Below are 138,511 nucleotides of genomic sequence, written 5' to 3'. Positions count from 1 at the left end.
ATCACTAAACTGATATTATTAATTCAATGTCACACTAAAATCAAGCTTATTATTATTGCACTAACAAATCTTGAAGTAAACATGTAGCCTTTAGCTGGTAAAAACATATGGCAAGGTTTTCTCAAAAGGGTGGTCAAATAGGCGGATGTGTCCTGCAACTTCTTACAGAGTAGATAGACGGAACAACTAAATCGAATAACATCCACCCAGAATTGGCGAATTAAACCAGCTGGTGAGACAATCCTCAGCTGGAAAGGGCAGAGGAAACCTGGAGAACAGTAGGATCAGGGATCTGGGCTGGAGAAAAGCACGGCCAATGGGATGAGGGGATCAAAAGGAACCTGTGCTGCACCAAGTCCACGTCCCTTGGGGATACAGGTAACACTCGACTGTGAAAGGGGGTCCACAGTGCTGCTGGCAGCCAGGTATTCTAGATCTAAGTCCATAGTCATGAGAGGCTATGCTCAGAAAGGCAGCCTGAAGAACTGCCCAAGCCGCATGGTACCAAGGGGAGAGAAACTTGCAGTGATGCGATTGTTTTGCCTTTATATTTTCCTGGCTTTTATTTGCTAAACCCAGTTGATAGGACCTTTATATTACAAACACTCACCAAGGCTGTGATGCAGGCGGAGGTGCAGTTTTGTGGAGGCTGAGGAGAGGCTATGGAGAGGAACGGGACAGGGAGAGATGACCAGTAATCCGAAACTGGGATATTCCAGACCCTAATCAGCCATTTTTCTCCTGAAGAGCCAGCACCTGAAGGGTAACTAGTGCAGCCACACCCAGCCTCGAGCTTTTCAGAGGAAACAAAGATTCTGAATAGCCCCAGGGAGCCCTCAGGGACTAGACCAGTGGTCGGCAAACTGCAGCTCTCGAGCCACATGTGGCTCTTTGGCCCCTTGAATGTGGCTCTTCCACAAAATACCACGTGTGGGCGCACACATACAGTGCGATTGAAACTTTGTAGCCCATGCGCAGAAATCGGTATTTTGTGAAAGCCACACACAAGGGGCCAAAGAGTCGCATGTGGCTCATGAGCCGTAGTTTGCCAAGCTGCAGTTTGCCGACCACTGGACTAGACCAATAGAGCAACACCCCCACCTGAAGCCCGTGTCAGAAATAGACACTTGAGTAAATAAGAATTAAAAGCAGGCAGATAAACAAAGAGGGCAGGTTGGTCTGGCCTGCCTGCAACCAAGACTGTGGCGACAGACACAGAGGAGCTGTGGATCACTCTGAGAACTTCAACATGGTTCTGATTACCTAACAGGAAACTGAGAAGTGGCAGACAGAACAGTAGAGAGGGGTCTTAAACCAGCCCCCATGGGACATAAAAACTTGGCTGAAACAAATGAAACCTCACTTTTTCCTTTTCCTTTTTTATGTTTTACTTTAAAAAATTGTTTTTCTTTATATATATTTATAATCTTTTATTTTTTGTGTGATGTTTCTTCATTCTATTTTTATTTTTTATCATTTTATTTTTTATTTTTTTCCACCTTTTCTTCCTAATGTCTCCCTTTTGCATCCTGTTTTTCTTCCCCTATACCTTCTCTCTTCTTTCTGTTTACCCCTTATTAAAACTGATCTTGTTTACTGCTTTATTGACATGTTATTATTATTGTCGTCTCTGTTGGCTTACTCATGTATCTAATTTCCTCTCCCCTGTTCCATGTCCATGCATTAGCCAATTTTTTATGCTTTTGTTTTTCCTCTCCTCTATTGCTCTCTTCTTCTCCTAATTGCTTAACTAGTTTCACTCAATAAGTTCAAGCCTATATGATCTCTCCTCTATTCTCCTTTTCCAAAAATAGATATATAGATAAATTTTTTAATTGTTTTTTTTAAATTTCTTTTATTGATTATTTTGTTAATTTTCTTCTTATCCACTCATTCTCTTTCAACCTCCTCTATACTGAACTGTGAAAATTCCCCTATTCATTTAATTCCTTAAACTTACTTTCTGGATATAAGTTCTGCCTCTACAGATTCTGTCCCTCCTTTTTACTGGATTTTTGTTGTTTGCATTTTTTTGGTTTATTTGTTTGTTTTGCGGTGTTTTCACCCCATATATGTATATTTTTCCCCGTCTTTTGTCTTCTCTTTCTCTCTTTCTTTCATTTTACTGATATAATTTTTGCTCTCTTTTCTCTCTCCTAATTCTCTTTTCTCTGGTGGTCACTTTTATTTGGGTTATCAATGTCATGAGTACATTCGTGTTTTGTTCCTTTTGTGTCATGTCTTGCTGAGTTGTATTTTGTGTTGTTTGGTCAATGTGCCAGAGAGTGAGCCACATAACCAGAATACCTGAGAGGAGACTCCATCCACGAATAGACAATAACACTCAAGACCCAACTACACCACAAGAACCCAAATATCCCAAGTAGGGGGCATACCTAAAATACCTAGCCCAGAAGACCTGAGAGATTGCACCACCATGTCCCAAAATACATCTACTATAAGACAAACTCAACATAATCTAGGTGAGATAGAAGTCTGATCTAATACACAGAAACAAACACAAAGGAAAAACAAAAATGGGGAGACAGAGAAAGAAAAGGAGGAATCGCCAAAAAAAGGAAATAAATGAAATGGAGGCAAGCAATTTTTCAGAGAAAGAATTCAGAGCAATGGTTACAAACATGCTGAAAAGGATGGAATACAAATTCAACAACATGTATAAGAATCCAGAGGAAATGAAGAAGAACCAAGAAGAAATGAAGAATGACATAGCTACAATAAAGAACACAATGAAAAGTATCAACAGTAGACTAGAAGATGGGGACCACATCAGGGAGCTAAAAGAAAAGGTAGAAAAAACACCTAGGCAGAGCAGCAACTGGGAAGAAAATTAAAAAGCAGAAAAAGAGCATAAAGGAGCTTTGGGACAACATGAAAAGAAACAACAACAGCATATTAGGGGTGCCAGAAAGAGAGGAAACTGCACAAGGAATAAAATACCTGTTTGAAGAAATAATAACAGAAAGCTTCACTGATAATGGGAAGAAAAAACTCAAACAAGTTCAAGAAGCACACAGAGTCCCAAACAAGATGAACCCAAAAAAAGACTGACAGCAAGACACATCATAATTAAATTGGCAAACACCAAAGACAAAGTAAGAATCTTAAAGGCTGCCAGAGAGAGACAAAAAGTTACCTACAAGGAATCTCCCATTAGACTATCAACTTATTTCCCAACAGAAACACACAGAGCAAAAGGGAGTGGGATGGAATATACAAAGTGATACAAAGCAAGGACCTGAATACAAGAATATTATATCCAGCAAGGTTATAATTAAAAATTGAAGGTGAAATCAGGAGTTTTACAGACAAAATAAAGGGTAAGGGATTTTATTACCACCAAGTCAGAAATGCAAGAAATGCTAAAGGGGGTGCTGTAAAAGGAAGATATAGGAAGGGAAGAAGGAACACAGGCATAAAGAATACAAATAGTGACAAACAAGAATATAAATATAATAACCTAAATATTAATGTATTAAATGCTCCAAAGACATAGAGTCACTCAATGGATAAGAAAACATGACCTATATACATGACCTATATATCTGCTGTCGACAAGATAACCACCTCAAAATAAAGGACTCACACAGACTGATAGTGAAGGGATGGAAAAAAATTTTCAGGCAATTGGAAATGACAAAAAAAAAAAAAAAGAGCTGGTGTAGCAATACTTATATCTGACAAAATAGACCTCAAAGTTAAGGACATAACAAGAGATAAGGAGGGCCACTTGATAATACTAAAGGGAGTAATTTAACAAGAGGATATAACTTTTGTAAACATATATGCGCCAAATACAGGATCACCAAAATACATTAAAAAAAACTTCTGGAAGATATCAAGGGTGACACTGACAGCAATACAATCATAGTAGGGGACTTTAATAGCCCACTGACATCACTGGATAAATCCTCTAAACAAAAAATCAACAAAGAAACATCAATCCTAAATGACTCACTAGGTCAAATGGAATTAATTGACATTTTCAGAACATATCACCCCAAAGCTATAGAACATACAGTCTTCTCAAGTGCACATGGGAGATTTTCAAAGATAGACTACATATTGGGACACAGGCAAAGTCTCTTCAAATTCAAGAAGAGTGAAATCATTTCAAACATCTTCTCAGATCACAATGGCATAAAACTAGAAATCAACTACAATAAAAACAATGAAAAAAAATCAAACACTTGGAAGCTAAATAGCATGCTATTAAACAATGATTGGGTTACAAAAGAGATCAAAGAAGAAACAGAAAGCATCCTGGTAACAAATGACAATGAAAATTCAACAATCCAAAATCTATGGAACACAGTGAAAGTAGTCCTGAGAGGGAAATTCATAGCTCCACAGGCCTACCTCAAAAAATAAGAAAAAAGCACCAACCAGTTTGGCTCAGTGGATAGAGTGTTGGCCTGAGTACTGAAGGGTCCCAAGTTCGATTGCGGTCAAAGGCATATACCTTGGTTTTGGGTACATTCCCAGTACGGGTTGTAAAGTTGGCAGCTGACTGATATTTCTCATCAATGTTTCTAACTCTCTATCCCTCTCCCTTCCTCTCTGTAAAAACTCAATAAAATATATTTTAAAAAAATAAAAAAACGGTAATAAATTATCTAAACCTACAACTAAAAGAATTAGAAAGAGAGCAACAAGAAAAACTCAGAGCATGCAAAAGGAAGGAAATAATAATGATCACAGTGGAAATAAATGACACAGAGACAAAAAAAAGGGGGGGGGGGACAATTACAAAGATCTATAAAACCAAGAGCTGGTTCTTTTGGTTCTTTGAAAGGTTAAACAAGATTGATAAACCTCTAACCAGGTTCACCAAAAAACAAACAGAGAGGACCCAAATAAACAAGATAAAAAATTAAAGAGATGAAGTAATAACCGACACCACAGAAATACAAAGGATTGTAAAAGAAATACTACGAACAACTCTACTCCAAAAAATTGGAAAACCTAGACAAAATCTGCATATTCTTAGAAAAATACAACCTTCCAAAATCCAATCAGGAAGAATAAAAAAAACCTGAATAGGCCGATAACAACCCATGAAATTGAAGCAGTAATAAAAAAAATCTTCCACCAAACAAAAGCCCTGGTCCAGATGGCTTTACAGGGGAGTTTTACCAAACATTCAAAGAACTAAAACCTATCCTCCTCAGACTTTTCCAAAAAATTCCAGAGGAAGGAATACTTCCAAGTTGTTTCTATGAAACTAGCATTACCCTAACTCCAAAACCAGATAAAGACACTACAAAGAAAGATAATTATAGGCTAATGGCGCTAATGAACCTAAACGCTAAAATCCTCAAAAAATTCTAGCAAATCAGACCCAGAATTACATCAGAAAGATCATACAGCATGACCAAGTGGGATTTATTCCAGGGATGCAAGGCTAGTACAGTATCCTCAAATCAATAAATGTGACACATCACATTAAAAATTGAGAGACAAAAATCACATAATCCTATCAATTGATGCAAAAAAAAAACAAAACAAAAAACCAAGGCATTTGACAAAATCCAACACCCTTTCCTGATAAAAACTGTCAGCAAAGTGGGAATAGAGGGATGATACTGCAATATAATAAAATCCTTAAATGAAAAACCAACAGCCAACATCATACTCAATGGGCAAAAACTAAAACCATTTCCCCTAAGAACAGAAACAAGATAGGGATGCCCACTTTCACCATTCCGGTTCGACATAGTACCGGAAGCGCTAGCCATAGCAATCTGCAAGAAGAAGAAATAAAAGGCATCCAAATGGGAAAAGAAGAAGTAAAATTGTCATTATTTGCAGATGACATGATATTGTACATAGAAAAATCTAAAGAATCCATAAAAAAACTACTAGACTTAAATGAATTCAGCAATATAGCTGAATACAAAATTAACATGCAGAAATCTATGGCATTTTTATACACCAATAATGAACTCATAGAGAAACTAAAAAAAAATCCCATTTACCATTGCACACACACAAAAAATTAAGATACCTAGGAATAAATTTAACAAAAGAGGTAAAAAAAAAACTGTACTCAGAAAACTACAGGACATTGAAAAAAAGAGATAGAGGAAGACATAAACAAATGGAAGAATATACCATATTCATGGATTGGTAGAATCAACATCATTAAAATGTCCATACCACCCAAAGCAATTTATAGATTCAATGCAATCTCCATTAAAATACCAATGGCATATTTCACAGACCTAAAACAACCTGTCCAAAAATTCATCAGGAATAAAAGAAATACCCCGAATAGCCACAGCAATCCCGAGAAAGAAGAGCAAAGTTAGAGGGATCAAAATACAAGATATTAAGCTATATTACAAAACCACTGTTCTCAAAACTACCTGGTACTGGCACAAGAACAGACATATAGACCAGTGGAACAGAACAGAGAACCCAGAAATTGACCCAAGCCATTATGCTTAATTAATATTTGACAAAGGAGGCAAGAGCATACAATGGAGCCAAGACAGCCTGTTTAATAAATGGTGTTGGAAAAATTGGACAGACACATGCAAAAAAAAAAAAGAAGAAAGAAAGAAAGAACTAGACCACCAACTTACACCATACACAAAAATAAGCTCAAAATAGATAAAGGACTTAAACATAAGAAGGAAAACCATAAAAATATTAGAAGAATCTATAGGCAGCAAAATATCAGACATATGCCATAGCAATATCTTTACCGATACAGGTCCTAAGGCAATGGAAACTAAGGAGGAAACAAAAAAAATGGACTACATCAAAATAAAAAGCTTCAGCACAGCAAGAGAAACCATCAGTAAAACAAGAAAGCTTACTGCAGGGGAGAACTCATTTGCTAATGTTATCTCCAATAAGGGTTTAATCTGCAATTTTACAGGGAACTCATACAACTTAACAGAAGAGTGAAATTCCCAGTTGGCCTGGAGGTCAAATCACCCCCAGTATTGCCGACAACAATCAAGGCTTAACTACAACAAGACTGCACACAAAGACCACAAGGGGGTGCACCAAGAAAGCATAAAAAATGGGGAGACAAAGAAACATGACAGAAATGGAGGATATAGAGCTAAAAACCGCAATTTTAAGGTCTTTCAATAATTTTCTAGAAACTGCTGATAAATGTAGTGAGATCCTCAAAAAACCTAATGAGACCCTCAATGTTGTGATAAAGAACCAACTAGAAATTAAGCATACACGGACTGAAATAAAGAATATTATACAGACACCCAACAGCAGACCAGAGGAGCGCAAGAATCAAGGCAAAGATTCAAAATGCGAAGAAGCAAAAAACACCCAACTGGAAAAGCAAAATGAAAAAAGAAACCGAAAATACGAAAATAGTGTAAGGAGCCTCTGGGACAGCTTCAAGCGTACCAACATCAGAATTATAGGGGTGCCAGAAGATGAGAGAGAACAAGATATTGAAAACCTATTTGAAGAAATAATGACAGAAAACTTCCCCCACCTGGTGAAAGAAATAGACTTACAGGTCCAGGAAGCGTGGAGAACCCCAAGCAAAAGGAGTCCAAAGAGGACCACACCAAGACACATCATAATTAAAATGCCAAGAGCAAAAGATAAAGAGAGAATCTTAAAAACAGCAAGAGAAAGAAACTCAGTTACCTACAAGGGAATACCCATACGACTGTCAGCTGATTTCTCAACAGAAACTTTGCAGGCCAGAAGGGAGTGGCAAGAAATATTCAAAGTGATGAATACCAAGAACCTACAACCAAGATTACTTTATCCAGCAAAGCTATCATTCAGAATTGAAGGTCAGATAAAGAGCTTCACAGATAAGGAAAAGCTAAAGGAGTTCATCACCACCAAACCAGTATTATATGAAATGCTGAAAGATATCCTTTAAGAAGAGGAAGAAGAAGAAAAAGGTAAAGATACAAATTATGAACAACAAACATGCATCTATCAACAAGTGAATCTAAGAATCAAGTAAGCAAATAATCTGGTGATCATAATAGAATTAGGGACATAGAAAGGGAATGGACTGACTATTCTTGGGGGGGGAAAGGGGTGTGGGAGATGTGGGAAGAGACTGGACAAAAATCGTGCACCTATGGATGAGGACAGTGGGTGGGGAGTGAGGGCGGAGGGTGGGGCGGGAACTGGGAGGAGGGGAGTTATGGGGGGAAAAAAGAGGAACAAATGTAATAATCTGAACAATAAAGATTTAATTAAAAAGAGAAAAAAAAAGAGTGAAATTCCAATCAAAAAGTGGGCAAAGGGAAACCCAAGATGGTGGCATAAGTAAACACCTGTACTTGCTGCCTCCCACATCCACATCAAAATTACAACTAAAATACAGAATTATCATAGAGAACCGCGGGAAAGCTGACTGAGTGTCAGTACTACTAGAGGGGAAAGAAGAAAGTGCATTGAGACTGGTAGGATGTACGGAGGTGCAGAACAGGCTGTGCCACTTTTTTAATCCGAAGAGAGATTGCCTCTTTGGAGGCCGCCTGAAGGAGCAAGGAGTCCCAGCTCCACACCAGACCCCCTAGCCCAGGGTCCCAGAGCTGGGGAAAGAAGTACCTACAGGCAATAAGAACTACAGACTGTAAAAAACAAGTGTGGATTGGGGCTGAGTGACACACAGGCTACTCTAGACCCAGCTGCCCCTCTTAAAATGCAGGCACCACAAACTGAATTTACAAGCTCCCGCTTGCTCTGAGCTCCAGTGCCAGGCGAGGTTCTGGGTGACCGATACACATACAAGGAGAAACTGGATTGTCTGACATCGGGACAGGAATGTGGGGGTGGCTTTCTTCCAGACAGTGGTGCTCACAGCAGTCATTGTTCCCGTGCTGGGACCTCCCAGGTGCAGGGCTGACTGGCACCTATTTCTGTTTGCTCCACCCTGGAGTTTCCCTGAGACCCTGCACCACCCAATTTACAACCCCACCTGAGCTGTACGCAGTGGCTTTTGCATATGAATGGCCTGTCCTTTCTCAGCCTACAACCTGTCAAACAAGCTACAGCTGGGTCAGAGAGTCCCAAAGCTATCAATAAAAGGCCCAAGGCTGCCACCAGCACCAGCCTGCCTTGCTTCACAGCTGGGCCTCATTCAAATCCATACAAAGAGGAGGATCTGCAGATCTCTCTGTAGCTCCTGCTGGGTGGCCCCAGGCAATAGCTGACTTTGCAACTCCTTGGAGATCCAAGAGCCAGTGTACCCAGTGGTCAGTGTGAGACCATAGCAGATTACAACTCTTCACATCCATAAGTGACACACTCAAGGGGCAGACTCAGTGAGCACCAAAGCCCTACTGAAGCAAGTCCTGCCCCATAAGGGTGTCTCCTGCACAGCAGCTCTCTAACTGTAGTCACTGCTGGTCCCCTTAGCCAATTGGCCTGGAGGTAAATTCCTCCCAGGGATACCAACAGCTATCAAGGCTCAACTATAACAAGACTGTAAACACAGCCCCCAAAGGGGTGCACCAAGAGTGTCCACCTCAGGTTATTGAGGAGGCTGAGCCACTGGGCCCTATAGGACACATACTATTCAAGGCCGTTCTAGCAACTCAAGGAGACTTAGCAGCTACCCAATACATAGAAACAAACACAGGAAAGCAGCCAAAATGAGGAGACAAAGAAACATGTCACAAATGAAAGAAATGGAAGAAAGCAAACTACTGGATATAGAGTTCAAAACCAGTTATAAGGTTACTCAAGAATCTTCTAGAATACTCCGAGGAACTCAGTGAGACTTTCAAGGATCTTAGTGAGACTGCCAAAAAAAAAGAAAGAAAAAAAAAGATAAAGAGCAGTCAGAAATTAAGCATACACTGTCTGAAATAAAGAGTAATATACAGGGATTCAACAGTAGACCAGTGGATTCCAAGAATCAAGTCAATGATTTGAAATACGAGGAAGCAAAAAACACCCAACCAGAAGAGCAAAAAGAAAAAAAATTCAAAAATATGAAGATAGTGTATGTAAGGAGCCTCTGGGACAACTTCAAGCATACCAACATGCGAATCATGGGGGTGCCAGAAGAGAGAAAGCAAGATATTAAAAACGCATTGGAAGAAATAATGACAGAAAACTTCCCCTACCTGGTGAAAGAAATAGACTTACAAGTCCAGGAAGTGCAGAGAACCCCAATCAAGAGGAATCCAAAGAGGACCACACCAAGACACATCATAATTAAAATGCCAAGGGCTAAAGACAAAGAGAGAATCTTAAAAGCAGCAGGAAAAAAAAAAACAGTTGGTTACCTACAAGGGAGTACCCATATGACTGTCAGCTGATTTCTCAACAGAAACTATGCAGGCCAAAAGGAAGTGGCAAGAAATATTCAAAGTCATGAATAGCCAGAACCTACAACCAAGATTACTCTACCCAGCAACGCTATCATTTAGAATTGAAGGTCAGATAAAGGAGCTTCACAGACAAGAAAAAGCTAAAGGAGTTCATCACCACCAAACCAGTATTATATGAAATGCTGAAGGGTATTCTTTAAGAAGAGGAAGAAGAAAAAGGTAAAGATAAAAAATTATGAACAACAAAGTGACAACAAGGGATATCTATCAACAAGTGAATCTAAAAATCAAATGAGACACGAGAACCAAGATGGCGGCATAGGTTAACGCCGGAGTTTGCTGCCTTGAACAACTACTTCAAAAGTGAAACCAAAAAACGGAACGGACATCACCCAGAACCACTGGAACGCTGGCTGAGTGGAAGTCCTACAACTAGGAGGAAAGAGAAACGCATACGGACACTCAGAGGAGGCGCAGTGCTGAAGTCAAATTCTGAGGTGCGGAGTGCACGGAGCAGGCTGGCGGCGGAGGGTACGGTTGGCGTTTTCAATCGGGAGGGAGTCGCAGACTCTGAGCTCCAGATACAGGCGAGTCTTTAGGGACCCAGACTCAAACGGGAGAAGCGGGACTGTCTGGCTTCGGTCAGAGCGAGTGCAGCTTTCTCTCTAAGCTTTGCAGCGGGTGCTGGGACTCAGAGAGGCAGAGCCCCTGGGGACAGGACTGAGAGCCACCATAACTGCTCTCTCCGGCCCACCCTATTGATCCTGTGCGACCCACCCCGCCCAAGCCCTGCACAGAGCCATTTGCCGGATAGCCTCAGGCAAAGGCTAGATTAGCACCTCCCTAGAGGACAGAAGTTCTCTCACTGCAGACACAGCTGATTCTCATAGCCACTTGGCCTGGAGGTCAAACCCTCCCTGGTATTAGCTACAACAATCAAGGTTTAACTATAAGACTGCGAACAAAGACCACTAGGGGGTGCACCAAGGAAGCATAACAAAATGCGGAGACAAAGAAACAGGACAAAATTGTCAATGGAAGATATAGAGTTCAGAACCACACTTTTAAGGTCTCTCAAGAACTGTTTAGAAGCCGCTGATAAACTTAATGAGATCTACAAGAAAACTAATGAGACCCTCGATGTTATATTGGGGAACCAACTAGAAATTAAGCATACACTGACTGAAATAAAGAATATTATACAGACTCCCGACAGCAGACCAGAGGAGCGCAAGCATCAAGTCAATGATTTGAAATGCGAGGAAGCAAAAAACACCCAACTGGAAAAGCAAAATGCAAAAAGAATCCAAAAATGCGAGGATAGTGTAAGGAGCCTCTGGGACAGCTTCAAGCATACCAACATCAGAATTATAGGGGTGCCAGAAGATGAGAGAGAACAAGATATTGAAAACCTATTTGAAGAAATAATGACAGAAAACTTCCCCCACCTGGTGAAAGAAATGGACTTACAGGTCCAAGAAGCGTGGAGAACCCCAAACAAAAGGAGACACATCATAATTAAAATGCCAAGAGCAAAAGATAAAGAGAGAATCTTAAAAACAGCAAGAGAAAGAAACTCAGTTACCTACAAGGGAATACCCATACGACTGTCAGCTGATTTCTCAACAGAAACTTTGCAGGCCAGAAGGGAGTGGCAAGAAATATTCAAAGTGATGAATACCAAGAACCTACAACCAAGATTACTTTATCCAGCAAAGCTATCATTCAGAATTGAAGGTCAGATAAAGAGCTTCACAGATAAGGAAAAGCTAAAGGAGTTCATCACCACCAAGCCAGGATTATATGAAATGCTGAAAGGTATCCTTTAAGAAGAGGAAGAGGAAGAAAAAGGTAAAGATACAAATTATGAACAACAAATATGCATCTATCAACAAGTGAATCTAAGAATCAAGTGAATAAATAATCTGATGAACAGAATGAACTGGTGATTATAATAGAATCAGGGGCATAGAAAGGGAATGGACTGATTATTCTTGGGGGGGAAAAGGGTGTGGGAGATGCGGGAAGAGACTGGACAAAAATCGTGCACCTATGGATGAGGACAGTGGGTGGGGAGTGAGGGCGGAGGGTGGGGCGGGAACTGGGAGGAGGGGAGTTATGGGGGGGAAAAAAGAGGAACAAATGTAATAATCTTAACAATAAAGATTTAATAAAAAAAAAAAAGAATAAAAAGTTTAGTGCTAACTGGTTTGGCTCAGTGGATAGAGTGCCAGTCTGCAGACTGAAGGGTCCCAGGTTCAATTCCAGTCAAGGGCATGTACCTTGGTTGTGGACACATTCGCAATTAGGGATGTGCAGGAGGCAGCTGATTGATGTTTCTAACTCTCTATCCTTCTCCCTTCCTCTCTGTAAAAAATCAATAAAAATATATTTTCTTAAAAAAAAAAAAAAGAGAGAGAGAGCACACACAATGCAAACAAGGGACACCCCTGGAGCACCTGGCTCAGGTGAACAACGAGACCTTGTCACTGGGCCCCACAGGACCCTTACTACATAAGGCCACTCTGCCAAGACCAGGAAATGTCGTAGTTCTACCTAATAATAGAAACAAATACAGGGAGGCAGCGGAAATGAGGAGACAAAGAAACAAGTCACCAATGAAAAAATAGGACAAAATTCCAGAAAAAGAACTAAACAAAATGGAGGCAAGTAAACCACCAGCTGCAGAGTTCAAAACACTGATTATAAAGATGATTAAGGAACTTACTGAGAACTTCAACAAAAAGATAGTAAGCATAAAAAAGAACATAAAAACCATAAAAAACAGAAATAAAGAATACAATAACTAAAATGAAGGCCACACTACGAAGAAATCAACAGCAGGTTAAATGCAGCAGAGGATCAAAGAATTATTTGAAAAACAATGTAGCAGAAAACACCCAATTGGATCAGCAAAAAGAAAAAAAGAATAAAAAATTTTTTAAAAGTGAGGCTAGTTAAGGGACCTCTGGGAAAACATCAAGCATAACAACATTTGCATCATAGGGGTACCAAAAGAGGAGAAGGAGCAAGGGTTTGAGAACCTAGGTGAAGAAATAATGACTGAAAACTTCCCTGTACTAGCAAAGGACACGGACACACTATAGGGCGCGGCTATAGGGTTAAGCCTTGGACTGACCTGTTGGCAAAGTCACAAATAAGTCCCAGTTAGAGGACACAATCCTCTTAGCATAATTAGGCTTGACCTTATGACATTCCTTAGATCTTATCTGGGAAACTAATGGGCTGAGGGAGGTGCAGCAAGTGCTGCCAAAACAAGTGAAACTCACAAGAACAGTGTAACTATGGTAATCACTACCTTGTTTACCTCTGACTATAAAATAAAGGCTCAGCTTACCTCTGGATCTATCTCTGTGTCCTCAGCCAGGCACAGGAAGATCCACCTAGAATAAAGAGATAACCTGGCTATGCTGACCATCTAAAAAATAATAATAATAATAATAATAATAATAATAATAATAATAATAATAAAATAAATCAAATGAATAAAAATCTGATGAACAGAATAAACTGGTGAATGGCATACAATCAGGAACATGGAACTGGAACAGACTGCTGATTCTCAGAGGGAAGGGGGTGTAGGGGCATGGGAAGAGATTAGACAAAGATCTTATATTCATGTATGCAGTACCTATGGACACAGACAATAGGGTGGCAAGGGCCTGGGGTGGAGGGGGGGGACCGGGTGGAAGGGAGCTATGGGGGGCAAAAAGAGGGACATCTGTAATAACATAAACAATAAAGACCAACAGAAATAAAAAATAAAAGTGGGCAAAGGACCTAAATAGACACTTTTTGAAAGAGAATATACAGAATGCCAAGAGACATATAAAAACATACTCAGTCACTAATCATCCAAGAAATGCAAATCAGAATGACAATGAGGTACCATCTCACACCCGTCAGAATGACTATCATCAACAAATCAACAAATGGCAAATGCTGGAGAGAATGTGGAGAAAAAGGAACCCTTGTGCACTGCTGGTGGGAATGCAGACTGGTGCAGCCACTGTGGAAGACAGTATGGAATTTATTCAAAAAAATTAAAAATGGAACTCCCATTTGACCCAGTAATCCCACTGCTAGGACTATATCCCCAGAAATCAGAAACACTAATCAGAAAGGATATATGCACCCCTAAGTTCATAGCAGCATAATTTACAATAGCTAAGATTTGGAAACAGCCTAAATGTCAATCAAGAGATGAGTGGATTAAAAAACTGTGGTACATCTACACAATGGAATACTAAGCAGCTATAAAAAAGAAGGAACTCTTACCATTTGCAACAGCATGGATAGACCTGGAAAGCATTATTCTAAACTAAATTAGCCAGTCGGAGAAAGATAAATATCACATGATCTCACTCCGTCAAACCTCAGAGGGAAAGCAGGGGAGGTGGGGTAAGAGATCAACCAAAGGACTTGCATGCATGCACATTAGAATAACCAATGGACATCGACACTGGGGTGGTGGGGGCTTGTCCTCGGGGATGGGAGTGGTTGGGGAGGGGTTGGTGGGGAAAAAGGAGACATATGCAGTATTTTATAAAAAATATCGCAATACATTTTAAAGTATGTTATGACTGCCCTGGCCGGTTTGGCTCAGTGCATAGAGCGTCAGCCTGTGGACCGAAGAGTCCCAGGTTCGATTCCAGTCAAGGGCATGTACCTTGGCTGCAGGTGCATCCCCAGTAGGGGGTGTGCAGTAGGCAGCTGATCGATGTTTCTCTCATCGATGTTTCTATCTCTATCCCTCTCCCTTCTTCTCTGTAACTACCAATTTGTACTATTGGCTCACTGAGAAGATGCACGCCTGAGACTTCAATGTCTCTGCCACGCATGGAGATATGGACCAAAAGGAATGAAATGTAACCATGAGAGTTCCATTCTGTCTTTAGCAGAGGATTACCACTGACCCGCTAGCCAGAGGCAGTGATGTGCAGCAGGTTTCTTTAGTCATCAACTGACCTTCTACCAACAAGGAAAACTATATCCACAGAATCGGTAGGGGTGGATGTTTTGGCCATAAGGGTGTGGCTTATAATATGGGGACAGAAGACAAGAGGACTCTTCGAGACATCGAGACCTTCTACACCACCTCCATTGAGGAGATACCCCTCAATGTTGCTGACCTCATCTGAGTGGGGCTGGTCTGCTATCTCATCCCAGCCAGGGTTCTCAGTCCTTGGCAGGCAGAGGAGGAGGAGGGTGGAGGGAAGGGAGCGAAGGGATGGACATCTTGTCATTTTTTTTTCTTTTTCTCTTTTTTCCCTTTGAATAAATGTCACTTTTTGAGGCAAAGAAGGAACCATGAACAATTTACCCTTTTCTTTGGGGTAGGCTCATGCCCCAGGCACTATCTCTTCTCCCAAAAAGACTATTCTACTTCCCTAACCTAGTCAACCTCCAAACCCCAGAGACTCCCTGCTTCAGCCAAATTCCTCTGAAAATGACTCAAACGGGCTATAATGTCACTCAACCTCATTTACTGGGCCAAGTCTGTAGGGAGAACCGCTGAGTTAGGTGGCCCAGGGGATTGTCCCCATGTAGGGGGAGCAGGGGAGAAAAAAATAGTAGCCATTTTTATATTGTTTTGTATGGTATTTATTGATTCAGGAAACAAAATTTTGAATAAAATTACTTGGAAACAAACAAATAAAAAAAGGTTCCAAAGGACAAGACCAATGACACAATATACACTTGTTTAAAAAGTAACTTCTACAGTAATATACCTTTCCTTCAGAACAACTTGAAGAACTATATTCTTCAAGTCTCAAACACTGAATAAAAACATGCTTATTACTTACTAGTCAATCTAATACCAAATCTGAATCACTGAAATGAAGGTTGGATTTTGCAGTCTCAATATTTTCAACCCCCATGTTAGTTGTATTTCAAAATTAATTCTTATATTTTCTGCAAAAATATAATTCTTACCCTAACCGGTTTGGCTCAGAGGGTAGAGCGTCAGCCTACAGATTCAAGGGTCCCGGGTTCAATTCCGGTCAAGGGCATGTACCTTGGTTGGTGTGCAGGAGGCAACTGATCAATGTTTCTTCTCACTGATGTTTCTCTCTATCCCTTTCCCTCCCTCTCTGAAAAAAAATCAATAAAAATATATTTAAAAAATATATATGTAATTCTTGGTTGAGGAAAATATGACTAAAGGTAATGACTTACCAAATAGTTACGTACCTGTGGCCAAAAATACTCAACTGGAGGATAGAAAATAATCTCTGCTTTATTTATTAATTTTTTATTTTTGTTAATCCTCACTTGAGGATATTTTTCCATTGATTTTTAGAGAGTGGAAGGGAGGGGGAGAGACACAGAAATATCAATGTGAGAGAGACACATCAATTGGTTAATGCCTGCATGCACTCAAACGGGGCCAGGGGTAGAGCTTGCAACAGAGATATGTGACCTTAACCAGAACAGAACCTAAGACCCTTCAGTTGGCAGGCAGATGCTCTATCCACTGAGCCCAAAGATTAGCACTAATCTTTGTTTTTCTATGTGCAAATTTCCTTCAGCAGGTGAGAGATTAACTGGAAAATGGGAGGATCAACATTGCATATTTGGATAGAAAATTTTTAAAATAAAATCATGGACTCTGAAATTTCTAGTTGTGCCCTTTAAATATACTTCAATAGTATAGGAATAATTATTTAACTTAGAGAGTAATGATTAATGGCTCACAGAGGAATTAAAAAAGAACATGATTAAGTAAAGTTAGTTTATTTTACCTGCAGCTCCTGCAATATAAACTGAACGTAAATGCTGATAGTGAGACATATAAAGAAGAATTACTGGTAAATGTCAGAACATCATGCCTTCCAATCCATCTTCCATGAACTTCTTATAAAGTGCCATAAATTTGGCCACAAATGCTTCCAAGTGATAAATGGCTTTACTACCCAGCTGCAGACGATGTTCATAGTAAGCTGCCATCTGGGCCACTTCTCCTTTCAGTTGTCCATCACAATTATGTAAAAGTTCTGAGAGAAGGCCCTAAAGAAAGATAACTAGTAATTAAAAAATTATTTAAAAAGGATATTGGCCAAACAAGGTTTATTTCTCATTCAAAACAGAAGTAAATCTTAAGTTAAATATGTTCAGAACTACATGATGCATATTCTTCAAGTCTCAAACACTTAATGAAAACATGCTTCAAGTGAAACATGTTCTTTTCTTATGTGTGAAATCCTGAATTTTTTTATATTCATCCAAAAGCAAAAAAACAAAGTGTACTTTTCTATAATGTAAAAATGTGGCAATTATTTAGCATAATTCAATACTTAAATGTACGAGGATGCAAAAATATAAGTACAAAGATGCTTATTACAACATTAATTATAATAATCTATATGGCAACCTAAAGTTCCACCAATACAGACCACATTTAAAAAAATACAACTATAATATACAATGGAATCCCATTCATACATTAAAAACAGTAAGGTAGCCCAGCCAGCATAGCTCAGTGGTTGAGAGTTGACCTATGACCCAGGAGATCACGGTTTGATTCCTGGTCAGGGCACATGCCCGGGTTGCGGGCTCAATCCCCAGTGTAGGGCATGCAGGAAGCAGCTGGTCAATGATTCTCTCTCATTATTGATGTTTCTATCACTCCCTCTCCCTTCCTCTCAGAAATCAGTAATAAAAATATATTTTAAAAAAAGAGAGTAAGGTAAATATGGACTGTCATGAACAAACACACGTTACAATGTTGAATGAGAAACACAGTGCAGAAGACTGTCAAGGTTTGTGAAACTACACACACACACACACACACACACACACTATGGGCTTACAGACAGTCCTCGGGTTATGTCAGAATCAACATACATCGTTTCATGGTTACGTCACCACCTTCCATTTATTTATTAAAAAAGTTCCGTCATTTCGACATATGTACATACCAGTAGCCCAGTGCATGAAATTCATGCACGGGGGAGGGTGTGTTCCTCAGTCTGGCCTGCACCCTCGCCAATTTGGGACCCCTGAAAGGATGTCCTACTGCCAGTTTACAGGGATCAGGCCTAAACCAGCAGTCGGCCATCCCTCTCACAATCCGGGACAACTGGCTCCTAACCGCTCACCTGCCTGCCTGCCTGCCTGCCTGCTGCTAACCACTCTGCCTGCCGGCTTGATCGCCCCCAACTGCCCCCCCCTCCGCTGCGGGCCTGCTTGCCCCCAAAAGCCCCGCCCCCCGCCAGCCTGATCACCCCAAACTGACCCCCCTGCTCACCCCTACCTTCCCTCCCCACTGGCCTGCTCATCCCCAACTGTCCCTCTACTGGCCTGCTTGCTCCAAACTGCCCCCCCCCCCCGCTCCAAAATGCCCCCGCCCGCTGTCCTGATCACCTCCAATTGACCCCCACTGATAGCTTGCTTGCCCCCAACTGGCCACCCTGCTGGTCTGCGTACCCCCAACGGCCCCGCTCCCCACCAGCCTGATCACCCACAACTGCCCACCCCTCTTGGCCTCTAACCACCTCGACCTCAGCCCCGCCACCATGGCTTTGTCCAGAACATCTGGAAGGTCTCCTGGAAGGTCTCCCAGTCTAATTAGCATATTGCTTTTATTAATATAGATATATTTGTCTGTAAATATGATTATGATTGCAGATGAGTAGGACCAGGTAAAATTTTATAGAATGGGCCTTTTATTACAGATGGTTTGCCATGTATGCATTTTTTCTAAAGAAGTAAAAATTACTTAAAAAATTATTTCAGGAAGACTTTGAGAAATTTACAGTATCTGCTTTTCTTCCAAGAAAGTTGTCACTTTTATGCCAGAGTGAGAATTATTTGTATGCTTTGTATGTCAGCATTGGGCCACTGTGACTGGGGGGCACTTAGCTTGACTTGAGAGTAATTATCTGGCTCACTGGCTGGGAGGGAGGGTGTGTGGCAGAGGAGATAAATACTGGGTTCTGGATTATTCATAGATTGCTGACTTTCTGATTGATTGTGCAAGCCCCTGCTTTTATTGATGTCCACCTTCTATTGACAGACATCTACCCTGGGAGAGAAATGAGATGAAAACTCTCTTTCTTTACATTGTAAAAAGCATTTGAAGTCCTAAGGTGTGATAAGGCCACCCAGCCATCCACAGTCAAGGTACACATTTCATGGAGGATGTTCCCACTCTTGAATAAATTAAAACAATTTTTTTCTTTTAATTTCAACTTTCTTCTATAACTGTTTTCTTGTTACTTAAAAGCTAGTTTTTTTGAAACTACTTCCAAAGCTTTTCAAGCTGTATTATGTCCTTGGAATGAATTTATAAATAAGAATTGAGACTGGCCGGTGTGACTCAGTGGTTGAGCATCGACCTATGAACCAGGAAGTCACAATTTGATTCCAGATCAGGACACATGCCCCGGCGTGGGCTTGATCCCTAGTACGGGGCGTGTAGGAGGCAGGCGATCAATGATTCTCTCTCATCATTGATGTTTCTATCTCTCTCCCTCTCCCTTCCTCTCTCAATCAGTAAGAATATATTTTAAAGAGAGAGAGAGGAGTATGTATGTTTGTAAATAAGAAAACATGTATTTGATGCTCTTAGAAAGTCTTACTTTCATTAAAACTTGTGCAATATAGGGAACTCCATAGATTCTCTTAATTTGAAGAAAGTTAGAGGGAAAGGTACTAATTCAGAGTTCCTTGGGAATATGTGTCGCTTATATATTATTTTATGTTTATTTTTTTAAATCAAAAGCTGAAATATTTTCTATTCAGAAAACATATTTGGATCTAAATATCTTCTGTAATTTTAACCCTAAAATATCAATTTAAATATTTTAAAAATGGTTGTGATGTTTGTTTGTTTTAAATAAGTTAGGTTACTGAAGTTCTACATGTTACTGGATCACCTGGGGTAATTTTCTGATTGGAAAATTAAGAATTATAGTCAGAGGGGAGGACATGAGAATTTTTAAAGAACATATTCAATTTACTTTAGAAGCCGAACCTCTCTTATCATGTGACTTGTTTTGTATGTTTTTTTAAACTATATTATAACATAAGCATTGGTGCTATTGGGACAACACAGTGACAGTTGATTCGGGTCATTTGAATGTCACCTGTCTGTTTTAATTTGTATGTTTGTTTTGACTCTGTCATATGCTCAAACTTCAGTGGAAGTCATGAGAACCTATTATTTTTGCCTGCTCCCTCCTTTACGTTGGAAATATTCTTTTTTACTCAGAGGGACCTTAACTTTGATGTAAGGGATTGTTTTCGTTGCCAACTGTTTTCTTCCCTGCCAAGTAAGAGAGTTGTTGTGAACTCTTCAGTGATGCCTTCCCCAGGAGATTTGCAGATGTGGTTGGGAAAAGTCATTTCATCCCCAACCTTTGCATGTCAGGTGCTGGGGTGCCGGGGTGCCGCCTCGCCTGTGCCCTGGCTCTCCGATCCCGATGTGGCTCTCTCCCCCTCCGATCGCCATGGCAACCACCAGACCACTGGTCTCTCTCCCTCCGATCGCCATGGCAACCACAGGATGCAGGCCAGGCGGCACCCCTGGCCCCAGAGGTGCGGCCTGGCCTGGCCCCAGCTCTCTCTTCCTCTGATCGCCATGCAATCACAGGGCTGCCTTTGCCCTGCCACCCAGCTCTTGCTTGCAGCCTAGGTTTCTGATCACTGTTCTTCCATCCTTCCCCTTTCACCTCCCATCATTGCGCCTACGTACGCAAATAACCGCCATCTTTGTTGGCGGTTAACCACCATCTTTGTTGGCAGTTAATTTGCATATCGCCCTAATTAGCCAATGGGAAGCATAGCGGAGGTACGATTAATTACCCTTTTTGTCTTTTATTAGATTAGATGTGCTTTATGTTTTTTATTATTTATTTACCACAAGTAAAAGTCAGGAATTATCTTTCTTTTAAATTTTTTTTACTGTTTCACTTCATTACTGCTGTGTATGTGCTCTATGTGAGTGACATAGGTGCTTATGTAGGTGGGTTCGACTTACGGCGAAAATCGTGTTATGTCGCGCCGAAGGAACGGATCTCCAAGGAAACTCGAGGACCTACTGTATTTCCATGTGAACAGAATAGAGGTCTGTTAAAACTGGTTATCCTTATGGAAGTGAAAGGGCAGACCTTCATTTTTTTTTTGTATAGTTGGGTCACTGAATTTTTTCATGTTAATATTACCATTTAAATACAAATAAACAACAACAAAAAACCCTGCATTTCCTAACAAATCAATCTAGCTAGGTAGGTAGCTGACAGACCAACTCTAAAGCTGTGCCTTACAATATATCATAATTCAGATTCTGCCTACACATTTAACCTCATTTCCCATGTTCATTGAATCTAGTAGTCCGAAATACTTGTTCCCCAGTCATTTACACAATTCCCTTCTTTTAATCCTTGAAGTCTCAGCCTAAGCATAACCTTCCTCAGAGAATCTATTGCTGACCTTCCATGGCTCCACTCTCCCTTATTTCACCTTGTTACTTCTTTCTTAACACTTAAAACATTCTGAAATCCGTTTGCTTCTTTACTTGTTTCTAATCTGACCCTACTAAAATGTAACTTCTCTGAAGGCAGGACCTTTCCTGTCTTCTTCATCATCCCCCTTATGATGCCTGACATACAGTAGACACTCAAAAAATATCTGATGAATTAATGAACTGTATAAGAAGTGAGTGTTATCTTATGATTGCAAATTTCATGCTTATAAAAGATTCAAGATGTGAAATCAGGTTACCTTCATTATTATTTCAGGAGGAATACAATGAGTTAAAAGCTCATAGAGTCTTCCACGAACTTCAAGGAGCCTACATAAAACATAGTAATATTTTGTGATAAAAATAAGAGGTAATTTTTCCAAGTACCTACTGTGCTGTTTAACTTTATGAATTAAACAAACAATCCAATACAAACATTTTCTTAAATGGCTTATCATACTTACCATACACATACAGAAGCTTTTTCTAATTTCAGTTCATTTTTTTTAAAGAAAATTTACAGAACTCTTTTAAAGTTAGACAAAACTTATATTCAGTATTATATTAAGACTTCATGAACAGTGAAGGTTGAGTTTATTTCACACCATGGACTTTAGCATACTTTCATGACACATTAAGTAATATGTTTATTTTTTCCCGCCCAAATAAATGATACCTAGAACAGCTAGAAAATAATCATAAAAAGATTAAAGAATCACTGGTCAATTACACAAGTGAGCAAGGGATATAAGGATGATATCTACAATAATAAACGCATAATATGCTAATTAGACCAGACAGCTGAACAACCTTCTGGACGTCCTTTTGGACAATCTTCCTGACAAAGTTGCCGCGGACAGGGGCCGAGGCAGAGGTGATTAGGGGCAATCAGGCAGGCAGAGTGGTTCGGGCCAATCAGGCAGGCATGCAGAGTGGTTAGGGGTGATGAGGCAGGCGGGCAGAGGCAGTTAGGGGTGATCAGCCAGGCAGGCGAGTGGTTTTGCACTCTACTGCCTAGAGTGCAAAAGCAATATGGCAAGGAAACAAAGATGTCCTATCATTATAGGTAAGCATAAAAACAGGCTGCATAAGTCAACATGAGCATTTCCACTCTGAGCCTTTAATTCTAGACCCCTCTCATAAAATTTCTCTCCTTCACAAGAGTAGAGAGAAATATACAAGGCATTTTAAGACAGTAAGGAAAACAATGATCATTAAAATTCTAAACACAAGAATCTTTATTTCTTCCTCTCTCTCTCTCTCTCTCTCTCTCTCTCTATATATATATATATACACACACACACACACATACATATAAACTAGAGGCCCAGTGCACAAAATTTGTGCAGGGGAGGGGGGTGCCCCTCAGCCCAGCCTGCACCCCAATCCGGGACCCCTCAGGAGATGTTCGACTGCCAGTTTAGGCCCGAATCAGCAGTCGGACATCCCTCTCGCAATCCAGGACCACTGGCTCCTAACCGCTCATCTGCCTGCCTGTCTGATCGCCCCTAACCACCTCTGCCTCAGCCCCCGCCACCGTGGCTTTGTCCGGAAGGATGACCGGACGACTGGAAGATGTCCTGTCGACCTGGTGTAATTAGCATATTACCCTTTTATTAGTATAAATATATAATTTACCTACCCTAAAGGGAAAAAAAAATGTTCTGAATCATCACTAAAATAATATCACAGATGTTCTATTATTTCAGATTAATCAGGAAAGTGATTTATGAAAGATTTCTTAAAAGTAGAAGTTCAAACCCCATTCTGGGAATCCAGGACTATGAAGCTGTGCCATAATAAAGCTTAATAAAAGTTGTTTTTGTTTTTAAATCCAGCATGTTTTTAAGCACTTGCTATGTGAAACATACTATAACTAATAATTTAAAATCAGTCCTCACACCAGCTATGAGTGGGCATTATCTCCATCTATTTTTAGATGAAAAAACTAAGACTCAGGTAGTTTAAGTCAACAAAGTTGACCACAGCAGAACCTTGATTTAAGCACAGATCTCTCTTACTCCAAAGTCTATACCCTTCCAATGTCTGACAGGCATTTCTCTAACACAGGGTGGGGAACATCTGGCCCACGGGCCTTATTTGGTCTTGTCCTGCCAAGGCATTAGGGGTGAATTAATTAAATGCTTGACCAAATATAGGTTAATTTTTAAGTTGATAATTTCACATGGCCCACAAATCATGTTAGAAGTATCCAAATGGCTCTTGGCAGAAAAAAGGTTCTCTACTCCTGCTCTAATCCCATACTCTATATGAAGTTTACTGCAGTACACTATTAATTCCAAACACCATCACTTTGTTACTGAAAAAAACTTAATGTTCAGAGATGTTAGGCTTCCATCAAAACTCATATGGTGGAGGTAGCCTTTTAATTCAAGTCTGATTCCAAAGCCCTTGATTATTCTTGGACATGGTAGTGTATCTCAAAATTAAAACATGATTATTAAAGCATAATAATAATAATAATTTCTACTACTATCATCAGTTTTTTTTAAAATCACAACAAAAAGAAGGAAGTCATCTTCAGTTTAGAAATATTTTACAAAACTAAGACTCATTAGACATGTTTTGTTTGAATTTTATCTTTAAAGGCTGACATTTCTTCAATTACTCAGCATTGTACAAAATGGATTGTACACTTTTTCCTAAAGTCAAGGTTTCTTTTCTGAAGAGACTATTTTATGATACTTGACACTTGTTGCAAACTATTCAACTAAAATAATTGAATGGGAATCCAAAGCAAACCCTGATGAAATACTAAGTACCCATTATATATGACTATACACCTCCACTAATCTAGATGATAGCCAAAGAGTACATATTATAAAATCCTTTGAGGACTCTTTTATAAAAATTAAAATTCATATCTGATGAATAAACGAGGGAAGCTTAAATTTCAGTGGTTGCACTCAATCTATTCTGTTTCCTAAAACAATCACTTACCTTCTATAAAATCTAAAGATGGTTTCTAGTTCTGACAGACAGTAAGAGTAGGAGGCTGTGTCTTGGTGAGCCCAAGGAACATTCTCCAGGATTGCCAAAGGGAGTGGATCTTAAACCTATCACTCTTGATTTAGAGAAGAGCAGATTGCCCTTCTCAATCAAAGCTGTCATAAATCAAACAACTAGTAGTTGAAGCATTTCAGTATGGCCACTCCTGAGTAACAGACACACAGAAATAAATGGAATCAACTGTGTATCGGTGTGTCACAATACACTTTCTAAATACTAACGGCATATGCACAATACTATTCTTAACAGAACTATATCATACCTAAAAATTAGTTAAAGTCTGACTCATAGTCTCGTGTCTTTCTAGCATATGAGGTGTCAATTATGAAGCTATATATTGTTTTTTATATTAAAAAACTAGAAACATTAAGTCATCTGAAATCCTAAAAGAAAAACTAAAAATTCCAAGATGTGTTTTAATTTATGTATAAGTTCCACATTTACATGTAAACAGCTTAATAAAAGCCATTATACCACACCAACTACAGTCAAATGTTGGTTCTCTCGAACATCTTCCATTTCAAACAATTTGGTTCTTGGCCAAGGTGTTCATGAAAAAAATGTTTCAGGTATCAAACAAAACTTCAGTTCTTGACCAACAACTCTTTCATGCTGACACCTGTATGATCAGACACTTGCCTCTCAGGCGACAAAGGAGAGAATACATGAGTATGAGACAATTTACTGCTAAACTTCGCGTTAACATCTCAGGAAATTGTGCTATTAATATTTTCTTGTTTTTGTTGTTTTTGCCTTTGTTACTGTCTACTATTATTAAATACATATAGTAAGAAACCATGGGTCCTAAGGTTAGTGATAGCAGCAAAGTGGAAACTAAAGTTGTGAGAATAAAAACTAGAGCTTAAAAAGATATAATTGCCAATTATAACAGAGGTGTTCACATGTCTGATCTGGCTACTGAGTATGGTAAGGGGAAAGGACAATTAACACAATTTTAAAACATAAAGAGGCCATTAAGAGTGCTGACTTTGTTAAGTGAAAGTGCTCACAAAACAATTTTCACAGGCAACTGAGAAAGGTAAAAAAAGAAACATTTGGGGGTCTGGAATGGATTAACTCAATTTACATTATTTCTAATGGGAAAAAATAATTAGGTTTTAAAACAAATTGCTTTTCGAATAGCCTTCTGGAACGAATTAAGTTCGAGAACCGAGATTCCACTGTATTCTAAATCATTAAATTTCTAAAATTTTATCCTCCCCCCTTTTTAAAAGTTTAATCTTTAGGTTCACTACTTAATTATAAGTCTAAATTGCATGGTGCTAATAAAAATCCACTACCCTAAAACTAGAATAGCTGTACTATCTTGATGACCAAACTTTTACAGTCATCTTTTATACTGGTTACCTTTGTGGAGTCTGCTGACTGACAATAGCATTGGCAGTCTCCCTCAGATACACCTCCCAATCTGTTTCAGGGATTTCTTGATCTTCGGTAAAAGGATATCTATATGACAAAAAGAAAACACAATAAACTAAATGGAAGCATGCTTATTATCCAAAATGTTTCTGGTGCTAACTGCCTCTTTAACTCACTGTTGAACTCTGCAGGCTTCACACATGAGTAGGGCTTTTCTGAGATTTCGGCAGGACTTCTCTGCAAGTCTACGAGCCAGTTGTGAAGGGAGATTCAGACCTTCCTTCTTGCACACAGTAGATAAAACATGGCAAATCTACAATAAAATAATTTTTAAAAATGAGCAATCTGTCAAACAGTATATTGAAATAATTTCTGTTGATAACATCTTCATAGATCCCCACTTTTTTTGGTTACTATCCTACCCAAACCCACATTCTCCTTCAGCAGGAAGCCAGGGATCTTGCCTAGCTATTAGGAAAAGGGAGCAGCTGGTTCTGCAACTGGGGAAAGACCTGGTCCCAGGTCCAAGCCTTCCAATCTCCTCAGGGCAGCTGAGAGGAGACACAGGGTCCCAAGTTGGTGGCAAAAACAGGGCTGCCAAGTTGAGCCACCTGGCCTGAATTCCACACAACTAAGAAGGCCTTATTTGCATGGACTAAGACAAGAATGGTGTCCATGAGAGTGGTGAAACTGGTAATCCTGCCTGCTTTATTAACCCTTTTAACTGTATTACTCCTAAAATTTGTACAACTGAGAGATAAAATAAAGGTATTTTACAACTTTGCAACTAATACAATGTCACATATTATCCATACTTTGCATAAAATTGCCCCAAATTACTAATGGCAGGAAAACTGCTTATTGTGAGAATTAAAAATTTTACTGATAGCTATTAAGAATATCTCTCTCTCTCACACACACACACACACACACACACACGGGTGGGCAAAAATAGGTTTACAGTTGTGAGTGACATTCTGAGTTAAGAAAGCTACTATAATAATTATCACCTGTATGTTTTTTTCCATACAAACAGCTGTAAATCTACTTTGCCATTCCTATATATAATGTTCTTTCACCTAACTTTGGTCCCTTACCCAAACAGTTGGTATTCTCACATCATCTCCTGGCAAAACCTATTTCTTCCATACTCAAGTGTCCTCCAAAGCCAAGTACATCAGGTTGAGGCAAAAGACACTAAATACCTAAACTCTCCATAGTTTAGTAAAATTCATAATATAGTGAAACCTCAGTTCTCAAACTAAATTCATTCAGGAAGACTGTTCAAGAAGCAATTTGCTCAAAAATTGAATCATTTTTTCCCATTAGAAATAATGTAAATTGAATTTATTCGTTCCAGTCCTCCAAATGAGTCCCTGTTTTATATACAGTACATGTCTAATATACTGTTTACTCTATAAAGAAACACTTCTTTTGTTAAATTTATTAAACCACCCCCTACTAGCCTTAAAGAAATCACTTTACCACCCACTCCAGGGGTGTCTTTCAGGAAGTCAGCATGCAATGTCTTTGCTTTTTCACATATCACTGCCTTGGAAATGCAGTCACACATTAACTGATTTTTCTTTATCTAAATCAACAGTTTTTCTACCTCTTCAATTGCCTGTGACCACTGTTTCTTTCACACCCTTAGAAACATTAGAACTCTTGATGGCCTCTTTATGTTTTAAAGTTGTATTAATCATCCATTTTACCAGCAACAAAAACAAAAAGATAAAATATTATATAATAAAGATGTAATATGCAAACTGACCATCACGCCCTCACACAAGATGGCCAGCCCCATGTGGTCAAAAATGGCCACAAGATGGGTGGCAGGGGAGGGTAGTTGTGGGCGATAAGGCCAGCAGCGGAGGGCAGTTAGGAGCGACCAGGCCGGCAGGGGAGGGCAGTTGGGGGTAACCAGGTCAGCAGGGGAGGGCAGTTGTGGGGAACCAGTGGCCTACAGGGGAGGGCATTTGGGGTTGACCAGGCTGCTGGGGAGGGCAGTTGGGGGTGACCAGGCCTGCAGGGGAAGACAGTTGGGGGCGACTAAGCCAGCAGGGGTGGGAAGTTAGGGGCAACCAGGCCAGCGTGGGAAGGCAGTTGGGGTCAATCGGGCTGGCAGGGGAGGAGTTAGGCATTGATCAGGCTGGCAGGGGAGTGGTTAGGGGATGATCAGGCTGGCAGGCAGAAGCGGTTAGGGGCAATCAGGCAGGTAGGAGAGCAGTTGGGAGCCAGCGTCCTGGATTGTGAGAGGGGTGTCCGACTGCTGGTTTAGGCCCGATCCCACAGGGACACCTCCTACCCCGCCCCCAAGGGCACGAATTTCATGCACCAGGCCTCTAGTAAATAAATAAAACCACAAAAATATTCACAATACAATTTCCTGAAATGTTAACAATGTGAGGTTTAGGGGTAAACTGACTAGCAATCTCTCCTTTGTTTCTTGCTTTTTCTCATGCTGAGGCATCAGCATGAAAGGGTTGTTCAACAACTAAGACTATTTTTTAAGGACAACTTGGTTGAAAACCCAACTGTTAGAAATAGGAGACATTTGAGAACCGAGGTTTGACTGTACCTACTCATTTAAGGTAAACAATAATTTAAAGCAAAGAACACTTTTCCTATATTGGTATCTACTACTACTGGTATTTACTACTATATATATTGGTTTTTGCATCTACTAATGATTAGCATCCAGACCACAGATGTTCCTGAATTACTGACACACTTCACTGCAAGTGAAAACAAATAACTTGACTTACATCCTCAATGCTGGGAGCAGGCACACGAATTGCCAGACATCGACTACGAATAGGTGGTATCACTTTAGATGTAGAATTGCAACACAAGATCAATCTGCAGGTAGACATATATTTTTCCATGGTTCTACGCAAGGCATGTTGAGCATCTCTGGTGAGTTTGTCAACCTCTGTCAACAAAACCACTGAGAGAAGGAGAAACAAAACAAACTTTAACTTGCATAACTATATGCTTCTCCCTCTTCATTATTCAGCATGAAATCTTAAATAATAATCCTGATATATTACTCTTCCCTTTGACAAAGACATATTGAAGTTACAAGTACAGTAAAAATAACTTATTTTTATTTTCAAAATTCTGTAAGACTAAGAAATTCTAGACTAAATGAAGTTAAAGAGGTTAACTTACTATAGAATTCATTATAGCCTTTATAATATTTACTAGACACCTGGTGCACGAGATTCATGCACTGGGTGGGGGGGAGGGTCCCTCAGCGCAGCCTGCACTCTCTTGCAGTCCAGGACCCCTTGGGGGATGTCCGCCTACTGGCTTAGACTCAATCCCCCCAGGCATCGCTGTGGAAGCACACTGACCAACAGGGGGCAGCTCCTGCATTGAGTGTCTGTCCCCTGGTGATCAGTGTGCGTCATAGTGACCAGTCATTCTGCCGTTAGGTTGATTTGCATATTATGCTTTTATTATATAGGATATGCACTAAAAAGAGAATCACCAAAACAAGGATGTATGGTGCTACATTTTCCAAAAATATTTTACTATCTCAGTAGCACATGACTGTGGAACATCTTTTAATCAGGGGTGGGGAAAATCCAGCCCACAGGCCATATAAGGCCCATGAAATAATTTTGTCTGGCTCTGCCAAGGCATTAGGAGTGAGTTATTAACTGTCTGACAAATATAGCAAGCTAATTTTAAGGTAATAATTTTGTATGGCCCACAAATGATGTTATAAATATGCAAATGGACTTTAGCAGAAAAAAGATTCCCACTGCTGTCTTAAATCATAGCATTCTAAGGAATATACTTTGGAAAACAACTGCCACAGGGATGTAGCAAACAAGGCATAAAGACATCTGGTTACTTGTATAGTAAGTAAGTTTCTTCCTGGTCATAATTAGTCTTAAGACTAGGCCTTGGGGAGAACCAAGATGGCGGCATAGGTTAACGCCGGAGTTTGCTGCTTTGAACAACTACTTCAAAAGTGAAACCAAAAAACGGAAGGGACATCACCCAGAACCACAGGAACGCTGGCTGAGTGGAAGTCCTACAACTAGGAGGAAAGAGAAACGCATACGGACACTCAGAGGAGGCGCAGTGCTGAAGTCAAATTCTGAGGTGCGGAGTGCTCGGAGCGGGCTGGCGGCGGAGGGCGTGGTTGGCGTTTTCAATCGGGAGGGAGTCGCAGACTCTGAGCTCCAGATCCGGGCGAGTCTTTAGGGACCCAGACTCAAACGGGAGAAGCGGGACTGTCTGGCTTCGGTCAGAGCGAGTGCAGCTTTCTCTCTGAGCTTTGCAGCGGGTGCTGGGACTCTGAGAGGCAGAGCCCCTGGGGACAGGACTGAGAGCCGCCATAACTGCTCCCTCCGGCCCACCCTGTTGATCCTGTGCGACCCGCCCCGCCATTTGCCGGATAGCCTCAGGCAAAGGCTAGATTAGCACCTCCCTAGAAGACAGAAGTTCTCTCACTGCTGACACAGCTGATTCTCATAGCCACTTGGCCAGGAGGTCAAACCCTCCCTGGAATTAGCTACAACAATCAAGATTTAACTATAAGACTGCGAACAAAGACCACTAGGGGGTGCACCAAGGAAGCATAACAAAATGCGGAGACAAAGAAACAGGACAAAATTGTCAATGGAAGATATAGAGTTCAGAACCACACTTTTAAGGTCTCTCAAGAACTGTTTAGAAGCCGCCGATAAACTTAATGAGATCTACAAGAAAACTAATGAGACCCTCGATCTTATATTGGGGAACCAACTACAAATTAAGCATACATGGACTGAAATAACGAATATTATACAGACTCCCGACAGCAGACCAGAGGAGCGCAAGCATCAAGTCAATGATTTGAAATGCGAGGAAGCAAAAAACACTCAACCGGAAAAGCAAAATGAAAAAAGAAACCGAAAATACGAAAATAGTGTAAGGAGCCTCTGGGACAGCTTCAAGCGTACCAACATCAGAATTATAGGGGTGCCAGAAGATGAGAGAGAGCAAGATATTGAAAACCTATTTGAAGAAATAATGACAGAAAACTTCCCCCACCTGGTGCAAGAAATGGACTTACAGGTCCAAGAAGCGTGGAGAACCCCAAACAAAAGGAATCCAAAGAGGACCACACCAAGACACATCATAATTAAAATGCCAAGAGCAAAAGATAAAGAGAGAATCTTAAAAACAGCAAGAGAAAGAAACTCAGTTACCTACAAGGGAATACCCATACAACTGTCAGCTGATTTCTCAACAGAAATTTTGCAGGCCAGAAGGGAGTGGCAAGAAATATTCAAAGTGATGAATACCAAGAACCTACAACCAAGATTACTTTATCCAGCAAAGCTATCATTCAGAATTGAAGGTCAGATAAAGAGCTTCACAGATAAGGAAAAGCTAAAGGAGTTCATCACCACCAAACCAGGATTATATGAAATGCTGAAAGGTATCCTTTAAGAAGAGGAAGAGGAAGAAAAAGGTAAAGATACAATTTATGAACAACAAATATGCATCTATCAACAAGTGAATCTAAGAATCAAGTGAATAAATAATCTGATGAACAGAATGAACTGTCGATTATAATAGAATCAGGGACATAGAAAGGGAATGGACTGACTATTCCTGGGGGGGAAAGGGGTGTGGGAGATGCGGGAAGAGACTGGACAAAAATCGTGCACCTATGGATGAGGACAGTGGGTGGGGAGTGAGGGCGGAGGGTGGGGCGGAAACTGGGAGGAGGGGAGTTATGGGGGGGGAAAAAAGAGGAACAAATGTAATAATCTGAACAATAAAGATTTAATTAAAAAAAAAAAAGACTAGGCCTTAAATATTTTCAAGAATAACATGTAGGTAGACTGAATCCAACTGCTGTATTATTCATTATACCAATTTTTGTCTAGCAGATGGCAGTATTCCAATCTCTCCGATATAAACAGACAGGACTAAATATTCCAAGACCAAAGACCCATGGACAACATTTATACCAAAACATAGTAACAAGCTTTACCTAAAAACCCCAAATACTAGAAAGTGAAAATACTGGTAAATGACTATGTATGGGAGGAAGTGGCTAGGACAGCCGTGGGCAAACTATGGCCCTCGGGCCGGATCCGGCCCGTTTGAAATGAATAAAACTAAAAAAAACAAAGGACCGTACCCTTTTATGTAATGATGTTTACTTTGAATTTATATTAGTTCACACAAACACTCCATCCATGCTTTTGTTCCGGCCCTCCAGTCCAGTTTAAGAATCCATTGTGGCCCTCAAGTCAAAAAGTTTGCCCACGCCTGGGATAGGATCTAGTAGGTTTCTGACAGTCTTTAGGGCAGGAGAACCCTAAATCACCCACAAGAAAACTCTAGAAAGCATCAAGGGCTAAGATGAGAACAGAATCCATAGGGCTGAGCTCATGGCTGAGAACAATGGAACCTTGATGCAATAAAGTTTGGCAGAGCACTAGACTGAAAATAACAAAATGGAGTGCCCCTCTAAGACAATGTTTCACAATGAGGAGAAATTCTGGACAGAGAATCCAAACTGAACAGAATAGGAAAAAGAGAGACAAAAAGATTGATCCCGAAATGTGACTAAAATAGAACCAAACAAAGTAGCAAAATCCAACAGATACAAAAAATAAATCTGGTAGTCAGAAAATAGAAGCATATCTATAAATTTAAAACATGACCAAGTGAGTTTTACTCTAGAAATGCAATGAAGTTTCATTAGGAGATCCAGTAATATAATCCTACATAATAAAAGCCGAATACGCTAGGTGTCCAGTTGAACGGTCGGCTGTTCAACGAATCAAAGCATAATATGTTAATGCCGCTCAACTGCTCGCTATGACGTGCACTGACCACCAGGGGGCAGACGCTCCAACCAGTAGGTTAGCTTGCTGCTGGGTTATGGCCAATAGAGACTGAGAAGATGGGCCAGACACGCCCTGGAGCTCTCCTACGGTCCCTTCCCAGCTGGCCAACCTTCCATGTCCCTCCCCGGCCCCGATCATGCACCGGTGGGGTCCCTTGGCCTGGCCTGTGCCCTCTCGTAATCTGGAACCCCTCGAGGGATGTCAGAGAGCCGGTTTCAGCCCAATCCCGCAGGCCAGGCTGAGGGACCCCACTGGTGCATGAATTCCTGCACTGGGCCTCTAGTGTGTGTGTGTGTGTGTGTGTGTGTGTGTGTGTGTGTGTAGAGGTAATATGCTAATTGGTCCTAACGGTGTCCCAGTCATGACCATTCAACAGGCTGCATGCACACAGGATCTGGAGGGCGGGGATGGGGGCAGGGACTTGCGCCACTGAGACATGAGGCTGCCGCCAGGGGCAGTCCCCCCAGCAGATGCATGCACAGGCCCACTGTGCCTCCTGGCCTGGAAGGGGGTGTCAGGATGGGGGCAGGGCCTCGGCAGAGATCTCTCAGCACTCCTGTGCTAAGGTCTGAAGGCGCGGAGAGAAAGGGAGAGCAGGTGGGAAGTTAAGAGTGTTTAGGCCAGGTGGGGAGAGCAGATAGGCAGTTACGGGGATCAGGCCAGGAGGGGAGAGCAGTTAGGGGCATCAGGCAGGTGAGCGCTTAGGCGTCAGTGGTTCTGGATTGCGAGGGATCCCAGATTGGAGAGGGTGCAGGCCAGGCTGAGGGAACCCCGCCCCAGCCCGCGCGCCCCCTCCCCCCCCCCCCCCCCGCGCACAAATTTCGTTTACCCGGCTTCTAGTGTTATAAATATTGTAAATGTGCAAATGGAATTTACTAGTGACCTGGTACACAGATTCATGAACATTGAAAGGAAATCTATACTAATAAAATGATAATATGCTAATTAAGGCAGACATCTTCCAAACGACCTTCTGGACGTCCTACCGGACAAAGCCGCAGAGGCTGTGAGGGCCGAGATTCAGGGAGTCACGGATGGTTGCAAAGGGCACAGGCTCAAGCCAGTAGTGGCAGGAGCAGCAGGGTAATGGGGACAGTGCCTTCCCCTGATCCACCAGGTCACCTGATGCAAAGGGAGGCCAGACTGTGGCTTAGGCGGGGGGCCGAGGCAAAGGCAGTTAGGGGTGATCAGGCCGGCAGGGGAGCAAGTTAGGGTCAATCAGGCTGGCAGGGGGGCAAGGTAGGTGCAATCAGGCAAGCAGGCAGAGGCAGTTAGGGGCGATCAGGCTGGCAGGCAGAGGCAGTTAGGGGCGATCAGGCTGGCAGGCAGAGGCAGTTAGGGGCCATCAAGCAGGCAGGCAGAGGGGTTGGGGCAATCAGGCAGAGGGGTTAACGGCAATCAGGCAGGCAGGCAGAGGGGTTAGGGGCGATCAGGCAGGCAGGCAGGCAAGCAGTTAGGGGCCAGCAGTCCCAGATTGCAAGTGGGAAGTCTGACTGCCAGCAGTTGGATATCCCCCGAGGGGTCCCAGATTGGAGAGGGTGCAGGCTGGGCTGAGGGACCCCTCGCCATGCACTAATTTCATGCACCGGACCTGTAGTTAATTAGAAGGTGGCTGGTGGGGGAGGACTGGGCAAGATGGGCCGGACACGCCCTGGAGCCAACCTCCCATGGTCCCTCCCTGGCATGCTACAGCTGGGGTGGCTCAAGGCTAGAAGGGCATCTGTGGAGTGAGCGAGTCCCTCGGCCTGGCCTGCAGGAATTGAGCTTAAACTGACTCTCTAACATCCCCTGAGGGGTCCCGAATATGAGAGGGCACTCTGCAAAGTTGGTGTCGTATAGGGTGTGGAATGCAAACACAAGTGTGTAGTAAGCCAAATTCGAGGCTGACAGTACCCCAGCAACAACATAACCCACGGCTGAAGGTGGAATTGCACGGTCCAGCAAGGAATCAGGTTCCCTCCTGTTTTCGAGGTGCATTACCCGAAAATCGCTGCTGCCAAGTTACTGCAGCTCAGCAGCTCCTGCGTTGAGCTTCTGCCCTTGGTGGTCAGTGCGCATCATAGTTACCAGTCGGGCAGACACTTAACATATTAGATACACACACACACACACACACACACACACACACACACAGACTAGAGGCCTGGTGCATGAAATTCGTACACTCGGACCGGGGGGGGGGGGGCGGGTCCTTCAGCCCAGCCTTCACTCTCTCACAGTCTGGGAGCCCTTGGGGGATGTCCGACTGACAGACATCCTCAGCGCTTGAGCTGCCCTCTTGTGGTCAGTGCGTGTTACAGTGACCAGTTGTTCCACTGTTCGGTCAATTTGCACATTAGCCTTTTATTAGTATAGGATTATACTAATAGACCTAAGAAGAAAAGTCATAAAAACACATTCATTCATGAATGCAAAAGAAGCATTTGAAAATTTTAACACACATTCATGTTAGAAACAATAAAATAAAAAAACTATGGATATTTCCTTACCGTGATATACCTCAGGTCAAAATCTAGCAACTATCTAAATGGTGAAACCTTAGGGCTTTCCTCTTTCCAGAGTTGTGACAAAAGCATTCAATATCTCTACTCCTATTACCCACTGTATTGAGGTGATGCTAAACATGGTTAGACAAGAGAAAGTAGTTAAGGCCATACAAATTAGATAGTAAAAGGGAAAACTGTCTCTATTTACAAATGATATGAATGCATATCTGAAAAACCCAAAAGAGACATTGTAAAGACTATTACAAACAGTAAGAGAATTTAATAATGTAGTAGGATATAAAATCAAGACATAAATATCAACAGCTGTCAAATATGTAAACAAAAAAGCAAATATAAAACAATTCATTTATAGTAGCAAAAATAAATAAGTAAATATATTTATTTTGAAATACAGACTGAGGAGGAAGATAACAGCCGGGAATATACACAGGCAATTCACAAAACAGTAAAATGAGCAATGAACAAAGTAAAAAATTACCAGATTTACTAAAAACAAAAACACGCACAATTTATTTCCCTAACTAAATCTGAGAAAGATTAAAATTTTCCCAATGTTGATGAATATTGGGAAAAAACAGGACCTCCCCATTACCACTGATAGTAGTATAAACTTATACCATAATTCAGATGAAGAATTTTGCAAAAAATATCAAAAGCACTAAATATTGGCATATTTATCATCACAAAAATCTTCTATAAGAATGTGTGCATAGATAGATGTGCAAAATGGCGGTGGAATAAGTGGAAGCAACAATGACAAGCTCCCAGGATTAAACTGAAATTACAACTAAAATACAGAAAAACTATCCTGAATAGTCAACTGAAGACTAGCTGGAGAGAACCCTGATAACCAAGGACGGAAAGTGGAGACCACAAAGAGACTGGTAGGAAGTGCAGAGGTGCAAGAGGGCTAGCGGAGCTCCCACAGACATCAGCTGAAGTTCTGGAGGGATATCTGAGCTGTGGGGGGGAGAGGGGAGTTCCTACTGAGAACTCTGGAGTCTAATCCCCAAGCTGGGCCCCCAGCTAAGAGCACCAGAATTGAGAAGGGTTCCCACATATCATCTGTCTGTGAAAAGCAGCCGAATTGCAGTCTGCCAGGGAGAGACAGCTGGAAATGCAGGCACCTTCTTAAAAGGCCAACTCACAAAATTAAGTGTGCATCCACTCACCATGAACTCCAGCAGAGGGAGGGCAGAGTGCACTGGAGCTGTAGGAGCAGAAGCCAGGGTTGGGGGCTCTGGGGTTAGAGCTTGGAATGCAAACACCACAGTTTCCTGAGCCAAGTCATTCCCTCATATGGCAGAGGACATCCATCACCAGCAGACCATTACTATCCAGGCAGGTTTTGTCCCTCTGGAGAGCAGGGGGTTGGGAGGGGGAACAACTGCTTTTTTTATAAAAACTCCCAGCAAAGTGGGAATAGAGGGACCATCCATCAACATGATAAAGGCAATATATGACAAACCTACAGTCAACATCATACTCAATGGGAAAAAACTAAAAGCATTCCCCCTAAGAAAAGGTACAAGACAGTGATGTCCACTTTCACCACTCTTATTCAACACTAGTGGCCCGGTACACAAAATTCGTGCACATTAAAGGGGATTAATTAGAGGAAATATTTTAACATTGCTATTTGCCCTTTTTCTATAATAGAAGTGTCAGAGATGAAAGAAAATTAGTAACATGTACATGAAAATCTTCCTCCTGTCAGAGTCTGGGGTGCACCACGGGACCCAGATTCAAGTCCCCGCCCACCCATGTGTGCCTCGAAATTGTGTGAGACCCAGTCCCAGCAGGCCCCACCCCCATTGGGCTAGATCCAGACCCGATCAGTCCTACCCTTGTCAAGCCCTGCCGAGGGAAAGGGGGGGGGGGGGGCGTGGCCTGAGGTCCCTGCTGATTGCTCGTTAAGGCTCATTACAGAAACTCAGCCTCTGCTGTAGGTGCAGCCATCTTGTGTTACAGAAACCCCTTCTCTGCTGTGGGTGCCAACATCTTTGTAGTGAAGTGACGGTCAATTTGCATATTCCCACTTTATTATATAGGATAGTATTGGAAGTCTTAGCCACGATGATTAAACAAGAAAAAAAAAGCATCCAAATTGGAAAGGAGAACGTAAAACTCTCATTATTCGCAGATGACATATTGTACATAGAAAACCCTAGAGACGCCATCAAAAACACTACTAGATTTAATAAATGAATTCAGCAACATAGCAGGATACAAAATTAACACCCAGAAATCGATGGCATTTCAATACACTAAAAATGGATTCTCAGAAAGAGAAACTAAACAAACAATCCCACTTACTATTACCATAAAAAAAAATTAAGATACTTAAGAAGTAACTTAAACAAGGAGGTAAAAGACTTGTACTCAGAAAACTATAGGACATTGAAAAAAGATAAAGACAAGTGGAAGAATCTTATATAATAAAAAGTTAACATGCAAAAATGGTTGTCACACCCTCACGCCATAATGGCTCAGACACTCAACACTGGGGAGAGAGGAATGGGGACCAGCCAAGCACAAATGAGCTCCCAAGAGATGAATGGGGACCAGCCAGGCGCAAATGAGCTCCCAAGAGAGGAATGAGGACCAGCCAGGCACAAATGAGCTCATGAAAGAGGAATGGGGACCAGCCAAGCACAAATGAGCTCCCAAGAGAGGAATGGGGACCAGCCAGGCGCAAATGAGCTCCCAAGAGAGGAATGAGGACCAGCCAGGCACAAATGAGCTCATGAAAGAGGAATGGGGACCAGCCAGGCACAAATGAGCTCCCAAGAGAGGAATGGGGACCAGCCAGGCTGTGGCCCAGGAGAGGGACAAGCCGCCTGCTCCGCGGTCACAGGTGCCTGTGGCTGTGGCCCGGGCAAAGCCGCCTGCCCACAATCCCCTACAGCTGTGGCCTGCCCGGGCGAAGCCGGTCTGTGTCCTGGGTGCCTGTGGCCAGCCAGAGGGAGGGAAGCCCAGGTCCTGGGTGTGGGGCTAGGCAGAGGCGGTTAGGGGCAATCAGGCCAGCAGGGGAGCAGTTAGCGGTGATCAGGCAGGCAGGCAGAGGTGGTTAGGGGTGATCAGGCAGGCAGAGGGGTTAGGGGTGATCAGGCAGGCAGAGGGGTTAGGGGTGATCAGGCAGGCAGAAGAGCAGTTAGAAGCGAGCGGTCCCAGATTGCGAGAGGCAATCGGACATCCCCCAAGGGGTCCTGGATTGGAGAGGGTGCAGGCCAGGCTGAGGGCTCCTCCCCCACCCATGCACAAATTTCATGCACCAGGCCTCTAGTATACCATATTCATTGATTGGTAGAATTAACATCATTAAAATGTCCATACCACCTAAACCAATTTATAGATTCAATGCAATCCCTAATAAAATACCAACAGTATATTTCACATATCTCGAACAAATACTCCAAAAATTAATATGGAACCAAAAAAGACCCCGAATAGCTTCAGCAATCTTGAGAAAGAAGAACAAAGTTGAAGGGGTCATAATACCAGATATCAAGTTATATTACAAAGCCTCTTTGCTCAGCCTGATACTATCACAAGAATAGGCATAAAGATCAATGGAACAGAACAGAGACCACAGAAATCACACCAATTGATTATGCTGAATTAATATTTGACAAAGGAGGCAAGAGCATACAATAGAGTCAAGACAGTCTCTTCAATAAACAGTGCTGGGAAAATTAGACAGATGCAAAAAAATGAAACTAAACCAACTTACACCATACTAAAACTAAACTCAAAATGAATAAAAGATTTAAATGTAATTTGGAAACCATAAAAATACTAGTCTCAGACATCTCTCATAGCAATATGTTTACAGATACATCTCCTAGAGCAAAGGAAACTAAGAAGAAAAGAAACAAATGGGAGTACATCAAAAGAAAAGGCTTCTGCATAGTGAAATAAACCATCAACAAAATGAAAAGGGAGCCCACTGTATGGGAGAATATATTGGGCAATGATACATCTGATAAACGGTTAATATCCAAAATATATAAGGAACTCATACAATTTAACAGAGTAAGATAAACAAGTCAATTAAAAAATGGGCAAAGGAACTAAATAGACACTTCTTCAAAGCAGACATTCAGATGGATAAGAGACATGAAAAAATGCTCACAGTCACTGATCATCAGAGAGATGAAAATCAGAAGGACAATGAAGTATCACCTCCCACCTGTCAGAATGGCTACCATCAACAAATGGCAAGTGCTAGCAAGGATGTGGCAAAAAGAGATCCCTAGTACACTGCTGGTGGGAATGCAGACTGGTGCAGCCACTATGGAAAACAGTATGGAGTTTCCTCAAAAAATTAAATTATGTAACTGCCATTTGACCTAGTGACCCCACTTCTAGAAATATATCCTAAGAAACCTGAAACACCAAACAGAAAGAAAGTATGCTCCCCTATGTTCATAGTAGGGCAATTTACAATAGCTACGATCTGCAAACAGCCCAAATATCCATCAATAGATGAGTGGATAAAAAAGTTATAGCACATTTGTACCATGAAATACTATGCAGCAATAAAAAAGAAGCATTTCTTACCCTTTGAGACAGCCTGGATGGACCTGAAGAATATTATGCTAAGCGAAATAAGGCAGTCAGAGAAAGGTAAGTATCACATGATCTCACTCATATGTGTGAACAAAATAAACTGATGAAGAAAATAGGTCTAGAGATATAGAAGCTTGGAAGAGACTGTGGAATCTCAGAGGGAAGGTGGAGATAGGTGGATACAGATCAACAAAATAAGTTGTATGCATATAATCATTATCCATGGACACAGACAACAGGGTGGTGAAGGCCTAGGGTGGTGGGCGGGGGCAGCTGGCAGGTCAATTGTGGGGGAGTAAATGGGATGTATGTAATACTTTCAACAATATGGATTTTTTTAAAAAGAATGTGTACATGTATATATGCATATAAATGATAATGGAAGTTAATGACAAATGCACCACAATAAGTTTATCTCAACGGCAGGATTATTGCTTATTTAATTTTTTTTGTTTATTTAGATCAGTGGTTCTCAACCTTCCTAATGCTGTGACCCTTTAATACAGTTCCTCATGTTGTGGTGACCCCCAACCATAAAATTATTTTCGTTGCTACTTCATAACTGTAATTTTGCTACTGTTATGAATCGTAAATATCTGATATGCAGGATGTATTTTCATTGTTACAAATTGAACATAATGAAAGCATAGTGATTAATCACAAAAACAATATGTAACTATATATTCAATATGTGTTTTCTGATGGTCTTAGGCAACCCCTGTGAAAGGGTCGTTCAAGGGGTCGCGACCTACAGGTTGAGAACCGCTGATTTAGATATTTGATAATAAACATATAACTTTGGCCCTAATAACAGTTATTTTTTTAAAATATATTTTTTATTGTTGATAGTATTACAAATATGTCCCATTTAAATCATGTATCAACGAAGGAAAAATACCACATGATCTCACTCATTCATGGATAATAGAGACCATTATAAACTTTTGAACAATAATAGATACAGAGGCAGAGCTGCCTCGAACAGACTGTCAAACTACAGCAGGAAGGCCTGGGAGGGTGGGGGGGCAGGAGGCGGGGGGGGCAAGAGATCAACCGAAGGACTTGTATGCATGCATATAAGCATAACCAATGGACATAAGACACTGGGGGATAAGGGAGGCCAGGGGATTGTCAAGGGAGGGGGGAAAAAAAAGGAGACATATGTAATACTCTTTGTAATACTTTAAGCAATAAAAATAAATAAATAAATAAATCATGTAATCTTAGCAGTACAAATAACCCTCTTTCCACCAAAATTCAATTCCACAGAACTGTATGTAAACTCAACAGAGATCATGATTTTCTTACTTTTAGATTTCCTACCCCCAAAAGTAGCATAATCCTTGACAGAGTATAAATGGTTAATAAATATTTGTTAAATGGATGACATTTACAAATTCCCACTACATTTTCTCTCCTTTGCATTCCTTACAATTTGAGTGTCTGTCTAATGAAAATAATTTTTTTTATCATATACCTTTAAAGTCTCTTTGAGAGTTTGTTTCAAGTTGCTGTGATTGTGCCACTGTTTTCAACATCTCCTGAATTACGACCCGGTCACTATTTCCAGCATCACTATATAAACAGAATAATGATTAAAAATACACACACACATCACTAACAAACAAAAATAATGATTAAAAAAATACACACACACACACAACTTGAAAGTATTATGCCCTTATTGTTAATGTTATTATAAGAAAAACATTGGATATTAAGTAGTTACAATTTTAATCAAAATTCATAAAACCTAATTACATTCACAAAACCTTAAAACTGAGATATTTTAGGGTTATTAAAAATACTAACAATGTTCCATATTTAATACATTGTATGCAGGAAACGTATTTATACGTTTTACTTATACGTTTTACGTTGACTGGTAGTAGAGCGCAGGACACGTATTAATACTTTTTTATAGACTAGCGGCAGAATGTGGGTAACGTATAAATACGTAAACTAAAGTTATCATAATTTTACTGAACGTTGCCATTTGCTCAAAAAATTAGCAAAAATGGCCCACGCCACCTGTTAGCGCGCGATAAAAACTACCCCCAAACAATGTGTTAATTACAATTTAATCTCTGAAAATAATAAGTTTACCATTACTTAAAAAGAGCAATAACTAATAAGTAACAGTTCAATTACTTTAACACTTCTGTGTACACTATAGTTACTACCTCGTTACAGCTAATTTTCTTGATTATCTAGAATTACTCAAAATATAGAAATAACTATTTGAAACAAATTTAACTTCCATTCTTCTTCCCCATTATCAAAACAGCAAAGATCTGAGAGAGAACAATAGACACACCTGCTCCCAGCACTAGCATGGAGCTGACTCCCTTAGCAATGGGATGGGATAAGCAAATGGAATTTAAGATACAAAGTCAGAACTCTATAAGATGTTGACCTATTATAGGCATTATCTATCATTTATACCCACATATTGCTTTAGCATTTAAGTCATGTGCCTCACAAACCAACATAAGTCACTGGGTTAATTTAGGCTGAATGTCAATTTAAAACATCTGAAAAACAATCAGCTTAATCTCTAATTGACTATTCTTGCTACAGAGGAACTCACAATGAGAAAGAGGGCAAAGCAATCAGTTTTATTTTCCCAGCCATCAAATCTTTCTCAATTCACTATTACGTCAATATACCTACAGTATTTTTTTATGATAATTTTTTAGTCAAGAATCTAAACCATTTTCTTTTTGTCTATGGAATTAAAACTTTTTCTACATTTATGATCAAATCCTTCCCACCAACATTATTTCTCTTAATTTTCTTTGACATACCTAAAGAAAATCCTATGTGCTAAAAGGCTAATATGCAAATCCAATGAATGGCGGCACAACCAGTCACTATGACGTGCACTGACCACCAGGGGGCATATGCTCAATGCAGGAGCTGCCCCCTGGGGATCAGTGCGCTCCCACAGGGGGAGTGCCATTCAGCCAGAAGCCCTGCGCCTGGCTCACAGCTGGTGAGTGCAGCGGTGGTGGTGGGAGCCTCTCCCACCTCCACAGCAGCGCTAATGATGTCCGACTGATGGCTTAGGCCCGCTCTCCCTGGGGAGCGGGCCAAAGCCGTCAGTCGGACATCACCCGAGGGCTCCCAGACTGCAAGAGGGCACAGGCCGGGATGAGGGATCCCCCCAAGTGCACAAATTTTGTGCACCGAGCCTCTAGTAATAATAATACCTATCAGGATTGTTTTGAGGGCTAAATAATCCATGTAAAATTCTTCTCAGGGTGCCTTATACTGAATACATATTAGCTTATAATCTTATTCCTCCTGCTTCGTTCAGTCTTGCTCATTAGTTCTGAATTAGTTAATAATTTTTTAAATACTATGTACTTTACTTTGTGTAAAACACCAAGCTCTGTAAAGCAAGAAAACTTAATTATCAAAATTACTTGAATGAGGGGTTCTCAGAGAGAAGGCAAATTGAGAGGGTCTAGGCCAGGGGTGGGCAACTTTTTTGTGAGTGTGTGCCAAAACCAGCAAAATCTCTGACTCAAAATTCTTCTGCATGACAACCCTAATTTTTTGAGAACATGTTACGCCTACTTGATATCTCTTAAGGTGTACGTATGTGAAGAACCTTGAAGAAATAATAAAATTCATTCGAGCGACAAATACACAGTATATGATGATGAAAAATACATTTATTTTTTTAATGTATACATGTACACTGATAGTCAGACAGAAAACTTTAGGACTCTGTTTGATATTATCATTGGGACTTTTCCTGCTGCATCACTGATGACAGAGATTTTACCTCAGGTTTATATTTCGTGACCTTCAGAGATATGCACGAGCTACTACTTTCATCCGTCAGGCTACTCCTATTATGAGACTTAACAAAATTCATCACTGAGAACAAAGATTCACAAGCATATGTGAATGAAACCAAAACACTGGTTGGATCTAGGAAGGCAGGGAGAGTTAAGGCAGAGGCATAGAAATTGCTCTTCCCCTCTCTCATCAATCCATGTCTATGGTCTTTAAGATAACTTGTTATGTAAAATTATTTATTTATCTAAGATGCACCTACACTGAATTTATCTGAAAAATAAAAAAGTCGATATTAAGAAAAAAATTGTAAATGGAAGATTATAAGATAGGGTTTCGTGTGCCAGCAAAAGTTACTGGCGTGCCATGTCTGGCACACGTGCCAGGGGTTGCCCACCCCTAGTCTAGGCTCTCTAATTCACACTAGGCAGCTTCACTTTTATCTGTTTATACACTGTGTTTTCATACATGATTTTACTTTAAGAAAGGGTTCTACTCTTTAAAAAAAAAAATCTGAACATCATTGTTCTGCAAATGCTTATTTAGCCTTGGCTGGTGTGGTTCAGTGGTACAGTATCGGTCTCAGGTTCGATTCCAGGTCAAGGGCATGTACCTGGGTTGTAGGTTCGTTCTCCTGCGCTGGTTGGGGCATGTGCAGGAAGCAACCAATTGATATCTCTCTCTCACATCAATATTACTTTCTCTTTCTCTCTCTCTCCTGCCCTCCCTCCTTTCCACTCTCTCTAAAAATCAATGGGAAAATATCCTTGGGTGAGGATTAACAAAAAATAATAAAAATGCCTATTTTTATACAGTAGCAGCTTACCTGGGATTAACTTCAAGGTGGTAATTGCTTGCAATAGTGCTAATTTCAATTTTCTTTTTAGATGGAGTCTGTGGACAAAGAAAATAGATGTTTTTCACATTCATTTATTTGGCTAGCTCTCCTCTTTCCTGTATTTCACTGTTTCTTTTTATTATACTAGAGGCCCAGTGCATGAAATTTGTGCATTGGGGGGGGGGGGGGGAGGTGTCCTTCACCCTGCACCCTCTCACAATCTGGGACCCCTCGGGGGATGTCCGACTGCTGGTTAAGGGCCCTTCAGCCCAGCAGTCAGATATCCCTCACAATCCGGGACCCTGGCTCCTAACTGCTCACCTGCCTGCCTGATTGCCCTTAACTGCTTGCCTGCCTGCCTGACAGCCCCTAACCGCTCTGCCTGCCTGATCACCCGACCACCTGCCTGATCGCCCCTAACCACACTGCATGCCTGTCTGATCACTCCTAACCGCCTCTGCCTTGGCCCCTGCCACCGCAGCTTTGTCTGGAATGACTTCCGGAAGGTTGTTCAGCTGTCCGGTCTAATTAGCATATTATACTTTTACTATTATAAACAATTCATGCTTACTAAAATAAAATTTTAGAGAACTACCACTGTTTTAACTTAATCCCATTCTTTTATTACTGTGCAGATTAACATTGATACAAATTACATGATACACAGCCTGTTTTTATTGAGGTTACATTTTTCCTCTACCTCCAAAAATCTCCAAACCATTTTGTTATCAGATCACCTCTGCACACAACCTATATATGTCCTTTTACAGCCTTTCCCATAAACAGAAAAATAAATACACAAATCTACACACACACACTATCAGTATTTCTGGTCAAAAATAAAAGAGGCAAACATATTTCACTGTTTTGCTTTTCCTACTTAACAATACAACTAGGAAATCCCTGTCAGACAAAGTGGAATAGGGTGTTAGAGTTGCATTTGAATCTATAACATGGGTGTCCCAAAAACAAGTTATATTGATGGGCATTTTATTTAATGCTTTTTGCCCTCTCAAACAATTCCACAATTAACATCCTTGCACATGTCTCCTACACTGCTTTCATTTCTATGGCAATAGATTCCCAATAAAGAATTTGTTCGATTGACAAGGATATTTCCTATACTTCTATTATGTATGTGTGTTTATATGTGTAATCAGTTTCCCTTCCAAAAAAATATTTAGCAATTCCTTTTTCTCCTGGCAGTGAATATAATTCCCCAACTTTCCCCATCTTCATTAAAAGTATTACATCATGACTTTAATTTTTGCCAGGTGATCAGTATATTTTAAATGTGTATACACACATATATGTACCACTAGAGGCCCGGTGCACAAAAATTTGTGCACTCGAGGAGGAGGGGGGGTGTCCCACAGCCCGGCCTGTGCCCTCTCGCAGTCTGGGACGGCTCGGGAGATAACCTGCTGGCTTAGGCCTGCTCCCGGGTGGCAGAGGGCAGGCCCAATCCCTAGGTGCAGCCCCTGGTCGGGCTCAGACCAGGGCCGACTGGGGAGTTGGGGCGCTGCCCCGTCATGCACAGAGCAGGGCGATCAGGAGGTTGTGATGCCACCCTCAGTCACGCTCAGGGTAGGGCCGATTGGGGGGTTCGGGCACCGTCCCGTCACACTCAAGGCAGGGTCGATGGGGAGGTTGCGGCGCCACTCCGTCACGCACAGAGCAGGGCCAATCAGGGGTTTGGGGTGCTGCCCCCGTCACACACAGAGCAGAGCCCATCAGGGGGTTGGGGCACCGCCCTCTATCACCCACAGAGCAGGGCCCATCAGGGGGTTGGGGTGCCGCCACTCTCACACTCAGGGCAGGGCCGATGGGGAGGTTATGACTCTACCCCATCACACAAAGAGCAGGGCCCGTGGCGGGGGGGGGGGGGGGGTTGGGGAGCTCCCCCCTATCAGGCACAAAGCAGGGCTGCTCAGGGGGTTGGGGCCCCGCCCACTGTCACACACACAGCCACAGGGCAATCAGGGGGTTTGGGCGCTGCCCCCTGTCACGCTGATCCCGGTGCTGGGAGGCATATTACCCTTTTACTATATAGGGTAGAGGCCTGGTGCATGGGTGGGGCCGGCTGGTTTGCCCTGAAGGGTGTCCTGGATTAGGGTGGGGGTCCCCACTGGGGTGCCTGGCCAGTCTGGGTGAGGGGCTGAGGGCTGTTTTCAGGCTGGGAATGACTAAAGTTCCCAACCATTCCTTTTTTTCTTTTTTTTTTTTATTCTGGGCCAGCTTTAGCTTGAGGCTTGGCTCCAGCTCTTAGGCCTGCCTCGCGGCTGAAAGTAGGTTTCTGGCCTTTGCTTACAATGTTGCAAATCTGCTGGCTGAAGTCCGGCGGTATTTGTTACAATGTTTCTTAAACTGCCCGTTCAGAGGCCTGCAGCCGCAGGCGGGGAACGTTGGTTTCCTCCAAGATCCTCCTCCGTCACTGAGGCAAGCAAGCCTCATGTTAGTTTCAAGCTGCCTGGCTGCCAGCCACCATCTTGGCTGACAGTTAAGTTGCATATCTCGCTGATTAGCCAATGAAAAGGGTAGTGGTTGTACGCCAATTACCATGTTTCTCTTTTATTAGTGTAGATAGTTAATACACATTATAAGATATGAAATATAAGAGAATATATATAACAGAATATATGTAATAGATTCACACTGCTTTTCCTTGACTATCACAAAGGTCAACATCTTTACATGTTTATTAGCTGTTTATATTTCTCTTCTGTGACTGTTTTTTATTCCATTTGCTACCGGGTTTTTGTCTTTTCCATTGTTGGTTTATAAAATCTTTTACCTAAAATGATCCTTTCAAATATTTATAATCACTCGTTTTCCTATTTATTTTATGTGTTATCTTGTCATACAAATTCCAAAAATTCCTATATTTCCAAGTATGTGTGTGTATCTATATATATATATACATATATATATATATATATAGATACACACACACAGATACACACACTAGAGGCCCGGTGCACAAAAATTTGTGCACTCGGGGGGTGGGGGGAGTCCCTCAGCCCGGCCTGCGCCCTCTCGCAGTCTGGGAACCCTCGGGAGATAACGACCTGCTGGCTTAGGCCTGCTCCTGGGTGGCAGAGGGCAGACCCAATCCCTAGATGCAGCCCCTGGTCAGGCTCAGAGCAGGGCCGATTGGGGAGTTGGGGCGCCGCCCCGTCATGCACAGAGCAGGGCGGATCGGGAGGTTGCGATGCCACCCTCAGTCACGCTCAGGGTAGGGCCGATTGGGGGGTTGGGGCACCGCCCCATGTCACACTCAAGGCAGGGTTGATGGGCAGGTTGCGGCGCCACCCCATGTCACGTACAGAGCAGGGCGGATCAGGGGGTTGGGGCGCTGCCTCCTGTAACTCACAGAGCAGGGCCCATCAGGGGGTTGGGGATCTCCCCCTTGTCACTCACAGAGTAGGGCCGATAGGGGAGTTGGAGCACCGCCCCCGTCACACACAGAGCAAGGCGGATCAGGGGTTTGGGGCGCCGCACCCTGTCACACTCAGGGCAGGGCCAATGGGGAGGTTATGGCTCTACCCCGTCACACACAGAGCAGGACCCGTGGGGGGCGGTTGGGGCGTCACCCTCTATCACCCACAGAGCAGGGCCAATCAGGGGGATGGGGTGCTGCCACTGTCACACTCACAGCAGGGCCAATGGGGAGGTTATAGCTCTACCCTGTCACACACAGAGCAGGGCCCATGGGTGGGGGGGTTTTGGCACCGCTCCGTCACACAGAGGGCCGCAGGGCAATCAGGGGGTTGGGGAGCTCCCCCCATCAGGCACAGAGCAGGGCCCATCAGGGGTTGGGGCGCCTTCCCCTGTCACGAACAGAGCATGGAGGATAGGGAGGTCGTGGCCCGCCCCCTGTAACACACAGAGCCGCAGGGCGATCAGGGGGTTTGGGCACTGCCCCGTCACGCTGATCCCGGTGCAGAGAGGCCTTGCAACTCCGCTGATCCCGGTGCTGGGAGGCATATTACCCTTTTACTATATAGGCTAGAGGCCTGGTGCACGGGTGAGGGCCTGGTGCACGGGTGAGGGCCTGCTGGTTTGCCCTGAAGGGTGTCCTGGATCAGGGTGGGGGTCCCCACTGGGGTGCCTGGCCAACCTGGATGAGGGGATGATGGCTGTTTGCAGCTGGTCACACACCCTTCAGGGTGGGGGTCCCCACTGGGGTGCCTGGCCAGTCTGGGTGAGGGGCTGAGGGCTGTTTTCAGGCTGGCAGGTGACTGAAGCTCCCAACCGCTCCCTTTTTTCTTTTGTTTTTTATTCTGGGCCAGCTTTAGCTCTGAGGCTCCAGCTCTTAGGCCTCTGCTGCTGAAAGCCTTTGTTTACCTTCTGTATTTGAAACAATGTTGCAATCCTGCTGGCTGAAGCCCAGCAACTAAAGCAGGTTTCTGGGGTTTTGTTTAACTTCTATATTTGTAACATAGTTGCTTAGAGTTGCAGCTCAGAGGCTGGCAGCGGCAGGCGGGGAACGTTGGAGTCCTCCGTCACTGAAGCAAGCAAGCCTCATGTTCGCTTCCAGCTGCCTGGCTGCCGGCCGCCATCTTGGCTGGCAGTTAATTTGCATATTGCCCTAATTAGCCAATGGGAAGGGTAGCGGTCGTACACTAATTACCGTGTTTCTCTTTTATTAGATAGGAGCTATATACATTATATATATATACATATGTATATACATATACATATACATATACATACATATATATATATATATATATATATATATATATACACATATATATATTTCTATAGCGTCTATGTTTTCTGTCAAAAGGTGTTCTTGATCCATAGGCTGTTTAAAAAATTTTATTGAAAAGTTTAGCGTATCACTTTAACAATTAAATCTTTACTTCATCTGGAATTTATCTTTATATATTAGGTATCAGAAATTCAACTTTTTAGGTTAGCACGTTGTGCTTACTCACCCTTTTCCTACTGATCTGAAATAGATCCTCCATCTTATTTCTGGGCTATTAAGTTTCACTGACCTAATTCTCTGTACCCATGCCAATACAATACTATTTTGATTATAATAGCTTTAAAATATGATTTAATATTTGTTCATGTCAGTCCCACTTCCGAATTTTTTTAAGTTACTTTAGCCAGGATCAAAAATCTATTATTTCAGAGGTACTTTAAGAACTTCATACAATTAAAAAACAATTGGATTTTAATAAATCTTCATTGAAAGTTACACTGTGACTGGAGGAAAACAGATACTTTTAAATATTAAGTCACATATCTGAGACATACTGCATCTTTCCATTTGATCAGTTCTTGTTCTTTGTCCTTTTATGTTAAAGTTTCTCCTACAGATTCCACACTTTCCTTACTAAAATTTTCCCAGCATATATTATAAGAATTTCCACCAGGATATATGTCAAACTCAATGTATCTAAACACAAACTAATCGAAGAGTCAAGACAGTATCTTCAATAAACGTTGGGAAAATTAGACAGATACATGCAAAAAACGAGACTAGATACCAACTTACACAATACTCAAAAATAAACTCAAAATGAATAAAAGACTTAAATGTAAATCATAAAACCATACAGATCTTAGACATCTCTCATAGCAATATGTTTGTAGATACATATCTTAGGGCAAAGGAAACTAAGGAGAAAATAAACAAATGGGACTAAGTCAAAATAAAAAAGCTTCTGCATAGTGAAAGAAACCATCAACAAAATGAAAAGGAAGCCCAGTGTATACGAGAACATATTTGGCAATGATATATCTGATAAACAGTTAATATCCAAAATATATAAGGAACACATACAACTTAACAAAAGTAAGAAAAATGATCCAATTAAAAAGTGGGTAAAGGACCTAAATAGACACTTCTTCAAAGCGGACATTCAGATGGATAAGAGACATACGAAAAAATGCTCCAAGTCACTGATCATAAGGGAGATGAAAATTACAACAACGAGATATCACCTTACACCAGTCAGAATAGCTACCATCAACAAATCAACAAATGACAAGTGCTAGCCAGGATGTGGAGAAAAGGGAGCACTAGTTCACTGTTGGTGGGAATGCAGACTGGTGCAGCAATTCTGGAAAACAGTATGGAGTTTCCTCAAAAAATTAAATATGAAAAAGAAAACTTAAATATGGAACTTCCATTTGACCCAGTGATCCCACTTGTAGGAATATATCCTAAGAAACCCCAAAGACCAAACAGATAGTATGTACACACCCCTAAGTTCATAGCAGAGCAATTTACAATAACTAATTTCTGGAAACAACCCAAGTGCACATCAGTAGATGAGTGGATAAAAAAGCTGTGGGCACTCTCCCTTCAGGCGCCTTTCCCCTCCTCCTTTTAGCCCCCTCCCCCCCAGGCAACAACAACAACAAAAAAAAGTGTGGTACATTTACACCATGGAATACTATGCAGCAGTAAAAAAGAAGGATCTCTTACCCTTTGAGACAGCATGGGGGGACCTGAAGAGTACTATGCTAAGCAAAATAAGCCAGTCAGAGAAAGACAAGTATCACATGATCGCACTCATATATGTAAATCTAATGAACAAAATATACTGTTGAACAAAATAGATCCAGAGACACAGAAGCATGGAAGAGGCTATGGAATCTCAGAGGGAAGGCGGGGGTGAGGGGGTGGTGAGGAGTAGGGGGGAGGTAGAAAGAGATCAACCAAAGAACTTGTACGTGTAACCCATGGACACAGACAATATGGTGGTGGAGGCCTGAGGCGAGGTTAGGCAATAAGGGGTCAATGGGAGAAAAAAGGGGACATATGTAATAGTTTCAACAATAAAGATTAAAAATTAAATAAACACAAGCTAATCAACATTGGCCTAAAATCTATCATCCTAAACATTCTAATAACACTACTTACCATCCAGTCATTCACCACGCATTTTTTTTTCAATGTCCTATATGTATAAGACAGTATAGCAATGGCTATGAAGGATATGAAAATGAATATGCCATATTCCCTATATAATTTCAAAATAAATACTATTTTGTCAAAGTAAAAGATGTAAAAGCTATCCTATCTAGTAATACACAAACATGGTAATTAACCATACCTCCAACACGCTTCCCATTGGCTAATCAGGGCGATATGCAAAGTAACTGCCAAACAAGATGGCGGCCAGGCAGCTGAAGCAAACAGGAGGCTTGCTTGCTCCAGTGATGGAGGAAGCCAAGGTTCCCCGCCTGCTGCTGCCCGCCTCTGAGCTGCACTCTAAGAAACCATGTTGCAATTATAGAAACTAAACAAACCCCAGAAACCTGCTTTCAGACAGCTGGCCTCGGAGCTGGAGCTGCAACAGTGTTTCAATTATAGAAGCCAAACAAACCCAGATACCTGCTTTCAGCAGCCGAGGTCTCAGAGCTGGAGCCGAGCCTCAGAGCTAAAGCCGGCTCTCAGTTCCAGTGACAGCTATAGAAGGTAAATAAATCCCAGAATAAAAAGACAAAAGAAAAAAAGGAGAGGTTGGGAGCTTCAGTCACCTGCCAGCCTAAAAACGGCCCTCAGACCCTCACCAGACTGGCCAGGCACCCCAGTGGGGACTCCCACCATGAAGGGGGTGTGACCAGCTGCAAACAGCCATCATCCCCTCATCCAGGCTGGCCAGGCAACTAAGCGGGACCCCCACCCTGATCCGGGACACCCGTCAGGGCAAACCAGCCAGCCCCCACCCGTGCACCAGGCCTCTATCCTATATAGTAAAAGGGTAATATGCAAACTGACCCTAACAGCAGAAGGACTGGGAATGACTGGTTACTATGACACATGCTGACCACCAGTGGGCAGACGCTCAATGCAGGAGATGCCCTCTGGTGGTCAGGGCGCTCTCACATGGGAGGAGCTCTGCTCAGCCACAAGCCAGGCTGAGGGCTGCCAGTACAGTGGTGGTGGTGGGAGCCTCTCCTGCCTCCTCAGCAGTGCTAAGGATGTCCAACTGAAGTTTAGGCCTGGTCCCCGCTGGCAAGTGGACATCCCCCGAGAGCTGCCGGGCTGCCAGAGGGATGTCTGATTGCCATCTTAGGCCCAATCCCCCCGGGGAGCGGGCCTAAGCCAGCAGGTGGTCATTCCCTGAGGGTCACAGACTGCAAGAGGGCACAGGCCGGGCTGAGGGACCCTCCTCCTCCCCACCGAGTGCACAAAAATTTGTGCACTGGGCCTCTAGTAATAATATAACATAAGGCAAAACAAAGTAAGTACTGTTAAAGTACAAACTGTGTACTAGAAGGAAAATTAGTTCTAATGGAGTTGTAGGGCACTCTGACAGCAGACATTCCAGCTAGATCTTCAACATGGTCTAGAAGGAAAGAGCATGAAAATGCACTGGACAATATGAAGCTGGAAAGCTCAGCCAGGGCAAGATTACAGGAACTCTATTATGATCCCAGAGCCTCATGCCTCCTTTTCCAGACAGTCAGCTGCCAATCTTTACCAAATTGCCTTATTCCACGATTACAATTTCCCTCAAAATCAATCCTTCTTTCCATACCCACTATTGCTCTCAGAACAATGAGCTTTTGAAACCTTGAGTTCTAGTTCCAAATGAGCCACTGATTTTCTATGTAATTTAAAATGAACCCTACCACCACATTTTACCCTAATCTCCTGTTGCTCCTATTTCTCTATAACATAACTGACTTTGGGCTGGTTATAATAATTAAGTCTATAAATCAGTAGCTCTCAATCCTGAACACCAGGATTACCTGTGAAATACTTACTTAAATCATATATGGGGCAGCAATGGGGGAGGGCAATGTATTGATGAGGAGGATTGAAAATCCCTGCTATAAATATTTGGAGGGCTCAAAGTGAAATGCTTACTGTGATGGTCTGATGTTCAATTCTCAATTTTTCCACTCCAACACCATAAAGTTCACGTAGAATACACATAATTCTTGTCTTTTTACCAGCACCTGACGGACCATACACTAACAAATGAGGAAAGTCACCACACTGTACCTGGGAAAAGAAAAAAAATCAAACAATGACGTATTTTCCTAATCATACAATTGTTCTGGGTAGAATTAAACTCTTTTTAAGTATCAATATTTTGTATCTCTACCTATGAAACTTCAAATATATATATATGTATGTGTATGTGTGTGTGTGTGTGTGTGTGTGTGTGTGTATGAGTATACATATTTATTTTACATTTATGGAATGTTGATTATTCCCTGGCATTAATTTTATGTAATTCATACCCAGCATACATGCTTGATACAATACCATATGCTAGAAAGTAAGAACTCCCAAATCTGGCTGTCAGAATCTCCTAGAGAACTTTTTAAATTAAAAGACTGGTTAGTTATTAGATCCATTCCATCAAATTATGATTTAGTAACTGAAATTAAACTGGTTTTTCACACAGTCCCTTTGATAAGAGCTGAGTGCATTTGGCCTATTTGGGAAGTAAAGAAAAATTTTGTAGGGAAGCAATAGGGAAAGAAGGCAGAGTGTATTATCAATTTAAATACCATTCTGGGCACATGAGACTTGATCCTGCTGGGGATCTTGAAGCTAAAGTTAAAATACACCACAGTATTACCCCTCTCAAGGGTGCAGAAGATGGAGTCTGACATGCTCTCTCATCAATCCTTTGTTAAAGCTAGACTGGAAAAGTGGACAGGGAGTAGTGAACATTAACTCCCAGGTATTTCAAATCAATTTAGGGGTGTCAGCAAGAGAAAGCCTCAGGAAGTGCAAATACAGGGAGGTGAAAGTCAGCCTGTGTGCACTTACAAGAAAGAGCAAGGGGACAAAGTAGAGCACCGACAGTGCTGCATTACAGTGCAAGACTGTGTTTTCTATAATGTTTCCCAGGTGACACTGATGATCAGTCTGGTTTAGGAATTTATAATATGAAAGGCTATAAAGATGATGAAAACACATCTGTGCCTCGGATAAATAAAATCTTGTGGAGCAAAAGTTCTGTAAGTAACCATTATAGAAAAAATAAGTATCTTAGAGAAGTACTTATTACAGTACATTTTAACACTTTGTAAACTCATCTAACTCTGGCACTGAAAAAAAATGTCTCAAGGAAAGACACTATTCAACTAATAATACATACCCCTCAAATACTAGCAGCCTTTGTTTTTCAATCTTCAATCTAATCAAAAATAAAGGTTATGCTTTAAATGTTTCATAGTTTTATTAAACTGTAGACTCAACAATAAAAAGGTAAACATTTTTTAAAAGCAAATCTATTATTTCATAAGATGAATATATTAAATTTTTGTCCAAAACATTTATTCCAAATTCTGTAAAAAAGCCACAGATAATGTAAAATGTATCTTTTGTCTAAGAAAAATGAAGTGAAAGCTATTGTGAGAAAATGCAATTTGTCTATAAATAAAGTATACAGATGTAATAGGTTTTAGGTCCCTAAAAGGGGTGGATAAATGGCTTCCAGGGACACAAGATTTTGCTGAAGACCCTCTTCCCTGTCCACTCCCTACAAAATTTGGTTTGCTTCTCACAAACCTTGCCATCAGCATTTTATAAATGACAACATAAAAATAGGCATCAGGATTGGGGGGGGAGGGGGTTTCCACATGGAATTAAACTCAAGGACAACCTAATTAGCAACCTATTTTAGAATTATAAATGACCTTAGAAATGAATAAGCCAAATACCTTCCCATCTGTAAGGAGGACAACGACACCAGGAAATTTTAAGTAAGCTGGTTTAAAAAAAATCAGTGGGATGACGTCACCTCACTGCTCCAAACCTTCCGAAGGCTTCCCACCCACCTCTGTGGAATTTATTGCATTTGCACCCCGTCCCAAACACACACCCCATTTCCTCTTCCTCCTCCCTCTGCCCACTATTACCCAGCTACACCGGCTGGAGGACTCCAGAAGCTGCGCACACGCCTGCCTCCGAGACTCTGTGCTTGCTGTTCCCTCCACCCGTTCCCTCTGCCCCGCGTCTGTACCGGGTTTTCTCGCTCCATGTGGGACTGGTCTGGGCTCAGACGACAGTTCTCAGCCAGCCTATCCTTGTTTACCGGCACGACCTTCGCCCCCACTCCCCCTTTCCCCTTCACTGTTTTATTGTTCTCCACAGCAGCCGTCACCTCCAGCGGCGGCGGGGCCAACGCCGGAGCCCGGCCGCCCTCCCCGCGCCCCCGCCCGGCGCCTCACCAGGCTGCGCAACTCGGCCGCCTGCTCCCTGTGGTAGTCCAGCCGCGCCAGCGAGCAGGGCCGGTACTTGTCCGCCCAGAGGCTCATGGCTGGTGGAGTTCCCGGGCCGGACGCTCGAAAGTCCCGCGCGCGCGCTCCGCACCCAGCTGCCCCGGCAACTTCTGCGCACGACTCAAATCTCGTGACGTCACTACCGCCCGCGGGCGCGGAAACGACTTCAGGACCTTTCTTACTACGGAAGCCTAGTGGGGACAGAATTGGCCGCGGCCTCGTCCCGTTCTCATCCTGTTCATTCTAATCGTTTCCCTTTGTTCTCGCTCGGTGTGATAGTTCAGAAACTATCTAGCAAAATTTGAAATTTGGCTCTGATATTCTAGGCGTCGAATCTCTGGGTACCTTAGAGAAGCTACTCTCCTTGATTCATTTCGTTATTCATTTATTCACTCATGCTTTCTACAGAAACTTACAAAATAGTTACTGTGTCGAACTCTGTTCTTGACACTAGAATATGTCCGGTTGTGGCTTTTCTCACTTGACAGGCACCCTATAATTTATTGAATAAATTGCTAAAAAGAGATCTAAACTTTACTATCTTTCCTTACCTCCATTCTTCGAGGTTCTTACTGGATTGAAAGCAAAACAATCTAAAGTTCATGAAAAGCTACAGAAATGTGGCCTGTAGTAGAAAAGACATAAGGGTAACAAACTATTCTAAGTCCAGAATGTTTGAAAGACCTTTTGATTAAAATGAGGGGGAAAATGTGAAACCCTTGGGAAAATATTTTGCATATCAAACCTATATAAAATGTTCATTATGCCTCTCAAATTATACCTCTCAAATGCACTTTCTAGTTGTACACAAGTGTTTTCAAAGTTGTCAGAGGTTCTAAGGAAGGAAAAATGGTGTGGAGGGGACAACAAAACACACAAAAGACACTTCGCTCAACTAGGGTTGCCAGATTTTACACATATAAATACAGAAGCCCCAATTTAATTTTAAATTCAGATAGCTTTTTAATATTATTGAATATTACTGCAAATATTGGATGGGCATACCTATGCAAAATCATACTTTTTTTTTTTAATTAAAATCTAATTGGGTACCCTGTATTTTATGTGGCAATCCTCCTCCAGACCCTTAAATATTTGGGGTGCAAAAAAATTGCTATGAGAAAATAGGATCCTCTGAGGAGAGCCAGAACATGAAAGAAGTCTTCAGAGAAGAGATTATCAATATAAATCAGTGGCCGGCAAACTACAGCTCCCATCACTCAGTGGCTCAGATTCCTCAGCTCTAAAATGGGGTTGATAAAACCTGCTTTACATGGTTCATTTGAGAAATAAGTGAGGTAATGTAAACATCTAGCACAAAGAAGTCACTCAGTAATTAGTGGTTATATTTTAACTAGAGGCCTGGTGCACGAAATTCGTGCACTGGGGGGTGGGGTTCCCTCAGCACAGCCTGCCCTTCTCACAGTCTGGGAGCCCTCAGTGGATGTCCTACTGATGGCCACAGTCTGGCAGCAGAGGCTTGGAGCAGGCGTCCTGTGTGTGTGTGTGTGTGTGTGTGTGTGCGCGCGTGTGTGTGTGTGTGTGTGTGTGTGTGTGTGTGTGTGTGTGTCTGCTGGGGGCCTGCCACCAGCCATACCATGGAGGCTTGGAGCAGGCGCCCCTCTGTGTTGATCTCTCAGGCTCCTAGCCTCCACTGTGTGTTTTTCTCTCCCTTGAGCTGTGGCCAGGGTGGGGTGCTGCCTCCACTGTGTGTTTTTCTCTCCCTTGAGCTGTGGCCAGGGTGGGGTGCTGCCTGCAGGCTGCGCTTTCCTGCTCATGGATCACCGGATCACTGCAGAGACGGGGGCAGGCCCTGCTGGGTGCTGCCTGTGGGAAACTTTCCTGCTCTGGGATCGCCATGGTGATCCCAGGAGCAGGCCCACCTGGGGGCCACCAGCTCTCCGCACTTGCCTGCTCTGGGATCCCAGTGGGGTCCCAGCTGGCAGCGGGGATTATGTGGCACATGGGGGTCCCGGCTGGGGGTGGGGCTTAGGCGCCTGGGGCTTAGGCAGCACAAGAGGATCCCGGTTGGGGTGGGGCTTAGGTGTCGCAATTGCACTGCCTAAGCCCCGCCGACCTTGGCCGCACCGGGCCCAGATGGCATCTGGCGTTGGCCAGCTAAATCTGCACCAGAGATAAATCTGCACTGAGTTTATCTGAACAAAAATGATAAATGTATCATCCTGTACCTGTAACTGAGCACTAGACAGAACCAACCAAAACTTCCAAATGACCTCAAGATGAAGGATTACATTCCCTGTACTTTTCTGCTCCTAACTCTTGGCAGTTTATTCCAATGCACCTCTCTGGGGAAAACTTGTAATGGTTCTTGCCAAAATCAGGAGTAAGGTCCTTCTATAGCAGTGGTTCTTAACCTTCCTAATGCTGCAGCCCTTTAATACAGTTCCTCATGTTGCAGTGACCCCCAATTTCATTGTTACAAATTTAACATAATTAAAGCACAGTGATTAATCACAAAAACAATATGTAATTATATATGTGTTTTCCGATGGTCTTAGGTGACCCCTGTGAAAGGGTCGTTCGGCCCCCAAAGGGGTCGAGACCCACAGGTTGAGAACTGCTGTTCTACAGGCTAAATATAATTTTGGTTATTTAAAGAGGAGTGATAAGGCAGATGCGTCACGATCTAAGAGGCCTAGAGACTAGTCAAGGGGGTGCATGCAATTTTACTTCCTAAAAAAAAAAAAAATTATCACTTTGGCTTCACCACATGCTTGTAAGTTTTCTTTTTCACGTGGTTGGGTAGATTTGGACTTTCCTTTTCAGAGAGTAAACTTAGCAAATTTTGTTGCCATCTGCTTCACTTCTATTTGAAAGTAAGAAAATTTTGGGCCCATTTTTCTTTTATTTTTTTAGAGAGAGTGGATGGAGGAAGGAAGGAGAGAGAGAGAGAGAGAAACATTTACGTTAGATAGACACATCGATCGGTTGCCTCCTGCACAGGCCCCTTCTCGGGCTGGGATCAGGCCTGCAACCCAGGTACATGCCCTTGACAGGGAGTAGAACCTGGACCCTCCAGTCCATGGGCTGATGCTCCAACCACTGAACCAAACCTGCCAGGGCTGGCCCTTTTTTTCATTATAATTTGCTCTTAGATTGGCAGTGATAGTGTCCAGTTATAATTCCATTTCTTTATTTGAGACAAAACGAATGAGCAAATCCTTCTCTCAACTTTATAACATTAAGTAGTAAGCTAGAAAAAAAATTTGAACAGAGATTTTCCACAAGAACACTATATTATGTCACATTTCTTTTGGGAAACTATATGAAAATTATCTTTCTGAAATACCATAATTGTGCATAAGTCATGGTGCAAATAATGAGAATGGTAGCTTAATGCATCCCAAGAGGGGAACAAAGTGTGAAATTTATGGTAAATTGTGACAGAAGTAATGTTCTGTGCTCAATATATCTTTCCTCTATATCTTCAATACAAGGGTATTTCTTCCAGCCTCCTCTGTTGTTAATGAAATCATATAACTAAGTTTTGAACAATGGAAAGCAGTGTCCAGTGATGGGCACCATTTCCACTCCTGTTCCACTCCTCTGCACTTTATTCGCTCATTGGCCAGTTTAATGCAGAGAATCCAGTGGAGAGCACAGAGGTTCTTGGGGACAGTTGAAACACTAGATGGAAGTAACCTGAGTCCCTGCTTCTTCACCCTTATTGCTTTCCCCACACAGCACCCCCCCCCTCCCACCAAAGCAAATAAGGTAATTTATTTGGGAGATGACCTCATGGATCAGCAGAGATGGACTGAGGAAAGTAAAACAGGGGAGGAAGTAAAGTCAAAGGAAGAGGGTGTTATGGAGGTCACTTCTGTGGGAAGCTGGGGTTTGATACCTCTGTAAGTCTACCTCTGAAGAAAGTACAGAAGATTTTTTGAATTGGCTACCAAAGGGATAGGGAGAAACATTCTTCCACCAGCTCCCACACTCTATTAGCTAAGGACTTCCCCTGAGGATGGTACTTCACACACACACACACACACACACACACACACACACACACACACACTCACACCATTCTGTAAAGAGCCTGAATGCTGAACAGGATCCTGCTGGTGCCCATTCCATCAAAGCCCAACAACCCTACCATTTTTTTCTTATCCATCATTCATTTCCTTATCCATTCTTTTATAAACTAGGTAATACTGGGTTTGTACTTTTTATATTAAATTTTCACACAATATTAAAATATCCCAGTATAATAAAGACAACTTTAATTATTAATAAAAATAATAGAAATAATAACTATGATTTATCAGAGAGGTTGATGCATTGCAGAGAAGTATCTTTCACATAAAAAGCAAATGGCACTTCATTAAAATGCCATGTATTCTCAAGTTCAATGAGGAGGCAAACAGGTTTTTGACTGATGGACAGTTTTTTGTCCTTTTTCAGTTGGCATATGCATTGCTTCAAAAAGGAAATCCAAAAATTCAAATACTAAGGTGCCCTTATATGTCCGGGGCTCCTTCAACCAATTGCACCAGTCAAAAATATGTGCTTTCTGAATGACTTCTATTACCAGAGTAAATTTTCTTCTAATTTTTATTTTTACTTTAAAATTGTTTCCTTTCTAAATTGTATTATTTTCTTTTTCTTATGGTAAATCTATTAATTACATTGCAATAAAAAAGGAGGACCTTTGCAATAACATAGTGCAAAAATGAAGGCAAAGTACAGCTGTAATGCACTATAACATGTTTTGTTAGTCATGTGAGGTTCTTTAGCTCATGACCTAAGTATCCTAGATAGACTTCTTCATCTGTTAAGTATGAACTGGCACTGCTGGTATCCCTGGCTCTAAGAAAAGTCTCAGGATGTCAAGCATGTGATAATGGATATGTGGGTGCCATAAATCAGAGAGCATGAAGGGTCTTCTTCCACTGTTCTCTTAGCTATTGGGCCATGCGACAGCACCCATCCAAATGGAGTAAGAGCACAATATTGGATAAAAAGGACTAGAAGGTATGAGCTGCTCATACCTGGTGCTTTTATATTCTATATGACATATATTGTTATTTATGTTTTTACACATGCATATATCTGTGTATGCACAATCAAGATCAAGATATATTTTTTTAAAAAAGATATAGAACATTTCAACAAACAAAAATGGCTCTCTCATACCCCTTTTCATTCAATAAATCCCTGGAATAGCTACAATTCTAAATTTTATCATTGTATGTTATTTTCTTTGGTCTTAATCTTCATATAAATTAAACTGATAAGAACAGATACTACACTTGATCTTAGCCAAAAGGCTAAGAAGTGATAATATTCACATAAATTAAATCATATAGCATATTTTATTTTTTGTGTTACGTATTTTACTCATCATATATCTGCAAAATTTATCCACTTGTTATATGTAGCAATAGGTTGTTATTTTTTATTGCTATGTAGTATTCTATTGCATCAATATTAGGGAAGTCTTCATGGGAATGTTAGCAATGCAGTGCCACATAGCCTCTTGCTTGGTTTAATTTTATGTTGTTGACATCTTGACATTCTTGATAATTTCTTAACAAGGCAGCTAAATTTTCATTTTGCACTGAACCCTGTAATTATGATGATAGTCATGATAAATATATCTCAATTTATTTATGCATTGTACTATTGATGAATGTTTGGGTGTTTTCATATTTAGCTCATAAGAATTATATTGCTAAGCCAGTCAGAGAAATATAAATATCACATGATCTCACTCATATGTGGGACATAATGTTCAATATAAACTGATGAACAAAAATAGATCCAGAGACAAAGGGCAGGGGAGGTGGGGGTTAGAGATTAACCAAAGGTCTTGTATGCATGCATATTAGCATAACCAATGGACAGGGACACTGGGGCGGTGGGGGCTTGCCCAAGGGGGTGGGAATGGTGGTGGTGGGGGGGGGGGTCAATCAGGGGAAAGGAGACATATGTAAAACTTTAGACAATAAAAAAGAATTATATTGCTAAACATTCTTGTGCATATGTTTGAGATATGTACTAATTTCTATTGGCTATGTACATCTAGGAATCAAAATTCCTGGATGATATAGGTAGGCAGATGTTCAGCTGCAATAAATACTGACAAGAGTTTTCTAAAATATTTGTACCAATTTACTAGTACACATGTAACACTAAAGAATGAAAGAAATCTTCTTTTCTTTTTTTATTGTGGTAAAATATACATAACATAAAATTTACCATTTGAGCCATTAACAAGTGCATAGTTCAGTAGCTATTAAGTACATTCACATTATTGTGCAACCATCACCACCATCCATCTCCAAAACTTTTACATCTTCCCAAACTGGAACTCTGTCTCATTTATCTATCTATCTATCTATCTATCTATCTATCTATCTATCTATCTATCTATCTATCTATCTTTATTGTTGAAAGTATTTCAGATGTCCCATTTTTCTCCTACTGACACCCTCCTCCCTGCACCTGCTCCCCACCCCAGGCCTTTACCTCACCACTGTCCATGTCCATGGAGTATCCATATACTTCGATTAGTCTTTTCCCACCTACTCACCACTGCCTTTCTTCTGAGATTCAACATTCTATTCCATGCTTCTATGTCTCTGGATCTATTTTGCCCATCAGTTTATTTTTTTCACTCATTTTTGATCATATGAGTGAGACCATGTGATAATTGTCTTTTACTGACTGGCATTTTACTTAGCATACTCTCCAAATCCCTCTATGCTGTCTGAAAGGGTAAGAGAGCTTTCCTTTTTACTGCTGCATAGTATTCCACAAATGTACCACAGCTTTTTTATCCACTCATCTACTGGTAGGCACTTGGGCTGTTTCCATATCTTAGCTATTATACTAGTAAATTATTCTGTTATGAACATAGGGTGCATATATTCTTTCTGATTGGTGTTTTGGGTTTCTGAGCACATATTCCTGGAAGTGGGATCACTGGGTCAATTGGCAGTTACATATTTAATTTTTTGAGGAAACTCGATAGTGTTTTTTCACAGTGGCTGCATTACCACTAGGGTTCTCTTTTCTCCACATCCCTTCCAGCTCTTGTCATTTGTTGATTTGTTGATGGTAGTCATTCTGATAGGTGTCTTTTTCAAACTAAGGTTCATCTGCCTGCAGTGCTCAGGCATTTAACCAGCATGCTATATTATCTTGGGAATTGGAGAATGAGGATGGATAGGTGTAGTTGTCAGAAATGTTTTTTTACTAATATGCTTTTACTGATTTTTCTTTTTAGAGAGAGAAGAAGGAAAAGGGAGAGAGAGAGAGAAAGAAACATTGAGCCGCTGCACACCTCCTACTGGGGATCCAGCCCACAACCCAGGGAATGTGCACTGACCAGGAATCAAACCATGACCTCTTGGTACATGAGGGGGCACTCAAGTAACTGAGCACACTGGCTGGGCTGTCAAGAATGTTTCTAAAATTTCTTGTTTGAATGACTGAGTAATAACAAAGTTATTTTTCTGAACTGTGAAAGTTTAAATGCATTTTAAAGAGATAGGATTGCTCCTAAATTTTTACCATGTGTTTAATAAATTTAATGTTATATCCCAAGCTCTTAGTGGATGTTGTAAACACTGAAGAACACAGACTTTCACCCTCACTCCTCATCTACTATTGCTTATTTTATCTATAATTTGAAGTACAATTTTCACATTACACATTAAATAAAAAATATTACAGAACTACTGAATAAAGAACAATTATGCCAAGCAATAATTTTAAAGAAAATTTTTCTCTACTTCCAAGAGAACTAGTTACTAAATTATTATTTTCCCCCAAGAATGTTAACTATTATTAAATGGAAAAGCAGAGTTTTCAATTGGACCCCATGTGGCTGAGATTATTTTTCTTGAGTCTCAAAGTTGTCACTGTTGTTCCCCTAAATAAACTGCAGCAGAACCTACAGAAGCTTTCATTAAAGAGCATGAGAAGGTTACTTCCCAAAGATACAGATTATAATGCCACACAGTGATCTGCAAAGTAACCAGACATCTTGTTCTGCAACATTTTGAACACAACAAAAGAAAGCCTATTGAAAACATTACAGAACTGTGTTTGTTTCCTAGGGCTGCCACAAGAAATTTAAGCTGCACACTTGATGACTTAAAACAACAGTAATATTGGCTGTTACAGTTCTGGAGTCTGCAAGTCCTAAATCAGCTATCAGCAGGCATGGTTGGTTTTTTTCTGGAGGCTCAGAGGGAGAATTCATCCTATACCTCTCTCCTAACTTCTCTTTTCCTAGGTTGCTGGCAATCCTTATCATTTCTTGGTTTGTAGACACATCATTTCAATCTCTGCCTCTGTCTGTATATGGAATTCCCCTTACTTATACACCTTCTCATTATTGAAATTTTATTTACTAGGTGACCTTACCTTTGCCATTTTTATATTTTCAGTTAACTTTTATTTACAGTTTTGAAATAGGAACCTCTAAACCATGAAAAGGGCAAAAATCAGCTGAAATTCTTTGATGCCTAAATAAAGCAAATGTGTATATCTGTTTGATAGTTAATTAATGGAAAATACACCCACTGAGACTAAAATTTAGTTTTACTTTAAGAATTTAAAAGGTCTTTTGAAGGAAATTAAAGTAAAAAAACTTAGTTTGCATGCTGGCAACTTTTGTTTACAGATCTCCCATCAGTAGGTGACAAAAAATAGAACACAATTTTATATTATAAATGATTTTTAATGATCAAGAGTGTAAATAGGGATGTTTGAAAGAATTTAAATATAGATTCTATATAACTGTGTGTGTGTGTTTTTTTAAATGTTCTCCCTATATTGTATAGTTAAATTCTTCCCAAGATATTCATGGAGTACCTGCTTGGAGCTGAGCACAGTTTTCAGGATACTGTAAACAGGCAAACTAGGTCCTTTTTTCACAGGGATGTCATTCTAGTAGAAGTCAGACAGTAATAAGCACCAGGATAATTTCAGATATTTATAAGTTCAATGAAGACAATAATGTGGGGCATGTGATTGAGTGTGACTGAGGGTATGGGGTGAGACATGTCTGCCATAGTAATCAGTGAAGTCTTCCTAAAGAGATATTAGAACTGAGACTGAAAGATGAAAAAATACTTTTAATATTGCTGAAGTGGCTAACATTATTAGCGAGGCCAGATGCATTCATTAATTCTCACAGTAAGCACAAAGCAGTCTAAAGAAAAATAAATTATGTCAAATGCTCTAGGACAGTGGTTCTCAACCTTCCTAATGTCGCGGCCCTTCAATACAGTTCCTCATGTTGTGGTGACCCCCAACCATAAAATTATTTTCGTTGCTACTTCATAACTGTAATTTTGATACTGTTATGAATCGTAATGTAAATATCTGATATGAAGGATGTATTTTCATTGTTACAAATTGAACATAATTAAAGCATAGTGATTAATCACAAAAACAATATGTAATTATATATGTGTTTTCTGATGGTCTTAGGCGACTGCTGTGAAAGGGTCGTTCGACCCCCAAAGGGGTCGCAACCTACAGGTTGAGAACTGCTGCTCTACGTTGAGTTTTGAGCCAGAAAAATTTATTTCCGGGCTAATGACTCATCCTAAATCTGATGCTTATGGCCAGAAACCACCTTCTATCTATGGCCAGCAAACAACTGGGACTGTTCTCCCATTTGAGTCTGGGTCCCCAGAGACTCGCCCGGAGCTGGAGCTCAGAGCCTGAAACTCCCTCCAGATTGAAAAAGACAATCGCGCCCTCAGCCGCCAGCCTGCTCCACATGCACCTCCGCACCTTAGTATTTTACTTCCGCACTGCATCTCCTCTGAGTCTCGGTATGCTTTTCTCTTTCCTTCTAGTTGTAGAATTTCCACTCAGCCAGCCTTCCTGTGGTTCTGGGTGATGTCCATTCTGTGTTTTAGTTATATTTTTAAAGTGGTTGTGCGAGGCAGCAATCTCCGGTGTTTACCTATGCCGCCATCTTGGTTTCTCCTGCACTGGACCAGGCGGCCACCCTGCTCCCTCAAGGTGCTCTCTGAGGACTCTCCTTCCAGTGGGCTCCGCAGGCTGCAACCTGCGGTGACACGGAGACTTCACTCCTCCATCCTGGGACCCGGCAGCACGTTACAGACAGCCGTGCACTTCCTAAGTCAATCCGCTATGGGCTTCCTCCCCACACTCTGAGTGTGGTCTCTTCCTCTTCTACTTATTAAGGGTTCACACAAATAGATGGGGCACACTGAGATAATCCAGAATAATCTATTGATTTTAGCTCATCTGATTATTAACCTTAATTATAACTACAAAAGTTTTTTTACAGAAGTACCTAGATTAGTGTTTGATTAGACTAGATAATGGAAATCTAAAAAAAAAAATCATTTTTTTTTTTTTTCAAAAAACATCTTTAAAATTCTACCAGCACACCGCCAAACTAATATCTATATCATACATGGGGAAAGGGAGTTAAAATTAGATTCAGCAACAGGTTAGAAATATGAATGCTAAGAGGATATTTTAATTGGAAATAATTACACTGATGTTAAAATATTAGATTATGATTGGAGCTAGTGAGGTAAAATTGACAGATATTCTGCATAGATTTTTTTCATTTGTCACTTTTTATTTTTCATTCATCTGTATCACATTGAATGTGGAAAAAAAACTTTTCTTTTTTATTTTTCCCACTTTCTGTTTGTTTAACAGTAGATTTGGTGGATACTCCAAACAATAATTTGTCTCTGCAAATGTATAGGCCTAGTGAATACAAGATTTTTTTTTTCCAGAAGTTGTTAACACTAGCAGAATTTTAAAAATAAATTATAACTATAACAACAATTAAAGACTACAAATTATTCCTTCTCTTTTATCCTCTTTCCTTGCTTTGTCTCCCTTCACCTATTTGAAGAACAATGGTGACAGATACAAAAAACAAACAAGGTGTTTTCATTAGATTCCTGTCTTCTAGGAATTACATAACAAAACATTACAAACTGGGTGTTCAAAACAACATAAATTTATTTTCTCACATTTCTGGAAACTAGAAGTCCAAGATTAAAATGCCATTGTTACAGAAAAACTGGACCAGAACCAAACAGCGCTCTGAGAGTTTGGAGTTACACTTTATTCACCGCGGTGGGCTCAGGGAAATGAATCCAAATCTAAGCCAAGCTACAAGCAGAACTTCCCTTTTTATAGAAGAGCCAGCCCTTTGTGTGCTTGCTGGCGGTGGCCTTGAAAACTATACAGTTCTATCCAATTAAAAAATGCACCTGGCATGGCATTGGGTGTATCTAGTCTCTGGCCTACAAGGTCAGATAGCTAAGTTTATCTCCTCTACTATTCAAGCAGGCTAGAAAGCAAAGTTACTTTTTCAGAATAAGAGGCTATCTAAAGAATAGCAGAGAATTCCAAACAGTAGTTTTACAGAATAGGGGTTTTCCTTCACACCATCAGAGTTAACTTTTAGGTGAGATCTCTCTTCTTGGCTTGCAGATGGTCACCTTCTCCCAATGTCTTTCCATGAATTCCCCCACCACTTAACTGTGCATGTATGAAGAGAGATCTCTCTCATGTCTCTCCCTCCTCTAAAAGAGACACCAGTCCTATAGGACTAAGTCCCTAATCTTATGACCTCATTATTTTCTTAAAGGGCCCATCTCCAAATACAGTCACATTGTGGGTTAAGGTGTGTCAACATATGAATTTTTGGAGGGACACAATTCAGTCTGTAACATTTGCCTTATTTAAAATATAAAATTACATATTAAACTCTTTATAGATTTAATTATGCCCCCCCTCCCCAGATATTAAAATCCCAATGCTATCTCTCTCAGAATGTGACCTTATTGGAAAATAAGGTCTTTGTAGTTTTTTCACCTCTATAGAGAAGTCATTTCTTTTTTTAAAAAATATTTATTGTTGAAAGTATTGCTGATGTCTCCCCTATGTGGCCCTCTCATTGTACCCATTTACCCAGTACCTGCCCACCCCAGACCTTCAGCACCTTATTGTCTATGTCCATAGGTAATGCATATCCTAATATATAAAAACCCTGGGTCTGTCACAACCAGAGGCTCAACCAACTAGCAGTCAGTCCTGCAGTCAGTGCTGGGTCGCCATGGCAATCCAGCACTGACTGCTGAAGGGGCTTCAAATAAGGCCTGGAGGGAGAAAAAATGGTGGAGGTTTAGATGGACGTGTCGGTGCCTTGTCCCGGAGCAGATAAGGGCAAGCAGCTGAAACGGGTAACATTCAGCCTGAATAATCAGAGGAGATTCAGCTGAGAGACAGTCTGCAGCCAAGGAAAGACAGAGAACTCCTAGAAAAAGGGAACGGTTAGAGACTGAGGCTGAAACCTCTCCCAGTGCACCGGCTCAGCCACGGAGACTACGCCATCTTGAGTGGCTGTTACCAGGATCCAGAGATCGGCTACTAACCCGGAAGCAATGGCTCTCAAGCAGCGTGACTACGTGAACTCAGAGGAGCCCTGCTTCTCCCCACAGAAAGATAAAGGCTGTCTGGGAAACCAATATGGCCTGCCTTAAAATCAGGACTGTGGCTTACAACACAGAGGAACAGAGTATCAGAGGGAAATTCAACATTCTCCTGAATACCTGGCATGCCGAAAAGAAGAGTAGAAGATCTGAAGCACCTTCATTACTGCACATTTTTAATTATTTTTTTTATTATTTTTTCACCTTTTAACTAAGAAACCATTTTTTTTTCTTTTTTCATCACCTGATTTTACCCTTTTAATTACTACATTTTTATTTTTAACCATTATTATTACTGCTACCATTTTACCATTTTTTAAAGTGTCATTTTATTTTCTCTTTATTTTATTTAGGGACTAGTGTTCTCCATTCTATTTTCATCATTCCTTTAGCATCATTTTCCTCTACCTCAATTTTGCCTCTGTGCTAAAACTCTCTTCCCCACGTTCCCCTTTTTGCTGTCCTGTTTCTCTTACCCTATTCCTGCTTTAGATTTTCCCTATCCTTTTTACCCCCTGTCTAAATTTCACCCTACTTATATATCCTATTTCCAATCACCTGCTCTAAATCCTTATACACCTCTCCCTTATCTTTCTTCACTATCCAAATTTTTTTTCTTCTTTTCTCTATTGTTTTGTTGTTGTTTGCTTGATTGTTGAGTATATTGGGTTTTTTTTAAGGATTGTTTGTGAGGTTGTTCTGCTTTTTCTTTTTACTTTTCTGTTTCCCACTGCCCCCCCACCCGCAGTTATTTTAGTGCTTCCCTTGCCTCACTTGATATTATTAGTTGTTTGTAGTTTGTATTCATCTCCAGGGATCTGTTGCTGGAAATAATTAGGATTAGTGGCGGTTCTATGGGGGTTTTCTCCTCATATGAATAGTCTCCTCCCCTCTTCTACTTCATTCTCTTTTCTCTCCTACTATTTTTTCTCCTTCTGTTTTCTCTTCTATCTTTTTCTCTTCTTTCTTTCTTATCCTGCAACTCTCTTAGCTCGGGTGGCCACCTTTATTTGGGGTTATTAATACCATAAATACATTTGTGTTCAGTGCCTGGTATGTTGTGCCTTGCTGTGTTGTATTTTGTGCCTTTAAATCAATGCAGCAGATCCAAGCAACAGCAGCCTCCTGATCACCACACGCTCTGTCTGAGGAACAGTTGCTGTGTGTGAAGCCTCCCTCCAGCAGCCAGAAGAGCCACCACAGCTGTGAACAGCACCCTTCAGAGGACCTGCTACCAATGGAGTAGTAGCTGCTACCACAACCGCCCAAGGAGCAACCACAGCCCAAGGAGCCACTGCCACCCAGGGAGCAGCCACTGAACGACTCAATATCTTATATGTCGGCGAGATCAAACATGGGTAGACAAAGAAACCCCCAAAGGAAAGAAAAGGAGGACTCGCCAGAAAAGCAGCTAAGTGATACACAGGCATGCAACATGACAGAAAAAGAATTCAGACTAAGGGTCCTAGACTGCATAAACCGGATGGAAGAAAAAAATCAACAACATATACAAGAAGCAAGAAGAAACAGATGAAAAAATCAACAACTTAAGTAAGACCCAAGAAGAAATGAAGAGCGATATAGCTGCAATAAAAAACACCATTGAAAGTATCAACAGTAGACTAGGAGAAGGGGAGGACCAAATTAGTGAATAAGAAGACAAGGAAGCAAAACACACCCAAACTGTACTTCAATTGGAGAAAAAAATTGAAAGACAGGAGGAGAGTCTAAGGGAGCTTTGGGACAACATGAAACAAAACAACATACGAATAATAGGGGTGACAAAACAACAGAAAGAGGAACAAGGATTAGAAAAACCTATTCGAAGAAATAATATCAGAAAACTTCCCTGAGGTGGGGAAGAAAAAAGTCACACAAGCACAGAGAGTCCCAAACAAGGGTGAACCTGAAAAGACCCACACCAAGACACATCATAATTACCATGGCAAATGTTCAGGACAAAGAGAGAATCTTAAAGACTGCAAGAAAGAGACGGAAAGTTACATACAAGGGATCTCCCATTAGATTATCAAATGATTTCTCAACAGGAACATATCAGGCCAGAAAAGAATGGATGGAAATTTACAAAGTGATGCAAAGCAAAGGACTGAATCCAAGAATACTCTATCCAGCAAGGCTATCATTCAAAATTGAAGGGGAAATAAGAAGCTTCACAGACAAAAAAAGGCTAAGGGAGTTTATCACCACCAAGCCAGCAATGCAAGAAATGCTAAAGGGACTGGTGTAAAAAGAAGAAATAAAAAGCTCAGAAAGAAAACAGCCACACAAAAGAAGAAATGGCTACAAACAAGTACCTTTCAATAATAACTTTAAATGTAAACGGACTAAATGCTCCAACCAAAAGACATCAAGTGGCTGAATGGATAAAAAATCATGACCCATACATTTGCTGTCTACAAGAGCCCACCTCATTAGTAGGGACTCACACAGACTGAAAGTGAAGGGATGGAAAAATATCTTTCAGGCAAATGGAAAGCAAATCAGGCCTGGAGAGAGGCCTGAGGAGAGAAGCAGGGTCTGATCCGTAGCCTCTGTGGCAGCTGTTGATCAGCACTTGCCTCTCTCTTTCTCTCTAGCAGGCTTGCCTCCATTTCTCTCCAGGCCTCCACCCCCACCTTTCTGATCAGGCCCCGTTGATAGGATCAGAGATGCTTACTGGCATAGAAGCTGACCAATCAGAACCAAATCTGGGTGAACTGTGAGGAGCCAATGGCTGCCTAGGAGGTGGAGCTTTTGACGCTGACTAGCATAGGAACTGAACAATCAGAACCAAATCTAGGTCAACTGTGAGGAGTCAATGGCTGCCTAGGAGGCGGAGCTTTTGATGCTGACTGGCATAGAAATCAACCAATCAGAACCTATTTGGCCAACAGAGGAGGGCAGTTGGGGGTGAGATCAATCCTGCAGGGGAGGGCAGTTGGGGGTGATCAGGCAGGCAGAGGCAGTTAGGGGCAATAAGGCTGGCAGGGAAGAGCAGTTGGGGATGAGATCAGGCTGGCAGGGAAAGGCAGTTGGGGATGGTCAGGCTGGCAGGGGAGAGCAGTTGGGAGCGAGATCAGGTCAGCAGGGGAGGGAGTTGGGGGGGACCAGGCTTGCAGGGGAGGGCAGCTGGGGGCCATCAGGCCAGCAGGGGAGGGCAGTTGGGGGGGACCAGGATTGCAGGGGAGAGCAGTTGGGGCAACCAGACCAGCAGGGGAGAGCAGTTGGGGGCCATCAGGCTGACAGAGGTGGGCAGTTGGGGGCGATCGGGCTGGCAGGAGAGCAGTTAGGTAGGGGTTATCAGGCTGGTAGGGTTAGGGGGTGATCAGGCTGGCAGGCAGTAGTGGTTAGAGCAATCAGGCAGGCAGGCAGGAGAGTGGTTAGGAGCCAGCAGTCCTGGATTGTGAGAGGGATGTCTGATTGCCAGTTTAGGCCTTGTGGGATTGGGCCAAAAATGGCAGTCATACATCCCCCAAGGGGTCCCAGATTAAGAGGGTGCAGGCTGGGCGAAGGACACCCCCCACCCCCCCAGTGCACGAATTTTGTGCACCAGGCCTCTAGTATGCATATAAATTCTTTGGTTAATCTCTTCCTGCCCCACTGCTCCCGCTTTGCTTTGAGATTCAGGTCAGTCTGTTCCATGTTTCCATGCCTCTGGTTCTATTTTATTCATCATTTTATATTGTTCATTAGCTTTCTCATTCATTTATTTTTATTTTTATATTCAACTAGTGGCCCAGTGCATGAAGTTTGTGCACATTAAAAGGGGATTAAAAAACCAAGATGGCGCCATAGGTAAACACCGGAAATTGCTGCCTCCCACAACAAATTCAAAAATACAACTAAAAGACAAAACGGACATCATCCAGAACCACAGGAAGGCTGGCTGAGTGGAAATTCTATAACTAGAAGGAAAGAGTAAAGCACACTGAGACTCAGAGGAGGTGTGGAAGTGCAGAGGTACAGAGGCGCATGCAGGAAGAACTAGCAACTGAGGATGTGGCTGTCTTTTTGAATCAGGAGGGAGTCACAAGCCCCCGACAACTCTGAACTCCAGTTCCAGGTGAGTCTCTGGGGACCCAGACTCAGACAGGGAGAAACTGGACTGTCTGGCAGTGGGGAGATCTCAGAACTCCAGGGCAGCTTTCTCTCAAAGTTGCTTGCAGTGATTACTGGGACACTGAGATGCGCGGCCCCTTAGGGCAGGACTGAGGATCAGCCATAGCTGTTTGCTCCGCCCTGTTGATTCCCAGAGACCTCGCCCCACCGAAGCTGTGGCAGAGGCTTTTGCATATGAATGCCCTGGCCCTTTGCAATCTGAAAATTACCTAACAAACTGCAGCTGGGCCAGACAGAACTACAACTTCCAAGAGAAGGCCCAAGGCCACACAGCAGCTTGCATTGCTTCACAGCTGGGTCCCATCTGAGCACCTCCAAACCCCAAACAAGGAAGGGGAATCTGCAGATCTCTTCATAGGTCCTGCTTGGTAACCTCAGGCAGAGGCCAATTTAGCACCTCCTTAGATCCAAGAGCCAGTGTACCCAGTGGTCAGAGTGGGACAATCCAGATTACAACTCCTCAGATCCATAAGGGACACACTCAGGGGGCAGACTCAGTGAGCACAAAAGCCCCACTGAAGCAAGTCTTGCCCCATAAGGGTGTCTCCAGCACAGAAGTTCTCCCACTGTAGACACAGCTGATTCTCACAGCCAATTGGCCTGGAGGTCAATTCCTCCCAGTAATACCTACAACAATCAAGGCTTAACTACAACAAGACTGTGCACAAAGCCCACAAAGGGGTGTACCAAGAGTGTCCACCTCAGGAAATTGGGGAGGCTGAGCCACTGGGCCCTATAGGATACCTAGCACAGAAAGCCACTCTATCAACACAGCAAAGCATAAAAAATGCGGAGACAAAGAAACAGGTCACAAATGACAGAAATGGAGGAAAGCAAACTACTGGATATAGAGTTCAAAACCACACTTATGAGGTTTTTCAAGAATTTTCTAGAAACCGCCAATAAATTTAGTGAGAACCTGGAGGATATGAAAAAAGATCAACTAGAAATTAAGCATACACTGACTGAAATAAAGAATAATATACAGAGATCCAACAGCAGGCAAGAGGATCCCAGAATCAAGTCAAAGATTTGAAATACGAAGAAGCAAAAAATACCCAACCAGAAAAGCAAAAAGCAAAAAGAATCCAAAAAATCAAGATAGTGTAAGGAGCCTCTGGGACAACTTCAAGTGTACCAACATCTGAATTATAGGGGTGCCAGAAGAAGAGAGAGAGCAAGATATTGAAAACCTATTTGAAGAAATAATGACAGAAAACTTCCCCTACCTGGTGAAAGAAATAGACTTACAAGTCCAGGATGCACAGAGAACCCCAAACAAAAGGAATCCAAAGAGGACCACACCAAGACACATCATAATTAAAATGCCAAGGGCGAAAGACAAAGAGAGAATCTTAAAAGAAGCAAGAGAAAAACAGTCAGTTACCTACAAGGGAGTATCCATATGACTGTCAACTGATTTCTCAACAGAAACTATGCATGCCAGAGGGAGTGGCAAGAAATATTCAAAGTGATGAATGCCAAGGACCTATAACCAAGATTGCTTTATCCAGCAAAGCTATCATTCAGAATTGAAGGTCAGATAAAGAGCTTCACAGATAAGGAAAAGCTAAAGGAGTTCATCACCACCAAACCAGTATTATATGAAATGCTGAAAGGTATTCTTTAAAAGAGAAAGAAGAAAAAGGTAAAGATAAAAATTATGAACAGCAAATACATACCTATCAACAAGTGAATCTAAAAATCAAGTGAATAAAAAATCTGGTGAACAGAGTAAACTGGTGAATATAATAGAACCAGGGGCATAGAAAGTAATTGGACTGACAATTCTTGGCGGGAGAGGGATGTGGGGGTGCAGGAAGAGAGTGGACAAAAATCGTACACCTATGGATCAGGACAGTGGTAGTGGTAAGGGCAGAGGGTGGGGTGGGAACTGGGTTGATGAGAGCTATGGGGGGGGGGAAGGGAACAACTGCAATAATCTGAACAATAAAGAAATAAAAAAAGAAGAAGAAAGAGTGAAGAACAACTGTTTAAGATGATCACCACCTTAGAGAATCCTATATAACCCTATATAATAAAAGCCTAAAATGCTAAGTGTCTGGTAGTTCAGTCATCCATTCAGCCAATCAAAACATAATATGCTAATGATATGCAAAGGTTGCTCAACCACTCGCTATGACATGCATTGACTACCAGGGGCAGACACTCCGTCCAGTAGGTTAGCTTGCTGCTGGGGTCCAGCCAATAGGGACTGAGCGAGACGAGCCAAACTTGCCCTGGATACCAGCTTGCTATATATTACCTTAAATCTACATTGAAATCTTTTATGATTACTTCACTACATTCTTCCAGAGTTATCAGAATATTATTTAGGCTCTCAAATTGTGGTCCTCAGACCACCAGCCTCAGAATTCCCTGGAGGTGCTTATTGTAAATGCAGATTCTTGGCCTCCAATCCCACAAATACTAAATGAAAGTATCTGAATACAGGAAAACCCAGGTGCACTTTTAAAGTTTGCAGACTTAACATTTGCAAACCAATGGGAGGGTCTTTGTTATAAGACACATATCACTTTGATCCTAACCCCAACATTTATTGGCAAATTATCTTTTCTGGAGAATTTGCAACCTTAAGACTTCTTCTCATCATATTCATTACAGCTCAACCATTCTGGAGCTTCTTTTCCCACCTGTAAAATGATAAAACAACTAACTTACTGGGTAGATATGAAAAGCAAATGAGGTAATGCATTTATATCTTTAATGTGCTAATAGAATTCCTAGCACATAACAAACACTCAATAAATGTTACATACCTCAAGGCTACAAAATTTCAATTATAGAAGATAAATAAATCCCAGATACCTGCTTCCAGCCGGCGGCCATTGCCAGCCTGACAACGGCCATCAGCCCATCACCCAGACTGGCCAGGCACCCCATCAGGGACCCCCACCATGAAGGGGCTGTGGGCAGCCTGAAACGGCTCTCAGCCCCTCACCCAGGCTGGCCAGGCACCCCAGCGGACCCCCACCCTGATTCGGGACACCCTTCAGGGCAAACCAGCCTGCCCCCACCCATGCACCAGGCCTCTATCCTATATAGTAAAAGGGTAATATGCAAATTGACCCTAACAGCAGAATGACTAGGAATGCCTGGTCATTATGGCACACACTGACCACCAGGGGGCAGATGCTCAATGCAGGAGCTTCCCCCTGGTGGTCAGTGAGCTCCCACAGGGGGAGCTTTGCTCAGCCACAAGCCAGGCTGATGGCTGCCAGCACAGAGGTGATGGCGGGAGCCTCACCTGCCTCCTCAGCAGCGCTAAGGATGTCCGACTGCAGCTTAAGCCTGCTCCCCACTGGCAAGTGGACATCTCCCAAGGGCTCCTGGGCTGCCAGAGGGATGTCTGACTGCCAGCTTAGGCCCAGTCCCCTGGGTTGTGGGCCTAACCCAGCAGGTGGACATCCCCTGAGGGGTCCCAGACTGCAAGAGGGCACAGACCGGGCTGAGGGACCACCCCCCCTTAGTGCACAAATTTTTGTGCACCAGGCTTCTAGTAGACTATAATGGAAGCAGGTATTTATTTTCTACTAACTACATGCAGTACCAGGAACATTACACATATTGACTCACATAATTATAATAACCCTCTTAAGAGGACAATATTACAGGGGTGGGCAAAAGTAGGTTTATAGTTGTTAATATAGAAATACAATTAATAAATAATACTACAAGAAAAAACTGTTTTGTATACTCACAACTGTACTTTTGCCAATCCCTGTATTATCCTCAGTGCCTCTTCAGAGGGGGATCCTGAGACTGTTAAGTAACTTGCCTAAGGTCATACAGACATTAAGTGATGGAATCAGAAGCCCTCTGTGATTCTGATACAAGATTGAGAATTGCTGCCTTAGAATCACTGCCATGATCACTGTCTTCAAGAAACACATGGCAGAACTGCATCCCATTTAAAATCGATGGGGTTGGGGCCAGATGATGTTGATACAGATGGAATTTTGAGATTCACTGCCAAATTCAGAGCCTAAAAGAATTATATTTTCTAGGCATTTTATTTGATAAATGTTATCTATACCTATATTAGTATTACACTGTTTTAATTATTACACCTTTAAAATGTGGTTAAATGTCTATTAGTATTCTTTGGGCCAAATAGTTGAAAGTGTAAAATCATGAAGGGAATAAGCACTTGGCATGCTCAACAAATTTGCAATATAATACAACCAGGATATTAAAATTAGAAGTCTTTTTTCAAAAATTTGCTACGAATCCTGAAAAAATTACCTATGAGTATTTAAAAATTTGATATAATTCTTGAAAAATTACTAAAAATGTTTGCTCATCTTTATAATGGTAAATTATAAATGAATATTAAAAATTCTACTCAGTCTACAAGGAAGCACAAAATTGCAATTAACATATTGGTGTATTTCTTATTATTCTCTTTATGGAGTTATTTTGGTTTTGTTTATGTAGTTATAATCATACCATTTATATAATTTTAATTTCCTATTTCATTTGACATACAATTTACAGGAATCATCCCTTATATAATGACAGAGCATAATAACTTTTATTACAGTATGATATCCCTACCTACTGGTGAGTTATAAGTTAACTATGGTTATCTTAACCAATCCCCTACTCAGGTGTTTAGATTATTTCAAGTTTTATGCAATTGTGAAGTAAGCCTCACCCCATTTCCATATAAAAGCTTCCAACATTTATACTAACAAAGATTATTGAATTATTTAAAAATGTGTTCTAATGTCTTTTAATGTGTAAAATGTTAGTATTTCTTGGATACTTTGCTCAATTAATGTTCTAATCCTATATCGGTATTATAATATTTGGCTCTCATAGCTTAGAAATATGGTTCAGTTTCTAGTATAGCTTGTGTAATTCATTTCTCTTCCTTTCAAAATATTCTGTTCATTTCTTTTGTGTATTTAACTTTCCAGAAGAACTTTAGATTTTGTCAGGCTGGAAAACAAATCAAATAAAAATTTCACTATGATTTTCACTGAAATCGCATGAAATCTATAAAGTAATTCCAAAGTAACTGACATTCTTGAAGTATTATTTTTGACATACATTAACATAATTTGTCCAATTTATTCTACTTTTAACTTTCTCAAAGCTTTATCATTTTACTCATGTGAGCCAATGTGGTAAATGTGATTATCCTTTCATTAATTTTTAACATTTATTGAGGTATAATTTACAAATAAAGTTTTCATTTTAAGTATGTAATTAATGATTTTTTATTAAATTATAGTTGTTCAATCAGCACCACAATCCAGTCTTGGAACATTTCTGTCACCACAAAACAATTCCTCTTTTTGTTGATGATTTATAACTAACTTTAACCATTGAAAGAATATTGTGATTTATTTCCTCTTAAATATATTGAGATATGTTCTATGGATGTGTTGTATTTTGGGAAGTGCTCCATGTGCACTTGGAGAGAATGTGTATTCTGCTTTTATTTGGTGGAATCTTCTAAAGATCTCAGGTCAAGCTGGTTGAATAAGTGATATAAAAGATATCCTTGCTAATTTCTAAGTAATTATTCCATCAATTAAGATTGGGCTGCTGAAGTTTGCAACTATTATTTGTCTATTTCTCTTTTATTCTGTCATTTATTGCTTCATTTACTTGGGGAATGTGATGAAGCACACACACACATAATTTCCCTGTCAAATTGACTTTATCATTATGAAATGTCCCTCTTTGTCTCAAGTTATTTTTAAAATATTAAAGTATATTTTGTCTGATATTAGTATATTTACTCCAACTCTTATGGATACTCTTTGTATGGTATATCTTTTTCCAGCCCTTTAACTTTCAGCCTATTAGCGTCTCTAAATTTAAAACATGTCTCCTGTAGACAGATACAGTTGGATATTGTGTGTTTGTCTTTTAAACTCAGTTTGACAATCTTTGATTTTTGATTGAAGCATTTAATCTATTTATGTGTAAAAAATATTGATATAGTTGGACTTCTGCTAATTTTTAAAAAATCCTCACCAAAGGAGAGATACCTATTGATTTTAGAAAAAGGGGGAGGGAGAGAGAGAGAGAGAAAGAAACATCGAGGTGAGAGAGAACTTGGTTGCCTTCTATAGGCATCCCCTCAGGGATCGAACCTGCAACCTAAGTATGTCCCCTGACCTGGAATCAAATCCACAACCTTTCGTTATACAAGATGATGCTCCAACCAACTGAGCCATACCAGCCAGGGCTGGACTTCTGCTATTTTAGTATTTTTCTATGTCTGGGGTATTTTTTTGTCCTCTAGCTCTATTTTATTACCTTCTTTTATTTTAAACAGATTTATTTTAGTGTATTACGTTAATTCCTTGTTTTTTAGACTTCTTTTTTAGACATTTTCTTAGTGGTTGCTCTGGGCTTTACTGTAAGTAATCACAATCTACTTCAGGATAATAACTAATGCCAGAAAAAAATTGACATTTTGCTCCAATATAGCTCCATTTCCTCCCCTTTTTATGTTTTCATATATCTTCATATGTTGTAAGCTGAATAATCTAATCTAATAAAAGAGAAACATGGAAATTGACCGCACCTCCACTATACCCCAAGCCATGCCCACCAGCCAATCAGAGTGACTATATGCAAATTAACCCAACCAAGATGGCGGACGGCAGCCATGGAACTGGAGCAAGCAGGAGGCTTGGTTGCCCCGGTGATGGAAGAAGCCAAGCTTTCTGCCTGCCCTGGGCAGCTGTGGCCTCCGCTTAAGGCAACAAAGTTTCAATTATAGAAGATAAATAAATCCCAGATACCTGCTTCCAGCTAGCCTCCACTGGGAGCTTGGGTGGCTGCGGGCTGTGGCCAGCCTGCAAACAGCCATCAGACCCTCACCCAGACTGGCCAGGCACCCCAGGAGGACCCCCCGCCCCCGAAGGGGGTGTGGCCAGCCTGAAAACGGCCATCAGCCCCTTACCCAGGCTGGCCAGGCACCCCAAGGGGACCCCCACCCTGAAGGGGCTGTGGCCAGCCTGCAAACAGCCATCAGCTCCTCACCAGGCTGGCCAGGTGACCCAGCAGGACCCCCCCCAAGATCCAGGACACCCTTCAGGGCAAACCAGCTGGCCCCAACCCATGCACCAGGCCTCAATCCTATATGATAAAGGGGTGATATGCAAATTGACCCTAACAGCAGAATGACTGGGAATGACTGGTCACTATGACACACACTGACCACCAGGGGGCAGATGCTCAATGCAGGAGCTGCTCCCGGGTGGTCAGTGAGCTGTCACAGGGGGAGGTCTGCTCAGCTACAAGCCAGGCTGATGGCTGCCAGTACAGCGGTGGTGGTGGGAGCTTCTCCCGCCTCCTCAGCAGCTCTAAGGATGTCCAACTGCAGCTTAGGCCTGCTCCCCGCTGGCAAGTGGACATCCCCTGAGGGCTCCCAGGCTGCCAGAGGGATGCCTGACTGCCAGCTTAGGCCCAATCCCCTGGGTTGCGGGCCTGAGCCAGCAGGTGGACATCCCCTGAGGGGTCCCAGACTGAAAGAGGGCACAGGCCAGGCTGAGGGACCCCCCCTAACCCCCCGAGTGCACAAATTTTTATGCACTGGGCCTCTAGTCCTATATAATAAAAGCCTAATATGCTAAGTGTCTGGTCGGCCATTCAACTAATCAAAGTGTAATATGCTAATGATATGCTAAGGCCAATCAACTGTTTGCTCTGACATGCACTGACCACCAGAGGGAAGAGAGTCGACTGGTTGACCAGTCGCTATGATGTGCACTGACAACCAGGGGCAGATGCTCCAACCAGTAGGTTAGTTTGCTGCCGGGGTCTGGCCAATCAGGACTGAGCAAGATGGGCCAGACATGCCCTGGAGCCCTCCCATGGTCCCTCCCTGACTGGCCAACCTCCTGTGTCCCTCCCTGGCCCCGATCGTGCACCTGTGGGTTCCCTCAGCCTGGCCTGTTCCCTCTCACAATCTGGGCTAAGGGACTTTCCCCTCCCTGAGTGCAAGAATTTTGTGTACCAGGCCTCTAGTAGTTTCATATTATTGTTTTATACAACTGTCTTTAAATAAGAGTAAAAAAGACACAAATCTTTATATACTTTCTGACCCCAGACATGCATGTCCTTCCTCACTATTGACATTAATCACCAAACTGGTACCTTTGTTACCAAAGGTTAACCTACATTGACATTTCATAATCACCCAAAGTCCATAGTCTATTTTAGGGTTCATTCTTAGTGTTGCTCATTCTATGGGTTTGGAACAATTGTGTGTACATGAAACAGAGTTTATTCTTGCATTATTACTTATTTTATTAACTAGAGGCCCAGTTCATGAAATTCTTGCACTGCGGGAAGGAGGGTCCATCAGACTGGCCTGTACTCTTTTGAAATCTGGGACCCCTCGGGGGATGTACATCTGCTGGTTTAGACCCAATCACACAGGGATCCTTGCAGATTGGGCCTAACCTGGCAGCTGGATATCCCTCTCACAAGCCGGGACAGCTGGCCCCTAACTGCTCACCTGCCTGCCAGATTGCCCCAAACCACTCACCTGTTGGCCTGATCACCCTTAACCGGCTCTGCCTGCCTGACCTCCCCTCACCACCTCTGCCTACCTGATTGTCCCTAACCACTTGCTGTGGGTGGCCGGCTGGGATGAGGGGCCATGGTAGTCTCTGGTCATTCTGGTCATTCCGCCATTTTGGTCCCTGGGCTTTTATTATATGACTAGAGGCATGGTGCACAAAAATTTGTGCACTGGGGGGATGGGGGGGGTCCCTCAGCCAGCCTGTGCTCTCTCACAGTCAGGGACCCCTCGGGAGATAACGACCTGCTGGCTTAGGCTTGCTCCTGGGTGGCAGAGGGCAGGCCGAATCCCTAGGTGCAGCCCCTGGTTGGGCTCAGAGCAGGGCCGATTGGGGAGTTGGGGCACTACACCCTGTCATGCCCAGAGCAGGGCGGATCGGAGGTTGCGATGCCACCCTCAGTCACGCTCAGGGTAGGGCCGATTGGGGGGTTGGGGCACCGCCCCCTGTCACACTCAAGGCAGGGTCGATGGGGAGGTTGCGGCACCACCCCATGTCACGCACAGAGCAGGGTCGATCACGGGGTTGGGGCGCTGCCCCCTGTCACTCAAAGAGCAGGGCCCATCAGGGGGGTTGGGGCTCCATACCCTGTCACGCACAGAGCAGGGTCAATCAGGGGGTTGGGGAGCTCCCCCCTGTCACGCACAGGGCAGGGCTGATCACACTCAGGGCAGGGCCGATGGGGAGGTTTGGCTCTACAACGTCACACACAGAGCACGGCCCATGGGGGGCGGTTGGGGTGTTGCCCTCTATCACCCACAGAGCAGGGCCATCAGGGGGTTGGGGCACCACCCCTGTCACACTCAGTGCAGGGCCGATGGGGAGGTTATGGCTCTACCCCGCCACACACAGAGCAGGGCCTGTGGCGGGGGCGGGGGGACGATTTGGGGCGCCGCACCCTGTCACACACAGAGCAGGGCCGATCAGGGGGTTGGGGCACCGCAGCCTGTCACACACAGAGCCGCAGGGCGATCAGGGGGTTGGGGAGCTCCCCCCTATCAGGCACAGAGCAAGGCTGATCAGGGGGTTGGGGCACCTTCCCCTGTCACGAACAGAGCAGGGCTGATAGGGAGGTTGTGGCCCCGCCCCCTGTAACACACAGAGCTGCAGGGCGAACAGGGGGTTTGGGCGCTGCCCCCTGTCACGCTGATCCCGGTGCCGGGAGGCCTCTTGGCTCCGCTGATCCCGGTCCTGGGAGGCATATTATTACCCTTTTACTATATAGGGTAGAGGCCTGGTGCACGGGTGGGGGCCGGCTGGTTTGCCCTGAAGGGTGTCCTGGATCAGGGTGGGGGTCCCCACTAGGGTGCCTGGCCAACCTGGATGAGGGGATGCTGGCTGTTTGCAGCTGGTCACACACCCTTCAGGGTCGGGGTCCCCACTGGAGTGCCTGGCCAGTCTGGGTGAGGGGCTGAGGGCTGTTTTCAGGCTAGCGGGTGACTGAAGCTCCCAACCGCTCCTTTTTTTCTTTTTTTTTTGTTCTGGGCCAGCTTTAGCTTTGAGGTTTGGCACCAGCTCTTAGGCCTCCGCTGCTGAAAGCAGGTTCCTGGCCTTTGTTTACCTTCTGTATTTGAAACAATGTTGCGATCCTCCTGGCTGATGCCCGGCGACTAAAGCTGGTTTCTGGGGTTTTGTTTAGCTTCTATATTTGTAACATAGTTGCTTAGGGTTGCAGCTCAGAGGCTGGCAGCGGCAGGCAGGGAACGTTGGAGTCCTCTGTCACTGAAGCAAGCAAGCCTTATGTTCACTTCCAGCTGCCTGGCTGCCAGCCGCCATCTTGACTGGCAGTTAATTTGCATATCGCCCTGATTAGCCAATGGGAAGGGTAGCAGACGTACACTAATTACCATGTTTTTCTTTTATTAGATAGGTTTACTTGTATTACATCTATATACTTTTGCTCACCCCAGTATATACATCAATACAGTATCATACAGTATATTTTCATTACCCTAAAAATCCTCTATGCTCTTCCTATTCATCTCCTCTTACTACCTGGCAACCACTGATCTTTTTATAGTCTCCATATTTTACCTTTTCCAGAAGGTCATATGGTTGGCATCACACAGTATGTAGCCTTTTCATATTGGCTTCTCCATGTCTTTTGTTGTTGTTAATCCTCACCTGAGGATATTTTTCCTTTGATTTTTAGGGAGAGTGGAAGAGAGAGGGAAGAGACAGAGAAAACATCCATGTGAGAGAAACACATCGATTGGTTGCCTCCTGCATGAGTCCTGACCAGGGCCTGGGCCAGGGAGGAGCCTGCAACCAAGGTATGTGCCCTTGACTGGAATCAAACCTGGGACCCTTTGTTCCACAGGCCAACACTCTACCCACTGAGTCAAACCAGCTAGGGCCCTCCATGTCTTTTTATGTCATTACCTTTTCCAGTGTTATGTTTTCATGTGGATTCAACCTATGATCTGTTGTCATTTTTGTTCATCCTGGGGATTTTCTTTAGAATTTCTTGTAAGGCAGATCTGCAAACAAATTTTCTTTGTTTATCTGAGAATCTCTTTATTACACCTTCAGGTTTTTGGTGGGTAGTTTTGCTAGATATAGAATTTTTGGTTGAGAGTTTTTTCTTTGAATATGTCATCCTGCTGCCTTTTGGCCTCTACTATGTTTATTTTTATTTTATTGGCGTGTCATTGGTCAACATGAACATATAGTTTCATGTGTGGATTTCTAAGTTACAAAATCTGTATATAGCACCATGTGCCCACCATTCAAAGTCAAATCTTCCCATCACATCATGTTAGGACCCGCTTTTCCCCCTACCTCCATCCCTCTGGCAACCACCACACTACTGTTCATGTTCATAAGTTTTATATCCCACATGAGTGAAATCATATGATTCTTAGCTTTTTCTGTCTGACTTAGTTCACTTAGCATAATGTTCTGAAGGTCCATACATGTTTTTACTAATGACACTATTTCATCATTTCTTATGGCTTAATATTCCATTGTGTATATGAACCACATCTTCTTTACCCAGCCCTCTATCACAGGACACTTTGGTTGTTGCCATGTCTTGGCCACCATGAATAATGCTGCAATTAAACAGCCAATAGATATATGAAAAGATGTTCAACCTCACTGGCAATTAGGGAAATGCAAATTAAAACTACAGTGAGACACCACCTCATACCTGTTAGAGTGGCCATTATCAAGAAAACAAGCATTAGCAAGTTCTGAAGAGGTTGTGGAAAAAAGGGAATCCTCAATCACTGCTGGTGGGAATGTAGACTGATACAATCACTATGGAAAGCAGTCTGGTGATTCCTAAAAAAATTTAATAGAGCTACCATATGACCAAGCAACATCACTCCTGAGTATATACCTGAAAAACTCTAAATAACTTATTCTCAAAGATATATGGACTCTACTATTTTCGATGAGAAGTCAGCTCTTTTTTAAATATATATTTTATTGATTTTTTAAAGAGAGGAAGGGAGAGGGATAGAGAGTTAGAAACATCAATGAGAGAGAAACATCGATCAGCTGCCTCCTGCACACCCCCTACTGGGGATGTGCCCGCAACCAAGGTACATGCCCTTGACCGGAATCGAACCTGGGACCCTTCAGTCTGCAGGCTGACGCTCTATCCACTGAGACAAACCGGTTAGGGTGAGAAGTCAGCTCTTAATCTTATTGTGGTTCCACTATATATGATGAGTTACTTTTTCTCTTGCTGCTATTCAAGATGTTTTGTGTCTGGGTTTTGATAGTTTGGCTGTTATAATAAATCATGGTGTGGATTTCTTTGGAGTTCATTAAGCTTCTTGTATATGTACATTAATGTTTAGAAAGTGTTTGGTCATCTTTTCTTCATATATTTTCTACCTCTTTATCTCTCTTCTCTACTCGGGGCTTTCTGCACATGTATGTTTGTATGTGCATGTGTCCAACAGGTCTCTGTGACTGTTCATTTTTCTTTCTGTTCTTCAGTTTGCAGGTCCTCAAGAGAGAAACCATGTAGTAATTTGAACAAATTTAATTACTACCTAAGAATTACTACCTATAGCTGGGTATTTGAGTAATAAAGAATTGGCTAGTAAAAAATAAAGAGAACTCTTAAAAAATTCATGACTGGAGATAAGAAGAAGCCATTATCCCTAGGGCTGAAGTAAAGTGCCTAAAGCTGAGAGCTAAACCTTGTTGGAGAAGGCATAACCATGGCTAACTAAATGGTAGAGAAGTCACAGAGGAGGTGCACCCGCAGCACTTGCTGGAAATCCCCCTCTATGGTGCTGGAAAAATCTCTTCCTAGGGAAGTACTAGTTATCTCCCTAGAGCAGCGGTGGGGAACCTTTTTTTTCTGCCAAGGGTCATTTGGACATTTATAACATCATTTGTGAGCTATACAAAATTATCAACTTAAAAATTAGCCTGCTATATGTGGTCAAATATTTAATTAACTCACCCCTAATGTCTTGCCAGGGCCATACCAAATAATTTTGAAGGCCTTTTACAGCCCTGGGGCAGACATTCCCCACCTCTGCCCTAGAGGCACTCTGCTACAAAACGGCCCAGTGGGAAACTGCAGGCCACTGGATGCTGCTGACTGCAATGAAATGCAGGATAGGTGCTGGAAAGCCACACTCAACATATGAGCTGGGCACCAAGTAGCTACATGTGCTGCAGCAGCCAGATGCTGAAGAAGATGCCTGCATTGCAGGAGCTGGGAGCAGGAGAAGCCAGCAACACAGGCATCATAAGCCTATCAAGTGAGCCCATTGGAACTAGAAAGGAAAACCCCTTTCCTTCAATGTCTTTTCAACACCCTCTGCTAATAATAAGGCTTATTGAAAGCTAGCAATGGAAAAAATATTTGAAGGTCCCAAATCCATTTTTATAGAACAGGAAAGGAAGGGGAGTTTAGAAATGAGGGACAATATGTTGATAACTGGCACATTTCATTCCTTGGGTTATTCACTTCCATACACAACCTCTATACACATTTGATTTCCAAAACAGCAACACAATCTATTTCCAACTAACAAAATATGGCTATCAGTATTACAAGTTGCCAGGGCCAGCCTGACAGGGTTGAGCCGGGCTGAGGCAGGGAGGTGGGAATTGAGAAAAGAAAGAAAGACAGGAAAGCGGGGTCGGGAGGACCCCAGTTCTTTTGATGAACTGAAGCGAGTTTATTAGCTATACAATCCTATTTATACACAACACACTGAATCGGAGGTCTGTCAAGAGGAATGTATTCTTTGTTCCTCTTAATCTCTAAGGGAGAGACATAGCAGAAGGACAAGTTCTCAGTACAGCATATCTCAGTAAGTAGTTACAGACTTCTGGGCAAGCTATGAAAGGCTGTTCTCATTCTATAAATGTTACTCCCATTCTACTGATAATCGCTATCCAAACAAGTCTGGGAAAACTGTGTGGGTAAGGGTCCCAGCCTTGCTAGCCCCTGCAGGTGCAAAGACCTTGCCAGCTTACATCTGGCCCCCAACAGATCCCCCTTCTTTGTTTTTTAGGCGAAGTTCATGTTTCAGTGTCTGACAGTTTTTTATGTGTACATGTCAGCAGTAATATTTCAGTTCTGGATGGTGGACAAATGGTGGCAATGCAGGTCCGACCCTCTCTGATTTGGTCCTGGGCAACTTGCAGCGATGCACAGCTGCTGACTGCTAGCATGATAAGTCGTCTTCACCATCTTTATTTCTGGACTTCTTCTCTTCTCGTTGTCTCATGAGGCCACTGCTATTCTGTGGCTGGAGCAGTCCTGATAATTCCTCTCTGTTGCAGGAATCCACATGGTCTTGCAGTTGTTTTCTGAAAATATACAAATGTATTCTCGACCAAAGGTTAATAAAGGAATCATATCTATAATTTAGACTTGGGATTCTTTTAATTTTTGTCCAAACGATTTTCCTTTGGCTTATTTTGACACCATGTATGTTTTTCATGGGTGTCTTGCTATTAGCATTATAAATGAAAAAATTAATTTTCAAGTAAAAATATTAAAGCAATTAAGGCATTTACTTAACAGGTTTTCATTTACTTAACAGGTTATTATTCCACTATCCCCCCTTTTTTATTTTTTAATATTAGGAGGTTTTTAGAAATTTTTTAGTGTAGTCTTGATAACTTTAATTTTAATTTTTTGTATAAAAATATGACTGCTTTAGGTTTATAGTATGTTAAGCAATTTATCTATGAAATGAAAATTTTGGTTAATACTTTTTGAGCTAGTTTTAATTAATCTGAAAACTTGACTATTATTTTACTGTTAAATTTAATACTTTAATAACAATCTTAGTTTACACTGCAAATATTAATGGAAAGGATTATTTTGCATCCTTGAGAAGGCCCTGAGCATTCCTGATGTTAAGCTGGATTTAGATATAGGGTAGCTGCTGTTAGCTAAGTCTCTGTTATCTGGGTATCGATTTCGGCTGGCCTAAGTCTCTTTCTGTTATCTGGGTTCCTATCTGAGCTGGGCATGGGAAGTGCAGCAGCCATGGGGTCAGGAGACCTCCCTCAGAAGGGGCGAGTGTTCAAGCCCCTGCATAGTTGGGGGGGTGAGGATCTCTGCCCCACCTCTGTTGACCCCCAAGTTCTCCCCTGAGGCCCCCTGCGACTGTGCCTGTCTTAGGTTGCCCCTCCCAGAGGGGTCTTACCCGTCGTTGACTAACCAGCCATCCTCCAGGGCCAAGCAGGGTGATGTGAGGTTTAGTTTTGTCTCCTTGGTAGCGTATGCCCCTGTGGCCTCCATGCCCAGTAACTGCCTTTGGATCCCCTCGCCTGCTGGCGGGGCCCTGGCATTGATCATGGGGAACCCAGGTTTGTTCTCCAGAGAGGGCCCAGCTTACGCCATTGGGCAAGAGACAGATCCATGGTACCAGCCACCATGAGGCTTCAACCTCAGTATGAACAGAGAGCTTAGGTAACAGCTGTGGGCAATTGGAAGAGAGACCCCCTTGGCATAAAGGGCAAGAGAGGTCAATATAGAATGCTTCAGTGCCTTCCCAAGGGGCCTTCCACACAGTGGAAGGGATAAAATCCTTTTATGTTCTTATTAAATTGCTGCCAAACAATTAGTTTTTAAGCTTGTTTGGAATAAATGTTAATATGTTGTTGTAAAATATTAAAAATTATTAATGAGCTTTTGTTATATTAAATTATATCTTATAATTTTACTGCTTTATTTTAAGAAATATAAAATAAGATAACTTGTTTTGCCCTTTCTTAGAAGCAAAAACTTAAAATATATATTTATTAATATTTATTTTATAAAGCTTTCTATGTGATTTCAAGTATATTAAATTGACTTTATTACAAAATTCTTTAAGAAAAGAGAATAAACTTTTGATAACATTCCAGGGCCCATGAAATGTCCTAAAGTCATTCCTTGATTATAGTTTTGAAATCTAACTTAAAAAACTATTAAATATTTATGTGTATATATAATTTAAAGATTATATACCTTTTATAATTATTAAGAGATATCAATTAAATTAAAACTGATCTTAGTATTTAAAAATTTTGGTTGGGATTATAGAATTTATTCTCTTTTTTAATTAGATAAATGTTGAAATTTTATTATAATTATATGATTTCTCCCAATTTATGTAACCAGAACTTTAAACTCTTAGCTGGCAAGTTAAATATTTAGTATTTTTAAATCAGTAACATTTTTAAAAAACATACTTTAAAAATACAAGACATAATCAAATAGATTTAATTCTGTCTACTAGATTTTTTGTGAGGGAAATTTAGATTAATATTTTAGCATTTTGTTATTTCAGAATATCTAATTCAATTTAGTAAACTCCCAAGCCTTGGGGTGCCATTCACTGAAAACAGGTAACTATTAAAATGCAAATTAGTTACATTCTTTCTACCAAGGATGGGAAACTGGGAAGCAAGCCTCTCTTTAAAAGTTGTCACTGGCAGGAAATTTTTTGCCTACTTGCTCTGTTGGGGGAAGGGAGGCTAGCCCTTCCTCTATTAGAAACTGCTTTGGGAAGCCAGCCTTAATTAAAGGGAGTAGCCATCTTTTACCTGGGCTTCTTAGATTTTTATAATTAGTATATTTTAATAATTCTTGAGATTTAAATCCAATTTATTATTTTAAGGCATATTCTTTAGCAAATTTTTGTAACAGAGACAATTTTACTGAATTTCCTTTTCAGCCTTGAAATTAACTTTTTAATATTCTTTATTAGTATTTAAAAACTGTTCTTTATTATGGAAATGTCAATCCTGCTGCTAGAATCTAGCCAGCATCTTTTTTTCTTTGGGTTACATTTTCCATTTTTCTTAGGAAATAATCAGTCTTGGGTTTTATTTTGTATATTTGTAAAGAGATTTTAGCTTGAAACTCTATCTAAATGTCCAAAATCGGACAATGCGCGCCTTAGTTTCAAGCCAGTTTTCTCTTTACACGTGTACAGAAATCCCAGACGTATTTTTAAATTTCAGATTCGGTGGCATTTGCTGTAGCTGTATCGGAAATGCAAGGAAATCATCATTTCTTCTCTATGTGGGAGGTTTTAAATCTAATGATATTTTGTTTATTTCAGTAGGCAAGGGCAGCACCCAGGGCAGACAGAATATCTTATCCTATGGATCCAAGGTCCAGCCTGGCACTCCCGGGGGTTGCTCGGAATAGCTCTTGTATCTATTTTGCTCTCTGGGGCAGGCTGGGTGCTGTGCAGCCTGCTGGCCTTGAGACGGCACAGGGACAGGAGGGTAAATAGACAATGCCCCTGTTATTTGCCGTGGCTGGGCTGGCCCCTTTTGGTAGTTTCCCATCTGGTGTTGAGGCAAAGAATTTCCCTGGATATCTGTCTTAGATTTACACTCATTTGCCCAATGTTTTCCTTTTTTACATTTAGGGCATAGTCCAGGTTGTTTGGGACCTCTGCCATTTCCTTTATTAATCCCTTTATTAGAAGGACACTGTTTTGCTATGTTTCCTGTTCCTCCACAAGTGTAACACTTGTATGTTTGACTTTTCCCTGTGCTAAATTGTTGCTGAAGAATTCTCTCAATGGTGGTTCCCTTTAATGCAGCCGCAATGGCAACTCCTTGTATATATGAGGGACCAATATCTGCGCAAATGCGGATATAATCTGAGAGAGTCCCCTGTCTTTGATAGGGCCGAAGTGCAGCTTGGCAGGCAGTGTTGGCGTTTTCATATGCCAACTGTTTAACTATTAACATGCCAGCCTCTCCATCCACCACTACTCGGCCAACAGCCTGTAATAGCCGAGAGACAAAATCCTGATACTTTTCATCTGGCCCTTGAATAATTTTTGAGAGCTCCTCTGTTTTCTGACCAGAGGTGGGTAACTTTTTCCAGGCTCTGATCCCAGCTCCATTAATCTGTCCATAAGCTTCCTGGGGGTATTGAATTTGATTGTGGGTATCAGCATAGACTCCTTCACCTACCAGCATTTCATAAGAAATATTAATCTGGGCAGCTCGATTACGAGAAGCTTGTTCCTTAGCCTTTTCATCATATTCTGATTTCCACAAGAGATAATCCCCTCCTGATAAACAAGCCTTGGCAATAGCTCTCCAATCATTAGGTGGGAGAGCCTCTGAGGCCATAGTTTCCAAGATGGTTAAAGTATAAGGGGAAGTGGGCCCATACTGAGCACAGGCTGTTTTTAACTCTTTTAAGGTTTTAAAAGGAAGCGGGTCATAAGCACGCTCACGCTGTCCAGTGTGAGGATTCACCCGTTCCATAACAGGGAAGGCATGAATGCCCAATTCCTCACCACACTTTCGTGCCTCCTGCAAGGCCATCTGAAGAGGGGAAAGTGGAACTGGTGCTGCACAAGGCAGCGGAGAGCGGCGGGAACGGCCCCCGCGGCTTCTCTTTTTCTTGCCAAGAAGCTTTAATGTTTCTAAAAAGCATTCCAACACATCCTCTATATCACTACCCTCTTTAGTTCCAGCAGAAAAATATTCTTCCTCCTCTTTTGCCTGAACAATACCTGTATTATCATCATGACAGAGAGCAGCAGCTTCCTCAAAATCCTCCTCATCTTGAGGAGTTAAATTGTCTTTAAAAGTTACATTATTTCTTTTTAATATACTGTCTTTTTTAGACACCTGTTTTGTGCTATCACACTGCTTCTCCTTTTGTTCTGGCTTAAGAGATGGTTGATTATGGTCATGCGTGGGATCTAAATAATCCCGTATTAAATTGGATAAGGAAATACAGACCTTCTGAATGAATTTTAAAAAATTTTCTATTTGCTTGTCATTAACCTTAGTTCCTCTACTATTGAACATAAACTTTAACATTTGCCCATAAAGGGCATTTTCTCTAGATTCTAATTGCCCCATGCTTTACTCCCGATTATCAAAAAATTTGCTCCTCCCTTACCTTAACGAGTGCACTCTTTATCCGGAGGAGATCCTCACATCGTCTCTCCAAGCCCGACGGAGTTCCTCACCGTCTTTTTCCCAGTTCCTCAGTCCCTTAGCTCGGGCGCCAGATCTGCCAGGGCCAGCCTGACAGGGTTGAGCCGGGCTGAGGCAGGGAGGTGGGAATTGAGAAAAGAAAGAAAGACAGGAAAGCGGGGTTGGGAGGACCCCAGTTCTCTTGATGAACTGAAGCGAGTTTATTAGCTATACAATCCTATTTATACACAACACACTGAATCGGAGGTCTGTCAAGAGGAATGTATTCTTTGTTCCTCTTAATCTCTAAGGGAGAGACATAGCAGAAGGACAAGTTCTCAGTACAGCATATCTCAGTAAGTAGTTACAGACTTCTGGGCAAGCTATGAAAGGCTGTTCTCATTCTATAAATGTTACTCCCATTCTACTGATAATCGCTATCCAAACAAGTCTGGGAAAACTGTGTGGGTAAGGGTCCCAGCCTTGCTAGCCCCTGCAGGTGCAAAGACCTTGCCAGCTTACATCTGGCCCCCAACAACAAGTGAAGAGTCTCTCCTCCTTTTCCCAAAATGAGGAAGTACGAAGTCCCAACAGTTATTGTGGCTATCACAAGCTATAGTAATAACTCTTCAAATTCAGTCCCAGGGGCACTAAATATTCTGTTACCTAAAGACTGCATTATGTTAGCTTCCAGCAGCTTGCATATAAAATGAAAATGAGAGGGGGAAAAAGAAGATAGAATATATAAATAAACATGCATATAGCAAGCAGAGATAAAATATGTAAAGCTAATAGTCATTTGTGTAATTGGCCTCAAGCTTGTAGATAAAATCTATGAATTCCTTCTTTAATTATTCCTTATTTCCTTACCCTCAGCCAAGACTTTGATGCTCTGACTTCTTTACCTGGTAGAGTAAACCAAATCTTTATTCCTGAAGGGTATGTCTCCTCAGCTGCTCTGTGGCTTTGTTTGTTTGTTTTTTGGTTGTTATGGTGTTACATTAACTTTTATTTTTGTGCATGGACTTAATTAGTGGTGCCCCAGAGAATCCCCTAGGTTTCAAATATAGTTCTTCTTGCCTCCATTGTAAAACCCAATTTCTCCTTGGTAAGATGAATTAATTACCCCACCCCCCACCCCCATTGGTTTAATAACATAGGAATTCCAAATTGCCATTTGGAAGCATTATCTTCCAATTCAATGGAACCACTACTGTATCCTTGATGGAAGAATTTCATGCTTGGGGACTAAGATCTCCAAGCCAGAGAGCTCAAAATTATGGATATGTAAAGCAAAAATTCTGCAAGGGTATTATGTGTTTCACACCTTAATTTCTGAAGCCATGTATTCTGACGATGGAAACAGAACCATATAATGGTCTGCATCATGTAAAACAGAACCCCAGTCTTTCAGGGTGTGGTCTCTCAACTGGCATCATAATGGAGTCTTCAGGAAGGCATTCCAATGTACTAATTAAAGCAGCATATTCTCTGTAAATTAATGTTTTCTTTCCTATTATACTGTCTAGAATTTTCAGGACATAAAATTAACATAAAAGTTATGGGAATTTTAAAGGGAATGATGTAGTAATTTGTATTTCAATAAAATTAAATAAGATTAAAATGGTCATTGGTTTGAAATAAACATCTTTACATATGAAGAAATTGGAATTCTAAATTATGCTTTTGAAAAAAGATTTAAGAATAAGTATGAAATTTCACTAAATGACTTTTGGAAATCTAATAGATATAATTATATAGATTTTTCTTATTTTACCTATTGCTACAATGTGATAGCAATAGATTTCTTGATATTGAACCATCTTTATTGTTTTAGCTTTTGCTGATGTAATAAACAACCCCAAATCTTTGTGGCTTACAAACACAAACATGTTATACATTAAGGTTGTAGATTTCAAGCTTGGTAATAGCCTGCAGGTTGACTGTAGGTTTGCTCCAATATTTCCTTCCTATGTCCAGGCTGAAGAAACAACAGTAATCTTAGCAGAGTGGAAACACCAGAAACATTTAGATTAATCATGCAATTGTTCTAAAAGCTTCTACATGAAAATAGCTGACCTAACAACTATTCAGATTTAATTGGCCAAAGCAAGACACATGGCCATGCCCAATATCAATGAGGTGAAAAAATATACTCCCCTTCAACAGCAAGGGCTAAGGAGAATGAATATTTGTGAAAAGTAATGAAATTTGCCATACTTATATTCAAAGGATAGACCCTTCTTGGTCATGCTAAATGATAATTTGATAACTTTTATTTATTTTATTTTTAATATATTTTATTGATTTTTCACAGAGAGGAAGAGAGATGGATAGAGAGTTAGAAACATCAATGAGAGAGGAACATTGATCAGCTGCCTCCTGCACACCTCCTATTGGGGATGTGCCCGCAACCAAGGTACATGCCCTTGGCCGGAATCGAATCTGGAACCTTTCAGTCCACAGGCTGACACTCTATCCATTGAGCCAAACTGGTTAGGGCAATTTGATAACTTTTAAATTAACTTCAAATTTTAATTATTTTAGTTTACTTTTAATTAAGTCAATTTGATAACTGAAGTTTTTAATAGGTAGAATACCAATAATTTTAGGTAATTTTGATTTTCTATATATTATCCATTTAATGATTTCCAATTTGATAGTGATAAATTATATGTATTCTAGAGGCCCAGTGCACAACATTCGTGCACTGGGGGAGGGGGGGGGTGTCCCTCAGCCCAGCCTGCACCTTCTCCAATGGGGGACCCCTCGGGGGATGTCTGACTGCCGGTTTAGGCTCAATCCCATATTGGGCCTAAACCGGCAGTCGGACATCCCTCTCACAATCTGGGACTGCTGGCTCCTAACTGCTCGGCTACCTGCCAGCCTGATCACCCCCTAACCGCATTAACACCTAAATGCTCTCCTGCCGGCCTCATTAACACCTAACTGCTCCCCTGACGGCCTGATCTCGCCCCCAACTGCTCTCCCCTGCAGGCCTGATCCCCCCCACTGTCCTCCCCTGCTGGCCTGGTTGACCCCACCTGCCCTCCCCAATGGCCTGATCTTGCCCCCAATGGCTCTCCCCTGCCAGCCTGATCTCACCCCCAACTGCCCTCCTCTGCCGGTCAATTTGGTTCTGATTGGTCAGTTTCTATGCCAGTCAGCATCAAAAGCTCCACCTCTTAGGGAGCCATTGGCTCCTCACAGTTGACCCAGATTTGGTTCTGATTCGTCAGTTTCTATGCCAGTCAGCGTCTCTGGGCCTATCAACGGGGCCTGATCAGAAAGGCGGGGATGACCAGCAGCCCCAGTGGAGGCCTGGAGAGAAATGGAGGTGCAGCTGCTGACCAGACCCAGAGCTAAAGAGAGAGGCAAGTGCTGATCAACAGCTGCCACAGAGGCTACGGATCAGACCCTGCTTCTCTCTTTAGGCCTTTCTCTGAGCCTGATTCGCAGCCCCCTCAGCAGTCAGTGCTGGGTCTCTGTGCCTGCAGCCATAGCAGCAGCGCTGGGTCACCATGGCAACCCAGCACTGACTGCAGGACTGACTTCTGGTTGGTCGAGCCTCCTGGTTGTTGTCGATGTGACAGACCCAGGGTTTTTATATATTAGGATATTTATCATACTTTTTCTATATGCTATAACTCCTTTTATCATTTCTAATTTTTATTGGGATTTTCAACACTTACTATTTCCACATTTACTATTTTTACTGGAATTTCCACATTACTATTATACTCTTCATTTTACCCTATTTGCTACTGTACCTACTATTACTGCTCTTAAATGTAATCTTCCTTTAGCTTCTTTAGGTTTTTCTTTTGTAAAATATGTTTTTATTGATTTCAGAGAGGAAGGGAGAGGGAGAGAGAGATAGAAACATCAATGATGAGAGAGAATCATTGATCGGCTGCCTCCTGCAGGAACCACATGGGATTAAGCCTGCAACCCAGCATGTGCCCTGACTGGGAAATGAAACAGTGGCCTCCTGGTTCATAGGTCAATGCTCAAACACTGAGCCATGCCTGCTGGGCCTTTAGGTTTTAATTTTAAAATTATTTAATAAAATGGTTAGTTTGTCTTGCTCATAGAATAAAAAACTCTAGCTATGAATTTTTTTTTAAGTATGAGTTTAGCAGCTATAAATACTTCCATTAAAATGAAAACTCAGTAAAGGCTGTATTTCTATTCCTTTGTTCACTAATATCCTTAAGTATCTAACAGAGTGCCTTCTTTGGACAGTATTTCACAGTATTTTATAACATTCACATTTTTCTGAGATATCTGTTTCTTTTTTTTTTTGTTTGTGTCTTTCTTATTTCCTCTTTGGCATTATTGTTTTTTCTTAATTCCAAGATTATATTTTTGTTTTAATTTTCATTCCTTTGTCTAGTTTGGTGGTTCTCAGACTTAATATCCATCAGGATTGCCTGGAGAGCTTGCTAAAACACTTAAATTTTACAGCATCAGACTACACTTCCAGATCTCCTGATTCAGCAGGTTTGGGACAGGCTCTAGAATCTGTATTTCCAACAAGTTTCCAGCGACACTGAATCCACTCTGGGGTCCACACTTAAGATTGACTGACCTTGTTGTTTCATTTATTAAGATGTTAATTACTTGTTTCTACTTTGGAGAATCTATTGAGGTATCCTGGTGACTGAATAATAGATCAATTAGGTACTTTGTCATAGTTACAGATATTTTGCCATGTTATGTTTTTAAAATCCTAATTATTGTCATTTTTGTGTAATTGAGAATATAGTGATAGTAGTATAGTAAGGTCTATATTAACCTTTTGAGTGTCAACCAATATCTTAGGAACTATGCTAAAATTGCCAATGCCTTTTTGCTGATTTTACAGCTGTTTAGAAAAAAAATTATGAATCGCAAGTAAATGAAGTTACATATTCAAAAACTTAAGGAAACCTTTACTACATTTGTTTTCATCTTTGACATATATTGTTTGCTGATTATATTATAAAATACCAGTAGAAAAAAAATTTGAACAAAACATATAATGTTAAAATAGAGGGACACCCTTCTCCAATATCTTCCACAAAATCGTCATCTTCACAGCAAGAATTGACATATTTAGCAATATCATCATCACTAATGAAAGCAGACTTAGAACTTGACGCCATTTCGAAGCTTTAAGGCTACAAAATCTGAGTAAACTTCATAAAATCGTAGTACCTGTAAAAAATTAGGCAGATAAATGCCAGTGGTCAATTTTAGAACTACAAACATTCGGCATCATAAGTAATCTGCACTTAGGTGCCATCTGTCAATAAAGAGTGGACTACTAGCATCTAATAGTGACCCTGCAGGAGGAGCGCGATCGCGCTCCAGGCACTTTTGGCGAAAGACAGGAGGAGCGCGATTGTGCTCCTCGGCACTCTAGGGGTTAAAACAGCAAACTTTGATTAATTCTCTAAGTTACTTTTATTGTATAGGCCAAGACAGTATAACCTTTTAAAGTATTCTGAAATATTTTTTAAAATAAAAGAGTTATCATAAGCTTATAGTTGACTGAAATGTTCCACACATATCTAATATGAAGAGTGCTAATAACATATATCTACTCTTTCCTGAGAGGCCTGATTGTGCAAAACCTTACCTATATCTAAAATATTCAACTAATCATGATTTTGTGATTCAGGTTTCACATTTTCCTCACCAATCTACTCCACAGAATAGCATTAGTCCTTTACTTAGAATTGTAATATTGTGTCAATAGTCTTTCCATGCAAGATTCTGCTTTTAAGAAGTGATGGGCCTCCTACATTTGGATTTTTTTCAGTTCCACATTAAGAACCCCTTCCAAATTCATTAGTTTTCCTGGAGTCTGCCATGTCCTCTTTTGCTCAATTTGAATTTCTTCTTCCAAAGGCACTTCCCTAACTTTGACTCATTTTTCTCTAGGATATATTTCTGTATTAAACATTTTAAAATTATCCTATGCATTGCTTTCTGCCATAAACTCTACTTAATCTGATACTAGTATTAATACTCATGCTTTCCGCCGAAACCGGTTTGGCTCAGTGGACAGAGTGTCGGCCTGCGGACTGAGAGGTCCCAGGTTCGATTCCGGTCAAGGGCATGTACCTGGGTTGCGGGCATATCCCCAGGAGGAGATGTGCAGGAGGCGGCTGATCGATGATTCTCTCTCATCGATGTTTCTGACTCTCTGTCTCTCTCCCTTCCTCTCTGTAAGAAATCAATAAAATATATTAAAAAAAAAAAACTCATGCTTTCCTTAGTTTGTTGTAAGAGTGCTCATTGCTTCATTTGTAATTTTTCTAAATTTTCTAGCTGTGTCTCTTGTAAGTAGTAAACCAAAGGATTTTGTTTCATTGTACAGTGTACTCTAAGAAACTTTTTAGAGAGCAAATGTAAACAATTTACAATTTTTATGACTCTTATCCAATTAATTTCATTATAGATAAATCAGAAAGTACAGGTACAACAAAAGAAAAAAAACACCATAATCCCATCACTCATATACAGTGACTGTTACATTTGGAGGTATATACTTGAAGACATTTCTATACATTTGGGAAGAGGATATCAAATATACCATTTTGTAGTATAATTTTTACTTATTTTTCCAAGTCAACACATTTCTTCAACATAATTTTAAGGGCAGCTAAATATCCTATTTCAAATATATGTTTATATAACCAATCTCCCTACTGTACATTTGTTCCTAATTTTCTATTATAAATATACTAGAGGCCCAGTGCACGAAATTCATGGGGGGGGGGGGCGGTCAGCCCAGCCTGCACCCTCCCCAATCTGGGACCCCTTGAGGGATGTCTGACTGCTGGTTTAGGCCTGATCCCAAAATTTGCACATTACCTCTTTATTATAACGGGCAGTCGGACATCCCTCTCACAATTCTGGACTGCTGGCTCCTAATCGCTCACCAGCTTGCCTGCCTGGTAGCCCCTAACTGCACTCCCTTGCCAGCCTGATTGCCCCTCACTGCCTCTGCGTGCTGACCTGATCGCCAAAAACTGCCCCCCCCCCCCCCCCCCCCCCGCTGCTAGCCAGGTTGCCTCCAACTACCCCCTCCCTGCCATCCTGGTCGCTCCTAACTGCTCTCCCTGCTGGCCTGGTCACCCCTTACTGCCCCCCTTGCCAGTCTGGTTGTCCCTAACTGCCCCCCCATGCCAGCCTAATCGACCCCAATTGCCCCCCCTGCTGGCCTGGTCGCCCCATGCAACCTGTTTGTTAAGTTGTTTGGTTGTCCCTCACTAACCCTCCTGCCGGCCTGGTCATAGGCAGCCATCTTATGAAGACATGAGGGATAATTTGCATATTACCTCTTTATTATATAGGACTAGGGGCCCATTGCACAAATCCGTGCACCTTGAAAGGAACTGTGGGCCATGAGGCTGCAGTGGGCACAGGGGTGGGTCTCAGCCCATCCTCCGCACCCCCGCCTGGCCCCTGCCACCATGACCCCCAGTCCCCTGTCAGCAGCACAGCTCCCACCGCCACTGCTCCCACGTTCTAATGGCACTAGCCGGCCCTGCTCATAACAACTGACGGCGCAGAGCAATTGGGGCTGGAGCCAGCAGTGGGTGTGAGCGGGGCCAGTGCTGTCATTGGGTGTGAGCAGTGGCTGCTGCCCCAATCACCCCTCAGGAGCACTGGGAAGTGGACAAGCCCTCAGGGGCATTCGGGGTCAGCAGCCGCTGCTCACACCCACTGCTGGTGCTAAGCGTTTGGGACCAGCATTGGGCACCGGCAGCAGGTGTGAGTGGTGGCTCTGGCGCTGGCAATGGGTGCAACGAGGCCAGCACTGGCAGCAGGTGAGAGTGCCTGGCGGGACCACAGTGTGTGGCAGCAAAGAATTTTCAGTAACGACCAGAGGCTCGCCCCAATGACAGCGCCCCACTTTGGTCTGGCGCCCCTGCTCACTTGCTCCACAATCCCACCGTGGTCGATGGCTGCTATGTTCTATACCAGGGGTGGGCAAACTTTTTGACTCGAGGGCCACAATGGGTTCTTAAACTGGACCGGAGGGCAGGAACAAAAGCATGGATGGAGTGTTTGTATGAACTAATATAAATTCAAAGTAAACATCATTACATAAAAGGGTACGGTCTTTTTTTTTTAGTTTTATTCATTTCAAACGGGTCGGATCCGGCCTGCGGGCAGTAGTTTACCCACGGTTGTTCTATACTCTGCTGCCTGCTGCCGACACCTACCATGTTCCGCACGTGCCCCCTGGTGGTCAGCGCACATCATAAAGACCGGTTGTTCTGTTGTTCGGTTGTTCTGCCATTTGGTCTATTAGCATTGTAGCATTTTATATATATACTAGAGGCCTGGTGCACAAAAATATGTGCACTCGGGGGAGGGGGTTCCTCAGCCCGGCCTGTGCCCTCTCGCAGTCTGGGACCCCTCGGGAGATAACGACCTGCTGGCTTAGGCCTGCTCCCAGGTGGCAGAGGGCAGGCCCAATCCCTAGGTGCAGCCCCTGGTCGGGCTGAGAGCAGGGCTGATTGGGGGGTTGGGGCACCACCCCCGTCACACTCAAGGCAGGGTCAATGGGGAGATTGCGGCACATCCCCGTCACACATAGAGCCGGGCGGATCAGGGGGTTGGGGTGCTGCCCCGTCACTCACAGAGCAGGGCCCATCAGGGGGCTTGGGGCTCCGTACCCTGTCACGCACAGAGCAGGGCCCATCAGGGGGTTGGGGCACTGCCCTCAGTCACTCACAGAGCAGGACTCATCAGGGGGGTTGTAGCTCTGTACCCTGTCAAGCACAGAGCAGGGTCAATCAGGGTTGGGGAGCTCCCCCGTCACACACAGAGCAGGGCCCATCAGGGTTGGGGAGCTCCCCCCTGTCACGCACAGAGCAGGGCTGATCAGGGGGTTGAGGAGCTCCCCCCTGTCACTCACAGAGTAGGGCCGATAGGGGAGTTGGGGCACCGCCCCCTGTCAGACACAGAGCCGAAGGGCGATCAGGGGGTTTGGGCGCTGCCCCCTGTCACGCTGATCCCAGTGCTGGGTGGCCTCGCGGCTCCGCTGATCCTGGTGCTGGGAGGCATATTACCCTTTTATTATATAGGATAGAGGCCTGGTTCACGGGTTGGGGCTGGCTGGTTTGCCTTGAAGGGTGTCCTGGATCAGGGTGGGGGTCCCCACTGGGGTGCCTGGCCAGCCTGGATGAGGGGATGATGGCTGTTTGCAGCTGGTCACACACCCTTCAGGGTGGGGTCCCCAATGGGGTGCCTGGCCAGTCTCGGTGAGGGGCTGAGGGCTGTTTTCAGGCTGGCGGGTGACTGAAGCTCCCAACCCTTCCTTTTTTTCTTTTTTTTTTTATTCTGGGCCAGCTCTGAGGCTTGGCTCCAGCTCTTAGGCCTCCGCTGCTGAAAGCAGGTATCTGGTTTGTTTGGGTTCTATAATCAAAACACTGTTTCAACTCCAGCTCAGAGATCCCGGCTGGCTGAAGGCAGGTTTCTGGGGTTTTGTTTAGTTTCTATATTTGTAACAATGTTTCAAACTGCAACGCAGAGGCCAGCAGTGGCAGGCGGGGAACGTTGGAGTCCTCCATCACTGAAGCAAGCAAGCCTCCCTGTTCGCATCAGCTGCCCGACTGCTGGCTGCCATCTTGGCTGGAAGTTAATTTGCATATCTCCCTGATTAGCCAATGGGAAGGGTAGCGGTTGTACGCTAATTACCATTTTTCTCTTTTATTAGATAGGATAAATGTCTTCCTACCTATGTTTTCCTGTTCACCTGATTATTACCATGATCTAATTTATAATTAAACTACTAAGTCAAAGTTCATGACAAATTTTAAGGTTGATAGTGTATAATGACAATTTACTTTCCAAAAAATGTATTAACCCCCAACAGCTACTTATGGAAGAATCCAAAAACTTAGGATTGCCAGAAAAAATATACTATATATATGAATTTTAGATATTCAGCAAATAAGGTTTTGGTATAAGTATGTCCCAAATATTGAATATGTATTGTTTATCTGAATTTCAAATCTAATTGGGCTTTCTCTATTTTTTATTTATCCTATCTAATGAAAGAGAAAGATGGTAATTAGCGTACGACCGCTACCCTTCCCATTGGCTAATCAGGGAGATATGCAAATTAACTGCCAGCCAAGATGGCAGCCAGCAGTCAGGCAGCTGATGCGAACAGGGAGGCTTACTTGCTTCAGTGATGGAAGACTCCAGTGTTCCCCGCCTGACTTGCCGGCCTCTCAGCTGCAACTCTAAGCAACTATGTTGCAAATATAGAAGCTAAAAAAACCCCAGAAACCTGCTTTACTCATCCAGGCTTCAGCCAGCCGGACCGCAACATTGTATCAAATACAAAAGGTAAACAAAGGCCAGAAACCTGTTTTTAGCAGGCAAGGCCTCAGAGCTAAAGCTGGCCCAGAATAAAAAAAAAAAAGAAAAGAAAAAAAGGAGGGGTTGGGAGCTTCAGTCACCCGCCAGCCTGAAAACAGCCCTCAGCCCCTCAGCCAGACTGGCCAGGCACCCCAGTGGGGACTCCCACCCTGATTCAGGACACCCTTCAGGGCAAACCAGCCAGCCCCCACCCATGCACCGGCCTCTATTCTATATAGTAAAAGGGTAATATGCCTCCCGGCACCGGGATCAGCATGTCAGGGGGCAGTGCCCAAACGTCCTGATTGCCCTGCAGCTCTGTGTGTGACAGGGTGCAGCGCCCTAACCCCCTGGTCGGCCCTGCTCTGTGTGTGACAGGGTGCAGTGCCCCAACCCCCTGATCGGCCCTGCTCTGTGGGTGATAGAGGGCAGCGCCCCCCCCCATGGGCCCTGCTCTGTGTGTGACGGGGTAGAGCCATAACCTCCCCATCAGCCCTGCCCTGAGTGTGACAGTGGCGGCACCCCAACCCCCTGATCCGCCCTGGTCTGTGTGTGACGGGGGGCGGTGCCCCAACCCCCCTGATGGGCCCTGCTCTGTGAGTGACAGTGGGGAGCTCCTCAACCCCCTGATCAGACCTGCTCTGTGTGTGACAGGGTACGGAGACCCAAACCCCCTGATGGGCCCTGCTCTGTGCATGACAGGGGGCAGCGCCCCAACCCCCTGATCCGACCTGCTCTGTGTGTGACAGGGGGCGGTGCCCCTACTCCCCTATTGGCCCTACTCTGTGCGTGACAGGGGGCAGCGCCCCAAACCCCTGATCCGCCCTGCTCTGTGTGTGACAGGGTACGGAACCCCAACCCCCCTGATCCACCCTGCTCTGTGCATGACGGGGGTGGCGCCGCAACTTCCCCATCGACCCTGCCTTGGGTGTGACAGGGGGCGGTGCCCCAACCCCCCAATTGGCCATACCCTGAGCATGACTGAGGGTGCATCGCAACCTCCAGATCCACCCTGCTCTGTGCATGACAGGGGGCAGTGCCCCAACTCCCCAATCAGCCCTGCTCTGAGCCCGACCAGGGGCTGCACTTAGGGATTGGGCCTGCCCTCTGCCACCCAGGAGCAGGCCTAAGCCAGCAGGTCGTTATCTCCCTAGGGGTCCCAGACTGCGAGAGGGCAAAGGCCAGGCTGAGGGACCCCTACTCCCCCCCGAGTTCACAAATTTTTGTGCACTGGGCCTCTAGTAAATAAATATATATGGAAAACTTAACCCCACTGCACTTTGTCAGAATTGAGTGTTAATTTTTTAAAATATCTGCCAAATGAGAAAAGTAGAACTTTTATGTATAATTCATTTTTTTTCAATCTGCATATTAGGGTTTATTTTATTTTTTTTAAATTAAATCTTTATTATTCAGATTATTACAGTTGTTCCTATTTTTTCCCCCATATCTCCCCTCCACTCAGTTTCCACCCACCTTCTGTCCTTACCCCTGCCACGGTCCTCATCCATAGGTGTATGATATTTGTCAAGTCTCTTCCCGCACCCCCCCCCCCCACACCCTTTTTACCCTGAGAATTGTCAGTTCACTCCCTTTTTATGTCCCTGATTCTATTATATTCACCAGTTTATTCTGTTCATCAAATTATTTATCTTCTTAAAGGATACCTTTCAGCATTTCATATAACACTGGTTTGGTGGAGATGAACTTCTTTAGCTTTTTCTTATCCGTGAAGCTCTTTATCTGACCTTCTATTCTGAATGATAGCTTTGCTGGATAAAGTAATCTTGGTTGCAGGTTCTTGCTATTCATCACTTTGAATATTTCTTGCCACTCTCTTCTGGCCTGCATGGTTTCTGTTGAGAAATCAGCTGACAGTCGTATGGGTACTCCCTTGTAGGTAACTGACTGTCTTTCTCTTGCTTCTTTTAAGATTCTCTCTTTGTCTTTTGCTCTTGGCATTTTAATTATGATGTGTCTTGGTGTGGTCCTCTTTGGATTCCTTTTGTTTGAGCATCCTGGACTTGTAAGTCCATTTCTTTCACCAGGTAGGGGAAGTTTTCTGTCATTATTTCTTCAAATAGGTTTTCAATATCTTGCTCTCTCTCTTCTTCTGGCACCCCTATAATTCGGATGTTGGTATGCTTGAAGTTGTCCCAGAGGCTCCTTACACTATCTTCATATTTTTGGATTCTTTTTTCTTTTTGTTTTTCCGGTTAGGCGTTTTTTGCTTCTTTGTATTTCAAATATTTGACTTGATTCTTGGGATCCTCTAGTCTGCTGTTGGGTCTCTGTATAATATTTTTTATTTCAGTCAGTGTATGCTTAATTTCTAGTTGGTCCTTTTTCATATCCTCGAGGGTCTCACTAAATTTATTGGCGGTTCCTAGAAAATTCTTGAAAAACCTTATAAGTGTGGTTTTGAACTCCATATCCAGTCATTTGCTTTCCTCCATTTCTGTCATTTGTGACCTGTTTCTTTGTCTCCGCATTTTGGCTGCTTCCCTGTGTTGGTAGAGTGGCTTTGTGTGCTAGGTGGCCTATAGGGCCCAGTGTCTCAGCCTCCCCAATTACCTGAGGTGGACACTCTTGGTACACCCCTTTGTGGGCTTTGTGCACAGTCTTGTTGTAGTTAAGCCTTGATTGTTGTAGGTATCACTGGGAGGAATTGACCTCCAAGCCAATTGGCTGTGAGAATCAGCTGTGTCTACAGTGGGAGAACTTCTGTGCTGGAGACACCCTTATGGGGCAAGACTTGCTTCAGTGGGGCTTTGGTGCTCACTGAGTCTGCCCCCTGATTGTGTCCTTTATGCATCTGAGGAGTTGTAATCTGGATGGTTCACTCGGACCACTGGGTACACTGGCTCTTGGATCTCTAAGGAGGTGCTAATTTAGCCTCTGCTTGAGGCTACCTAGTAGGAGCTACAGAGAGATCTGCAGATTCCTCTTCTTTGTTTGGAATTTGGAGGTGCCTACATGAGGCCCAGCTGTTAAGCAATGCAAGTTGCTGTGGGGCCTTGGGCCTTCTTTTTGGAAGTTCTGGGTCTCTTTGACCCAGCTTCAGTTAGTTAGGTAATTTTAGATTGCAAAGGGCCAGGGGATTCATATGCAAAAGCCTCTGCATACAGATTGGGTGGGGCAGGGTCTCAGGGAATCAACAGGGTGGAGCAAACAGCTATGGCTGATCCTCTGCCCTGCCCTAAGAGGAACTGGGTCTCAATGTTCCGAGGTAATTGCTGCAAACACCTCTGAGAGAAAGCCGCCCTCGAGTTCTGCCTGATCCCAGACAGTCCAGTTTCTTCCTGTATGAGTCTGGGTCCCCAAAGACTCGCCTAGAACAGTCGGGAGCTTGTGTCTTCCTCTTGATTGAAAAAGACAGCTGTGTCCTCGGTTGCCAGACCTTTCTGCGTGCGCCTCCATACCTCTGCACTTTATTTCCACACCGCACCTCCTCTGAGTCTCAGTGTGCTTTTCTCTTTCCTTCTAGTTGTAGAATTTCCACTCCGCCAGCCTTCCTGTGGTTCTGGATGATGTCCGTTTTGTCTTTTAGTTGTTTTATTGAAGTGGTTGTGCAAGGCAGCAATTTCAGGTGTTTACCTATGCCGCCATCTTGGTTTTCTCCCTATAATTCATTTTTAAGAATCTGTTTAGGTCCCTTTCTAAATTATACATACTGGGTTGGGCAAAGGTAGGCTTACAGTTGTCCACATAAAAAATAATACAATAATTAATAATAATGCAAGAATAAACTCTGTATTTCACATATAACTGTAAACCTACTTTTGCCACACCCTGAATGCATATATTGACATACTAAGGCCATTTTTTATAATTTATGTTCTGTAAATTTTTAATATACATACTTCATAATTTTTATGTAGCAAGAATTATCAGTGGTCTTTTCCTTTGATTTCTGATTGCCTTTGTGATTAAAAAGTCCTTACCCTTCCAGATATTAGATATTCACCTGAATTTTCTTCTGATTTTTGGTTTTGTTTTTCTTTACAAAAAAAGAAAAACATATATTTATATATGTTGGCCTACTTAGAATTTATTTTGGTGTATGCATATTTTACTCATTTCAAATAAAAGAAATATAATTATTTCTTATATAGAATATTCTTTAGGCAAACTATATTCAGTGTATTGTAGTACTCACAGTGTTTATAATTGTTTTTGTCAGTTATTGTAGTCATTTTAATTCTATCTGTTCACATAGTAAGTACTTAACATGACAGTAATAATCTCAAAAACTGTTGTAAGAGAAATAGTTAAGACTTTATAGGTAAAGCAGAGCTAAGGGATAACTATTAGCTCTTCTTCCTAAAAACTTTTTAGGATTTCTTTTTGTTTGTTTTGTTTTTGTTTTGTTTTGTTAATCCTCATCCAAGGATATTTTTCCATTGATTTTTAGAGAGAGTAGAAGAGGCGGGGAGACACACAGAGAGAAACATTGATGTGAGAGAGAAACATTGATTGGTTGCCTCCTGCACGCTGAGCTGGGGATGAAGCCTGCCCTTTACCAGGAATCGAACTTGCAACCCTTCAGGCCGATGCTCTATCCATTGAGCCAAACTGGCTAGGGCTAGGATTTCTTCATCCCATGAAATTTCTCAATAAGCTCTTTCTGTTTGGTTATAAATATGAATTGTAGGAAGTATTTTCCCATGGATCTCTCCCAAATGAAAAGTGTTTTTTTATGATTCAGTTTACCTTATTTAGTTTAGGATAATAGAAGAAGAAAATGCCAGCATACTGCGAGATATTCCTCAAACTCTTCCTAATGCATTGTTTTATGTTTAAGAGAGCTTAATGTCAGTGCACAGATGACCACAGCTTCTTCTTATCCTGAAGCTTTTGCATGTCTCAATTCCTTTCCTTTGGTTTATTTTGCCTGTTTCCTGTATTTTCTCCCAAGGTTACATTTCAAAAGCATGTACATAAACTTGTTTTTCTATATATTTTACCTCTTTCTCTTCCTAGGATCCCATGAGTTTGTTGTAATTTTTAAAATTATTCTCAAGAAAAATTACTCATGTTTACAAATATAGTATTGTATATTTTCACATTTGAGGAAAAAGTACAAATACATAAATCTACATATGTAGAATTTTGTATAACAGGATTGCAGTTGGGAGGACACTACTATACTTGACACAATGTTTTTATTAGAAATTTGTTTACTGAGACTTAGTTTCATCTGGTATGGAAGCACATTTAAGACAATGGGGTTGATATGATGGCTCCATTTATATAACCAAAACACCAAGGCTACTGAAGAACAGCTGATAGTTTAGGAGTGTTAATGACTAATTCTGATCAATACATGCTGAAAGATTACTAATGAAACAGTAAACCATAATAGGAAAAAAATATCTGGGAAATGGCTATTTTGAATGGTAATATTTAAAAGCCATATAAAAATACTCATATTTTTATTGTTTCTACAGTATTAAAATAATTGGCCCTGCTCAAAGTAATATGCAAACTTAGTTAAAATATTTTATCCATATCAAATGCCAAGAGCTTTAAATGTGGTATTATAAAAAATATGATCTGTATCAGTATTCTCACCACTTTAAAAGATTACTTTTAATTCATCTTATATCAAAATATATCAATTATTACTGAAACACATGCAATGTGTTCGTTTGCTATTTAAATTCAATGAAAACAAGAAATGTTATTATTTTAATAATATAAATGTAGCTCACCACTAGGGAGAACAGGCATTAAAATGAATATAGCAGAGTAATTAATTCCAACTTATTTCCAAAGAATAACTTGGCAAAAATGATAGGAAGTTTGAATGAAATTTAAAACATAAGAAGTCAAAAGATTAGACAGTCTGAGAACTGTAAGTCAAACTCCATGAAGAGGTGGTATTATGGCTACCCAGATTCAACTGCAGGTAAATTATAAAATCAGTGTAAAAAGAATAGAAGAGTAAGTCCCCATACTGAGGCAAAATGTGAATATTAATATTGCTAGACTAAAATGAAAAGTATTAACAAGTCCACTGCTTGTAGCCAAAATAACTGATAAAAAGATATCTATAACTGTTAAGACACCAGAAAAGCTGAACGAACTTTCCTTTTGCTTCTGTCCACAGATGTTTAGATTTTTGTATTATGTTTTTTTAAATTTACTTTTTTCTTTATTGGTTAAGGTATTACATATGTGTCTTTATTCCCCCCATCACCCCCTCCCCCTCATGCCCTCACCCCCACTGGTGTCTGTGTCCATTTGTTAGGCTCATATGCATGCATACAAATCCTTTGGTTGATCTCCCCCTTACCCCCAACCTCCCCTACCTTCCCTCCAAGGTTTGACCATCTGATTGATGCTTCTCTGTCTCTGGATCTATTTTTGTTCATCAGTTTATGTTGTTCTTTATATTCCACTAATGAGTGAGATCATGTGATATTTATCTTTCTCTGACTGGCTTATTTCGCTTAGCTCTCCAGTTCCATCCATGCTGTTGCAAATGGTAAGAATTCCTTGCTTTTTACCACAGCGTAGTATTTCATTGTGTATATGTACCACAATTTTTTAATCCACTCATCTGCTGATGGGCACTTAGGCTGTTTCCAAATCTTAGCTATGGTAAATTGTGCTGCTATGGACATACGGGTGCATATATCCTTTCTGATTGGTGTTTCTAGTTTCTTAGGATATATTCCTAGAAGTGGGATCACTGGGTCAAATGGGAGTTCCATTTTTAATTTTTTGAGGAAACTCCATACTGTTCTCCACAGTGGCTGCCCCAGTCTGCATTCCCACCAGCAGTGCACGAGGGTTCCTTTTTCTCCACATCCTCGCCAGCACTTGTGTATTATGTTTTTAGAAAATAAGATGGAAGATAAAATATCAAAAAAGTGAACTTCAAAGTAATTAATAATAGAAAATACTAAGTTGTACACTTAAAACCTGTATAGTTTTGTGAACCAATGTCACATCAATAAATTCAATAAAAAATTATGATGTAGTAAGTGAAAAAAAAATTTTTGAAAGCAAATCTGACATTGGAATCCTAATCTAATTGCTATATCAAACTCCACCAAACTACATCATCTCACATAACCTTAATGACAAAATTAATCAAGATAAGTGGTAATGTTAAAAGCCATAATAAATAACCATCATTGCAACTATCATTGCTAATGAGTAGTTGTATTTTATAATCATACCACCATTCATCATGAATGAATTTACTACAAAGTTGGTTTAAAGTGAAGCACGAAACATGTACCTTTCTTTTCTTGGTTTAAATGGTTAATAATTACTCAAATACAAAGTACTCAGAATTTTAGGGCAATACCAAGGTTTTAGGACAGTTTTACTCAACCATTTTTGGTTTTTTTTTTTTGTGTGTGTGTTCTTTTTCTAATGGAAGCTCATTCATGGTAGAATGGAAAAGAAAAAACCCCCACTAAAGTCCAGGAAACAAAATAACAATGAATTTACAATACTGAAAAGTAGAAAATAATAGCCAAATGATAACATCTGGCAATTACAAAAGTACAAAACAATTCACAAATATAAAACCTCACATAATTCTAAAAAGACAGTAGGTAAAAGCATATAAATAATGAAGAATAGCTAACATCTCGCTATAACACTGATTATACACTGGCAAGAAAATAACATCCTTTTTTTAAAAATACTTCTTTTTTGTTGAAAGTATTACATATGTCCCCTTTATTCCCCCATTGATGCCCTTCAACATGCTCCCACCCCCCCGCCCCACCCTAGGCCTTCAGCACCCTATCGTCTGTGTCCGTGGGTTATGCATACTGGTATATGCAAACAAGGTCTTCGGTTGATTACCTCCCACCCATTCATCCTCCTCCTCCTTCCCTCTGAGATTCTGCACTCTGTTCCATGCTTCCATGTCTCTGTATCTACTCTGTTCATCAACTAATTCTGTTAATAGATTCCACATGTAAGATCATGTGATACTTGTCTTTCTCTGACTGACTTAACTTAGCATGATACTCTCCAGGTCCCTCCATGCTGTCTCAAAGGGGATGAGAGTGTACTTTTCTACTGCTGCATAGTATTCCATGGTATATTTATATTGAATATTATGGAATTCCAACTGCCTACATGTGTGCATATAAAGCAAGAGTTTAGAAAGTTTGGCAATAGAGAGAAACCAAATGGCAGCATAGGTAAACACCAGATATTGCTGCCTCCCACAACCACTTCAAAAATACAACTAAAAGACAAAACGGACATCATCCAGAGCCACAGGAAGGCTGGCGGAGTGGAAATTCTACAACTAGAAGGAAAGAGAAAAGCACACTGAGACTCAGAGGAGGTGCGGTGTGGAAATAAAGTGCAGAGGTATGGAGGCGCACGCAGAAAGGTCTGGCAACCGAGGACACAGCTGTCTTTTTCAATCAGGAGGGAGACACAAGCTCCCGACTGTTCCAGGTGAGTCTCTGGGGACCCAGACTCATACAGGAAGAAACTGGACTGTCTGGGATCAGGCAGAACTCGAGGGCGGCTTTCTCTCAGAGGTGTTTACAGTGAATGTGCAACAGTGAGACCTGGGGCCTCTTAGGGCAGGGCAGAGGATCAGCCATAGCTGTTTGCTCCACCCTGTTGATTCCCTGAGACCCTGCCCCACCCAAGCTGTATGTAGAGGCTTTTGTATATGAATGGCCTGGCCTTATGCAATCTAAAATTACCTAACTAATTGAAGCTGGGTCAAAGAGACCCAGAACTTCCAAAAAGAAGGCCCAAGGTCCCACAGCAGCTTGAATTGCTTCACAGCTGGGCCTCATCTAGGCACCTCCAAACTCCAAACAAAGAAGAGGAATCTGCAGATCTCTCTGTAGCTCCTGCTAGATAACCTCAGGCAGAGGCTAAATTAGCACCTCCTTAAAGATCCAAGAGCCAGTGTACCCAGTGGTCAGAATGGACCATTCAGATTACAACTCCTCAGATGCATAAAGGACACAATCAGGGGGCAGACTCAGTGAGCACCAAAGCCCCACTGAAGCAAGTCTTGCCCCATAAGGGTGTCTCCAGCACAGAAGTTCTCCCACTGTAGACACAGCTGATTCTCACAGCCAATTGGCTTGGAGGTCAATTCCTCCCAGTGATACCTACAACAATCAAGGCTTAACTACAACAAGACTGTGCACAAAGCCCACAAAGGGGTGTACCAAGAGTGTCCACCTCAGGTAATTGGGGAGGCTGAGACACTGGGCCCTATAGGCCACCTAGCACACAAAGCCACTCTACCAACACAGGGAAGCAGCCAAAATGCGGAGACAAAGAAACAGGTCACAAATGACAGAAATGGAGGAAAGCAAACTACTGGGTATAGAGTTCAAAACCATGGTTATAAGGTTTTTTAAGATTTTCTAGAATCCGCTGATAAATTTAGTGAAATCCTCCAAAAATCTAGTGAGACCCTTGAGGATATAAAAAATATTATGCAGAGATCCAACAGCAGACTAGAGGATCCCAAAAATCAAGTCAAATATTTGAAATACAAAGAAGCAAAAAACGCCTAACCGGAAAAACAAAAAGAAAAAAGAATCCAAAAATATGAAGATAGTGTAAGGAGCCTCTGGGACAACTTCAAGCATACCAACATCCGAATTATAGGGGTGCCAGAAGAAGAGAGAGAGCAAGATATTGAAAACCTATTTGAAGAAATAATGACAGAAAACTTCCCCTACCTGGTGAAAGAAATGGACTTACAAGTCCAGGATGCTCAAACAAAAGGAATCCAAAGAGGACCACACCAAGACACATCATAATTAAAATGCCAAGAGCAAAAGACAAAGAGAGAATCTTAAAAGAAGCAAGAGAAAGACAGTCAGTTACCTACAAGGGAGTATCCATACGACTGTCAGCTGATTTCTCAACAGAAACTATGCAGGCCAGAGGGAGTGGCAAGAAATATTCAAAGTGATGAATACCAAGAACCTACAACCAAGATTACTTTATTCAGCAAAGCTATCATTCAGAATTGAAGGTCAGATAATGAGCTTCACAGATAAGAAAAAGCTAAAGAAGTTCATCTCCACCAAACCAGTATTATATGAAATGCTGAAAGGTATCCTTTATGAAGAGGAAGAAGAAGAAAAAAGTAAAGATAAAAATTATGAACAAGAAATACATATCTGTCAACAAGTGAATCTAAAAATTAAGTGAATAAACAATTTGATGAACAGAATAAACTGGTGAATATAATAGAATCAGGGACATAGAAAGGGAGTGGACTGACAATATTCAGGGGGGAAGGGTTGTGGGGGGTGCGGGAATTGACTGGACAAAAATCATACACCTATGGATGGGGACAGTGGGGAGGAATAAGGGCAGAGGGTGGGGTGGGAACCGGGTGCAGGGGAGCTATGGGGGAAAAAAGGGGAACAATTGTAATAATCTGAACAATAAAGATTTAATTTAAAAAAATAAAATGAAATAAAATGATTGGGGCCCTAAAAAAAAACAAAAAAGAAAAGAAAAGAAAGTTTGCCAATAACTGGTGACACCACACAACTCTATAGAGTACTGAATTACAAACCCCAATTATTTATGGTAATGCAATAATTTTAGTCTATAAATACCATATTTAGTAAGCTTGAATAACTTATTCAGCAGGCTACTGCTAAGAAGCCTTTAGGTGTCAGAAAATATTAGTCTATAAAATCAAACTTAATCACATTGTTAAAAAACAAAATTCAATCAAGTAAATTTGGATATCTAACTGGCTTTATTAGTCACTTCATGAATAGGGAAGCATCCCATATATCAACTAGGTCACTCTGACGGGGTATATAAAATGGAAGGTTTGTATAGGAAGGAAGAAGGGTAGGGCAAAGAAGCTATTAACAAAAAAAAAAAGGATTGTTTTGGGACTGGGCATCTCTTCTTTGGGGGAAGAGAATGAAAGGGTTTTCATCATGAAGACTGCTTCTTCTTTTGGAGGTTGGAGGAGGATGGAGAGGGCTTATGTGACAGATTACTTTACTGGTACTTGGTTAGAAAACTCCAGACTGGTTGATTAAAATTGTTTCTGGGAGAGGCTGAAACTTGAATTAGATCAAGTGTTAAATCTAGGTTTGGTTTTAGCATGATTGACACTATTTGGGGCCCATGGATTTCTCTTTAACCAAACCTAAATACAAAATAATGAGCCTTGCATTTTTCTATAAGGTGGACTCTCAAAGCCCATGAATTTGCTTTAGAACAGACTGATTTAGGGAACCCATCCTCTGACACAGAGATAAAAACAATCTAGTGGGTGGACCTAAAATATATGTGTGATATATATCTAATTTTATAAAAACATAAGGTTCACAAAACCAGGTAAAGACAACACAATGAAAGAGAATTACAGGCTAATATCCCTCGTGAACATAGATGCCAAAATCCTCAACAAAATCTTAGGAAATTGGATCCAGCAGTACATCAGAAAGATCATACACCATGACCAAGTAAGATTTATCCCAGGGATGCAAGGATGGTACAATATACACAAATCAATAAACAAGATACATCACAAACACAAAGTGAAAGAAGAAAACCACATAGTCATATCAATTGATGCAGAAAAAGCATTTGACAAAATCCAACACCCATTTTTGATAAAAACTCTCAGCAAGATAGGAATAGAAGGATCATACTTCAACATAATAAAAGCCATATATGACAAACCCACAGCCAACATCATACTCAGTTGACAAAAACTAACACCATTTCCCCTAAGAACAGGAACAAGACAGGGATGCCCCCTCTCACCACTCCTGTTTGACATAGTACTGGAAGTACTAGCCATTGCAATTAGACAAGAAGAAGAAATAAAAGGCATCCAAATTGGAAAAGAAGAAGTAAAACTGTCCTTATTTACAGATGACATGATATTATACATAAAAAACCCTAAAGACTCCATCAAAAAACTATTAGACTTACTAAATGAATTTGGCAATGTAGCAGGATACAAAATTAACGCCGAGAAATCTATGGCATTTCTATACACCAATAGTGAACTTACAGAAAGAAAGACTAAAAAAACAATCCCATTTACCATTGCACCAAAAAATTAAGATACCTAGGAATAAACTTAACTAAAGAAGTAAAAGACCTCTACTCAGAAAACTACAGGATGTTGTAAAAAGAGATAGAGGAAGACATAAACAGATGGAAGAACATACCATGTTCTTGGATTGGTAGAATCAACATCATTAAAATGTCCATACTGCCCAAAGCAATCTATAAATTCAATGCACTTCCCATTAAAATACCAACGGCATATTTCACAGATCTAGAACAAACTCCAAAAATTCATCTGGAATAAAAAAAGACCCCGAATAGCTGCAGCGATCCTGAGAAAGAACAAAGTAGGTGGGATCTCAATACCAGATATCAAGCTGTATTACAAAGCCACTGTTCTCAAAACTGCCTGGTACTGGCACAAGAACAGACACATAGATCAATGGAATAGAATAGAGAGCCCAGAAATCGGCCCTAACCAATATGCTCAATTAATATTTGACAAAGGAGGCAAGAACATACAATGAAGTCAAGATAGTCTTTTCAATAAATGGTGTTGTAAAAATTGGACAGATACATGCAAAAAAATGAAACTAGACCACCAACATACACCATACACAAAAATAAACTCAAAATGGATAAAGGACTTAAATGTATGATGGGAGACCATAAAAATACTAGAAGAATCCAAAGGCAACAAAATCTCAGACATATGCCAAAGCAATTTCTTCACTGATACAGCTAGGGCACTGGAAACTAAAGAGAAAATAAACAAATGGGACTACATCAAAACAAAAAGCTTCTGCACCGCAAAAGAAAGAATCAACAAAACAACAAGAAAGCCCACTGCATGGGAGAACATATTTGCCAATGTTATCACCGATAAGGGTTTAATCTCCAACTTTTATAGGGAACTCATACAACTTAACAAAAGATAAATAATCCAATCAAAAAATGGGCAAAGGACCTAAATAGACACTTTTCCAAAGTGGACATTCAGAAAGCCAAGAGACATATGAAAATATGCTCAAAGTCACTAATCATCCGAGAAATGCAAATCAAAACAACAATGAGGTTACCATCTCACACCTGTCAGAATGGCTATCATCAACAAATCAACAAACGACAAGTGCTGGAGAGGATGTGGAGAAAAAGGAACACTTGTGCACTGCTGGTGGGAATGCAGACTGGTGCAGCCACTATGGAAGACACTATGGAGTTTCCTCAAAAAACTAAAAATGGAACTCCCATTTGACCCAGTGATCCCACTTCTAGGAATATATCCCAAGAAAACAGAAACACCATTCAGAAAGGATATATGCACCCCTTTGTTCATAGCAGCACAATTCACCATAGCTAAGATCTGGAAACAGCCTAAGTGCCCATCAGTAGATGCATTCTAATGGATTAGAAAACTGTGGTACATCTACACGATGGAATACTATGCTGCTGTAAAAAAGAAGGAATTCTTACCATTTGCAACAGTATCTATGGAACTGGAGAGCCTTATGCTAAGTGAAATAAGCCAGTCAATGAAGGAAAAATACCACATGATCTCACTCATTTATGGATAATAAAGACCATTATAAACTTATGAACAAAAATAGATACAGAGGCAGAGCAGACTTGAGCAGACTGTCAAAGTACAGTGGGAAGGCTGGGGAGGTTTGAGGGGCAGGAGGGGTGGGGTAACAGATCAACTGAAGGACTTGTATGCATGCATATAAACATAACCAATGGACATAAGACACTGGGGGGTAGGCGAGACCAGGGGATTGTCAAGGGCGGGGAAAAAAAAGGAGACATATGTAATACTCTTTGTAATACTTTAAGCAATAAAACAATTTAAACAAACAAACAAAACAAAACAAAAAACCCCAAAAACATAAGGTTCAATCTCATTGATGTGATATACTTTTGTCGGATAAATTATAGTCATGTACCTCTTAATTATGGGAATAATTAAAAAATGATAAATGTGCCATAAGCAATTTCATCATTGTGTAAACATCACTGAGTACACTTCCACAAACCTAGAAGTATAGCCTACTACTGAAGTATATATGCTAGACTCTTTTATGACTGGTAGACAGTAGGTTTGTTTATATCACCATCACCACAAACATATGAGCCATACAATGCACTATGACATTACATCAGCCACGACATTACTAGGCAATAGGAATTTTTCAGCTCCATTAGAATCTTATGGGACCACAGTGTATATGCTATCTGTTACTGACCTAAAGGTTCTTGTATGGTGAATGGATCTGTGTGGATTAATTCCTCAGAGATCACAATGATTCATTCCTTTAATCAGTAGCATTATTATTACTTTTGATTACTAGAAACCTTACTGAATTACAAAAGCAGCATTTCTATTGTCTTCATTGATCTTTAGATATATTAATTTACAAATCAAGGGTATATCAGTTTCTGTAGTAAAGTCAGTAGCATAGAGCAAACATTCTGAACTTTTGATTAGTTTTATGAATAATTTCAACCATGAGTATAACAAACCCCTATTTGTATTCAATTAGAGGTAGGGATAAAACAGAGTGTGCAGTGTACTTTATTCACCATGTCAGGATTAATAAATGCAGCGTCAGGATTTGACCACTTAAAAGTCCTGCAGAAAAGATTAGGCAAGCCATTTCTATAAAAGAAATGACCCTTTTTACTACAAATGAAAGCATTGTGTACATTTGGAAATGCAATGGTGGGGGTGGGTTGGTCGAAGATTCTGAGAAACAAGGGAATGTGGGCAGATGTAAAAGGACTTTTAAAAAGTCTGGTGCCTATCAAAAGATAAAATTAGAATGTTGGACTAACTTTATCCTTAATTCTAATTATTTCTAATTTATTGACTTAAACAGCTAATGTGAAGGGCAGAAATTACTGAAGAATAATTGAAATATTTAGCAAGCCTGGTATCACAGCACCCTCTATCTATCACATGGTCATATACATAATACATTTATATGTACCAGTTGCTTTAAGATACATATAAATTTATGTAGAACTTTCTTGGTTTTAGAGTTTAGCTTATTACTTTCCAGCAATGGGGTCAGAAGGCCTACTAATTTACCCAGTTTTAATACTATCAGTATCCCTCCTGCAAGAAGAAAGAGCAACGACAATGCAATCCTGAACTCTAAATTATTCTGGGTGGGGTCCTAGCACCAACAATTTAAATGTCACAAATAATTTATGAGTTATAATTTTCTAGCTCTACCCATACCTTCCCAGTTAGAAACTTTCAGTTAAGACCAATTTGTTTAAATAAGCCTTCCATGTTCAAATTTGAGAACCACTGTTATAGGAGAAATGCTCAGAGTAACAGTCAAATTATTTAGTAGGTACTGTTATATGAATTCCAAGGGGAATATTTTACCAACTTTCACTATATAGTTTGACACTCAATCACCATTCCAAAAAACACAGAAAACAATTCACTGCTAGCTACCTAGTACTGTCATATGTACAAGCTCCCAAGAAAATCTGTTTTCAAGCAATAGTTCATTATCAAGAGAGAGTTTATGTTGATTTTGCTGACTTTTGGGAAATTATTTTCCCTCTCAGGTTATCTAACATAGATATGCTATGCAAACAAATCTGCAGCCTGCTTCCGAAGGTGTTGTGCCCAGAATTCAAAGTTCCCAAGACCCCCAGGGAGCCAGTCAGTCCGATTCAAAAGCAAAGAGTCATTTATTTCAAACCTAGGTTTGGCTCCCCTGCCACACTCACCGATGCAACGGTAAGCTCCAGTGGCCGAGAGAGAGAGACGCCTGATGGGACAGGGGGTTTTAAAGGGGGGTGGAGTGAGGGCAGGAGAGGGGACTGTGGGCCCCGCTGATTGGCCAGGCGGGAGTCGGTCATAGTGATGGCGTGCACTTCCCTTGATTATTATTGGTTAGTCCAGAGAAATCCTGGGTGTGGCTAGTAGCGGCTTCTTCCCGTGAGGAAGCACATGGCACCGTCCCAAAATGGAGGACCCAAGGCAAGATGGAGGGCGCACATGGCTCTGTCCCAAGATGGAGGACCCAAGGCAAGATGGAGGGCGCAGTCCTTGCCCGGCTCCTGCTGCTGCCGCTCGAACTCACCACAAGGCAGGACGGCCCCCCCGCACAGCACCTGCAGCTGGCCTGCGGGCAGACTGGGACTCCAGCGCGTCTGGGCGGCACAGGCCCAGCAAACGGGGTGCGGCCGGTGGAGTGGCCCAGCTCTGGAGGGGCGGCATCCGCTCGGAGCAGGCCCGGCCATGGGGCCGGTGCACTGCAGCATGGTGGCCTCCCCGAGCTAGGGCACGTGCCCCACTCTGCTGCCACCGCTGCTGCACTGGGCCCGGTCCGGGGGGGGGGGGGGGCAGCGGGCGGCAGCCCACGCCGGCTCCCGCCGTGGGCTGGGGAGCCAATGCCCCCCCCATGGGGCCCAGCGGCCGGCCCACGCAGGCCCCGGTCCCCCCGACCGGGCCCCAAGGGCCGCATGGACCCCCGGCCCCAGCGCGGGCCAGCGGGGAGCCGCCCACGGGAGAAGGGAGGGAAGAGCCAGGCGGTGAGGCCTTCCGCTCCCATGACCTCCCCCACGGTCGGTCGCCGCCCGGCCCCACCCCTCGGCCCGCCGCCGGCCACCACGCAGCCGGTCGGGACACTCGGACCCGCTCCGGGGAGGCCGGCGGCCGCGGAGGGATCCCAGAGCCCAGCGGCCAGACTCCTCCTCCCGCACCGCCCGGAGAGGCAGGTGGCGCGCCTTTCAAAGGTACCTTTCTGAATTTTCTAAGCCTGTTTTAAAGCCGTTTATCCACGAAATTCTGCTTCTCCATGAGTTCCAAACATGTGCACTGCACTCTTTACAACACTGCTTTAATAGATGACAGGAAACAAAAGTTTTTAGCACAGAGACCAATTTAAGCCCACAATGCCTGTGCCATCTTCCCACCAAGCGAGGAATGGAGACTGCCAATCTCGACAGACTAAGGAAAAAAAAATAGAGAATTGCTTTTTTTCTGAGCTTAAAACTAAAAAAAAAAAAAAAAAAAAAGAACTGTTTCCTCTCCATTTGGGTTTATTCAGGGTGGGGGAAAAGTAAGTTTACAGGTTATTCCTATGGAAAAATAATGCAATAATTAATAAACAGTATTACAAGAATAAACTGTTTCGCAAACTCACAACTGTAAACCTACTTTTGCCCACGCTGTACAAGCAGCTTCCACTTCCAAGCCTCTCCTCTCCCCACGGCGGGAAAAGAAAGCCTGGGCGGTTTCTCAGGAAGGGCCTGAGAGTGAGGCGCGGCCCACTCGGCACCAGATGGCGCTGCCGCACCAAGAGCCAGAGCCTTGGCGGGTTCCAGGGAGACAGGAAGAGGCGTCACCGGATGCTTGCCTTCGTGTCCGTTGCCGGAAATGCACGCTGGCGCCAGCCTCTGGTCCCGGGCTTCCGAAGGGTTCCCGCCCGAGGGTGGAGCTAGAACCGGAACCGAACGGTGACCGTTGGGCCTCAGGGCGGAAGCTACTAACAGTGCCCGAGGGAGCTGGTTTCTGGGGCGCGCGCCTCGCATTGGCGGGAGCTGAGGGGGCGGGGCCTCGCCGGGCGCGCTCGCGCACTTTGGGGACGTCCGCGCCGCTGGCCCGCGCGCCTGCTCCCAGCTTGCGTGACTGCTGGCCCCACAAGGCCGAAGTGATGGCGTATTGTTTTTTCCTTCCCGCCCACAGGGTTTGAGTTTCTGGCTGTGAGTCAGGTTTCTGGAAATCTTTGTGGGAAGTTAGTAGTGTATGAGGTAAAACTCGCGCTGTATTTTCCTCTTGACTCATAAGGGATCCGAATGCTGGCTGGGCGCGGTCCCAGTGCCGATCCCAGAGCCAGTGCCAGGCGGGTGGACAGCCTCTCCCTCTCCCTCCCCGAGCTGGCTCCGCGCGCCCTCTCTGTGTCTAAGCGTCGGTCCGAGGCGGTGAGGATGTCAGGGAAGGAACGCGGGCACATGGACTTTTCCTGTGGAAGCGAAAACATGTTTCAGTTAAGGAAGCTTGTCTTTGGCTTTTTAGCAGTGCTTCTCAAGAATTTCAGGAGTTCATGCCCTTTATTTTGCCGTTTTTGTCAGAATATACATTTTATATTTTATGGTGTGGTCTTAGTTCTTATAAAAACGTGTTAACTAAAGAAAGGCCTCTTGTACAAAGCATTCCAAAGGAAAGTTCTGCTCCTTTTCCATTTTTACGAGATAGCGGGAAATCACTTTTAATAGATGGCCCATAGTAACTCATGAGGGTGCAGTGGCTTTGTTTTGTTTTTAGATGGCAGCATGGAAACAATAAAGTTCTTGCAAAAATAAAATCTGTGCATCTGTATCCACCCACTTTTAATTTTAGACTGTAATTCTAAAAGTGTCAGCTGCAAGGGGCTACGTTTTCTGAAGATTTTTTTCAGCCTTGGTAAACACTTTAATTGTTTTTAAGTCTGTGGCCTACATGAAAACTAATTGCTTGTGAAAGCAAGCGTAAAAGGAATAGAGACTCAAAGCATGATAGACAAGAGAAACAGGTGCACTGGGCAATACTGTAGAAGAAAGGTAGGTCGAATGGAGTAGCCAGATGAAGGCATTTTACTGTTCTTTGGTAAAACCTTTTGTGGCCTTGGTAGCAGTGTTAGGAAAGTTACCTGACTTGAAAGCCATTACGTATGTTTATGTGAAAAGCCAGAAAGACATGTAGGCAATGTCATGATATCATTAGACTGATCAGAAATAAGGTGATCAAGAGACAAGATTTCCAGGGAGGAGTATGTAACGGAAGATACTAGAAAACATGTGAAAGAGAAGCCAGAGCTAAAGATGTAATTTGATATGGAAAGGCTGATTTGGAATATGGTAAGGAAAAATAGTTTTTAGACCACGAAATGAATTGTAGAATAAGGAATAAATTCTTTTCATCATTAGAATTTTCAGTTTTTGATATATCACATTTAGCTGCTTATTTTGACTTTCTGTACATTTCCTGTACCTTTATTTTACCATTATACCAGTAAGTTACACTAATATAGCTCTTCACAGTTTATTTATTTATACCATTTATGTATTCACAAATAGTGGCAGTTAAATCACTTCCTTGCAAATACTCTCAATTATTTTGTCCTCGCTTCTACTAATTGCCTGGCAAAACCTAGGGCTTGGATGAACTCATGCATTTTTCTTTTCTGTTGGTTGCATCCAGCAGCTTAACAATTGGGTAAACCAATGAGATTTTGCCTTTGGAAAAAAAATATTGTGAGCTTAAGTCAAGAATCCTCATCTTTCCATCATCTACTCTATCTGCATCTTACTCTTTAAACATCTTCCCTCTAGTTTAAAAGGATGATGGGTCTTTCCATCAAATGCAAACACTTCATATTGTCCATCTTTAGTTTTAGCCACTCAAGTAGGTATCTTGATTTTTGTAAAGTATGTTCAAAATTATTGCCTATTTTAAAAATTGAGTTTGCTTTCTTATAATTGAGCTGTAGGAGTTACATATTATGTATACCATTTTTTTCTTTATTGAGGTATGATTGAATTACAAAACACTGTACATGTTTAGTATATACAACTTGATGAGTTTGGAGGTCAGTATACATCCATGAAACTCTTACCACATTTTATACCATAAACATATCCGTCACCTCCAAAAGTTGCCTCCCATCTCTTTACTTATTATTATTTTGTGTTTAAAACATTTAAGAGATCTACCCTCTTTGCAAATTTTTAAGTAAACAATATAGTATTGTTAACTATAGGGACTGCTGACATAAGATCTCTAGGACTTGTGCATTTTGTAGAGTAAACTTTGTGCCTTTTGACTAATACCATTTCCCCTTCCGCTATATACATGTTTTAGTCAAAGTGTGTGTTGTAAATATTTTTCTCCAAGTTTGTGGCTTTTGAATGTTTTTTGAAGAGCACTTTTTAAGTTGGATTTTTCTAGGAATTTGAACTTATCTACATTTTAAAGTTAATTAGCATAAAGTCCTACATAAAATCCTCATGTCTTTTTAATATTCACAGTATATTACATTTAGACCTATGAACCATTGAAGGTTAATTTTTCTGTATGGTATAACACTCGGAGTTAATATTCCTATTTTTTAAAAAAAGACAATTCAGTTATTCCAGCAACATTTGTGAAAGAGGCTCCTTTATTCTGCTAAATTACCTTGGCACCTTAGTTGAAAATAAGCAAGTTTTCTGATTCTCTATTCAGGTTCATTGATAAGTATATGTCTGTCCTTATGCCAACTTATCCAATTTTCTTTTTCCTCATTGTAGTTTTCGCCATACAGGTCTTACGTATGTATTATTAAATTTATTCCTAAGTATTTTATGTTTTTATTTTATTTTATTATAAATACATTTTTTATTAAAAACAATTTTAAAAAATTATTGATGTGAGAGAGAGAGAGACATCAATTTGTTGCTCCATTCATTGGTTGATTCTTGACCAGAGATCAAACCTACAACCTTGGTTATTGGGATAACACTCTAACCAACTGATTTACCCAGCCAGGGCCATAAATTAATTTTTAAAATTCAAATTTCCACCTTCTGAATCATAGTTTTCAGTTCTAGAATTTTCATTTGGTTGTTATTTATACATTGTGCTTCTCTCATGAAATTCTGAAATCTGTGCCTAATAACTCCAATATTTACATCAGCTATGGATCTTGTTTCTATTGTAATTTTCTTATGCCTGTATTCTGGTATGCCCAGAAATTCTTAATGGAAATTCTTTGTTTATGAAAAAATTAAGCTACAAGTGATTTTTTTTACATCCATCAACTAGTTTACTTTTGCTTTTGTTAAGAAACTAGGCCAGGAGTAAAACATCCTAATGGTTTTCAGACTGTTCTATCTAGTCTATTTCAGGTTTGTCTTATTTCTAGGGTGGCCTTTTTATGTGTCCCAATTAAAAGCCTGAGGTATTTTCAAAGGCCATTCCTCTTTATTTTATTTATTTTTTTTGTTTGTTGATTTTCTCTTGAGAATGTTTTCCCATTGATTTTTAGAGCGAGTGAAGGGGAGGGGAGGACTTAGAGAAACATTAATGTGAGCGAACTATGGGATTCCTGAAAGTTCTTTTAGGCTTCTCTGCTTCTTAGCTGCCACTTTCTGAGTGATTTCTCAGCTTCTAGAAAGCTTCCAAATGTGTCAAGGGGGAAAACAGAGTTGATTATGGGCAGACTTTTCTGCACTTTTTCTTCAGATCTTGTCTTGTCAAGATGACATCTAAAAGATCCTTTTTGTATTTTTACCCAGCTTTTCTAGTTCTTCACAGTAAATAGGCTAAAAAAAAGTCCATCATTGGCAGAAGTGGGAGTCCTTAATATGGGAGTCTCAGTGTTACTAAGAAAGGTGGTACCCTTTTTCTATACCATTGTCACTACTTCTTTTCCTCAAACATCAGAAATAATCCTGGAGACATGACATTAGCTTTCTGTCTTACTTCTGGAGGTGTCTCTGGGGCCTCTTGGAAGTCATGTTCTCTAGCCACAGATAGATAGGTTCCTAAGAAATACCCTTAGTTCTTGTTTTCGGCCCTCTTCTGTTACTGGGGGACCAGGGAAGTTCTGTTTCCACCCAAACCAAACCTTACCATGCTGTAAATTCAATCTGTCACCTTTGGTACTTCTATAATACAAGCATATCTTCCAGTCAGGCAGGAAGAAATACATCCTTCTATAGACATCAGTAGATACTAGTATATGCACCCCAGACGGAATGGATTAGATTTCTTACTTTTATTTTTAGCAGTAATTCTATAAAACATTGTCCACCATTCATAGGTATGCTGTAGAAAGTTCAAAAGGAGCAGGACATAATTCTTGATATCCTACTTCTTGTATAGGTGAAATTGAGCAAGGTATCTAAGTTTTCTAAGCCTCAGTTTCACTAATTTGAAAAACAATATATCTACTTTCCAGGGTGGTTGTTGGGCTTAAAAAAGATTGTAGTGTCTGATCCATGATAGGTTCTATTATTTATGTAGAAAGGCAATTTTAACTTCAAGGGAAACTGGTCAGCCATAGCTTGTTCACATGGCAACAGTATTTCAGTATTTCAGAACCCATAATATTTCAAGATTTCTGCTAATTTAAGAGTTTGCTTTATTCAATAAACATGAATTGAGACCCTATTAAATACTGAACATTACACTAATACACTAGGATGCAAAAACAATGAATCAACTTGTCTCACAACTATATAGATGTAGCTTATCCATTTTATTGAAAACCAAGGTCAGAATTGTTCTAAACAGTTTTTATTACCATAGTGTTCTTTGTGGTTTTGTTCTCTTGCTGCTATTTAATGAATCCTGAAATAGTTTTTGTTAACCTAGAATAAAATTTGATAAAGTTTAACCTGGAATAAAATTTAATAAAGAACAGCTCTAACATGAATGACTTCCAAGGGATTTTTATTACTAACCGATGGAACAGTGTAGTGAGGCAGCTTCACTTAAAAGACTGTATAACAAAATAGAACCCAAGCTCTGCTGTAGTTTTTAGTAATTAGCATGATTTGTTCAGAGATTGGAAGATATGTATGCTCTTATCAGACATCACGGAAATTTTGTTTGTTCTGCTGACAGAGGGCTTTCTTTTTTCTTTAAAGAGGGAAACCAGTTTGTTTTGTAGTTAAATATTCACTAAAAGAACTATCTGCCAGCTTTTCCCTTTTAACTCTCCTCTTCTGATTGTTCTAATATAAACACTTGTCTTCAGTTTTTATTATGTCTACTCTCATACTCATCCCTAATGTCTACCTAATTCCTACCCTACCAAGGGAGCATAATAATTATGCAGTAAATATGGAATGAATAATTTTATAGCATTCTCAGATATAATAAGAGATTCTGCTATGATAAGAAAATACCTTTCAAAATGGAATATTCTGTTTTTTGGGGGTTGATTTCCTTTATTATTTGGTGTTCTAATTTTCCTAATGATAGAATGAATAAATGTAGCTTGGAACAGATAAAATAAACAATTATCAGAGTATCATAAAATGATCCAGATTATATTGCACTGATTAAATTTCTTAATTTCCTTTCTTATCTACACTAATAAAAGAGAAAAATGGTAATTGGCGTACGACGCTACCCTTTTCATTGGCTAATCAGGGTTATATGCAAATTAACTGCCAACTAAGATGGCAGTTAACTGCCAACAAAGATGGCAGTTAATTTGCATATGTAGGCACAATGCAGGGAGGCGAAAGGGAAAGCAGGAAGAAGCCCCCTGCCACTGACAGTGATTGGAAACCCAGGGGGGAGCTAAGAGCTGGGGGGCAGGGCAAACGGGGCCCTGGGGCCGCCTTTGCCCTGCCCCCCAGCCATGATCGGAGAATCAGGCGCCTTTGCCGCCCTGGCCAGTGATAGCAGGAAGTAGGGGTGGAGCCAGTGATGGGAGCTGGGCACGGTCGAAGCTGGCAGTCCCGGGAGCTAGGGGTCCCTTGCCTGGGCCTAAAGCGGAGCCCACGATCGCGGGGCCGCTGCAGCTGCGGGTCCCCGCTGCCCGGGCCGGACGCCTCAGCCAGAGGCATCAGGCCTGGGTGGGGGGCGGAGCCGGGGATTGGGGGGATATGATGGTCCCCTTGCCCAGGCCTGAAGCCTGGGTCAGAGGCGTCAGGCTTGGGCGGGGGGTGGAGCAAGCAATCAGAGGGAGATGGGGGTCCCCTTCCCAGGCATGATTCCTGGGCCAGAGGCCTCAGGCCTGGGCGGGGGTCAGAGCCAGTGATCGGGGGAAGATGGGGGTCCCCTGTCCAAGCCTGACACCTCTGGCGGAGGCGTCAGGCCTGGGCAAGGGGCCGATCAGGCGATCGGAGGGTGATGGGGGTCTACGCCTCTGGCCGAGGCATCAGGCCTGGGCAAGGGGCAGAGCCAGCAATCGGAGGGGTCTGGGGGTCCCCTGCCCAGGCCTGACGCCTGGGCCAGAGGCATCAGGCCTGGGCTGGGGGCAGAACCAGTGATGGGGGGAAATGAGGGTCCCCTGCCCAGGCCTGACACCTCTGTCAGAGGCGTCAGGCCTGGGCAAGGGGCCGATCCTGCGATTGGAGGGTGATGGGGGTCAACACCTGAGGGCTCCCAGTATGTGAGAGGGGGCAGGCTCGGCTGAGGGACACTCCCCCCCCACACACACACGCCCAGTGCACGAATTTCGTGCACCAGGCCCCTAGTAAATACATATTCAAAGATATAATGACAATACAATTTAGTCATCTTATTCATTTCTTTCTTGCTTCACCATTTTGTTTTCCACTTTTGAGTTTGTAGTTCTCTAATTGTATCACTAGGGTTTGACATTTAATTGTATCTATTCTGTAACTGGATAAACTTGACTTATTTGTATTTCTTTTGGAACAGTCATAAATTGAATTCACTTATGTGCACACACCAAAAAATGAAGTGTCAAATCTAGAGTACCTTTTCCATAACCCTGCTCTATTAATGTCTTAAAAATCACTAAATGCTCTTATTCCAGATCATGATGAGGTCAAGCTGGAGTGTTAAATCTGACCTCTCTGTGTTCTATAAGGAATTGCTCAGCCCTATTACATTCCAATAAGTTTAAGTATAGATTTTCTGGCTGTCAGTCATCTAGCTTTTTAGAATGTGATTAGATGGGATCAGTGAAACAAACGTGCCTTTTATTTCCCTGAATGGGGCTATTGTAAAGAAATAAGAAGCCATAAATAAGGGTGCAGAATTCCCTTTATCCCCAAAACACAATCATATTGAGGGCTGGAACACATTTACTTGAGCTTTTGTGATAAAAGAAAGAATATAAGTTTATATGTTCATGATAAAATTAATGTTAGTACAAAATTAGTACAAAGTAACTGATAAGAACTAGCCCCTTTCCCACTTTGGATAACGTCTTTGTCACACCTCTTTAATTCATGTTGAGTTATGTTTAAAATTAAAACCATAAATTGACATTTCCTCTTTAAATTATATGTTTTTGTGATTTCTATTTTTAAATTAATAAAAAATACTATCCTTAATTGATTGCCTTTGATTTTCTGTGATAAAACTTTAAATTGTTTTTTACTTAAGTATATTAATTTGAAATTGTTATATAGTTCAAAAAAATTTCATGTAACTCTTCCTGAACTGTTTTTAAATCATCAGCATTTAATCATCTATGCTACACTACTTTTAAGTCATCAATATCAACATTCAAATAAAGACTTGAGGCTAAAATTTCCAGTTAGTTCCTTCTTTCATCAAGAAAACACTTCATGTTAGTTTTTCCTACTATCTCTCTTTGGGGCAGTGTTTCATTTGTGATGAATAAATAGTTTTCATGATAGAAGATCAGAAGTTACAATATAATGCAATAATATCTATAACAATAAAAGCATAATATGCTAATTAGACTGGACATTCTTCCGGATGACCTTCTGGACAAAGCCGGGACTGCAAGGGAAGTCCCAGTCCCGGGTGCCAGAGGGAGGCCAGTGCTGGCAGCCGGGGGAAGGAAGGCCTCTTGCATAAATTTTGTGCATTTATAAATTTTTATAAAATTTATCAATTTTTATAAAAGAACTAGAGGAACTAGAGGCCCAGTGCACGAAATTCATGCACAGGTAGGGTCCCTAGGCCTGGCCGGCAATCAGGGCCAATCAGGGCCTTCTGGCTGCCGGCCGGGGCCTACCTTCATTCTGGGCCGCCCCCGGTGGTCAGTGCACATCATAGCAAGTGATAGAACTCCCGGTCGAACTCCTGCAAGGACACTTTACATATTAGCCTTTTATACATATAGATGTTAAAACAGCAACTCCTTCCCTTATCCTATCTAATAAAAGAGAAACATGGTAATTGGCGTATGACCGCTACCCTTCCCATTGGCTAATCAGGGCAATATGCAAATTAACTGCAGCCAAGATGGCGGCCGGCAGCCAGGCAGCTTGAAACTAACGTGAGGCTTCCTTGCTTCAGTGACAGAGGACTCCAATGTTCCCCGCCTGCCCCTGCAGGCCTCTGAGCTGCAAGCAACTATGTAACAAACATAGAAGCTAAGCAAAACCCCAGAAACCTGCCAGGATTCAGCCAGCAGGATCACAACATTGTAAGCAAGGGCCAGAAACCTACTTTCAGCAACGGAGGCCTAAGAGCTGGAGCCAAGCCTCAAAGCTAAAGCTGGCCCAGAATAAAAAGAAAAAAAGGAGCGGTTGGGAGGTTCAGTCACCCCCAGCCTGAAAACAGCCCTCAGCTCCTCACCCAGACTGGCCAGGCACCCCAGGGGGGACCCCCACCCTGAAGGGTGTGTGACCAGCTGCAAACAGCCATCATCCCCTCACCCAGGCTGGCCAGGCACCCCAGTGGGGACCCCCACCCTAATCCAGGACACCCTTCAGGGCAAACCAGCCGGCACCCACCCGTGCACCAGGCCTCTATTCTATATAGTAAAAGGTTAATATGCCTCCCAGCACCAGGATCAGCGTGACGGGGCAGCGCCCAAACCCCCTGATTGCCCTGTGGCTCTGTGTGTGACAGGGGGCGGGGCAACAACCTCCCTATCCACCCTGCTCTGTTTGTGACAGGGGAAGGCGCCCCAACCCCCTGATCAGCCCTGCTCTGTGCCTGATAGGGGGGAGCTCCCCAACCTCCTGATTGCCCTGCGGCTCTGTGTGTGACAGGGTGTGGCGCCCCAACCCTCTCCCCCCCCCGCCACGGGCCCTGCTCTGTGTGTGACGGGGTAGAGCTGTAACCCCCCCATCAGCCCTGCCCTGAGTGTGATAGTGGCAGCGCCCCAACCCCCTGATCGGCCCTGCTCTGTGGGTGATAGAGGGCGGCGCCCCAACCCCCTGATGGGCCCTGTTCTGTGCGTGACGGGGCAGTGCCCCAACCCCCTGATTGGCCCTGCTCTGTGCATGACAGGGTACAGACCCCCAACCCCCCGGATGGGCCCTGCTCTGTGAGTGACGGGGCAGCACCCCAACCCACTGATTGGCCCTGCTCTGTGCGTGACGGGGTGGCTACGCAACCTCCCCATCGACCCTGCCTTGAGTGTGACAGGGGACGGTGCCCCAACCCCCCAATCGGCCCTACCCTGAGTGTGAGTGAGGGTGGCATCACAACCTCCCAATCGCCCTGCTCTGTGCATGACAGGGGGCGGCGCCCCAACTCCCCAATCAGCCCTGCTCTGAGCCCGACCAGGGGCTGCACCTAGGTATTGGGCCTGCCCTCTGCCACCCAGGAACAGGCCTAAGCCAGCAGGTCGTTATCTCCCGAGGGGTCCCAGACTGCGAGAGGGCACAGGCCGGGCTGAGGGACCCCCCTCACCCCCCCGAGTGCACAAATTTTTGTGCACCGGGCCTCTAGTCTACACTAATAAAAGAGAAAGATGCAAATTGACCATACCCCTGAACGCTTCCCATTGGCTAATCAGCAGGATATGCAAATTAACTGCCAACCAAGATGGCGGCCGGCAGCCTGGCAGCTGAAGCGAACAGGAGGCTTGCTTGCTCCAGTGATGGAGGAAGCCAACGTTCCCAGCCTGCGGCAGCCCAGCTCTGAGCTCCGGATGTAACAGTGTTGCAATTATAGAAGCTAAACAATGCCCAGATAGTTGCTTTCAGCCGTCAGCGGGCTCAGAGCTTAGAGCACCAGTGATAGCAACAGAGTTTCAATTATAGAAGCTAAACAAAGCCCAGAGAACCTGCTTTCAGCAGCCGAGGCCTTAAGCTGGAGCCGGCCTCAGAGCTAAAGCCGGCTCTCAGCTCCAGTGACAGCAATAGAAGGTAAATAAATCCCAGAATAAAAAAAAAGAAAAAAAGGAGAGGTTGGGAGCTTCCGTCACCCACCAGCCTGAAAATGGCCCTCAGCCCCTCACCCAGACTGGCCAGGCACCCCAGTGGGGACCGCCCCCAAGAGCCTCAGTAGCCGGTCTTGCCTCACGGCCTGGAAACCGCCCATCAGTGGGTCAGCGCTGCAAGGCAAGGCCCGCTCCCAGCAGCCAGCCTTGCCTTGCACCCTGGGAACAGCAAATCAGAGGGTCTGGGCTGCAAGGCAAGGCCCGCCGCCAGCAGAAGGCCTTGCCTTGGGGCCCGGGAACTGCCCATCAGCAGGTCCGGGCTGCAAGGCAAGGCCCGTCGCCAGAAGCCCCAGCTACTTTAAAAATAGAAGGATCTTCTTTTGAACCAATCTGTTTAGATTCATGATTAGTAAAACAGTATGGCACTAATGAAATACAGTGATAGGAATTAGGAAGTGTGACACTGATGGTTCTGGGCATGTGAAGGGTGAGGGACAGAAGGGTACACACGGTCTTCCCTTCAGTTCTGCTGGAGAGATGAGCTCTGAGGGCCGGAGCTGCTCCATGCCCAGAGGAGGTGGGTGTGGTCAGTGGCTCTGTTACAGAACTTCTTGCCAAGCAGAGACCTTACCCAACCCACAGGAACCTTTTTACTCCAGAAAACAGAAACAGCCAGTTCCCAATGGGCACGGGAAAACCAGTGTACCCTCCTGTGCACAGTGTCCTGATGGAGTGACGGGGGAGGTGGGCGAGGGGAGCAGTGCAGAGTTGTTAGGCAGCTGGAGTGGGAGTGGAAATGCCATGAAATGTCCACATTTCTGGCTGTGCCCATGGCCTGGGCGGCTCTTCCAGGCCCTGGCTGAGGGATTAGGGCTGATTCTCTCAGGAAGGGAATATTCCATGGGTGGAAGATTTACAGGCTCAGGGTGGGCCATGTGTTAGTTTGGGGCAAATCCCTCTGTATTCCTGCTGCCAAGCCCTCAAAGGAATGAGGAAGAGGCACCCCTCACCCCCAAGACCCCTTCGTGGACATTTTAGCATCTACGTGATTTTTAATCCCTTCAGGGAGACTTTCTATCCTGCAGTCCCATCCCACCCCACTGTTGCTGTTTGTCTGCCAGCTGGGTCGAGCATCAAGGGGAAAGGGGGTTAATACTCACTGAAAGACTACTGATCCTACCGGGAAACCAACCTATTTACTGTACTGTTGTAAATATCATACCCTTTATATCCTGTATATTGGCTTCTTTTAAATAAATTGAAATGTCTTAGAAAAAAAGAAGAAAATAAGGCAAGGCAGGGTGGGACCCAGAAGACCCAGAAACCGCCTGATATGGTAGTAACTCTATCAGTAAGCACTCTGAAAGTCAGTGGCATAAATGCACCAATTAAAGGACAGATTATGAGGGTGAATCAAAAACAAAACCCACTTTAAATATAAAGACACATATAGATTAAAAGTAAATGAATTAAGCTGCAGCCTGTTTTGCTCAGTGGATAGAGCATTAGCCCGTGGACTGAAGGGTCCCAGGTTCGATTCCAGTCAAAGGCATGTACCTCAGTTGCTGGCTTGATCCCCAGTCCCTATCAAAGCATGTGCAGGAGGCAACCAATCAATGTGTCTCTCCCTTTCCCTTCACTCTCTCTAAAATTCAATGGAAAAATATCCTTGGGTGAAGATTAACAAAAACAAAGTAAATGGATTAAGTGACATTAAAGAGATTATAAGAAAAATATATTCCAAATTCTGTTAGTTGTATAATGGTTATGTTTAAATTATTAACACCTAATAAATTGGGTGAAGGGTACATATCATATGCTGTAATATTTTATAGTTTTTTTAGATGTATGAGATTATTTCAAATTAAAATATTAAAAAAATTAAAAATTAATAAAATATTAATTGAAATGTATCTGCATTACATGAAAAATCTCCTAATTGCTTCTAGCATAATTTATTAAATTGCACTAAAATTTACAAGGGTTCAATAAAAAATATCTTAATTCTAAATGATATAATAGAAAATATATAATAATGCAGTTATAAGCACTTATCTGAAAATACAAATTTAAAGAAGTGAATTTAAAGAAGGGATTAGCCAAAGAAAATATATGCACAACCCATGGACACAGACAACAGTATGGTGATGGCCAGAGAGAAGTGGGAGGCAAGAGCTGGGTAAAGGGGGCAAAAGGGGGGAAATAGGGACATCCTATATAATAATAACAAAAGGCTAATATGCACATTGACTGAACAGCAGAATGACCGGTTGCTATGATGCGCACTGGCCACCAAGGGGCAGATACTCAATGCAGGAGCTGCCCCCTGGTTGTCAGTGTACTTCCATATGGGGAGTGCCTCTCAGCCAGAAGCTGGCTCATGGCTGGCCAGCACACTGGTGGTGCCAGGAGCCTCTCCCACCTCCGTGGCAGCACTAAGAATGCCCAGATAAAGGTTTAGAACCAATCCCTTGGGGGCCTAAGCCTTTAGTCGGACATCCCGAAGGGCTCCCTGGCTGCTAGAAGAATGTCTGACTGCAAGCTTAGGCCTGATCCCCTAGGCAGTGGGCCTAAGTCGACAGGTGGACATCCCCCAAGGGGTCCTGGACTGTGAATGGGCGCAGGCTGGGCTGAGGGACCAGCATTTGTGCACTTGGCGTCTAGTCTACACTAATAAAAGAGAAACATGCAAATTAACCATCACTCTGTCACTCTGCTACACCCACCAGCCAATCAGAGCGACTATGCAAATTAACCCAACAAAGATGGCAGTTAATTTGCATATTCAGGCACAGAGCGAAGACTGAAGATGGCAGCGACCATGGAGCTGGAGTGAGCAGGAGGCTTGGGCTGCTCCCAGTGATGGAGGAAGCCAAGCTTCCCGCGCTGCACTCTGCTCAAGGAGTGGCTAGGGGCCTGTGTCGCAGGGGGCCTGGGTCACCGGGGGCAACCCAGGCTTCCAGTATGCCATGGGCTCTGCTCAAGGAGGGGCTGGGGGCCTGGGCTTCGCTCAAGGAGTGGCTGGGGGCCTAGGTGCGGGGGGCAACCCAGGCTTCTAGTCCGTCCTGGATTCAGCTGGAGGAGCTGGAAAAAAAAAAAAGGAGGGGCTGGGAGCAGCCGGAGCGGAGAAGCCAAGCCTTGCTACTGTGGCTGGTCCAAAGGCCAGGGTCCCGGGTGCCGGAGGAAAACCGATGCTGGCAGCCAGGGGAAGGAAGGCCTATTGTGTGAATCTTCATGCAACAGGCCACTAGTAGTAATTATAATAGATATTTAGTGACTAGATTAAGAAGGTATCCAAAGACCATTTTTAGCAGTGTTTCAACAGTGGATTGTACTTATAAATGAAATATATTAGAAAAGAAAACATTCTTTTCCTCCTAAATAACAATGTCTAAGATCACAAAATACAAGCATAAAACTGCATGAAAAGAATCAGACATCTAGTTTCAAACATCTTTAAAACAAAGGTTACATGACCAGTAATTGAAAAGCAAAAGCCTATATGTGGAATTACATGTGTATTGAAAGAGATTACATACCTTTCTCTTATCATTTTTACTGACTGTTTTCCTTGTTTTGTGCAAATACTCTTTCACTGCTTAGAGGCAACTTTACATATAGCAGTGCATCTCATTGCTTTGTCATCTCATTGAGTTTGAGTGGCATTCCAAAGAAGATACTCTTATTCCAAAAGTCTGGTACTCCAAAATAATCCTATATAATAAAAGCCCAATATGCAAATTGACTGAATATCAGAATGACCTGTGGAACGACCAGTCGCTATGATGCACACTGACCATCACGGAGCAGATGCTCAATGCAGGAGCTGCCCACAGCCCATAGGCCCCAGGCCAGCCAAGGCAGGTGCCAGCGGGGGCCCCCTGATCACCCTGCTGGTAGCCCCACAGATCGGCCCTGATTGCTGGCCAGGCCTAGGCACCCTACCTGTGCACAAATTTTGTGCACTGAGCCTCTAGTGCTATCTAATAAAAGAGTAATATGCAAATTAACCATCACTCCATCACAAAGATGGCAGCATCCACAGAGCTGGAGTGAGCAAGAGGCTTGGGTTGCCCCTGGTGATGGAGGAAGCCAAGCTTCCTGCCTGCCCTGGCCAGCCCTGAGCTCTGCTGAAGGCTACAAAGTTTCAATTATAGAAGATAAATAAATTCCAGATACCTGCTTCCAAACGCTGTGCCCTTCGCTCAAGGAGGGGCTGGGAGCCTTGTCCTATATAATAAAAGGCTAATATGGAAATTGTTCTCTCGACAGGGAATTTGACTGGAAGTTCGGCCAGGTGGCACAGCTGGCCAGCCAACCACTCAAGACCCCTCCCACTGGCTGGCCCTGCCTGCGATGCCCACCCCCCAATCAGGGGCAGGGCTGACCAGCCAACCTCCCACTTCCCCTCCCCCCAGCCCGATTGGCCTCAATCGGGCTGGCCGGACCCCACCTGTGCATGAATTCATGCACCGGGCCTCTAGTATAATTTTAAAAGGCCAGATGCTTTATGGTAGGAGACTCAAGGACATAATATAAAGAGACATTCAATTCATAGGGAGAAATCTGAGACTAGAAATGTGAAAAGTTGACTGGGCTAACAAAAAGTTTAATTTCAGATTTGTTGATTGGCTTCCACTGCTTACTCCCAAAGTGTTTCTGTTGTGATGTCCTAATTTGGCTTATCTTTAAGTATTGATCAATCAATTATTGAAAAATTCTAAGCACAAAGTTCTGACCAGTATTTTGATGAACTTTGATAGCAACTGGAGAAAAAGAAAAAAGACATCTAATGAGAAATACCTTATGATCAAATGTGAAGTGGTATCTCTCAGACTATATAATAGCGAAGGGGAATGAGAATAAAAGCCACTATTGGTTAAGGATTTAGCATGTGCCTAGACCTTTCTGTACACTGCATTAGTACTCACAGTCAGGATTAGGTTGGCTTCTCCATAGAGGTGGTGAGATTTGCTCAGAAGTTTTAAGGTTTATTTGGCCTTATTAAGTACCAGGATATTGTAGACATAGGCCATGGTTTGGATTCACATGTGATCTAAACATGTACTTTCTAGCCTTGTTCAATTTATATCAGTATAAATTAATTTATTTACCAAATGTAATCATTATAGAGTGAACAGAAAGATATATATTGTTTACTTACTGCTTCCCTTCAAGTCTACTCAATGGGCTATTTAATCTGCACCTTTTAAATGATTTCTCAGGTGAGTCCTACAGCTTTCCCAGTCATTCTTAGAAAACAAACACATCCTCTGACCATCTTTGGGCACAAGAAGTATCTCACTTAAATATTCAGAACCTCAAGACTATAATCTCACAACTCTATAGTTTTACCTAATTTAAAGTTTATCCTTCCCACTGTTGAAACATATTTCACACTGAGAGGCCTGCAATGTTTGGCTTCTCCTCTTTTTCCTATCTTACCCTAATGCTCCTCACTGAGTTGATTAGCTGCATGTCTGATCCCCCAGAGCTGGACATACATTATAAGATTTGAGGAAAAGACACAGGTTTATATGGCTACTACTGTAGCAATCTGGAATCGGCAATTTTAGAGCTTTGACTGATTTAAAGCAGGCTCCTTTTAAAAAAAATTTAATTTATCTTTATGGCTGAAAGTATTACAGATGTCCCACCCTTTTTTTCCCATTGACCCCCTCCACCCCCCGCCTCCCCCTTCCCAGGCCTTCACAACACTATTGTCTGTGTCCATGGGCTATGCATATATGTATATAAATTCCCCAGGTTAATCTCTCCCCACTCCTGGATCCCTACATTCCTTGCCTGGAATCTCTAACTATATTATTCGATTGGTCTTTTTTCTGAGTGGCCATTTAGAACTTCAACCAACACTTAGGTGAGAGCAACTAATGTGTTCGCCTCACCAAGATTCTTTTTGTTGGAGTCCCATTACCCATTTAAGTGGCTCTCTCTTTGAAGTATATCTCTTCAACAAAGTCCCTTTTAGAAGACTTCTTGGATGAACCATTTGTCCTTCCTTGGCTTGGCTGTGTGTAGAAATGCAGTTAGCTCCTAACATGGCTCTTTCTGCTATATTGCCTTAAGCCAGCATGGCTGTTGCTAAACTTTTTATATTTTTACTAGAGGCCCGGTGCATGAAATTCGTGCATGGGGGGGGGGTCCCCTTAGCCCAACCTGCACCCTCTCCAATCTTGGAACCCTCAGGGAATGTCCGACTACCAATTTAAACTGGCAGCCGGACATCCCTCTCACAATCCTGGGCCGCTGGCCCCTAATCGCCTGCCTGCCTGATCACCCCCAACTGCCCCCTCCCTGCTGGCCTGGTCGCCCCCAACTACCCCCCCCCCCGCTGGCCTGATTGCCCCTCACGGCCCCCCCACCAGCCTGGTCACCCCACGCAGCCTGCTTGTTCAGTCATTTGGTCATCCCTCACTAACCCCTCTGTCAGCCTGGTTGTAGGCAGCCATCTTGTGAGGGTGTGAGGGTTACTTTGCCTATTACCTCTTTATTATATAGGATGTCTGAATCAGGAACCAGATATGAATCAGACTAATTCATTATTCCATGAGATACAAATAAACAATTGCTGAGAAGTACAACATTTTTGATAAACCATATGCTAAATTTCTCTGTTTTCATGAAAAGAATTTTGTACACATCACATTATGCAAAAAACTCAATTCCAGGTGTATTAATAGCTTAAGAGATAAAGTCAAAGCTTTAAAACATTTAGAATGCTCTTATGACTGTGAGATAGAAGAATTTCCAAGAAGGGACTTAAAAAAATGCATAAGCCATATAAAAAGAAAAAAATTAAATTAAGGGACCAGAAGAAAATACTAAAAACTATCACCCCGGAATGACTGGTTACACCAAGACATTATAGTGTCCAGTTACTGGGTTTTATAGGAAACCTTCCCTCAAGTGAAAACAACTAGAAACAATGACCAACCCAGTAGCAAGGATTGTCACAAATCATATTCTTAAAATACGTTTCCTCATTAAAAGAAACCAATTTCTTTTTCTTTTTTTTCTTTATTGATTAAGGTGTTACATATGTATCCTTATGCCCCCATTGTTCTCAAAACCCTGCTCGTGCCCTCACCCCCCTAGTGTCTGTATCCATTGGTTATGCTTATATGCATGCATACAAGTCCTTTGGTTGATCTCTTCCCCTTCCCCCCACCCTCCCCTGCCTTTCTTCTGAGGTTTGACGGTCTGATCAATGCTTATTTTTCTTGAAGAAATTTCTAATTCTATGTTTAGGGGAGGAAATATGTAAGATGAGCTTAGAAGAGTTTGTCATACAGTGGTAAGGAAACTATTAAACACTACTAGGTTCTCAGGAGCCACCTTGAAAAGGCTCCCACTGACCAAATATAGGACAATTTGAACTTCAATTAGTATAATTTCAATGGGTTGAAACTCATCAAATATATTTAAATCCATGAGTGAATAATGATAATTCTTAAACACCTAACTGATCCATCTCTCTTGGAGGATGTAGGGAACCAATTCATTATCTTAACAAGTAATAAATGAAGTGAAAGACTCAAACATTTATTCTGATTTGCTTTTCTATATGAACTATATAACACTAGGCAAAGAAAAGTAAACAAGGGGAAATATCTCTGTATAAATATATTCCAATCCATAATTAAAAAAATAAAATGTCATTGTGTTTTAACCCAGCCTCCCCTTGCCCACCCCCTGTATATAAATATAGATATTTAATATAAATATAGATATTTAGCACCAATGCCTGTTAATGTTATAAAAAATAAAGACAATCAGACATATATCTCTTGTGGAAGTACTCAATGCTACCTATAAGTGATGTTACAGTGATTTAACTACTGATTATATATATATATATGTATATGTATATATATATATATGTATATGTATATATATACATATATATATGATTTAACTACTGATTTTCAAAAAAACAGAAGACAGACAAGTTGAAATGTACTATTGAACATGTAATTTAAAAAATTACATATATATATGTATATAATATATGATTTAACTACTGATTTTCAAAAAAACAGAAGACAGACAAACAAGTTGAAATGTACTATTGAACATGTAATTTAAAAAATTCAGTGAAAAACTACAGAAAAACTTGGGTATAGTTTTCAACAGATAAATTGCAGTAAAATAGATTAAGAGACTTCAAAGACATATCAAAAGTTATAAATAAAGGGGGAAATGAGCATCTAAAGATATACATTTGAATGATAAAAGTATTACAAATGTAAGGCGATAATTACTCTAAAGGGTAATTTTTCCTTATGGGAAGAAGAATGAGATTGCAATTACTATGTAGTACATAGAGGGAGTTTGGTGGAAGGAGGGAGGATGGCCAGGGGGATGGCCACAGGCTGGGGAAAGTTCTGGAAAACTTTATTTCTTAATCTAATGGTGGTTAAAATATTGTTCAGTTTTGGGTAATATATTAATCCATGCATCTCTTTTGTATGCTTTTTTATATCTCTGTTTTACAGTAAAAATATTGTATTGATACAGCATTCACGATAAAAGGGTGGGATCAAAGTTAATAGAGATTTGAGCTCAAATAATTGTTGGGATGCTGATGACTATTATGTATATTTAAAACTTTGATATTTATATAGTGTTCCTGTATTTTTTAGCATTCTCAGTTGTAAAATACAAAAATAAAATAAATATCCACAGGGTTTCCATTACCTACAGAGAAAAGTCAAACTCCTTAATATGTAGATTCTTATCTGGGGGCTCTCATTTAA

General features: G+C 42.1%; 2 protein-coding genes and 1 pseudogene across 3 annotated transcripts; all 3 read right to left on the bottom strand.

The window, feature by feature from the left end:
• Nucleotides 1-17,053: 17,053 nt before the first annotated feature.
• On the bottom strand, nucleotides 17,054-56,107 carry RFC3 (replication factor C subunit 3). Of its 2 annotated transcripts, XM_036300329.1 has the most exons (9): nucleotides 55,968-56,107; nucleotides 53,644-53,781; nucleotides 44,790-44,857; nucleotides 41,634-41,731; nucleotides 28,977-29,158; nucleotides 26,385-26,521; nucleotides 26,197-26,295; nucleotides 22,059-22,128; nucleotides 17,054-17,342 (listed from the first exon to the last, which is right to left on the bottom strand). In XM_036300329.1, the coding sequence occupies exons 1-9, from the start codon at nucleotides 56,052-56,054 to the stop codon at nucleotides 17,151-17,153; spliced, it is 1,071 nt and encodes a 356-aa protein (XP_036156222.1). In that variant the 5' UTR covers nucleotides 56,055-56,107; the 3' UTR covers nucleotides 17,054-17,150. The 2 variants fall into 2 exon arrangements, with proteins under 2 accessions (XP_036156222.1, XP_036156223.1); XM_036300330.1 differs by lacking the exon at nucleotides 53,644-53,781 and having other exon boundaries at nucleotides 55,968-56,069.
• A 5,121-nt stretch (nucleotides 56,108-61,228) lies between these two features.
• On the bottom strand, nucleotides 61,229-61,321 carry LOC118652418 (annotated as a pseudogene).
• Nucleotides 61,322-85,818: 24,497 nt separating this feature from the next.
• LOC118650502 (endogenous retrovirus group K member 10 Gag polyprotein-like) lies at nucleotides 85,819-91,167 on the bottom strand (the record flags this gene model as incomplete). The annotated part of the gene is made up of 2 exons (XM_036298929.1): nucleotides 85,819-85,909; nucleotides 89,927-91,167. Coding segments are annotated over 2 exons (1,332 nt in total), but the record flags the coding sequence as incomplete, so codon positions are not given.
• Between the last annotated feature and the right edge of the window lie 47,344 nt (nucleotides 91,168-138,511).

This window comes from Myotis myotis, unplaced genomic scaffold, assembly GCF_014108235.1.
Source record: "Myotis myotis isolate mMyoMyo1 unplaced genomic scaffold, mMyoMyo1.p scaffold_m19_p_3, whole genome shotgun sequence".
Taxonomy (NCBI): domain Eukaryota; kingdom Metazoa; phylum Chordata; class Mammalia; order Chiroptera; family Vespertilionidae; genus Myotis; species Myotis myotis.
Note: the sequence above shows the minus strand (reverse complement) of the source record. Positions and strands in the feature narration are given on the sequence as shown.

Excerpts from the sequence above, each read along its gene's own strand:
- RFC3 (XM_036300329.1), bottom strand. The coding sequence starts at position 56,054 with ATGAGCCTCTGGGCGGACAAGTACCGGCCCTGCTCGCTGGCGCGGCTG. Across the intron at positions 26,296-26,384 it reads GAAGCCTGCAGAGTTCAACA|ATATCCTTTTACCGAAGATC; the intron begins GTGAGTTAAAGA and ends TTTGTCATATAG. Across the intron at positions 22,129-26,196 it reads AGTCAGCAGACTCCACAAAG|GCTCCTTGAAGTTCGTGGAA; the intron begins GTAACCAGTATA and ends TGTTTTATGTAG.